At 41.9% G+C, this 142855-nt stretch overlaps 6 protein-coding genes and 2 pseudogenes across 10 annotated transcripts; 4 read left to right on the forward strand and 4 right to left on the reverse strand.

The window, feature by feature from the left end:
* The first annotated feature begins 519 nt into the window (after positions 1-519).
* Positions 520-15975, forward strand: SLC17A3 (solute carrier family 17 member 3). Its single transcript, XM_047733940.1, has 12 exons — positions 520-601; positions 5721-5932; positions 6135-6368; positions 6454-6541; positions 11353-11439; positions 13301-13425; positions 13528-13689; positions 13975-14104; positions 14195-14342; positions 14632-14722; positions 15564-15700; positions 15784-15975. The coding sequence occupies exons 1-11, from the start codon at positions 520-522 to the stop codon at positions 15696-15698; spliced, it is 1494 nt and encodes a 497-aa protein (XP_047589896.1). The 3' UTR covers positions 15699-15700; positions 15784-15975.
* Positions 15976-21188: 5213 nt separating this feature from the next.
* SLC17A1 (solute carrier family 17 member 1) lies at positions 21189-67956 on the forward strand. Of its 2 annotated transcripts, none has more exons than XM_047732670.1 (13): positions 21189-21372; positions 22540-22619; positions 28392-28564; positions 31954-32187; positions 32272-32359; positions 32711-32797; positions 44654-44772; positions 44896-45057; positions 46024-46156; positions 46247-46394; positions 55363-55453; positions 60829-60877; positions 67666-67956. In XM_047732670.1, the coding sequence occupies exons 2-13, from the start codon at positions 22592-22594 to the stop codon at positions 67758-67760; spliced, it is 1407 nt and encodes a 468-aa protein (XP_047588626.1). In that variant the 5' UTR covers positions 21189-21372; positions 22540-22591; the 3' UTR covers positions 67761-67956. The 2 variants fall into 2 exon arrangements, with proteins under 2 accessions (XP_047588626.1, XP_047588627.1); XM_047732671.1 differs by having other exon boundaries at positions 21190-21372; positions 28466-28564.
* Positions 67957-71066: 3110 nt separating this feature from the next.
* Positions 71067-95527, reverse strand: SLC17A4 (solute carrier family 17 member 4). 3 transcript variants are annotated; one of them, XM_047732652.1, is made up of 12 exons: positions 95457-95527; positions 87379-87508; positions 80191-80252; positions 79318-79551; positions 79144-79231; positions 78886-78972; positions 76892-77010; positions 76608-76769; positions 74363-74495; positions 74132-74279; positions 73203-73293; positions 71067-72072 (listed from the first exon to the last, which is right to left on the reverse strand). In XM_047732652.1, exons 2-12 carry the CDS (start codon positions 87464-87466, stop codon positions 71938-71940), a joined length of 1347 nt encoding a protein of 448 aa, XP_047588608.1. In that variant the 5' UTR covers positions 87467-87508; positions 95457-95527; the 3' UTR covers positions 71067-71937. The 3 variants fall into 3 exon arrangements, with proteins under 3 accessions (XP_047588608.1, XP_047588607.1, XP_047588609.1); XM_047732651.1 differs by having other exon boundaries at positions 80191-80396; XM_047732653.1 differs by lacking the exon at positions 74132-74279 and having other exon boundaries at positions 71920-72072; positions 80191-80396.
* Positions 95528-110771: 15244 nt separating this feature from the next.
* Positions 110772-112057, reverse strand: LOC125102042 (histone H2A type 1-H-like). 2 transcript variants are annotated; one of them, XM_047732730.1, is made up of 2 exons: positions 111977-112057; positions 110772-111871 (listed from the first exon to the last, which is right to left on the reverse strand). In XM_047732730.1, the coding sequence occupies exons 1-2, from the start codon at positions 112055-112057 to the stop codon at positions 111662-111664; spliced, it is 291 nt and encodes a 96-aa protein (XP_047588686.1). In that variant the 3' UTR covers positions 110772-111661. The 2 variants fall into 2 exon arrangements, with proteins under 2 accessions (XP_047588686.1, XP_047588685.1); XM_047732729.1 differs by having other exon boundaries at positions 111642-112057.
* Positions 112058-112288: 231 nt separating this feature from the next.
* Positions 112289-112711, forward strand: LOC125102052 (histone H2B type 1-A-like). The gene has a single exon (XM_047732743.1). The coding sequence runs from the start codon at positions 112308-112310 to the stop codon at positions 112689-112691; it is 384 nt and encodes a 127-aa protein (XP_047588699.1). The 5' UTR covers positions 112289-112307; the 3' UTR covers positions 112692-112711.
* Positions 112712-116570: 3859 nt separating this feature from the next.
* On the reverse strand, positions 116571-117758 carry LOC125102604 (40S ribosomal protein S11-like; annotated as a pseudogene).
* An 8274-nt stretch (positions 117759-126032) lies between these two features.
* LOC125102053 (histone H2B type 1-A) lies at positions 126033-126461 on the reverse strand. Its single transcript, XM_047732744.1, has one exon. The coding sequence runs from the start codon at positions 126437-126439 to the stop codon at positions 126056-126058; it is 384 nt and encodes a 127-aa protein (XP_047588700.1). The 5' UTR covers positions 126440-126461; the 3' UTR covers positions 126033-126055.
* A 295-nt stretch (positions 126462-126756) lies between these two features.
* Positions 126757-127149, forward strand: LOC125102448 (histone H2A type 1-A-like; annotated as a pseudogene).
* The last annotated feature ends 15706 nt before the right edge of the window (positions 127150-142855 follow it).

Consider the following 142855-nt stretch of genomic DNA (forward strand, 5'->3'; position numbering starts at 1 on the left):
AGTACAGCTCTGAGATGACCCACATGTGTGGTAGTTCAACAACGATGACAATAAACCATGTGCCAACCACTTGCTGGGTGCCAGACATGAGCAGTCTACAGAACTCTTCTCATCCTTGATGCCAGTGTGGCGGCGGTTGTGGGGCTGGTTATTATTAATAATAATAGTTAAGAAACCGAAATACACAAATTTGCTCCTGGTGGCATTTGGCACATCGCATGAATCATGAGCCTGAATTTGAACTTGGCAATGCCTAGCTCCAAAGCCAGCACTCTTAAACTGGCACCCAGCAAGCACTCTAGATCCTTGTAATGGACAGTTCCACACCTTAAGTGCGGTGCACCTGTTGTGGTGAGCCAAGAGGGAATAGTGACCCTCCCTATATCCGACCCTGATGGAATGGCCTGGCTTTGGTTTGCTTGTTGCCCACTGCTTATATGTTTCAAAAGAGTCTCTTTCTCTTGGCTGACACCTGCACATTACCCTGACAGGTGAAAAACATCAGGGGGAAAGAACACAATGGCGGAGTGGAGTGCCACAGTGGGGAAGAGGAAGTGCTCCCAAGATAGGCAAGTGGATGAGAAGCCTGTTCGCAAGAAAGGTAAACGCAGCTGTGACCGCTTGGTTTTAGGATTCTGTGGTGGGTTCTTTATGGGCAGTGTCATAATACAAATTATACCACCTTGTAAGTCATTTAATTCTTGTTTAAAATCAGACAATATTAATGCATATTTTTCAAATATATGAAGGAAATAAATACCACTGTACTAAAAAAAAAACAAGCCTTTTGGGCAACTCCCTCAGGTCCCCTCCCTCCTTGGGAGCTTTGTACTATCACTTTGCTATTGCTCAATAAACCTTGCTTTTGTTGCCCACCAAAAAAATAAAATAAATAAATAAATACAATAAAAAACAAGTCTTTTATTTTTTATGATTATCTTCTAATCTTGGTCCATATGCATTTACCTTTTTTTGATAATTGCTACCAAATTTGTATACACCTAGCATTATATATTCTGCTTGTCATTGCATAATAATATTGTAAATATAATTGCATTGCTTAATTAGGTAAAGTCAGAACATTTTAGTTTGACCACACACATCTTTCCATATTGCTTTATAATAATCATTCTTCTTAAAGGATGCATATTATTATTCTAATATGTCCAATAGATAAAGCATTATTTACCTGAAAAATCTTGTAGTTGGATATTTAAGTTACAGAGTTTTGTTTTGCTACTTAGCTATTTTACATATATGTTTTATACATATAGAAAATATCTGTATTATATATATATATATATATATATATATAAAAAAGCATCCTTTAACATAACATGTGTCTACAGTTAGAATTATTATTTCCTCAGTGTTTATTCCTAAGAAATTTAAAATTTTGAGGCAAAGGGCATAAATATTTCATTTCCATTGGCCACTACAGAGACCTTAGTTTTTCATCTGAATAAAAGTGAAGCCACGTAGAAGATTTTGAGTGGAAGAGGGGGTGATCTAATTTATGGTATTGGTACTCCAATTGCTGTACTGAAGATTATTTGGAAGCAGGAAATCAAGTGAAAGGCTATTGCAGAAATCTAAGCAAGAGATCTTGGTAGCTAGAACCCACTGGAAGTAGCTCCAAACCAAAAGATAACAACGGCCCTGGTGAGAAGGGGTTTGAGTCTATACACATTTTCAGTGTAAAGACAACAGTATGTTCCAGATAAATAGGATCTAACGTGTGAAACAAAGAAATCAAGGATAATTGCAAAGTATCCGCAAGGTTGGGATTTCTGTCCACGGAGCTGAGAAACAACCTGGGTGAAAGGAGCTGGGGAGGGGAACTCAGACATTCAGTTTAGAATCTGTTACATTCGATTTTTTTTGATTCGCTGATCAATTGATTTTTAGTGGAACAAAAGATGACACATCTCAAAATCAATGGCATCTCTAATTTGACAAAACGCACTGCTACTGTGTTATATCTAGACTTTATTTTGATTTACAATATAAGATATTGTTCCAACTCCATTTCTCTGTATAGTTAACCAGTTATCTCAGAATCACTTATTATATAATTTAGATCTCCTCCATCAATTGCCACAATGTCCTTTACTCACTGTATGATTTCTTTGCATGTTTTTCTATTGTTCCTTAGATTTTTCTGCTTATTGATGTCTGATTTTACTCTCATGAAAATTTCATTGTGGCATAATGCAAATATCTTTCAATGCTTGCCATCCCTTCTAAAAAAAAAACCCTCTTGTATAGTCTATGAATATATATAACTCACCTTTATTATCTTTTGCCTACTGTATTCATTTTCTATTCCTGTATACATATTACCACAAACTTATTGGTCTAAAATGATGCATTTTATTATGTTATATAATCTGTGGGTCAGAGTTCAAGACATGCCGTAGTTTAGTTGGTTGTTCTCTGCAATCTCTGCATCTCACAAGGCTGCAATCAAGGAGTTGGCCAGGGTGCCTTCTCAACTGGAGGCTAGACTGGGGAAGGTCCCACTTCCAAGCTCATTCAGGTTGTTAGGAGAATTCATCTCCTTACAGCTATACAGCTGAAGGCCCTGGTTTGGGCTGGGTTTTGGCTAGAGGTTGCTCTCTTCTCCTAGGGGCAGCCCATAGTTCCTTACCATCTGGGCTTCACCAATTTTCTGTTTACTTTATCAAGCCCATGAGAAAAGGATCTAGCTTCAGTTTGCTAAGATGGAGTCTTATATAATGTAATCACGAGAGGGCATCCCCTCACTTTCACTGGCTGGAAGCAACTCATAGGTCTTGCCGCCGTTCAGGTGGAGGGGATTACACAAATCCGTGAACACCATGAGGTGAGCAACACTGGAGTCACCTTAGGATCTATTTGTCACATTGAGTTAAAAAACAAGTCTTCTTGGCTGTGATTATAGTACTGAATTCTTTGACATAAGATTCCAGTTTCAAAAGTCCATGACTTCATGGTACCAGGGCTCTCTTCCAGTGGTTAAGTATCATAACTCCAAGATATGTATTAATTTGCACACACTCTCTCTCTCACACACAGACACACAAACTCATACATTCTCAGTTAATCCTTAAAAGGGCAACCCTTAAGGGCAATCCTTAAAAATATTTCACAGTCAGCATGACACTGGCACCAACCTATTAGGTGGACATGGCCGGAACTATTCATTCAGAATGGACACAGGACAGAAACCATCCTTAAGGACACATATAATAGCAAGGAATACTTACTATCCAGCAAGCATCAGGCTTAGCCTTTTAAATATATCCTCTAGTTAGTCTTTCAGCAATCTAATAGGGCAGATGTTTGATGCCCTCATTCGTGAGCCATTAGCCTCTTGGTTCACTGGTACTACTTTTCAGTAGCCTTTGTCTTTAGGACTCCTGGGCAACTTGGAGAAATCAGAGACCCCAAGAACTCATGAATTAGTAGTTGATTTGATTGACACAGAGGTCACTACTTAGCCCTGAATCAGGAAGGAAAACCCTTATAAAAATATTATATTTGAGCTTCTCACTCATCAAAATTCTGCCCCCACCTTCACTAAAAAGGCTTCTGCTACATTTAAAGAGAAAACAGCATGGCTTTTTGGGGAAGGCTCTTTTGTTATCTCAAGGTGACTCCTTCCTTGAAGTTATGAGGACTTTTTGAAGACACAGGGTGTCAACCTCCTATTCTACACCATATAGCCATATAAACCCCACAGATGGGTGCACTTGGTTTATAGCAAACGTATTCTCATGGTGTCATCTAGGACAAAAGAAAAGCCATCATATACTTGTGGTACAATGTTTAAGAGCATAGATACCTGACCTACACCATTAGTTGGTCTTTCTATACCTATGTGAAGTATAGGTACATCTGTAAAATGGGGATAGTAGCAGTAGCTTCCTCAAAGGATTGTGTAAGGATTAAGTGAATTGATCCTCAGTCATTATGTTACATGAGCTATCAGGACCATCTGACACACTTGCTGACTTCCTTCTCCCGGAAACCCTTTTCCCCTTGGCTTCCAGGATACCACACTCTCCTGGTTTTCTTCCAAACCCTCTGACCATTCCCTTTCAGTCTCCTTCACTGGTTGTACCCACTTATTTGGCCTCTGTAAATATCAGACAGGCCCAGAGTCAGTCATTGGTTCTCTTCCCTCTGTGTTTTCTTTTCCCAAATATCATGGCTTCAAGTATTATGAGTGCCCAGTCTTATACCTCAGCCCCTGTATCTCTTCTAAACTCTAAAGTTGTGTATCCAACAACATTCTCGACACCTTCCCTTAGGTCCCTAAAAGGGATCTCTGTGGGTCTAACAATAAGCTCTTGATCATCCCCACTCCCCCCAAACCTGCTCTTGCTACAGAACTTCCTTCCTCAGTGAACCAGGCTTCTAGTTCTTAGAACAAGAACCTCTCCAGTGCCCTTCCCCAACCGGTCTATAAAACTGAAACCTTGATTTAGTGTGACTCATGCTGGGGATTGATTTGGGATCTGATTACCTTTTTGTTCTTCTACTGCTACCACCCCCATCCAACGTTCTTCACTTGTCTTCTGCATTATTGCAATAGCTTCTTCCCGGCAATAGCCATCTTTCCTAGAAATGCAAAACCAGATTTGAATGCTGTGCTCATTTCTTTACTTTTTTTTTTTTTTTTTGCTATATTTTTTCATAGTTTGTGGTTGTGAATTTCCCTGAGAAAACATTTCTAGGGGTTTAATTTCAAATTTCATTTTATTTTTTTAGAGAGAGTGAGAGCACAGGAATGGGGTGGGAGAAGCAGAGGAAAAAGAGAATCTTTTTTACTTATTTACTTATTTGAGAGAAAGCAGGGGGAGGAGAGCAAGCAGAGGGAGAGGGAGAGAAAGAATCTCAAGCAGGTTCCCCACTGAGTGTGGAGCCTGACCTCACAACCCCAAGATCATGACCTGAGCTGAAATCAAGAGTGGGACACTTAACTGACTGAGCCACGCAGGCACCTCTTAATTTTAAACTTGAAATGAAAGCTTGTCCTCAACGCCTGAAGACATAAGGAATAATAAGAATCGTCATCTACACCAAGGAACAATTCCTTCAGAGTTTAAAAAATTATGTTTTATATATCTAATTTATAATGTAGTACACATAATACATATAACATAGTTTATTTAAATTACAGAATGTAAATATGTACATATACATATTTTTATTTATATGTATATAAAATGTACACTTTACTATATATGTATTTACTTCTGAGGATTTTAATCAACATTAGAATATAATAACCCAGGAATGGGAGAGACAGAATTATAGGAAGACAGATGCCTCAGAGCAAGTCAGTGTCTACACAGCTGTAGTATAAACACACCTTTGGGGGCACCTGGGTGGTTCAGTTGGTTAAGCGTCTGCCTTCGGCTCAGGTCATGGTCCCAGAGTCCTGGGAATGAGTCCCACATCAGGCTCCCTGCTCAGTGGGGAATCTTCTTCTCTGCCCCACCCCTGGCTCATGCTCAATTTCTCTCTCTCAAATTAAAAAAAAAATTTTAAATAAAAACACCTTTGGTTCAACTCAGTGATTTCCTCCTTTTGTATCTTCCTTTCCTAAAGCCAGCAGAGTGCCATTTAAACCATCAAGGCATGGCTTGTAGTATTTTTCTGTATTACAACTTGTGAGAAACAAATGATGGCTTAATGAGAGAAGCCCTAACATCACATTATAATTGTTCTAGGTCTAAGCTTATGCTCCACTCGCTGTGGGATAGCCTTTACCATGCACATGTGCAACTTCATAACGGCGGCACAGTGTACTGTCCTAAACATCACCATGCTAGCCATGGTCAACAGCATGGACCATCGGTTCCAGTTTAATGACTCTACTGAGGGGCTGCCTGGTAACTCATTTGGTGGCCCGAATAACGCCCCAGACAGTCTCCCTGCAGGGGTAAGCAAAGCAAGATTGAAGCTGTGTGCTTGTTCTTGCTGCTCATCTGTTTGAATGCTTATTTTGGGGGATTTCTATGTTAAAAAGTTGTATTGGGGGAAATAGTGATGTGAAAGCAAGTGAAAGATCTAACAAGGTTTTTCCAGTTATGATAGCACCTTCCTGCAAATAGCTCACCAGAGCGTTCTCTTGTCTCTTTAAGGTCCCTGTGTACAACTGGAGCCCTCAAATTCAGGGCATCATCTTTAGTTCTCTCAGCTATGGCCTGATACCGATGCTGCTTCTCAGTGGATACCTGGCTGGAAGAGTAGGAACAAAGAGAGTGGTTGGTGTTTCTTTGTTTGCAACCTCACTCTTCACTATGTTCACCCCTCTGGCAGCCGAGCTGGGACTAGTTTCCTTCATTGCAACTCGAATTGCACAGAGCATAGGCCAGGTATCCAGATATTTGACAACTATGAGCTGGATGGGAGTTTCCACATGGCACCACACATCAAGAGCTCTAACTATGTTAATTTCAGGGATCGGTATTAGGGGGTCAGCACACGCTGTGGGAGAAATGGGGTCCTCCACATGAACGAAGTCGACTCTGCTCCATCAGTTTATCAGGTAAAAACACAGAACTGAAATGAGTACATTACCATGCAACATCTGCACCCTGGGTTATTTAACAATTTTTCTATTGAATGTTTCTTTGTCTTCTCCTCAGTGTTGACCAGGTATTTATAAATTAGGGAGATGGATCCTTTGTGACAGGACTTTCAGTTTTTTTCCCCAAATTGTCATTTGTAACATGACTTTGCTTATAATGATTTTTCCTATTCTGAAAGAAACATATTTTTGTGTAAATTGATCATTCTTTCCTTCTATGGCTTCTAGATAAAAGCATCCACCTGTGTTTTTTCTTGAACTTGAATGATTTTATTTTTTATAGCTAAATTTCTGATATATTGGAGTCTATTTTAGAATTCTGTGTATAAAGTATGCATCCAACTTAATCTTCTTTGGAATTTCTCTTAGCTTACTGAGAACTGCTTTCTGATTGTGATTTGCTTAGGCAGTGTATCTGAAAGGAATATTCTGAAGAAAGAAGTCTACATAATATTGAGGAAGAATGAAAAATGGAAAGAACAGAGCTAACAAATATGAAATTGGTGAAGTAGGTGCTGGGTAAGAAAAGAAGGGTAACTCTCCAGCTAACTAATGGATACCAAGAGAGCCAGGGACTCTTCAGCCCAGAAAACAAGCCCCCCCCCCCCATACAAACACACACAGCCTGACTGACTTCATACCCCCATAGAGCCCTTTATTACCTTGGAGGATTATTTTCAATCACCAGAGCTTGTATTCAGTATTCACTGATAGGGAAATAGTCCACCAATTTGGACAAAGGAAGTTCACATCAGTTATCACAACTGACTAATGGAGCTTCTAAGTTTTAAACGCCCACCCCCAAATCCTTGAACACTTGAAAGAAATCAAGAGCATAAAAGAGAAAGACCAAACTCAAAAACTGTAAGAATGAATCCAAATGAAGGAGAAATTAAAAGAAAATTTTACATGATTAACAAATAACATGGGAGAGATCCCAGGAAATATGTATAACAACATTTATTTAAAAAGAAAAAAAAAAAAAACTGTCCAAATGGCTCATAACAAAAAGGCATTGGGGAGAATGTGGAGAAAAGAGAATCCTTGTGCCCTATTAATGGGAATGTAAATTGGTGCAGCAACTGTGGAAAACAGTATGGGGATTCCTGAAAAAAATAAAAATAAAAGTCCCATACAACCCAGTTAGTCCCCTTCTGGGTATTTACCTGAGGAAAATGAAAAACGGTCGTACAAAAGATATTTGCACTCATATCTTGCAGCAATCTTTACAACAGCAAAAGATAAGGAAGCAATCCACGCGTCCATCAATAGATGGATGGCTGGAGAAGATGTGGTATAGACATCATGGAATATTATTTGGTCTAAAAAAGAATGAAATCTTGCCATTTGCAGCAATATGGATGGACCCAGAGCTTTATTATGCTAAGTGATACAAGTCAGACAAAGACAATGACCATATGATTTCCCTTATATGTGGGATGTAAAAAACCAACCAAACAAACAAATAACAGTAACAACAGGAAAGACAGACAGACTCATAAATAAAGGGGACAAACTAGTGGTTGCCAGAAGTGGGGGGGGGGGGGTTCAGTCAAATAGGTGTGAAGGGGATTAAGAGATACAAACTTCCAGTTATAAAATAATTAACCATGGGAATGGAAAGTACAACGTAGGGAACAGAGTCAATAATATTACTATTGTATGGTGATAGAGGGTTACTACACTTACTGTGGTTATTTTGCAATGTGTGACATTGTCAACTCACTATATTGTACACCTGAAACTAATAGACATCAACTATACTTCAACTAAAAATGTGAGAAAATAACTTAGAAAATAGATTGCTGTAAAATAGTTGTTGATAAAATAATATAATTGTTAGTATTTTTAACTGCAATGAATGGTCTCAATACCTAAACGAAGGGAGATGAACATCAAATTAGCAAATTGGACAAGTAAGTTGAAAGATTATCCCAGAATACAATACAAGAATCAGAAGATGGAAAGCATGCAGGAAAGGTTTAAAATTTTGGAAAGAAGACAGCTCCTTTCTCTCTCACTTCCTGTTACATAGGCATAGAGCTATTGGAATAGGACGACTGACTGTCTAGAAGTCTCAGGAATCCACAAGTCTGCAAGTTCCAGAGGCTTCCTTGGTTTTGGTATTAGGGGAATACCTTAGTGTCTCCAAACAGGTAGTCTTCACTGGCCTCTAGAAACCTTTTCTGGTTCAGAGAACACAAAGCCAAGGCCGTCTGAGGGGCCAATGGGAAGCCATTGGAGGACCCGGCAGGTGGAATGGGCTAAGCCTATAAGAACTTAATAGTTCTTATAGAAATGGCCATTTCTGGTGATTTCTAGGGATTTCAGCAGGCTGCCCTGGTCAACAGGATGACTCAGCCTATGAGGCTGAAGGAAGACTTCCCAGAAAATACCCAAAAGTAGAAGGGCCCAGGTACTGCCAGGCTCTAGGACAGTACATACTCTATCTTCCTCTCCAGGGAACCACAGAGGCACATCTATAAGCAGGAAACTTTCTAACCACTTACAGAAAAAAGACTAAGCAGATAAAACAGAACTGGCAGCGCATATCTGAGGTGACAGAAACACACACACACACACACACACACACACACACACACACACACACTTAGTCCGAAGACGATGCAACAACATACAGCAATGAAAATGGGGGAAAAAAAACAACACTGCAACTGCACACAGCAACATGGCTAAGTGTTAGAAACACAAATGCTGGATGAACAAAGCATGTCTATTGTGGTGGAAAATCACCTTGATGCAATTTTAGCCCCAAGTACACTACCTGGCAAGCTATCCCAGTGGTCACAGTACAGATGGGCTCACAGGCTAAATGGGGTGCTCTCTTGTCCAGTTAAACTCCTCTAAAACTCACAGTGAAATGGAAAATGGAAAAATGGGGTAGAATAACACACTTAAGATACACTTTGCAATGTCCTAAAGAGAACAGCCAGGATGCTATAACTTTAATAAAAGTCAGAAAAGACAAACATACCCTTGAGGTATACACATACACATACACATGGGGTACAAGTTGCATAAACAGGTGATAGATTTAAGCATTAATTTACAATACATATAAATCAAGTGCTAGCTATGAACTATGAGTGGAGATCGAATGGACTCGGCAGAAATACGGCAGAGAACAAGGCATACTAAAATCTCTCAGGATGCAGATAGTAGGGTGCCTGGGTGGCTCAGTGGGTTAAAGCCTCTGCCTTCGGCTCAGGTCATAATCCCAGGGTCCTGGAACGAGCCCCACATCATCCGGCTCTTTGCTCAGGAGGGAGCCTACTCCCCACCCCCACCCCGTCTACCTCTCTGCCTACTTATGATCTCTGTCAAATAAATTTTTTTTTAAGTTTCTATTAAAAAAAAGAAGAAGATATAGATGGTATTTGAAGACCTCGGTTGAATGTGATCACCCAGAGAAGAAACCCAAGGAAATAGTCCCATGACCCTCCAGTCTCTGGGCCCCAGACAGAGGAGAAGGAGAGGTAGCGGGGACTGGGAAGCCTCCCATGGGCCCTTGGGCAACATTCAGTCTGAGGTGATGGGTCCATGGAACCACATGCTGCTGGTCCAGAGAAAACGATGGTGGACTTAGCAAGCCAGAGGTCCTGAAAGGCCTTGACAAGGGTGGAAGGGCAGGGACTGCAAACACAAAAGGAGCAGAAAACTGTCAAAGCACATGGAAGGAGTTCTGAAGAGGTGGAAAGTTTTGTTTGGTTTTGAACCCTGGCTGTATGAAGGAAGATAAATTTGCATATGTGGATGGGTGAGAACAGAGAGCCAAGGAATTAAATGAGGGTACAGACGTGAGGGTGCCTCCTCTCTGAGCGGCCTGGGCCAGACTGGAGGAGACGTGGTCCAGGGGTCCAGAGGGATCTGGTCTTGGATGGTTGTGGGAACTTGTGCCCTATTGTAACTGGAGTAAAGGCAGAGGGTTCAAGGGTGAGATTCTTCACGTGAAGATTCGGTGGACTTCATGGTAGAAAAGGTACTAAAATGTTGAAGATGTTCAGTGTTCTCAAGGAGATGAGGAAAAAAACAAAACAATATTTTTGGCCATTTAGTTTGGTATGACCTTTTTGTAAGATACTTTGACAGTATCCATCAAAATGAAAAATGCACAAGTGGTCAAGCAAGGCCACTGATGACAGCCTATTGTACCAAAATAAATTATACTTATGTTCAGAAATAACACCTTAGTTTCAAAAAAGTTGTAAAAAGGAAGTGTGCCCTACTATGTATGAGAATACTCTGTGAGGTCAGGGAAATTAAAACAATGCTACTGGCCCCTTCACAGACAAACTGAGCTTTCTGCCTGCATGGGGCACACATGCCTTTACAGAGAAGTAGGTGTGTGTGTCAGTATACATTAGAGATGTCTGCAGAGAAGAAAGGCATGCAACTCTACACCACATAATGGGGACTAGTTAACATTAGAGACCAGAATGGGAATGGGTTTGGGGGCACACGAGGGGAACTTTGGTCCTTTGTGGTAATTTACTCTTACAATAAGCATACGTCATACGACTTGTATAGGTAAAAATTAAAATAGCACAGAAGGAAGAAGCATACCTGTCATCTGTCATGTTATTAGGGAATTGTCAGAAAAATGGAGAACATGTGGAAGGATACATCTGAAGTTCATGAATTCCAACATGCCTGCCTCATTATGGTTGGTGACGCTGGTAACATCCATCATTCTGCCGGTGTCTCTCTAATGGCGGTCCGGAGTCTGACAGCTTACTCTCACTTTGCAGGAATGATATTGGGAACCTTCACCATCATCCTCCTGGGTGGCATGATCTGCCAAAACCTTGGGTGGCCTTTTGCCTTCTATATCTTGGGTAAGCTACTGTCTCCCCAGCCCCAGAGAGGTGGTTCGTGAGAGAGGAAAGACGTGCAGCCACTACTGGGTGTCATGTCTCCCAGGTGAGAGGCAAGCTTCCTATGGAGAGAAAGCACTGAACACCAGCAGGGTGCAGACAGTGAGGCACAATGACCTGTGAGAGGTGAGGTCTCAGGCAGGGCGCAGGACAAGGGAACTCCACAGAAACAGAATCAAGGAGACAAAGCTAAAAGCTTGGAGAGAGGAGAGCGTGAGGCAGAAAAGAGGGAACAGGAAACCCGGTTCTCTGTAGGGTTCCTCCCCACCAACTCGATCTGCAGTGGAACACTCATCAGGACACATGTGTGAAGACATCATCTGAGCCCAGAGCGGGGAAAAATCACTGGGAAAGATTAAAGAATAGTATCCAGGATTTACAGAGGATCAGAGATAGTGTCTCTGACCCCAGGACAGGCTGGAAACACTTAGAGGTCAGAGGCCATTGGGCAGAACTCTCCCCATTGACTTCCTCGGTAATGCGGAATCCTTTGCTCCAGAGTAAGTGCTGTGGAGGTCCATCTGACAAATAAGGACACAAGACCTGAAAGATCAAACTGTTTCTATGTAATTTAACTGCATCCCAGACAAAAGCTCAAAAATATTCAGCACCCAACTACGTGTAATTCATAAGGTCTGCTTCCAATCATAGATCGCCAGGTATGGGGGAAAAAAATGGCAGGAAAACACAGTAACACAATCCATAATAATAATAATAATAATAATAATAATAATAATAAAAAATCAATGAAAACTAACCCAGAATGGACACAAATGTTAAGAATTAGCAGACAAGGGCATTAAAATAGACAGTTATTCTAACTCTGCTATAACCTAAGTCTATTTGTTCGGAAGTTAAGTGGAGACATGGAAAAAATCTTTTTTAAAAGACCTAAATCTAACTTCTGGAGATGAAAACTATACTATATGGATGGAGTTAAAGACAGATTAAGGTACCTAAAATTAGCAGTATAAATCATCCAGAATGGACCACCCTGAGAAATAAAGTAATAGTGAATGAGAACATCAGGACAGAACAGTGTGTCATTTTCTTCATGTTTCCTGTCCTTGAGGCCCACGGACCTTCTTGGGTCTGTGAGTTTATAGTTTTTATTGACTCAAGCAACTTATCACCCATTATTTCTTCCAAGACTCCTTCTGTTCTCCCATACCACTCCTCTTCTCTGAGCATGAAAGACCTTGCCCCGTGTATTTCTTCATCTGGCTGTCCGTCTCTCTCCTCTAGGATATCCTTTATAACAAACTGGTAAGCATAAGTAAATGTTTTCCTGACTCTTGTGAGCTGACTTTGTTCCAATTAATTATCAAAACCGAGATGGGGATTGTAGGAACCTCCACCTGTGTAGTCAAGTCAGAAATGTGGGTGACATGGGGACCCCCTGCTTGTGACTGGCCTCTGAAGGAGGGGGGGCAGTCTTACAAGACTGAGCCCTCACCCTGTGGGGTCTGTACCAGAAGTTAGTGTCAAAACTGAGCCAAAGCTGGTGTCTACAGAGCACTGGAGAATTTCTTAAACGTGTTAAAAGAAATAGTTTTCTTTTGGTAATATTAAAAAGGTTGAATTACCAAGTTTTCTGCCATCCCTAGGGTCTGTGATTTTCATTCACACAAATCAAGAAATGTATTTTTTTTTAAGAGAGGTTTCTAGAAAGCTGTGCTATTCATGTGAGGGTTTTTTTGAGAAATGGAAAGGGGATATTATGAACAAGGGCTTTTCCCAGGACTCGAATGTCCTGACAGAAAAGAAATTCACACAGAAAGCAGAACCAGGCTCAGTTCCCAAATTTACCCTCTGCTTGCAGGAGGCATCGGCTGTGTCTACTGCCTTCTTTGGTTTGTTCTGGTTTATGATGACCCCATCTCTCACCCATGGATAAACATCACAGAAAGAGAATATATCATATCGTCCTTGGCTGACCAGATACACGTAAGGACTCCAAGCATCTCCAGAGAGCTGTGTCAGCCTCTAGATTTCTCGGGGAGACTGAGGTGCAGATCTCACTGTTCTAACCAGTACATTTGTGTTCAGGTCAGCCCTTGTAAGCAGCCTCTTCCCATCAAGGCCATGCTCAGATCGCTACCACTTTGGTCCATATGTGTCTGTGGCTTCGGCCATCAGTGGCTAATGGTTACACTGATGCTCTACACACCAACTTACATCAACTCTGTGTTCAACATTAACGTGAGAGATGTGAGTGCCTTTCCTTCCATGCCTTTCTCCAGTGTGCACGACCCACCATTTTGTCTTCACAAATCATTCCTTCCAGAAAAGTTTATCCTTTACCCCTACCACAAAATCATCTAGGATTTAACACTAATTCTGGTAGCTTTTCTAAGGATATGATAGAAGAGGCTACTGACTTTCTTCAGACCATGAGAGCTCAGGATTGTCAGTATGATGATCAGTGGTTTATCAACAAAAGGTGTGGGCTCATTGTCCCTGTTATGATGGTTTACTTGATTTTTTCCCCTTCTGAATGGGTTCCTGTCTGCCCTTCCCTTTCTCATTGCCTGGGTCACTGGTATACTAGGAGGCCAGCTGGCAGATTTCCTCTTGACCAAGAATTTTAGGCTTGTTACTGTGAGGAAAGCTGCCACATTTCTAGGTAAGAACAAGGTTTGAGGGTCAGATGATTTGCAAAGCATCCAACAGCCAAAGATGTATCTCATTGTTTAATTTGTTCCACATTCCCTAGGAAATTTCCCATCTTCAGCGCTCCTTGTGGTTCTGCCCTACATCACCCCCAGCTACATCACGACAATGACCCTCTTGATCCTCTCGTGTGGACTGAGCTCCTTCTGTCACTCAGGGATCTATATCAATGTCTTAGATATTGCTCCGAGGTAGGAGGATAATCTCCACTCTTATATTCACATATTCTGAAAAAGATGTAGCCCAAAGCTTTCTGGGAGCCCCAAACTTTGAGAAATAATAAATCATAGGCAAGGACCGCAGTTGATCCTGTGGCCATTTTTTGAGGCATGTGGGGGGAGGGGTATTTTTTTATTTGTCTCAGTGCCTCTCATTGAACATATGCAGTGCAAGTCCTTTTTGATGTACTTAGAAGAGCAGGGCTGAAGGACACTGTGAAGCACCTCTGGATCTAGCCTGGAACATTCCTGTCACCCACAGGCATTCCAGTTTTCTCATGGGAGCCACAAGGGGATTCATATTCATAGCAGCAATCCTGACACCAACTATCAATGGATTTCTCCTCGATCAGGTAGAGTTTTCTTGTCACAGATTCTTCAGAGGCTCTGCCATCTAGATCTAGAGGTAGTGGCATAAAGATGCTATTCTCATTTTAGAAAACACAATAAATTGCGGGTCCCCTTTGTCATGAAGATCAACCTGGCAAAGAAAAATGTAGAACAATTTCCTTCAGTCTTTAAAACCAGAAACCACACAGCCATACAGGTGTCATGAGATGATGATTCCGTGCATAGAGGCAACTTACCATGTCTTCTGCAACATTCTGGATTTTCACTTGCACAACCATCCCCAAGGAAAGGGATAATTAAAACAGATGTGGTAGAGTGTGGGACACATGCAGACATCATTATAGGAATATCGTATGCAGGAATCTCATTTAATTATTGATTCTCACACCCACTATGAGGATGGTATGTTATTACCCTCACTTCCTGATGATTAAGCTGAAAATCTGACAGAATAAGTCTTTCCACTAAGACGACATAGAATCAGAATTCTTCCTTTTTAGACCTGTCTAGCCCCAGGCCTGCAATGTTGCCACCATGACATTGCAAAGCAAGAAAAAAACACTCAACATGTTTGATGTTGTCATGATTTGCACAAAAGGGAAAACGTATGGCACTTCAGTAAACTGTGACAAATGTAGTTCTGTAAGCTAATCGTAAAGGTCCCTAAATCCCATTTATTAAGACTATTCCAAATCCACTTTGAACATATTATTTCTATCCAACTACCAACCTGCTTGCAGGGAATGAATTTCTGCATGGAAACCCACTAGCAAACTATTAATACAGCCTCACAGAGAAAAGGATGAAAGGGGGTAATATTTACTTAAGCTTTTGTGTCCTCAGGACCCTGAATTTGGGTGGAGAAATGTCTTCTTGTTGTTATTTGCCATTAACCTATCAGGACTGATCACCTACCTTACATTTGGAGAAGCAGTTATCCAAGACTGGGCTAAAGAGAGGAAACTCACTCGTTTATGAAGGTAAAGGATAGTGATTTCGTCTGTGGATTTAACCACAGAAGCACTATTTAAATCTTTAATTTGATGTCAGTTTTCTTCCTTAGTTATTCTACCTTGCTATGACGGAAAGTTAATGGACACCTTCCTGCACAAATGAGAAGACTTTGGTGTTAAAAATACCAATAGAAAGAATTTCTTTTGTCTGGTTCTTTTCAAATCTGAGATCAGTTCTTTATGTTATTAAGCTTTCTTTCTGAGAAAAATGTAAGAAGAATGAAAATTCCAATAAAGTGACAGCCAAGTACAAAGCTGTCGTCCTCACTGAATTACCAGTGGATTAGGAGGAACTGCTAGATTAGAGCCCACAGGCCAGACTCACAGTTTCTGGATCTCAAAACAGGAAACAATGTTTGGAAGCTCTTCATCCAGGGTGGTAACCTCAGTAGGATGATGATTTTTCCTATTTGTAAAAGCAAATGTTCATTTATATTTGTTGGACTAGACACTGGCCACATACTCCTCCCTTTGTATGATCCACTCTTCATCCCGTTTAGGCCCCAGGAGGCTGACCTGCACGGTTTCCATCCACACTGCCTTGTCCCCTGGATCCTGCTGGATTTTCAGTGGAGGCTGAAGAGTGAGGACAGGGGGTGTCTATCTCTAAAGTCCCTCCCTGTGGGATCGGCAGGTGGCTGATTCTTGCCCTGCAGTTCATAGCCGCTGGTCCATCCACACATTCTGGTGGCTTCTCTCCTCCCTGTCAGGACTTTCTTGGCCTGTGCCACATTCCCAGTCCTGTGTAAGTTGTCTCTTTTAACGCTGTCTTCAAATGCACTACTGTGAGTCTGCTGTATTTTCCTTCTGGGCTCCAATGGCTTCAGTGGTTGAATCATCTATAAAGCTCCCAACAGGAGAAGGAGCAGTATTTTTGTAAAATGGGAATGTGTAGGTGTCAACTGGTCAGAGCATGTACGGGGATCCAGGGCTGTTTCCTTGGTTGCTTCCTGCGGCGATCTTCACCACGGAGACGGTAGAGCCATTAGGTTATTTCATGTTGAGGTGATGGGATAGGCATGGTTCTGAATGAAAAACAAGGGCAAGTAAACAGAGGCCAAATCTGTGTACATTAAAAGACCATGGCTGAGGTCTTGCTCTCATCTAGAATCTAGGAACTTGGGACACGAAAGTAATCCGGGCACAGTCACTATTCTCCAGTCTAACGTACAGGACAGACAAAACGGCTCCCAGGCCACTGCCTTAGGCACAATAGCAGAGGGACATACAGACCCTTTGGGGGGACCATACAAGCAGTTCTGACCCCAAGTGGAAGAGCACAGTGAGGAATCTTCCTCCACAAGAAATTCCTGAGCTAAATGGGTTGTTTTATGGTAAGATTTCTCACACTGAAGCCCCACCACATGCAAAAGCATGGAGATAAGAAACAGGATGGATTCTGAAAGGAATGACCTGCCTCCACGGTCAGTGAGGAAAGAACAGAAGATGAGATTAGGAGGGTGAGTGTGACCAGCACGTGAAGGTCGTGTTTGCCACATTAGGGAGCTTGAGCGAGACCCTACAAGCAATAGTGACATGGAGAGAAGAAGAGAGACATCCATAATGTTCAGGAGGTAAAGTTGAAAGGTCATGGTATTTGGTTAGATGGATGCCGAGGAATCTGGGTCTCTAATCTGACAGACTGCAAATAGAGTGTCTGAACAACTAAGCCAGAGAATGCAGAAAGAGGAGCCTTTTTTAGAGGGAAGACAATGAGTTGATGTGGGGCCATGTTGTGTTAGTGATAATAATGAGGTAATCAAGTGGGCATGTGTATTCGTTTCCTGGGTTGGCCATAACAAAGTGCTACAAATTGGGTGGCTGAAAAGCAGTAATTTATTGTCTCACAGTTGCAGAAGTCTGAATAGAGCAGCAGATTTGGTTCCTTCTCAGTGTTGAGGGAGAATCAGTTCTGTGCCTCTCTGCTAGGAGCCTCAGGAACTCCTTAGTTTGTAGAAGTCTTTCCCCCTTTGTCTTCATATTATCTTCCCTCTGTACATGTCTCTTTGTCAAAATTTCCCCTACTTGAAAGGATGTCCCATGTTAATGACAGGTTTTTTGGTTTTTGGGGGGTTTTTTGAGAGAGAGCGAGAGCATGCCGTACATGGAAGCTGGGGGAGGGGCAAGCGGAGAGAGAGAGACAATCTTAAGCAGGTTCCATGCTCAGCACAGAGTCTGACCCAGGGCTCCATTTCACGACCCTGAGATCATGACCTGAAATCAAGAGTCAGATGCTCAACTCACTGAGCCACCCAGACATCCTGCTAACGACAGGTTCTTAATGTCATTCTTGAGAGTACTAAATGGATATGACCAACATGCTGAAGGCCCTGAGGGTCCAAGGCTGAGCCATGTGCTTCTGAGTCTTTGGTGTAGGTACTTAATAAATATCTGATGAATCTTAATATAGGTATATTATCATAAAGCAAAAACGTAATTCTATGTATTAGGAATCAAGATGTTTACTGTATGACAAAAATTCAGGAGCATAAAGTCAAAGAAGTTTTAAAAATCACTCTAACATTCAAATTGAATTGGAAATATCAATCAGAATTTGTAATTTTTTTTCTTAAAAAATAGGTCTTTTAAGTTCTTCTGCTGAAAGGGCCTAGAAGCAATGAGACCTAGGAGCAAAGAGTACCTCGATGTTTGGAGTGTGGTCTCTGGCTGTTATCCGCTACTGAAAGGAACCAGCACTCCATAAGAAAGCCCGGGTTCCAGAACAGGAAATACGCTAGAAAAGTCTGGAGTGTGTGTGTATGTGTGTGTGTGTGTGTGTGTGTGTGTGTGTGTGTGTGTTAGAAAACAAGGACGCTTTCCCAGACAACTAGGGTCAGGTCTTAATAGATAGAAACCAGCTGGAGTAGCCTCCTACTAGCCAAAGAAGGGACAATTTAAGCATCAAAAAACAGGGGCTCAACAGATTGAAACATATCAAGTAAAATCCATGAAGTCATAATTTTCCTTGGTCAACTTCACTAAGGCACTAAATTATTATTCTACAACTTTATAAAGTATCCTGGCTTTCTTACTTTTTTAAGATCATTTGTTTATTTGAGAGAGAGAGAGTGCACACAAACAGTAGGGAGGGACAGAGGGAGAAGCAGACTCCCTGCTGAGCAGGGAGCCAGACATGGGGCTCAATCCCAGGGCCCTGGGATCACGACCTGAGCAGAAGGCAGATGCTTAACTCACGAGCCACACAGGCGCCCCAGCTTTCCTGTTAAATTGTGTTTCAGGTTAACAAAATATTCAATTAGGCAAATATCCTGTTTTGCAGAAGGCTCCAGTTCCTACACAAAGAAGGCAGGACAGAATTAGGAAATCATTTTGTAACTTCTAATAAAATAATGGCTCTACACAGCATTTACTAACAACATCAAAGTCCGCAGGCAAAGGCTGCTGAGAACTTCATCGGTGGATAAATCAAGCTGAGACTATCTGAACCCACCGAGCAATCTTATCTCACTAAAGACGAGCCAAGCTGCCAGCAGCTCATGAAGTATTCTTGTCCTTGGTCTAAGCAAGCCTCTCTACACACCAGCAGCTTCCAGAACATAGAGAATAAAAAACTTATCAAATGACACTGAAAAGAAGCAACTAGCCAAATCAGACACGAGGGTGACTCTGCAAATGAGCCCGTTTTGTTACTACTGTTGTTTTTAAGTAACAGCCAATACAAAATGAAGGAAATGACGGTTATGAAGTTACAGAGAGGTGAGAGCCCTAACAGTTACGGACCACATGTGGATCTTGTTTGGGTCCTCTTTTAAAATAAACAAATGATTAAATAAATAAATACATGAAGTATTAAAGGATAACTCTAAAGCAATTAGAAACATACTCATAATGACTAGCTATTGATGATATCAAGAAATCACTGGGTGCCTGGGTGGCTCAGTGGGTTAAGCTGCTGCCTTCGGCTCAGGTCATGATCTCAGGGTCCTGGGATCGAGTCCCGCATCGGGCTCTCTGCTCAGCAGGGAGCCTGCTTCCCTCTCTCTCTCTCTCTCTCTCTCTACCTGCCTCTCCATCTACTTGTGATCTCTCTGTCAAATAAATAAGTAAAATCTTTAAAAAAAAAAAAAAAGAAATCATTGCTTATTAGATGGGCTGATGGCGTGTTATGTTTTTTAAAGCACTAAAGAGTTCTATACCCAGGCTGTACTTTTTGTAGAAAAAAATAACATAATATTTGAGATTTATTTTAAAATACTACATAAAACCACCACTGGAGGAAAAAAATATATATATGTATGTATAAAATTATATATATTGGTGATTGTTGAAGCTGGTTAATGGGCACATGGTTATATTAAACTGCTCTACGTTTCTTCTATGTTTGGAAGTTTCCTATACAGTGCTAAATTTAAAAACTTAATAAGAAACACAGAATCCAGACGTGATTTCAAAGCATATCACAGAGCAACATAAAGCTTTGGGGTCAGCATACAAGAAGATCATTCGCTCTGGGTAATCAGTGACGAGAACCTGAGACATGGACACCAGATGGGAATGCTGTTTATTTAAAATATGGACATTGAGCAGCTGCTGATCTGGGGCTCCCATCACTAAAAGGCTGGAGAATGCCAGAAATGGTCAGCCTTGTCATCAAGCTGTACAAACATGCAGGGATAGCCAGGACCTAGATTTCCGATGGAGAAAATATCCACAGATTATATAAGACATCAGAGTCTTTGGGGCAAACAGGTTAAACATTTTCAACATTTCTTTAGAGAAAATGACTGGGTCAATTAATAGAGTATCTGCTATGTGCCCAATATTTATTAGGCACTTTATAAGCATAATAACATATCTCTTAAAAAATGCTTAAGCATATAAGAAACTATATGTCGTACAAAGTCCCTGACTGAAGGGCTTAGATGTTCCTATCTGATCAGTAGGTTCCCTTCAAAGAATTCCAAGGTAAAAGCGCTCCCGGGTATCACTATGGATAAGTGGCAGAACCAGGAGAATGTAGTCATTGCAGAAGCTATAGGGGAAGTCACTTTCTTTGGAGGATATACCTTAATAAAATGTACATCTCTCTGAGTAGCTTGAGTGGCAGGCAGATGTGGCCTTTGCAAAAGAGAGAAAGGGGGAGGGGAGGGGAGGGAAGGGAAGGGAAAGGAAGAGAAGAGAACAGGAGAAGAAAGGCAGGGCAGAGAGAAGGGAAAAGAAGGAAAAGGGATGGCAGGAAAGCAAAAAGCTAATAGGGTGTTTATCAGGCATTTAAAAAGCCATAGCCTTCCTGTCAGAAGAGTATTACATACCCAGAGCCATGCTCAAGAGAAAACATCTACCCTGGGAACACTTACGCAACAGTCTGGTTCTCCTTCCTGGCAGGAGGAGATGAAAGATGTCTGGCTATAGGGTCATGAACTTGATGGCTGATTTCCAGGAGGTTTCTAATTTGCTGGAAGATTGTAAGACTCACACTCCTCATTCAGGAAAAGGTAAGATTCAAGAAAAGGTAAAAGTAAAGTTAAAAATTAACCCTTTTAACTTGGATATAATGAAGTCAAAGGATTGGGTGAAGGATTAATGGGGCTAAAAGTGGTAAATCCAGAAGTTCAGTACTTTTTAAAGTTCAAAGGCTTCGCAGGGGAAGAAGGAATCGCTTGTCTCTCCCGAATCAGGTCAGTCTTACTCTTATGTTGATACTAAATGAAATTAACAATTCCCCAGAGTGATAAGGGGGACTTTTCCGTTAAAGACCTTATCAAGGGTGTTTAGCAAGCTCAGGAAATTTGGGGGAAAATATGTATTTCCACCGATTCTTTCCAAAGAAAAGTAAAAAGAACCTATTTCTAGGGATGAATGTGACATGGACAGTTGTGTGGACAGTCAAGGAAAGAGAAGCATGTGCTGTGTGCTGTATGGTGCTTGTGTATCTGTGAATGGTGTGAGGTGTCTGTGGTGTGCGTGGCGGCTGGTATGCATGAGTATGTTTGTGATGTGTGTATTTAATATATGTGTTGTGTTGAGATGTGTTTGTATGTGGTTGTGTGTGTGTGCGGAGTGTATGTGTGTTTGTGTAGTATGTTTGTGGTGGATTGGTATGTGTGCTTGTGCACATGTGTAATTGGAAATAAACAGCAGACCCAGAAGATGTTTCAGCATGCGATAATGGTGGTTGAGCAGTTGCTCACTCAAAATATTTTGCAAATCCAACCTTGGGAATTTATCCTTGAGCATCTGGTCATTCAAACTGATGCGGCTGAAACTCAAGGTGTAGACAAGCACATGACCAGTGCCTGTTAGCATACAAACTGGTCTGTCCAGGAAGGAAGCTATGTGAGAACAACCTGCTGTCCTCAAGGAGGCAAAATTAATAAGCAGATAGTTATTCTTTAGCCCTATTAAGATGTAAAAAATAATTCGTTTGATTTTACTTACTCCTCTTCCAATGTTCTTTTTGTACATTCAACTTTCTGACTGTGAGCGATCTCCTCTTGCCTGAAAAACATGTTTTAACATTCTTTGCAGGGCACACGTTGACCGTCAGTGAATTCCTTTAGTTTTTGTTTGTTTCACTTTTGAGGAATATTTTTACTGCATATAGAATTATGGGTTAGCAGGGTCTTTGTTCTTTTTTAATAGTTTTCGGGGGGCATCTATATTTTTAGTCAACTTAAAAAACATGAGTGCAATGTCAAAGGAAGCACATGGTTGAGTTAAATGGGTACTGGTGGGAGGAGAAAGCTTCCCTTTGATGCATGTTTTAAATCAGAAAGGAGGACTGGGTGGTTTCTGGTCAGTTCTTCCCTGCACCATGGTGACACCAATGTTTTTTACACTTGCAGTGGAGACCAAACCCTTCAGTAAGAAGAGAAGAAACCAGAACCCCTTATGTGAATGGATAACCAGTTCCCTCTCAGAAAAGGTACAAATTATTCTTTATCCCAATGCATAGGCTTTCTTCTTCTTAAATATGACATCAAAGACGCACCTGGGTGGTCAGTCAGGCCTCTGACTCTTGATTTCGGCTCAGGTCATGATCTCAGGGTCATGAGATTGAGCCCGAGTTGGGCTCTGTCCTCAGCATGGAGTCTGCTTGAGATTCTCTTTCTCCTTCTCCCTCTGCCCTTCCTCCCACTTGTGCTCTCTAAAATAAATAAAACCTTAAAAATATACATATAAAGGGTCTTAGAAATGTTCAGGGAAGGATGTGAAAAAAATTAGTCCTACTCTAGTTTTCCATTAGAAAAAGCCCAAATACAAAGAATTCACTAAGTTATTTTGATTCTTATATATTTGTCAGTTGAATCACTTGGTGGAGAATATCAGAAAGAGGTGCACAATTTTTATTGCATCTCGAAGATAAAGAGACAGAAGCCCAGGTGCAAGCTGGGCAGGATGAATATTCTGAAGTCATTGCATCCTTGGACAGCAACACTTGCATATCCTGAAAACTTTTTTTAGCCACACTGTTTATCTTGAGCAGGGCAAGGGAAGGGCAATAAGAAATTACCACTATTGTCTCAAAGTTATGTGCATGTCCAGGGGAACACAATCTAAGGAGAGAGAGTGGGCAATGAATTATGTTCTTTTTCAATTTATGTAAAGATGAGTGGTGTATTAACTTCTAAGTTTCTTCTTGTATTTTTTTTATATTTAGTGATTTGCATAGTTTTCTATTGTTCATTTAATCTATATTCAAACTTATATACAGATATACAAAACATTTAAACATATAAAGCATATAAACTGATATGTATGTATCATTGATTTCTGCCATTTTTCTTACCATTTCCTTCCTTTTCGGTTCTTTGGGTTTTTTCCTTTGTTAATTTTCTGTCTTTGAATTCTTTCTTCTTTTTTGATAAACATCCTCAGGGTATACCTTTGGCTCTAACTGTCCATGAGTTGGACACGCAGCATCTTAGTGTTGCTCATCCCATGCACTTTGGAATTTCTCTTGGTTTACTTTTTAACTCAAGGCTTATTTAGAATTAATTCATGTTCTTCCTGGAGCAATGCAAAGGAGATGAGTGCATGAACTCAAAAGGCCATCCCTGACAATGACATCAAGTTCTTCTCTGCACATGCCGAGGACTGCCTCCCTTCTCTAGAAGGATTTTTTTTTTTTTTCTCTCTCTCTCTTCCAGGGACTATTTTCTGTTAGTTTTCCAGGTCTATTCACTTTCCTTTTGATCAGCTTTGAAGCAAGCCATCCTCAGTGTGTGTGCGTACTTGTGTGGTTGGAGATGGTTTTTTCTGATGGCCCAGGGACAGTGAGTTTTAGGCTGCAAGCCAAAGGAAAGACATGCTGATGACTGAATTGCTTTCTTCCCTCCACTGGGCTCCATGATGCATTCACCGCAGGCAAGTTCCCACAGCCCCTCACTGAGCCGGTGGGTCTTTGGCACCTAATTGTCTGAGAAGAGGGTCTCTTACCAGACCCTCCCATTGCCAGGGTCTTGGCACTTGACTCCTGTTGTCTCCGTGCCCTGGGAGGCAGAAAACAAGAACAAATAATAATTTTTTTTTAAACACTGGTATCAAATGTCTTCAGAGAAAAATCTGCCTTCATTGATCAGTTTATGCCTTTAGTAGCCCATCTCCACCAAACCCTTGGCCTGAATATTTCATTTTTCCTAGCAGATCATCCATGCTTTTAATGAAATAACTTACTTGATTGATTGCTTTTTAGTTGTGGGGGGCAGAGGGGAAGGACGAGAATCTCAAGCAGGTTCCATGCCCAGTATAGAGCCAACACAGGGCTCCATCTCTTGACCCTGAGATCATGACCTCAGCTGAAATCAAGAGTCACATGCTTAACCAACTGAGCCACCCAGATGCCCTGTGATATTTTATTTCGAATACATTTCATCTAATATTTTTATCTGTTACAAAGAGATCAGTCCAAAAAATGAATTTTCCAGGCATTTGTGTAAATTCACTTATCCAACATTTGTCTAGGTGACCTTCAAAACCCTTATGAGTCAGCAACAGCCTTTTACTCTCCCTCACCCCCTTTTGTAACTGGAACTTCTGCAACAATGACCCAATGCCTGTCCCACCTCTGTATGGCAAGACCACTGGGGGCAAAGAGCTTGCCTCTCCTTTCACAAGTCCACAGATACAGAAATACTATGCTCTAGTGTGACCATCCTTTCCATCTGTTTTAGATCATTTAGATGATTAAGATTTGTGACTTTAAGCTAATGAGATTTTGAGGAGGAGACAAAGTTGAGCTGATACTGTATTATAAGATGAGACTTTCAGGGGCGCCTGGGTGGCTTAGTGGGTTAAGCCGCTGCCTTCGGCTCAGGTCATGATCTCAGGGTCCTGGGATCGAGCCCCGCATCGGGCTCTCTGCTCAGCAGGGAGCCTGCTTCCTCCTCTCTCTCTGCCTGCCTCTCTGCCTGCTTGTGATCTCTCTGTCAAATAAATAAATAAAATCTTTAAAAAAAAAAAAAAGATGAGACTTTCAAGGAACTCTGGAAGGGGGTGAGTATGTTTTGCATGTGGGTTGAATATGAGTCTTTAAGGACTGGAGAGTGGGCCATGGTAGCCAGAATCCTAAGATCACCCCCAAGATTCTGACCCCTAGTGTATACGCACTTTTTGCTAGTTATTCAAACAAACACTAAGCTAGGTGCTACCTCAAGAGATTTAGCAGATTTAAGTAGGGTCCCAAATCAGCTGGTCTTAAAATAGGGAAATTATCCAGGAAATAACCCCGCCCTTAAATCTGGGTCCAGAGGTCAAAGACCAAGCAGTTAGAGAGACTCAGTGTGAGAAAGTTCAATGTTAAGACAGATTCTTCCTGGCTGGTTTTGGAGCTGGAGGAAGCCATGTGACAAGTCACATGAAGCGTCTTGGAACAGTAAACAGCTCCCAGATGACAGCTGGCAGGGAGTCAGCAACCTCCATTCTGCATCCATAGAAAACTGAGTTCTTCCAATAACCTAAATGAGAATGGAAATGGATCCTTGCTGAGAGTCTTCAGCTGAGAACTCACCTGGACTGAACCCTTGAGTTTTAGCTGTTGAGACCTCGAGCAGAAAACCGACCATACCATGCTAAACACTATGCTAAAACTTCTGACCTACAAAACTGTGAGTTAATAAATGGGTGTTGTTTTAAGCCATTATGTTTGCATAAAAAAAATTTTTTTTACACAACAGAAAATGAATACACTTTGTAAAGCCTATCTACAACAGAACCTTCAACAAAGCATTATCTGAAATGTACAAACATTAGAATCACTCCTTATATATCACGAACACTGGTATAAAGTCCAGGGATGACTGGTGCAACCAACAATATGCTGGTGGTTCTGCTCCAAGGAGAACATGAAATTAAAAATCTGAGGGTAGCAAAAGAAGAAATAAAATCATTATTTGCATATTCCCAACATAGACAACCTCCCCAAATTAACAGAGGTATTTTTAAGAAATAGCAACTTTTGGCAACTTTTGGCCACTTTCTACCCACGTGTCATAAGTGAAGTTCGTTGTATAGAATTTGTTTTCAGCAGTATATTCTTGAGCTCCCACTCCCCTTTCTTTCCCTGCTTCTGCTTTCAGGTTTTCTTGTCCTTTTAGGTAAAACCTACAAAGATCTTGTAACTTAGTACTTATGGAACAAAGAATAAAGCAATTATTTAAATCTTGGATCTTTTCAAATAGATTTCCAACAACTAACCAATGTACAACCTTCTGTGAATTAAATTTTGATTTTAGGGAAATTGAAGTTTTATATTCTCATAATTTCATAAGTATTGTAAGGTTTTGCTGAGTAATACATTTTTACCTTTTTCATCTTTATTCAGGTTTTCTTTTTTTGTCTAGTATATCTTAAGTGATGTATTTCTTTTATTTTTTCCTAAAGAACTAAGTTCCTTTGTATATAACTTATAATAAAATGGCTCTGGGTGATTAAAGTCTGGCTTTCAGAAAAAAAAAAAGTATCTATCTTTAAAAGTCTAATCCATTTCTTTATACTAACCACAGGCAAATAAAAATGTAACTAAAGAGACACCAAATTACCCTATTACCCTATATATAGTATCTATCTATATCCTATCTGTATCCTATCTGATATAGTATCTATCTTTAAAAGTCTAATCCATTTCTTTATACTAACCACAGGCAAATAAAAATGTAACTAAAGAGACACCAAATTACCCTATTACCCTCCATTGGGTTGTAACAGTGTAGCTTCTCTCTTCTCCTCCTTGGGGCTGGCCAACAAATGTGCTTTTGGATCTATGCCAAACTGATACATGATCATAGTTTCTCAATATGTTTTAAAGATTTATCGAAGTATCATTACATTCAATAAAATCACAGATCTCGGGTGTACCCTCAAATGAGTTCTGACAAATGCATAGACTTGTGAGCAACACTCTTAGAACATTACATTACAGTTCCATTAGGTTCTTTCTGGTTCTCTTGCCTTGAGGGAATTGCTGTATCTAACCAAACAAATTAATTTTGTCTGTTTTTAAAAGTCATAAAAATAGATCTCTCTAGTATGCACTTTTTTTGGTGTCTAGCTTCTTAATCTGAGAATTTTTTTTAAAGATTTTATTTATTTATTTGACAGACAGAGATCACAAGTAGGCAGAGAGGCAGGCACAGAGAGAAGAGGAAGCAGGCTTCCCGCTGAGCAGAGAGCCTGATGCGGGGCTCCATCCCCGCACCCTGGGATCATGACCTGAGCCAAAGGCAGAGGCTTTTTAACCCACTGGGCCACCCAGGAGCCCAAGCTGAGCATATTTTTGTTGACATTCATCTGATTGCTGAGTGTGTACTTTCTTCCTTTACATTTTTGAGTAATGTCCATTGTATTACTATAACACGGTTCATTCTGAACATTCAGCTATTTTGAATAAAGCTGCTATAAACATTCTGGTACAAGTCTTTTTGTAGACCTATGTTGCTATTTCTCTTGGGAAAATGCCATTTGTTGAAAAAGGCTTTATTTTCCTCTGCTATATTGCATTTAGTGCATTTATTCAAAAGCGTTTGACCATGTCTTTGCATCTGTTTCTGGACCCCCTACTCTCTTCCACTGATGAATTTGTTTGGCCTTACACAAACACCATGCTCATTATTCTAGCTTGAAACTACCTCAAAAAGTAATTACATTTCTTTTAAATGTAATTTTCCTCTGCAATGTGCTTCTATGACTATTCATACACTATTGATACAAATTTAGAGAATGAAACAGTTTCCGTGAAAGAAAGTCTTTGTTGTTATTAAGGGGACTTACTTCCAAGACTAACCCAGAGTACTTGTAAGTAGTCCCATTAATGAGACAAAGTATCTGGAGGACCGGTTTAATTTTCTGAGACATTCTTTTTGGGATTATATGGTACCAGGAAGGTATGGGACTATTATAACAATCACATAGCTTCTTATTGTATCATAATTTCTTAAATGCCATTAAGTACAATGAAATTTTAAATTTAATAATAAAAAAAATTAATTAATATCTAGGGTTCCATAACATAATACTATATGTCAGCTATACTTGAAAAAAATATGATATATATAACTGATTCTGTGTATATATATATGGTTCCATACATATATAATATATATTATATATATGGTTCCAAATTTCTGAGTGCCCTTCCTGAAGCTGCTGTATGGTTTTATCTCAGCTGTGTTAACAATGGACACTTTGTTTTACTTCTTAGTTCCAAATTTTTGTTCCTTCCGCTACGGATTATCTCTCCTCTTGCATTTCTGCAATGTCATAATAACTGCACAGCACATGTGTCTGAGCCTCACAATGGTAGCCATGGTGAACAGCACAGACGCTCATGGTTTGGCCAACACCACCACAGAGGAACACCTGGATCACAATAAGGTATATAAAAAATATTGTCTATAATCACAAGTTTAAAATCCTCTCTTGCTAATCGATTTGTGTGGCAATCGAATGTTACCATAATTGATGTGATAGTAATCATTAGAAAAAGAAGTTCAAGTCTTTATCTACCTTGCTAGTAGTAACCTAACTAAACATGCCCCATGATTACAGCACGCCTTATATTTGTGAAGGGCTTTGTTATGTGAATCCTTCTATGTGAAGAAGAATAAAAACCAAGCATCAGGGTTCCTAGAATTAAGGAGTTTGGATAAGAGAAAAAAAGGAAAAGCATTTCAAACCAGAGTGGAAGTAAAGACACATTGTTTCTTCAAAAGTTTTTGAGTATGTGGTATATTTACATGTTTCTCTAATTTCATCTCTGGAAGGTAATGAGTTGCTACTTATCAAAAGATGTAGAATAGGAAAAAAATGGAAACGAATGGGAAGGATATTTTTTCATTCTACTGTTCCCATGTTCTGTTATGAATGCACAGGCAAGCATGAGCAGTTTCTTATTTTCACCATTTTTTACATTAAAAATCACACTTTATATGCAATGTATGGCACCTTAATTTTTTTTTCATAATCAACAAAACCAGGCTTAGATATGACACAGATGTAGGAATTCCCATACACGGAATTTAAAATAACTATAATCAATATGTTAAGGCTCTAATGGAAAAAGATGGCAACACAACACCAGATAGGTAGTGTCAGTAGAGATGGAGGCTAACAAAAGAAACAGAAATCAAGGAACTGTAACATAAAGAATGCTTTGACACGCTCCCAAGTACTCTCAACATAGCTGAGGGAAGAATCAATGAACTTTAATATGGGTCAATAGAAACTTCTCAAGCTGAAATGAAAGAGAATGGAGGAGTCGGGAGGGAAACTTAAGAGAATATGCCAGAATTGTGGAGAATATCAACAGGTATAGGGGCACATGGGTGGCTCAGTTGGTTAAGCATCAGACTCCTGCTTTTGGCTCAGGTCATGATCTTCCAGTTATGACATCTGGCCCCATGACAGGCTCCACACTCAGTAGGGAGTCTGCTTGAGATTCTCTCCCACTCCCTTTGCCCTTCCCCCACTCTCTCTTTCAAATATATCTAAAAAAGTGGGGGCATAATATATAAGTGGCTAGAATACCAGAAACAAAAGAGAGAGAGAGTGGCAAGAAGTAATATATGAAAAATCAATGGCTGAGGACTTTCCAAAATTACTAGACAACCAAACCACAAATCCAAGAAGCTCAGAGAACACCAAACAGGACACTAAAAGATAAACAATTAACAAGAAAAACCAAATAGGCATACATATTTACGCTGCAGAAAACCAAGACAAAGAGAATATCCTGAATGAAGCCTGAGGGGAAAATATCTAACAAGGGTAAGAATTACAGAAGACTTCTTATCAGAAGTCATTCAAATAAGAAGAGACAGAAAACACTCTTTCACGTGTTGAAAGAAAAAGAATCTGCCAAGTTAGAATTCTATATCCAATGAAATTACCGATAGACTATTTCAGACAAATAAAAACCGAGGTAATTTATTGCCAACAGGCCTGACGTAAAAGAAATGTTAAAAGATAGCAGATTTTAATCCAACTCTATCAACTTTATTTATTTATTTATTTATTTATTTATTTATTTTATTTTATTTTAAGAGAGAGAGCACCTGTGAGCAGGTGTGGGGGGGAGAGGCAAAGGGAGAGAAGGAGAGAGAATCTTAAGCAGGCTCCACACCCAGCATGGAACCCAACACAGGCCTCAATCTCACGACCCTGAGATCATGACCTGAGCCTAAATCAAGAGCTGGACCCTTAGCTGGCTGAGCCATCCAAGCACCCCTCAATAATCACTTTATTTTTACTTATTTTTTTTATAAAGATTCTTATTTATTTATTTCAGAGATAGAGCACGGTGGGACAGGGCAGAAGAAGAGGGGAGAGAGAAACTCAAGTAGACTGCTTGCTGAGTACACAGCCCCATGGGGGACTTGAACCCACAACCCTGAGATCAGACCTAAGCTGAAACCAAAAATATGTTCATCAATAGATATGCATCAACTAGGGTACCTCCATAAAACAGAGTATGACTTAGCACTAAACAGAAATGAACTAGTGACACACAGAACAACATGGATGAAACTCAAAATAAGTATGTTGAGTGGAATAATCTATATACCTAGTGCATGACTCCATTTATACAAAACTTCCAGAAAATGAAAATGATGTCATAGCGACAGGCAGATCAGTGGTGGGAGAAAAGGAGGGAGGAATTATAAAAGAAGTAAGGCAACTACTGAAGGTAGATAATGCATTCATTGTCTTGATTGTGGTGATGGTTTTGTGAACATACACAAAATTAAAAATTTATCAAGTTGTATGCTTTATAACGTTATAAAGATTAAATATGAAGTTCACTATGTCACTTGTCCCTCAAAATTCTTTTGAACTCTTTTAATCCAAATTTTCTCTTGAATTATATTCTTTAAATATTTGTACTATTCCAATGCTTTGGTTTCAATATTGAGAACCATGTTCTAGAGAAATATCTCCTCCAGGGGCCATGTACTGAATCCTTCACCATAGCAAAAAAGGAGGGAGCTCAAGCTGTGGAGGTCCTATAGAACCTCCCTCTGTAATGCAGGGAAACCGATCTCCTTCAAAAGTGAGTCACAGAAAAGGAATTCTCTTTGCTGCCATGCAAAGGCATTAGATGAAAAAAATGAGAAAATATAGCATGTAATTATTCCCAAATATGAAGACTCGCCAGAAAACTCTTTCCAAAGAGCAGATCTAAATTGTAACCTGAAATTACAAAAAGAACCTAAAAGCTCATGAAGCAATTATAGTTACGGAAGGAGTCACCACACGGAAGAACATACAGCAGCTCAAAATCAAGACGGTCAGGGAACAGGAGGCTATGCTCTGGCCATAGACAAATGAAGACGAGCAAGCTGGCAGAACTCAGGGAAGGATTATGGAAAAACAAGACATTTAGAACGTTTTAGAAAAGAAGAGACACCAAACCAAAAAAGAGAGAAATGGCTTTCTCCCTTCACTGTTTCCATCCAACCATTTCCAGTTCAGCCCCTGATCGTCTTTTTGTGATTTGATCTATCACTATTTCCTCTCTCTGGGAGTAGCCTGGATGTGGGGAAAGTTGTTTTGTGGATGAGGTTAACTTACTGGAGGAGTAAGAGGACAAGAAAAGGCAAGAGGACATTCATGACTGTGGTGGGTGTAGTCCTCTACAGAAGGGCTGACGTGCAGCGTGGCAATGTTCCGGAGACAAGTAATAAATGTCCATGCTGTCCTGGGGCCACAGAGGGTGCTCTCGATGGGATGCAGAGTGGCTCCATGTGTCTCCTTGTTTCTTTCAGAACCCCGTGTATAACTGGAACCCCCAAATCCAGGGCTTCATCTTCAGTTCCATCTTCTATGGTGCACTCATCACCCAAATTCCTGCTGGATACTTGTCTGAAAAATACTCCATCAAGAAAATTATTGGCTTTGCATTCTTCCTCAGCTCTCTGCTTAGCCTGTTAATGCCGATGGCAGCTGAAGGTGGAGAAGCTTTCCTTCTGGCATGCCGGGTAGCCCAGGGAGCAGCCCAGGTATTCAGATAATGCAAATCCTGAACAGCGTTTAAATTCACAGGAAGTATCTGAAATCAGATGTTCCAATCCTTCTGATTGCAGGGGTCGGTATCCATAGCTCAGCATGTCATGTGGGTCAAGTGGGCTCCTCCCTTGGAACGAGGCCGACTCACCTCCCTGAGTCTATCAGGTAATGATGTAAGGCCTAGAGTGTTTGAATCCTGCTGCCATGTCATTCTGTCATGTGCTCCTTAACCTGTAAAAGATGTGTCTTTTGAAGTGTCCGGGGCTTTGGAAACCATCTGTTCCAGCATCCTTGCTTTAAAGATATGGAAACTGTCTAGAATAAAGAAAAGCCTTCTTTATCTCAAACAACAGAAAAAAAAAAGGAAAAAATATTTCATTCTTTTCTGCTTTACATTCAGTATTCTGCTTTACGAATGTATTTCTCTGGAATTGTTTATTGCTACCGTGAGGCTATGTTATCTCTATTCTCAGATGCCTATGTTCCTTACGGGTGTTCTTTGTGTCCTCTGATTAGGAGTTCTGCTGGGGTCCTTCATTGTTCTGCTTGTGACTGGATTCATATGCCAATCCCTGGGCTGGCCCATGGCCTTCTACATTTTTGGTAAGTCTCTTTCTATAACATCCCAGTCATTATTCAGAATTGAAAAAAAAATTAAAAGTAAAAACTATCAGGTAATAATTTATATACAGCTAATGACATTTAAAATCATGAACCTCATTGAAAGAAAGAGAGAAGGCAACATTCATTAATTTCACATTACAAGCAGAACTATATATGTGTTATTGTACATAAGCTCTGCAATTCTATCATGTAGGTACTAGAGATCCATACCCCTTATAGGAAACCCTTGGGAAAAGGGATGAGCCACTACTGTTCATAAAAAGGAGCATACAGACTGAAGCAATGCTACGAAGGAGTTATGTCAGGGAAGACCCCCCCAATCTCACTCAACTCTCTTCCTTACCTTCTTCTCAGGCTGCTTGCCATATCAATCTAGAAAGCAGAAAGCACAGGCACCTGTGATGTTCCTTCAAGCCAGCCATCTGTGACCAATGCAGGATACAGAAGGGTGAACAGTGGGTGTAGAGGGACAAACGGAAGACACCCAATGCATACGGCAAGCAAATGGCAAAGCAACAATGTGGAAACGTGCCTCGAGTCCTCCAAATTCCATTGCTCTTCATCACTAAATTAGTCATCAGTAGTAAGTGATGATGAGTATAGTGACAGTACCCAAACCCTGCACGAGGAAGGGGACCAAAAGAATTGGGACTGTCTAGCCTGGGAGAAAGAGCATGCATAGATGAAAAATGCACACCTGCTCTGTATTACAAAATTAGAAGTAATCAGAGAAATAACAGGGAGCTGAGGTTTGCACTCCTTGAAAGACAAGCTCGATAATTAATGCTGCCCATCAGCGCTGATCAGAGGTTGGACGACCTCCAACACTCATGGCATATTCACATTCCAATGTCATAAACATGTGCACAGTGACATAGGTCATTTGCTGATCTCCTGGGTGGCTCCATGAAGCTCAGAGAGAGGCACTATGCGTTGCCCTGGGTCATCAGCTTTCCCATGAACTGCCTCAGATGGAGGCCCTGGAATGGGGGAAAGGCTTAGAGGGTAGCAGGGTAGGGATTTAGGCATCTGCCTCCACAAGTCTTTACGGTGAGGCATCACACCATGCCCACAGAGGCCAAATGGCCAGCCCCCGTTTGTGGCAGAGGCAAGAGGAAAACAAAATGGTTTTGTTCCATCTGAAGGTTCTTCTCAATCTTTATTATTCCCCATAAATAATGATAATAATAAATAAATTAGATCCACACCACTTTAAAGAACAAAATAACGTCTGCCTTCGAGCAGCTTCTAATTGCTGGAAAAAAGTTCCCAGAAGAGCAAATGGGATCATAAACTCACATTTGTGCTTAAAACAGCTGTCCAGCCTGCTAAGTTTCCCTCCACAAGGACTATTTTGAACTTCTCAAAACTTCTCTAGTCTCCTCAAATCTCGAAAATGGCTCCCTTTTGCCTGCCTTCTCTCTCATGTCACCTCCCTTTGAAAAGTGGAAATTATTGCGCATCCTGTCCTTACCTACTACCCCATCCTTCCAGACCTCTCAACTTCTGACTTGTGTCTGACCCATTCTGCCACTTAGACATTAATTTACTTGTGAGTATGTGAGAGAGAGCACAAATAAGGGGAGTGGCAGGCAGAGGGAAAAGCAGACTCTCCTCTGAGCAAGGAGTCTGATGTGGGACTCGATCCCAGGACCCTGGGATCATGACCTGAGCTGAATGCAGACGTTCAACTGACTGAGCCCCCAATGTGTCTCATCATCAAGATACCTCTTGACAAGATCATTTGTGGCTTCCCTCAGAGCTGCCCTGATTCCACGCTGAGCCCATTCTTGGCCCCCTCCAGCCAGGCCCTCTGTGTGGTCTGTGGGGTCAAGATTATATACTCTCCAGAGCCCATGTCCATCACTCCTAGTCATCACTCCCAGAATTTTTAGCTCAAAAACCACCAAGGCTTTTCAGACTTCTTAGTACTCTTCGGCACATCCACTGAATTTAGACTTGGCCAACGAGGGGCAGGCAAAACTGCTTGCAGATGTAAATGGAGTATGATGGGGAAGGCAAGAATTCCGACAAATAACCAATTGAAACTTCTAATGGTGTGGGAACAGATCTGGGTAGGAACAGGAGGTCAAGCCTCAGACCACAGTGACCAGGGATTTGTGACCAGTGGAATCTAAGAATTCTAATTTTAAACCTCATTCTTCCTCAGGTTTCTTTAAAAAATTTTGTCTTAGGTTTTCTGTAGTTTGAATATAATATGCCTTGGTGTAAATTTTTTTGTATTTACCCTTTTGGTGTTGAGTTTCCTGTCTCTGTGGTTTGGCATCTATCATTAATTTTGGAAGACTCTAATTAATCCTTCAAATATTGCTCCTCTTCTTTCTCTTTCTTCTCCTTCTGATAGTACCATATGTATATATTACACTTTTCATAATTGTCCCATAATTCTTGGATACCTGTCATTTTTATTCTTTTTTTTTTTATTTTTTATAAACATATATTTTTATCCCCAGGGGTACAGGTCTGTGAATCACCAGGATTACACACTTCACAGCACTCACCATAGCACATACCCTCCCCAATGTCCATAATCCCACCCCCTCCTCCCAACCCCCCTCCCCCCACCAACCCTCAGTTTGTTTTGTGAGATTAAGAGTCACTTATGGTTTGTCTCCCTCCCAATCCTATCTTGTTTCATTTACTCTTCTCCTACCCCCTTAACCCCCCATGTTGCATCTACTATCCCTCATATCAGGGAGATCATATGATAGTTGTCTTTCTCCGATTGACTTATTTTGCTAAGCATGATACCCTCTAGTTCCATCCACGTCATCGCAAATGGCAAGATTTCATTTCTTTTGATGGCTGCATAGTATTCCATGTGTATATATACCACATCTTCTTTATCCATTCGTCTGTTGATGGACATCTAGGTTCTTTCCATAGTTTGGCTATTGTAGACATTGCTGCTATAAACATTCGGCTGCATGTGCCCCTTCAGATCACTACGTTTGTATCTTTAGGGTAAATACCCAGCAGTGCAATTGCAGGGTCATAGGGTAGTTCTATTTTCAACATTTTGAGGAACCTCCATGCTGTTTTCCAGAGTGGTTGCACCAGCTTGCATTCCCACCAACAGTGTAGGAGGGTTCCCCTTTCTCCGCATCCTCGCCAGCATCTGTCATTTCCTGACTTGTTAATTTTAGCCATTCTGACTGGTGTGAGGTGATATCTCATGGTGGTTTTGATTTGTATTTCCCTGATGCCGAGTGATATGGAGCACTTTTTCATATGTCTGTTGGCCATCTGGATGTCTTCTTTGCAGAAATGTCTGTTCATGTCCTCTGCCCATTTCTTGATTGGATTATTGTTCTATGAGTGTTGAGTTTGCTAAGTTCTTTATAGATTTTGGACACTAGCCCTTTATCTGATATGTCATTTGCAAATATCTTCTCCCATTCTGTCAGTTGTCTTTTGGTTTTGTTAACTGTTTCCTTTGCTGTGCAAAAGCTTTTGATCTTGATAAAATCCCAAAAGTTCATTTTTGCCCTTGCTTCCCTTGCCTTTGGCGATGTTCCTAGGAAGATGTTGCTGCGGCTGAGGTCGAAGAGGTTGCTGCCTGTGTTCTCCTCGAGGATTTTGATGGATTCCTTTCTCACATTGAGATCCTTCATCCATTTTGAGTCTATTTTCGTGTGTGGTGTAAGGAAATGATCCAATTTCATTTTTCTGCATGTGGCTGTCCAATTTTCCCAACACCATTTATTGAAGAGGCTGTCTTTTTTCCATTGGACATTCTTTCCTGCTTTGTCGAAGATTAGTTGACCGTAGAGTTGAGGGTCTATTTCTGGGCTCTCTATTCTGTTCCATTGATCTATGTGTCTGTTTTTGTACCAGTACCATGCTGTCTTGATGATGACAGCTTTGTAATAGAGCTTGAAGTCCGGAATTGTGATGCCACCAACTTTGGCTTTCTTTTTCAATATTGCTTTGGCTATTCTAGGTCTTTGCTGGTTCCATATAAATTTTAGGATTCTTTGTTCCATTTCTTTGAAAAAAAATGGATGGTACTTTGATAGGAATTGCATTAAATGTGTAGATTGCTTAGGTAGCATAGACATTTTCACAATATTTATTCTTCCAATCCAGGAGCATGGAAAAATTTTCCATTTCTTTGTGTCTTCCTCAATTTCTTTCATGAGTACTTTATAGTTTTCTGTGTATAGATTCTTAGTCTCTTTGGTTAGGTTTATTCGTAGGTATCTTATAGTTTTGGGTGCAATTGTAAATGGGATTGACTCCTTAATTTCTCTTTCTTCTGTCTTGTTGTTGGTGTAGAGAAATGCAACTGATTTCTGTGCATTGATTTTATATCCTGACACTTTACTGAATTCCTGTACAAGTTCTAGCAGTTTTGGAATGGAGTCTTTTGGGTTTTCCACATATAGTATCATATCATCTGCGAAGAGTGATAGTTTGACTTCTTCTTTGCCAATTTGGGTGCCTTTAATTTCCTTTTGTTGTCTGATTGCTGAGGCTAGGACTTCTAGTACTATGTTGAATAGCAGTGGTGATAACGGACATCCCTGCCGTGTTCCTGACCTTAGCGGAAAAGCTTTCAGTTTTTCTCCATTGAGAATGATATTTGCGGTGGGTTTTTCATAGATGGCTTTGATAATATTGAGGTATGTGCCATCTATCCCTACACTTTGAAGAGTTTTGATCAGGAAGGGATGCTGTACTTTGTCAAATGCTTTTTCAGCATCTATGGAGAGTATCATATGGTTCTTGTTCTTTCTTTTATTAATGTGTTGTATCACATTGATTGATTTGTGGATGTTGAACCAACCTTGCAGCCCTGGAATAAATCCCGCTTGGTCGTGGTGAATAATCCTTTTAATGTACTGTTGAATCCTATTGGCTAGTATTTTGGTGAGAATTTTTGCATCTGTGTTTATCAAGGATATTGGTCTGTAGTTCTCTTTTTTGATGGGATCCTTGTCTGGTTTTGGGATCAAGGTGATGCTGGCCTCATAAAATGAGTTTGGAAGTTTTCCTTCCATTTCTATTTTTTGGAACAGTTTCAGGAGAATAGGAATTAGTTCTTCTTTAAATGTTTGGTAGAATTCCCCCGGGAAGCCATCTGGCCCTGGGCTTTTGTTTGTTTGGAGATTTTTGATGACTGTTTCAATCTCCTTACTGGTTATGGGTCTGTTCAGGCTTTCTATTTCTTCCTGGTTCAGTTGTGGTAGTTTATATGTTTCTAGGAATGCATCCATTTCTTCCAGATTGTCAAATTTGTTGGCGTAGAGTTGCTCATAGTATGTTCTTATAATTGTCTGTATTTCTTTGGTGTTAGTTGTGATCTCTCCTCTTTCATTCATGATTTTATTTATTTGGGTCCTTTCTCTTTTCTTTTTGATAAGTCTGGCCAGGGGTTTATCCATCTTATTAATTCTTTCAAAGAACCAGCTCCTAGTTTCATTGATTTGTTCTATTGTTTTTTTGGTTTCTATTTCATTGATTTCTGCTCTGATCTTTGTGATTTCTCTTCTCCTGCTGGGTTTAGGCTTTCTTTCTTGTTCTTTCTCCAGCTCTTTTAGGTGTAGGGTTAGGTTGTGTACCTGAGGTTTATTTCTTGTTTCTTGAGAAAGGCTTGTACCGCTATATATTTTCCTCTCAGGACTGCCTTTGTTGTGTCCCACAGATTTTGAACCGTTGTGTTTTCATTATCATTTGTTTCCATGAATTTTTTCAATTCTTCTTTAATTTCCTGGTTGACCCATTCATTCTTTAGAAGGATGCTGTTTAGTCTCCATGTATTTGGGTTCTTTCCAAATTTCCTCTTGTGATTGAGTTCTAGCTTCAGAGCATTGTGGTCTGAAAATATGCAGGGAATGATTCCAATCTTTTGATAACGGTTGAGACCAGATTTAGGACCAAGAATGTGATCTATTCTGGAGAATGTACCATGTGCACTAGAGAAGAATGTGTATTCTGTTGCTTTGGGATGAAATGTTCTGAATATATCTGTGATGTCCATCTGGTCCAGTGTGTCATTTAAGGCCTTTATTTCCTTGTTGATCTTTTGCTTGGATGATCTGTCCATTTCAGTGAGGAGACTGTTAAAGTCCCCTACTATTATTGCATTATTGTCGATGTGTTTCTTTGATTTTGTTATTAATTGGTTTATATAGTTGGCTGCTCCCCAGTTAGGGGCATAGATATTTAAAATTGTTAGATCTTCTTGTTGGACAGTTCCTTTGAGTATGATATAGTGTCCTTCCTCATCTCTTATTATAGTCTTTGACTTAAAATCTAATTGATCTGATATAAGGATTGCCACTCCTGCTTTCTTCTGATGTCCATTAGCATGGTAAATTCTTTTCCACCCTCTCACTTTAAATCTGGAAGTGTTTTCAGGTTTAAGATGAGTTTCTTGTAGGCAACATATAGACGGGTTTTGTTTTTTTTATCCATTCTGATACCCTGTGTCTTTTGATTGGGGCATTTAGCCCATTAACATTCAGGGTAAGTATTGAGAGATATGAATTTAGTGCCATTGTATTGCCTGTAAGGTGACTGTTATTGTATATTGTCTCTGTTTCTTTCTGATCTACTACTTTGAGGGTCTCTCTTTGCTTAGAGGACCCCTTTCAATATTTCCTGTAGAGCTGGTTTGGTATTTGCAAATTCTTTCAGTTTTTGTTTGTCCTGGAAGCTTTTAATCTCTCCGTCTATTTTCAATGATAGCCTAGCTGGATATAGTATTCTTGGCTGCATGTTTTTCTCGTTTAGTACTCTGAATATATGCCTGCTCTTTCTGGCCTGCCAGGTCTCTGTGGATAAGTCTGCTGCCAATCTAATATTTTTACCATTGTACGTTACAGACTTCTTTTCCCGGGCTGCTTTCAGGATCTTCTCTTTGTCACTAAGACTTGTAAATTTTACTCTTAGGTGACGGGGTGTGGACCTATTCTTATTGATTTTGAGGGGGGTTCTCTGAACCTCCTGGATTTTGATGCTTGTTCCCTTTGCCATATTGGGGAAATTCTCTCCAATAATTCTCTCCAATATACCTTCTGCTCCCCTCTGTTTCCTCTTCTTCTGGAATCCCAATTATTCTAATGTTGTTTCGTCTTATGGTGTCACTTATCTCTCGAATTCTCCCCTCATGGTCCAGTAGCTGTTTGTCCCTCTTTTGCTCAGCTTCTTTATTCTCTGTCATTTGGTTTTCTATATCGCTAATTCTTTCCTCTGCCTCATTTATCCTAGCAGTGAGAGCCTCCATTTTTGATTGCACCTCATTAATAGCTTTTTTGATTTCAACTTGGTTAGATTTTAGTTCTTTTATTTCTCCAGAAAGGGCTTTTATATCTCCCAAGAGGGTTTCTCTATTATCTTCCATGCCTTTTTCGAGCCCGGCTAGAACCTTGAGATTCGTCATTCTAAACTCTAGATGTGACATAGTACCAATGTCTGTATTGATTAGGTCCCTAGCCTTTGGTACTGCCTCTTGTTCTTTTTTTTGTGGTGAATTTTTCCGCCTTGTCATTTTGTCCAGATAAGAGTATATGAAGGAGCAAGTAAAATACTAAAAGGGTGGCAACAACCCCAGGAAAATATGCTTTAGCCAAATCAGAAGAGATCCCAAATCGTGGGGGGGGGAAAGGGGATAAAAAGAGGTTCAGAAAGAAAAAAAAAAAAGAAACAATTAAAAAAAGAAAACCAATAAAGAAAAAATATAAAAAGGAAAAAAAAATATATATATATATATTAGATAAACTAGTTAAAAAACGTTAAAAAAGAAAAGGGTAAAAGTTTAAAAAATTTAGCAGCAGAAGAAAAAAAATTGAAAAAGAAAAAAAAATTAAATTAACTGCAAGGCTAAAGAATCATGGGGAGAAAGCCATGAGTTCCATGCTTTGCTTTCTCCTCCTCTGGAATTCCGCAGCTCTCCTTGGTATTGAAACTGCACTCCTTGGTAGGTGAACTTGGTCCTGGCTGGGTTTCTTGTTGATCTTCTTGGGGAGGGGCCTGTTGTAGTGATTCTCAAGTGTCTTTGCCCCAGGCGGAGTTGCACCGCCCTTACCCCGGGGCCGGGCTGAGTAATCCGCTCGGGTTTGCTTTCGGGAGCTTTGGTTCCCTGAGCGCTTTCCGTAGAGTTCCAGAGGGCGGGAATGAAGATGGCTGCCTCCTGGTCTCCGGCCTGGAGGAGCTGAGAGCCGGGAGCCCCACTCCTCAGTGCGCCCTCAGAGAACAGCGCCCAATGACTCCCGTCACCCTGCCTCCGGTCGCCCTCCGAGCTGACCGAGCCTGCGACCGGCTCAAGGTAACCCCGAACTTAGAGCTCACCCCTCGGCTCTGTCTCTGTAGCCGGCTTCCCCGTTCTAATACCTGTAAGCTCTGCGACACTCAGACACCCCCGATCCTTCTGTGACCCTGCGGGACCTGAGGCCACGCTTACCCCGCGCGGGCTTCACCCCGGTTAAGCCTCTGGAGCGATGTCCCTCAGCGGAACAGACTTTTAAAAGTCCCGATTTTGTGCTCCGTTGCTCCGCTGCTCGCCGGAAGCCGGCTCCACCCCCCGCGCTCTATCTTCCCGTCGCTTTGGATTCACTTCTCTGCCAGTCCTACCTTTCAGAAAGTGGTTGATTTTCTGTTTCTAGAGTTGCTGTTCTTCTTCTCTTTGATCTCCCATTGGATTTGTAGGTGTTTGCAATCTTTAGATAAGCTATCTAGCTGATCTCCCGCTACCTGAAGTAGTCTCAGCTGCTACTTCTCCGCCATCTTGACTCCTCCCCGTCTTTTTTTTTTTTAATTTTTGTTTATTTATTTGACAGACAGAGATCACAAGTAGGCAGAGAGGCAGGCAGAGAGAGAGAGGAGGAAGCAGGCTCCCCGCTGAGCAGGGAGCCCGATGCGGGGCTCGATCCCAGGACCCTGGGATCATGACCTGAGCCGAAGGCAGAGGCTTTAACCCACTGAGCCACCCAGGTGCCCCATCCCCCTGTCATTTTTATTCTCTTTCTTTGCAATTCAGTTTTGGAAATTTCTACAGACATTTTTTCAAGCTCAGTGATTCCTTCCTTGGCCATGCCTAGTCTATTGATGGGCTCATTAAAGGCATTTTTCATTTCTAGGTTAGTGTTTTTCATTTCTAGCATTTCCTGTTGATTTTCTTCTTAGAGTGTCTATCTGCTTATAGGAATCATATATTCTTGTGTGTTGTCCCATTTTTCTATAAGAGCTCTTAGCAATATAATCATGGTTGTTTTAAATACTTGATTTGATAATTCCAACATCTCTGCCATTTCTGAATCGGTCCCGGTGCTTGCTGTCTTCAAACTATATTTTTTTGTCTTTTAGGAAACCTTGTGATTTTTTTGTTGTTGAAAGCTCCATAAGATGTACTGGATAAGAGGAATGGAAACAGTCTTTCAGTGTGAGGTTTTATGTTTATCTGGCTTTGCTAGGGGTTAGGCATTGCTTATTGTGTTATAGCTCTAGTTTCAGAGATTACAATTCCTTTTTTTTTTTTAACAGTATTCTTAAATGAGGTTTGACACATGCAGTTTTTCCTTTTGTATTCCCATTTTTATACAGGGAAAATGCTGATGTGGTGGTAAGGTGACTGTGGGGAAGTCAGTGTTCTATAGTCTTATGGTTACTCTCAGTCTTTTGGTAAGCCTGTGCCTCTGGGCTTCACCTTCAGAAGTCCTTCCCAGTATTCTCCCCATTAGGTAAGACAGGAAGGCTGGAGGGAGTAGCAGTTGAGTATTTCCTCTCATGTAAGCTGGTTAGACTCTAGCAGAAGTTTCCCTTCATAGCAGGCTTTGTTAAGAACAGAATGCTCTAGGCATAATTCAAAACAGCCACTTTTCCTTTCTCCTGCTAAAAGGATGTAGGAATTTTTGTCTGATCTTCACTGTGAGAACCTGGCTAGGTCTCCTGAAGGTAGAACTCTCAAAAGTATGAGGATCCCTCCAGGATTCCCCCCACCCCAGATCTTTTTAACTCTCAAACTTGTCCACACAGCCTACTGCTTAATTGCCAGGATTAACCAATTCCCAGGCTTTCTTACCGTGGTACTTGTTCCCATGCAGTTTTCAGCTTTCAGGCTTCTGTTCCAGGAAGTTGTGAGTCTCTGTATCCACCTGTCTGTCTCTTCAATTTTGGGTACAGTAATTTGCCCTATGGCCTCAATTTTCTGAGACCAAAGAAGAGTTGTTGATTTGTTCAACATTTTTCTTATCATGAGGATGGGAGGGATGACAATCCAGTTCCTTACATGCTGGGTAAGAAACCAGAAGTTTCTCTCCAGGTCATTTTGAAGTTACATTTTTGTCAACATAGCATAAGAAGACACACTTTAAGTTTCTTAATAAATCTGCAACTTAAACATTCATGTGGATTTCCATGTCTCGTCTTGCCCTAGGCCTCACAAATGTTAGAGCTGGCCAAACCTCCATGCCCATAAGCCAGATGGAAGTTCTCTGGTCCACATTTGACCTGAGCTCTCAAACACATCTATCACCAGTGATACCTATGCCTCACTCCCTGCCCTGGACCCTGTTCTTCTGGCCATTCTGTCTCAGTCTTTTGCAAACTCATCCTCTTCTACTTCCATTAACTCTTGTCTTTCTTCAAAGCTGCCAGGCTGCTCCTCAAGGACTGTACTCCAGCCTTAAAAATATAATTCATGCTAAGTGTCAATTACCACTCATTAACCGTGTGTCCCAGGGCAAGGATGGGACCTTTCTGAACATCCAAAATCTCATTTGGAAAAGTTCCTGAGTCGACTGAAATAATATATTGAAATGTACACATTACACATGTATTTATTAGATAGTCACTTCTCTCCATTTACGTTTTGCCTTGGGACTGGGTACTCAGGTCACAGAATGACATGGAAAGAGTATACAATAGAAATATCCTTTTAATGCTGTTGAAAAGAGTATTGTAAAAGTCTAAGATCTTACAGTGGTTCCAGGTTTCCACATAGTCTGATCCTATCACCTCTTGTCCTCAACCTTTCCCACCATCCCCTTGTTTCCTCTCCAGTCACACTGGCCTCATGACCTAGGCCTTCTGCACTCTCTGCTCTCTCTGTGTGGAATGTCCTTGCCCCATATCCATGTCCCAGTCTTTACTGAGCATGACACTCCCCACCCCACCCCTGACCCCATAACTTCTCTCCATAGCTCTTATCACTGACATTTAATACTTTTTACTTATTTACTTTTCATCATCCCTTTCTCATCCACTAGAAAGTAAACTCTATGAAGACAGAATTTTTGTGTTTTATTCATTGCTACATCCCCAGCATGTAAAACAGTGAATGGTACATCATGAGCATTTAATCAATATTTGTCAAATGAATGAATGTATTTCCGGAAGACTGACTGGGTAGTACATACTCCCTGGTCCTAACACATGATTCCTCCCAGAGGACTTGTATAATCCCCCCAGCCTGGGCTGAATCTTAAGAGCATGGCCAAGACGTAGCTCTCAAAGGTAGGTGATTGTCAAGCCCTGTGAGGGCTCAGCTGTGCCACATTCTCACAGTGGAAACACACTGGGAAACTAAAGAGATGAAGGCCTAAGAGCAGGGAGTCCCACTATGATGACTGGAGGGATACAGAGTCTTGATCAGGGGAGGCTAGAGGGCTTCCCACGCTCTCTGCAAAACTCACACTGTAAGCAGAGTCAGCTGCAGATCCAGAGAGGACTTTCAAAAACATAAGCCTTGTTGCAAAGTTCTGAAGAAGAGGAGGTCCAGGTTCTCTGACTGATAATGACAAATGCCAATTTGGGAAAGAAACTTACTACAGACAGAAGCAATTTCGATTCTAACCTGTCCTGCTTTGATAGGTGCTTGTGGCTGTGCCCTAAGTCTTCTCTGGTTTGTTCTGTTCTATGACGACCCAAAGGACCACCCGTGTATAAGCATCAGTGAGAAGGAATACATCTTGTCCTCTCTCAGCCAGCAGGTAGAACACAGATGCTCCACTGTGGTATCTCCCAGATTCTGTGATGAATGAAACCGTGTTCCCACTTGTCCTAATGTGCTAACAGTTAAAGGGTTTTGTTTTTTGTTTTTGTTTTGCTTTCAGGTCAGCTCAAGGACACAGTCTCTGCCAGTCAAAGCTATGATTAAGTCTCTCCCAGTCTGGGCCATTGCTTTAGGTTCCTTTGCTTTTCACTGGTCAAATAATATCATGGTTTTGTACACTCCAACATTTATCAACTCCAAGCTTCGTGTGAATATAAAAGAAGTAAGTCAACCTGTGTTCTCCTTTTAACTTTATGAAGGACTCTGCTCATTTCTTTGTTTCTTATGACTCTAATCCTAGCTCTTGCTCGCCCCTACACTGTTTAGCTGACATTCTGTACCTGGAGATTCACTGTTTCCAATTCTTACGTTAACATTTCCCAGAACAAAGTGCGTAGGCACAGTATCTGGCCCTTCCACAACAGACACACTCATGTTCCCAGAGGTTCCCTACCTCCCATTCACTGCATGATCACTCTAATTAGTATTAGTTAAGGCTCAACACCATCATTCCCTACAGAGACTGGGATCCTTCCATGACATCCTTCCCAGCTCACAACCAATCTACTTCCTGGGATAAGGCAACAAGTCCTGATTTGAGAACCCATGACTCAGGTTTTGCTTTGAAAGGATGGGCACTCTCATTGCTTGTCTGACTTGGAAAACCACTCTTCCCTGAACATTATGTTCAAGGCCATAATAACCAAAAAGACCCCTATAGAAATGGAATGCCCAAAGTGCCATGCATTAGCCAGCCTCCAGTAACCCAGCCTCAGGGCCAGTGCTCTCTGATCCAGTGTTACTCTTCCTGAGATCATGGATGGTTTGAAAGGATTAAGAGCAGTGGTTCAAAACAAGCACCATACGAATGTCTGTAATCGCTGTCATTACTAGCTCTACCATCTTGCCTAGGGCCTGCATTCCCCATTCCTGACTATAGTCTTCTGATCTTGATGCTCCAGTACTTTCAGGTCCTGTGACACTAGGAAGAGAACACTGGACAGACTCTGACAACTCTTCCTGACCCCAGAACTGTTTCCCTCTTTCTTATGGGTACTGTGGCCCTGAGTGGGAATCCTGAGGTTGCACGTTGATGGCTGCTTATATGGCAATTACAAATTTTCAGTACTTTAGTGTCGGGGTGACTCTACCTATCATACTCACCCTCATATTAACATTTACTTCCCAGAACGGGCTGCTGTCAGCCCTCCCCTCTTTGTTTGCCTGGAGCTTTGGTATCCTAGCAGGTCACCTGACAGACTTCTTCCTGTCCAGGAATATTCTCCGCTTAGTTACCATACGGAAACTCTTCAACACACTAGGTAAGAAACAGCCAGGATGTTCAAGCACCTTGTGGCCCGTTGCCCTGTCTTTGGGATGCCCGTAACTGTGGGGTGTGAATCCCTCCCCAGGACTTCTCCTGCCTCCCTTCTTCAGCGTGTGCCTACTCTACTGGAGTTTCAGCTTCTTTAGCATTACCATCTTCCTGATACTTGCCAGTTCAACAGGAGCCTTCTGTATGGCCGGAGTCCTCATAAATGGCTTGGATATTGCTCCCAGGTAGGGTTTTACAAATCTCTTTCCTGCACCTAAGCTCTTGAGGGTGTTTTAAGATTCCAACTATTTCTTGTCCGTGGCCAGCAGGTCAAAATGCTTCCAGAAGTAGCATCAATATAGCTCATTCATATAATGTAAGTAGTCATTAGATACCTAATGATGATATTAATGTTTGCAACTCATACATGCACACATAGTAGAGCCCAGTGATTCAGAGCACAGATTCTAAAGTCAGAAGGCCCAGTTTAATAACAGCATGACCACTCTCAAACAAATTACTTACCTGCTCAGGGCCTGTTGCACACCTATAAAATGGGAATGATAAGGGAATGCTAACCTCATAGAGTTATTAGAGGGTGAAATAAGTTACTTTAGGTCAAGTACACAGAATAGTGTCTGGCCCACAGCAAACACCGATACGGGGTACCTGCTTCCCATTGCCCTTGTTACTGAATGTATGTTTATATATTAGGACTCCTCATGACAACCCACCAGGGTTGGGTTAAGGAAACCGAGGGTCAGATACTTGTCAGCCTAAGATTTTACCACAGGTTTGGGATCTTACCTGGGAGTTTAATCCAGATCTGTCTGCAAAGATCTCTTGCTTTTACTGGGATGCTTTTTTTTTTTTTTTTTTTTAAAGATACACTAAGTGGGGTGCCTGGGTGACTCAGTCATTAAGCTTCTGCCTTTGACTCAGGTCATGATCCCAGAGTCCTGGGATCGAGGTCCACATGAGGCTCCCTGGCCGGCAGGAAGCCTGCTTCTCCCTCTCCCACTTCCCCTGCTTGTGTTCCCTCTCTCTCTCTCTGTGTCTCTGTCAAACAAATAAATAGTCCTGAAAAAAATAAAAAGAGATACACTAAGTGTGACTGATGGAAGCAGCCTGGCCATTTGCACAACTCTGGGGGCACTGTTTACATTATGCTTTATGGGACTAGTAGTCCTGGAGAACACGGATGCAGTAGGAACAGAATTCTCTGAAGTTTAGCAAAGCAGTGGCCGTGGGGTAGAGAGGTGAAATCAACAATGAATAATCTACTTATCTTGATTCTTATAAAGAGTCTTGTCCATTACATCTACACGAGGTGAGTGCCAGAGTAATGAGGACATGAGTTCACTTGTTTTGTTTGGTTCCAAGACCCTTCTTTAAAATGCCCACTGGTATCCTGATTACTTGGAATTATATCAAAATATATAAGGATTATTTGATACAGAAAGCACAGTTTGAAATCAAGAATGTATTCAGAAATAGGGGTGCCTGGGTGGCGCAATCAGTTAAGCATCCGACTCTTGGTTTTGGCTCAGGTCATGATCTCAAGGTACTGGGATCGAGGCTCATGTGGGGCTCCATGATCAGTGCAGAGTCTGCTTGAGATTCTCTCTCCCTCTCTCTCTGCCCCTCCTGCTCATGCTCTCTCTCTCTAAAACAAACTCATCTTTAAAAAAATAAAGAATGTGTACAGAAATAGAGAAAGGAAATTACAAGTAGCTAGGATTTACAGAGTACTTTTTATGTGCCTGTCATGCCCCAGTGTAAATGAGGTATTACCCACCTAGTATGGGTAGGGAAGCAAAAGGCCAAGAAAAGAATTTATGTAAATCACACAGCAATAAGCACTGAGCACTACGTATGTCTGCTTCTGTGGCTGACTAGCTGTACTCACTTCATCAACATGGCTATTTGCTAGCATCTGGTCAGTAGAATATGAAATAATCTCAACCAGCAATGGCTTGAATTATACAGGGCTTGGTCTGAGTCGCATCATTCCAATGGACCCAAATTCCCTATCAGCCAGGTAATTTTGTAGTCAGAGAGAATAAATACACTAAGATACAAACTGGAAAAAAATTCTTAGTCTCTTAAGCTAGTTCATCCTCAATCTTTAGGGCATATATGTGTTATTGGTCAACCATACCTATTTGTATTGCTTAAACTATTGTTTATTAATGGGATGGAGACCAAACTTATTTAAGCAAGACATGTTCCTAATCATATACCTCCCTTGCCTATTATAGACAGCTCCCTTAGAGAATAAATTTCTAATTTGTCTTCTCAGGGAAATTCAGTCTTTGTTAGAACTAAAGAGTCTGTCAGGGATTACATAGGTTGGAGCAGAACAAAGGTGGCAGGAAAAAAGGTCTGGAAGGAAAAAGAAACACACATGTGATTTTATGAAGATACTGTTTGAGAAATAATATTGAGGGAGACAGAGACCTAAGAATGGAGTGGCTGCCATCACTTTGGTGGACAGTAAGAGTAGGAAAGCACAGAGAACTCTGAAGAGTTCTGTAATGCATTAAGAAGAACCTGTCATTGCCTTGACATTCTTAAATGGAGGCTCCAAAAAAGACTAATTGCTTTTCATTATTTTTAACTGATTGGATGGATTGTACACCCTTGAATTTCCCTCCATAGTAGGGTTCAAACATCAGAATCTTATTTGGGCTCTACTAAATCACAGTATGCCAAAATATGAAATCAATAAAAATTGATTGTCAATAAAATTGAAAGTCTACTTTAATGGCTATTTAAACTTCCAAAATGTCTCTTCGCATGGGCTCTTGCTGCTGAAGGATAAGCCAATTTAGAGCTCACTGTTGTCCAGAAAATTATTCTGCATTAGAACAACCTTTGTTTTCACTCTCCACATCACATACCTACCGTTTGAGGACTGAATGGTATGAGGATTAGGCCATAAAACGTTACCACCTACTCTCAGATCAGAAGAACTGCTCTACCCTATGGATGAGTAATGGTTTTCAGAGGAATTGTCAAGGCACTCAGGCTTCTTGACACTGAGGATTCTGTTTATTTCTCTAACTACAGAATGAAAGTAAAATTTCATAGTAGTAGTAGTAGTAAAATTGCTAAAACTAGAAAGGCAGGGAGGTAGAAAGAGAGATCTCTTAAACATAGCCATATGCAAAAGGCACATTGCTTTCAAAGAAGAAATAATAAGACTGGGAGTTGCCCTCTCAAGAGAAAAAAAATGAAAGCTAGAAGCCAATCTCTAATATGAAAAAAAGAAAATCACCATTAATTAGAGGTCTATATCCAGCGAAAAGTTCCTTCAAGAATTAAGGTAATATAAAAATATTTTCAGGCAAATTGTGGGAATTCATCAGCAAAGACCTCCAATGAAAACTTGTTAAATGGGAATTTTTTGGACAGAGGCAAAATAATCACAGATAAAGCATAGAAATTTAGGAACAAATAAAGATAGATGGAGAGGGAAAAAAATAGAGTAAATCTAGTAATTACTGAATTCATAAAAGGAAAACAACACCTCATAGGATACAAAATATATATAAATTAAAATGACAGTAAAAAGCACAAAAGATGAGATGATATAAATATGTGTCCTAAGGTGCTTTCATTAATGGGAATTTATAAAAATATTAAGTTATGTTAAACTAATATATATCAAGAATACCTGTATTAATCTCTAGGGTAACTACTGAAGGTTAGTAAAAGTGCAAAGGAACTGATACTATAAAAAAAAAACAAAGAAAAAGAAATCAAGAACACTGTTTAAAAAGGAGCATAAAATAGGTGGAAAAAGCCAAATGAGGTTCATTTTAAGTCAAATGTATCAGAAAAAAAATATAAAAGGACTATATCTTCCAAATTTTGAGTTAATCTGAATGGAAATAAAAGCAAAAACAAAATGTAGCAGATTATAAACAAAATAAAGGAAAATAGTCAATCTAGACTTTAAGGCAAGATGCATTACTAGAGAGAAAGAATTTTTTAAGAATCACTTTAATTTACTAGAAGATATAATATTCTAAATTTCTATGCACCTAACATTTTACAACTCTAAAGCAAAATTTGAGAAAACTGTTCAACTTCCACATAGGATTGGGCAGCTGTGGATGACTGACATTCCAGCTGGGAAAAATCTGAAAAGACCAAATAAAATGCCAAAGTAGGGGTGCCTGGCTGGCTCCCTCAATGTAGTGTGTGACTCTTGATCTCAAGATTGTTCAAGATCAAGGTTTTAGCCCCACACTGGTTATAAAGATTACTTTAAAAATTTAAAAAATAAAATAAAATAGCCAAACTTTTCACTAAAAGTCATCAGATAACATCCAAGGCCTATAAGACCAAAGAAACAAGAGGATAGCACCTCTAAGGTGAGCTGACCATTCTCACCTCTTTTCCCTGGAGTCATTTGACAAAAGGCTGGTAATCCAGGGTTGGCCCAGAGAAGCCTGCTGCTCTGGATGGAGAAATTAGTGAAGCATTTGGGTTGCATAGGGCTGGAGTGATAATGTTAAAATTAAGGGAGCTTAAACATAAAAGTCAATTTCTTTGAGACAGTTATTGAATTCTGAAGTTCAATGGGGCAAGTGGCCAAACAAACAAACAAACAAAACCCACAAAACCAAACTAAGCCAAGACCATGAGAAGTATGGCAGAATTTCCTATACTGTCTATACCAAGGAGACAAGAACTACCAACCCCTGGAGGGAACCGGTTGGATGTACTGAGCTCTCCATTTAACAACATGGAAGGCAATACCTAAGCAACTGGGGGGAAGGGTAACTACAGGTTTTGAGTCTTATCAATACTGAAGCCTAACCTCATCTCAGTTCATTCACTAATTAGATTAAAGTGATCCATTCCCTCCCCTCTAGGTCTATTTATTAGAGAAAAGAGTAAATCTTCTCTTACAAAGCATAACACATTCTTGAAGTCCCTATACATCTTATTAAAAATGTCCTGCATTTAATAAAAATTACTAGGCATGACAAGGGATAGGGCCATGTGGTCAATAACTACAGAATGCATTAGAAATAGTCCTACAACTGAAACAGATATTAAAGTTATCAGGAAGAAAAACTTTGAAATATCTATGATTAATATATCCAGGAAACCAGGGGAAAAACTGAAGAAATGAGAAGAAAAGATAAAGAACTTGACCAGTATTAGAATCTATAAAAACAATCAAATGGAAGTTCTAGAACTGAAAAAATAAAATATCTGAAACTGAGATCTTAATAAATAGGTTTAATGACAAATTAGCCACAAGAGAAGATGGGATTGGCAAATAGACATATCATAAAGAAACATCTAAATTGAAATACACAGGAAAAAAAACAAAAGAGCATAACAGATGTGTGGAATGAAGTAAAAAGGCTAACAAATTTGTACTTGAGTCTCACAAGGAAAAGAAAGATAAAATGTAACATAAGCAATATTTTAAGAGAAAACCGCCCCAAATAATCCAAAAGTAATGAGACAGTAAGCCACACATATGCAAAGCTCTGTAAATTTTTAAAAACATGATGAAATGTAAATTATAATATATAATATATAAATACATATAATACAAAATACATAACATATAATATATTAATATATAATAACATATACAATATATAATATATATATACACATACACACACATATGTATATATAGTAGGAATGCTAAAAACCAAAGACAAAGAAAAAAGTCTTAAAAGGAACTAGGGCCAAAAGGCATGTCACTTTCAAGTAGCAATAATAAGCCTGACATCTAACTTTTCAACAGAAACCAAGAAAACCATAAGATATGATACGAACTCTACAACATGCTAAAAAATGTCAACCTAGAATTTTATGCCTAGTGAAAATATACTTCGAAATCAAAGCAAAATAAAAATGTTTTCCGACAGAGAAACTGTCACTAGTGGATCTTCACTAAAAGAGATACTAAAAGAAAATGTTTGGGTAAAAAGAAATCCCTACTGAAATCTGAATATGATAGAAGGACTGAGTAGCAATCAGGGAGGGTGAGTATGTGTGTAATTACAGAGACTATTGATCTGTAAAAACAACAGAGAGTAACTTGTGAGTTGAAATGCATATCTAAACAAATTGCATTAAGGAACTAAAATACAGGATGAAATAATGCAAAGAGCAGAAGGGAGATAAACAGAAATGTTAAAATATTAAAATCTTAAAAATGTTCTAAGCTCTGAAATAGAGAAAATACTAAAAGTAGAATTCATAATAAACTTAAGTAAAAAGTACATGTTATAACATTGTCAATGCTTGAAAAGAACAGTTGAAGTAATAGAAGGAAACCATAGAAGGAAAAATAAAATGGATGAATCTAGAAGAAAAAATGGCATATGAAAAAGTTCAAAAAGAAAGTAGTGAACAGATAATCACAAGTATATCAGTAATATTAACTTAATACAGATGAAATACTCTAAGTATCAAGATTGTCAAAGTCAAAAATAAAGGAAATTCTGCTCTATGCTGCAAATAAAAGACACACATTAAACACGAGGATATAGCAAGCATGCAATGAAATACAAAGAAGTATTCCAAGCAGATATTAACCAAGAGAAACCTGAAATAACTATGTTAGTATCTAAAAAAAAAAAAAAAAAAAAAAAAAAATACTACTAGAAATAAAGGGTGTTAATTCATAATGGTGGAGAGAAAAATATCAGAATTATATCTGTTTGAATCCAGTAACACAGCTTTAATTTATGTTCACTATGAATTGACAGAACTCAAAGAACTAGACAAATTTACAATGTAGGAAGAACTTTTTAAAACCTCTTTCAAAAGCTTGGACAAAAAGAGGTAGATAAAATCAGTAAGGATATGGATGACTAGAACAGCAACAAAAATGAACAGAGTTGACCTGATTGATATGTGTGGAAGACCACACTTTCCTCAACAAGGAGAGGATTTAAGTTATTTTCACTTGCTTATGGGACAGTTATTGAAATTGGTGATATGCTGGGTCACAGAGCAAGCTGCAATGGATTTAAAATGCTTGAAATTATTCAGAATATATTCTTTGATCACAGTGAATTAAGATTGCCATCAAAAGCAAAAGATACGGGCGCCTGGGTGGCTCAGTGGATTAAGCCGCTGCCTTCGGCTCAGGTCATGATCTCAGGGTCCTGGGATCGAGTCCCGCATCGGGTTCTCTGCTCGGCAGAGATCCTGCTTCCCTCTCTCTCTCTCTGCCTGCCTCTCCATCTACTTGTGATCTCTCTCTGTCAAATAAATAAATAAAATCTTAAAAAAAAAAAAATGATTCTTTAAAAAAAAAAAAAAAAAGCAAAAGATACATAACCCCCATTGTTTTGAGACTAATACTTCAGTCAAAGGAATCACAATTGGAATTAGAAAATACTTTGACTAAATCATGATGAAGGAGGACATTTCAAAGCATATGGAATGCTTTTAAAATCATGCCCAGAGAAAAATGCATAGCTTTAAACATATGTATTGAGAAACAGTTAAGTCTTAAAATCAATAATCATGTTTCTTATCTCAAGTAGCTAGAAAAACAGCAAATTAACCCTCCCGCCAAATTATGAAGATCAGGACAAAAAATTATACATAAAACCATCAATGTCAAAAGTTGGTTCTTTGGAAATTAATAAAAGTTATGAAATAATGAAAACTGATTAAGAAAAATAGGGGCAACTGGGTGGCTCAGTGGGTTAAAGCCTCTGCCTTCGGCTCAGGTCATGATCCCAGGGTCCTGGGATCAAGCCCCGCATCGGGCTCTCTGCTGGGCAGAGAGCCTCCCTTCCCCCCTCTCTTTGCCTGCCTCTCTGCCTGCTTGTGATCTCTGTCAAATAAATAAAATCTTAAAAAAAAAAAAAAGAAAGAAAGAAAGAGAAAGAAAAGAAAAATAGAGAAAAATTATCAGTATCAGTAATGACAGAGAGTGTATTATGGTAAGTTTAGAGTATGAAAAAGAAATAACAGAATATTATGAGCAACTTCCTGCGAGTAAGTCTGACAATTTAGATGAAATTGAAATGTCCATCAACACACATATACACAGTCATAAATATAACTTTTAGTATTTTTATGGGGAGAGGGATTCATGAAAGCAAATGTGACAGAGGCTCACAAAAGGCATATATAGCCCAATTCCGACAAAAACCCTAGCGGTCCTATTGCTAAAATGAAAAGGGGAACTATAAATTCTGGGGACAACTGGTGGTTTCGGTACCAATCTACATCTGTTGTTGCTAATAACCATAAATGTTCTTCTTTATACATTAGAACACACTCTCCAGCTCCCCCTAAAAAATCGGATCAAATTTCCACCCAGTGACCTCATACAGCTCAACATGCAGGGATTCTCAGTCCGTATGTGATGCCTTTCTGATTAAGGGACAGAGAAACTAATAGACAAACTACCACCTCCCCTACTTAATAGGTAAAGGCAGAATAGGAATAAAATAGACCTAGGGAAATGAAATGAACAGAACAAAACAAAACAAAAAACCCTCACTCTTGGAAGAAAAGGAAACAGAACCTTTAATGGTGAAATCTGTTGAACAGGAAAGGCAAAGACTCCCCACCCCACCCCGCGCGCCTGGAGAGAACTAATCTCTTGGTCAGACAGAGATTCTGCTCTCCAAAAGGCACCTCCTTGTTTTCTATGGCTGATGGGTTTGGCCCTTACTCTATTGATCATTCTCCATGGTTTTCCCCGCTTTCTGCTGAGCTGGGTTTGGGTACCCAGGACTGGCCACGGACAGTTGCTTGGACGCTAAGCTTCCGGCTTCCTCATCCATGTACTGGGAGCAATCACTGTGACCAGTAGCTCTGGGACTGTGGGAAGAGAACGGGTGAACAGAGTCCTTCACTTCTGTATTGACTCTAAACCAGTTTCTATCACCAGTAAACATTACCTTGATTTTCTCAACTAGATTCACAGATTTCCTAATTGTGCTGGCTTTCACTCCACTAGGCTCTCACTCTCTTAATTTCTGAATCGTTTTTACTGTTAAAGCCAACCTTTCCAACTTTGTACTGAAACCGGAAAGTTACCTTCATACACATCATTTTTCGACATTTTAATGGAATTTGAGAAGGGATGCAAAATACAGGAAATCAACAGTTACCGCTCTTAAACCTCATTTTGTTAGGTTGGCTTTCCCTGCAGCATGTGTCTGACTTTATATCTGTGTCCTGTCGTTCTTTTTTGCATAGTTATTATGGATTTCTTAAAGGAGTTACAACTTTAATTGGGATGATAGGAGGACTAACTTCTTCTACTCTGTGTGGTGTGATCCTTAATCAGGTAAGAAAGCTCCAGGCATGGGTGGTTGCTTTTCTAATATTACTTATACAGAGAAAGAAAGCAATATATACACAAACAATTGTAGATGTGACATCAGCAGGAGATGAGTAATGAGATATTCGCTCACATTAACCTTAGTCAGATCAGGCATCCCTGCAAATCTATAGATAATGTAATTTCTTTCTCATTGGATATCAAGTAGTTGTGCTGGGAACATTTTAGTCATTGGTCTTGGGAACAGAAATGAACCTCTGTGATTTTTAATAATGAGCGTGTGGCTTGATCCAAACAGGAATTTGGCTAGGTGAATGGTAACATAAGTAACAAGATACAGTTTTGTTAGAAAAGGAATGAAAAATCAGGAGCAAATAGAATTAGAGATCAAAAGAAAACCTTCTCTAAAGGAGCACTGGGTATGGTGCATAAACAATGAATCTTGGAACATTGAAAAAATAAAATAAAATTTAAAAAAATAAATAAAACGTAAGCAAAGGCAAAATAAATAAATAAATAAATAAAAGCCAACTTGTGTTTCAACAAGTGTCCTGGACAAGATTACCTGAAATCCTCCTCTTAAGGATATTAAAATGCCCTAACAAATTGAAACAATAATTTTCAGTGCATACCTGATCTTGAAAAAGATGTAAAAGAATATTTCAGAGATGAAAAATGAAGGAAGAGCTTGATCCCAGAGAGGTCAAAGCCCGATGAAACCCTGTGCTCTTCCGGGTGCAATGACCCTTGCTGGGCGATCTGTCGCTTCAGCTGTGATGAACAAACCAAGAATAAGAGATAATATCCCCAAACCACTCATAAGACAAAAACACAAAACAGTCAGATTGGAAATGCTGGCAAAAATCTGTAATCACAAAGGACTATACCGTCACTTCATAGTACCATGTAGCTTACAGGCAAACTTGGTTTATTTGGAGGAAAAGCTATGAGCTGAGAAGTAGCAATATCTACACAATTCTTCCACATGCTCCTTATCCCATGACTTGGGCCAAGGAGAGATGGTTTGCATTCACCACAGCCAAATTTCCTAAAGAAGGGCACCTGCCACCATCATGTTCTATGTACTCATGGTCTCGGAAAGGCAGGAAAGTCACTATAACCATGGAATCCCCCTGGTCAGAGAAGTGGTCTCAGCAGAAAAGCAGGGTTCCAAGAGACCAGGCTGATTTCTCCTCCTCAGCATAGGACCCACTCAGCTTGTTCTTCCATTTAATTCACTTGGATGTGCTGAATGAACTTCCAAAAGTTGTGAGATGAGCTAACTTCTCTGCTGACTTCCACAAGGTGGGAGGAAGTATACCTCCAGATGGTCCAAAATTATCTCTGCCCAATAAGGAAATTTGTCTGTCTCAGCCTCAGCTTCAAAGGGAGAGGAAAAACCGAATAAAGACTCTTCTGGACATCTGGAACAATGAACCAATTTTCACAAAGGTTTGAGGCCCAAATTCAAACTCTATTTCCAATGCTGTAAGCCCAGCATTGAATTTTGAATAGTTCGCAGAGGTCTAGTAGAAGCAAGTAAGATTTTTCTGGAGAAACTCACCCTAAATTCATGCTCTAGGGTTTTCTCAAGCATTAAGGTTTAGTGAGAATGATTTTACAGTCCATCAAATATCAACAAACACGTGAAGAAATAAGGTGTCATGTGAGAGAAGAATAAAAGAACCTTAGCATCAGATCCTCAGAGTTATTGGAAATCTATGCAAATGTTTAAAGCCAAAAAGAGGATTGAAAATATAAGTAAAAGGCATAAGTTCTGACAAAGAACTAAATCTAACCTCTGGCAATTAAAAATAGAAAAATCGAAATAAATTTCATATGAAATACAGCTAAAAAGAGAATTAGTGAAGTTTCTGATTCCACTGATGAGAGTAAGTAATTTGGGCCAATTCTCTTAGTAAAAGCAATTTATAAGGTTGGAAAAATGTTGAGAGTCTTCTGCGAAGCTTCAGAGAACCAGAGAGACGAAAAACTTTAACAGGCAAGATGTAGGAGAAGCCAGGAACTAAAAGAATTAGGCAAAAGACTACGAGGTATTTTCCACTGGGCTGAGGAAAGCAGATTTTTTGGACCTGCAGCTTTTGAGGACCTGCCAAGCACAAGGACCCTGATATATTAACTCTTGTTTTAGCCTGAGACCTTCCAAGAGCTGCATGGAAGGAGTAAAGGTAAAGAGAAATACACCAGTCCTCACACGGCCTGCTCTGAGTCATTTGGGCAGACCGGAACATAGCCAACCTGACTTTAAAGGGCTTCAGACTTACCAGTGTCCCAGAGGAGTCTGAGGAAGCCATCAAAAACAGCACTTTCGGGCAAAGGCATCACCAACCCGACTGTCCCTAGAAATAGTTTTTTTAAGTGCAATCTCCTGCACACAACAAAAGATAACCAGGCACGTGAAAGAGACACAGCAAAAGCGGGGAAAACTGGCAGAACAAAGAGCAAACAACAGTGGCAGGAGAACGGGGACCCCAAAGACAACTGGTACCACCAGCTCACGTACACTGCACAGGGAAGGATAAGTGAAGCTTGGAAGTTTCTGTAGGAGGCTCCGACTACAGGAAGTCACATAGAATATGTGAGGAAAAAAGGACTAAAACTGAAGTTTAAAAATGGAAAACTGGAAAAACAAAATTAGGAATTCACTGGATGAATTAGACAGACACAGCAGCACTGCTCACAGCCCCAAACCCCAGCAGCCCAAACTATGGAGGTCTTTCTTTCTCAGCTGGTAGATCCATCTCCAGTCAGCCGACGGGCTACGGGCTAACTGGGGAGAGCCCGTCTTCTAAGCACTCCCAGTGGCTAAGGCAGAGGAGAGGTACCTGGGAGGCTCATTTTTTTTGGACACGTAGATTAAAAGCTAAGAACATTAAGAAAAACTCTATGCTAAAAATCTGGGAAAACTGGATATATATATTCATTTATGTATAAATGAACATATATATGAATATACAAATATATTCATATTCCTAAAAATATATTTGGTGTGTATTCAAATCTCAACTCCACTACTTATGAGGTATGAGACCCCAGAAACATTTCTCTAAGTCCTGGTGTCTCCAGCTATAAATGGCAAAAATGACACAGAAACCTCATGGGGCTTAGGGGCTTACCAAATCAGATCATGGCTGCAAGCCAGACGCTCATGTATTCAACCCGTAACAGAAATTAATATCATTATTTGCATACCCTTTTAAGTGTTGTCTATCTAACACAATTGGTCAAGAAAAGTAAGTTACAGGTATATACAATGTAAATGCAGAAGAACAAAATTACATTATGTACAGAGAACAGACTCTCGGGGGTGGGTAGGGGAATCAAAGTTAGATATTAGATCATATAAATATCTAAACCACAGTATCAACCAATATTACAAAATACCTATGGGGGAAAAACACTGAAAATTGTGGAAACTCCATATGAAGAAAACTGCACACCTTTTAAAGCAACACAGTAAAACTATATGAAGAGGGAGGCATATCAAGTTTTTATGCTGGAGTTCAGGTCCAAATATATATTTACAATGAATTCTATTAACTTAAAACTATTGAAAACTTTATTATTTATCATTAAATTTCTGGGTACATCTTGGTCCTTTTCTTCACTTTCTGTTTGCCAATGACCTATCAAGCTTCACATGTTTTAATAAGAGAAATCGCTATAATTAAATACATTTAATGTCTTAGCTGAAGGAAACATATTATTTTACTTTTTCAAAGTCTACTCTTAATTACATTTTATTTTTCCAATTTTAATTTTCTTTTTGAAAGAGAGAGCAAGTAGGAGTGGAGAGGGGCAGAGGGAGAGAGAGAGAGAGAATCTTAAGCAGGCTCCACACCCAGCATGGAGCCATTTGTGGGGCTTGATCTCACAACCCTGAGATCATGACCTGAGCAGAAATCAAGAGTCAGACTAAGTTTGACTGAGCCACCCAGGCACCTCTACTCTTAATTATATTTTAAATAAAACTGATGATGATTTGATCAAGTTCCAAAAAAATACATTCTGTATAATAAAGCTTCATTTCAAACCAGAGGAGATGGATTTATTTTTTTAAAAAACATAGTGGGAAACCCACTTGTAGAAAAATACAATTATATCTTATTTATATAAAAATACAAAAATACAATTATACTCTGACCCCCAAATTAATTCTAGATGGTAAAAAATGTAAGTGAAGAAAGGAAACAAAGAAGATAATAAAGTAAAACAAGACTTAGTAATTAGATAAACTTTGGGTTGGGCATCCTTCAAAAGCTTGGTACCAGACACCTAAACCCAATCACGATGCATTATACATTTAACTACATAAAATTTAATCTGAGCTGATAAAAAAGGTAAAAAGCAAAATGGTAAACAAATCTCAAACACAATTAAAATTCAGTGTCATCTTTGAATATAGATGCAAAATGAAATAAATCACCAGTGTATAGACTCTACCAGCCTATGACACCATGATTAACTAAGGCATTGTTTAGGAAAGTAAAAGTGACTCAATCTTACAAAATCTATTAATGAAACTAATCATACTGGAGGCTTAAAGAGAAAATGTTATATATAAGGAAAAGGTATTTGATAAATTTTATTCAAAAGCATTGATGGGTATTAACTACCAAGATATTCAGATTTATAGCTGCAAAAAGTGAAAAACAATTTAAATATTAAGAAATAAGTGATGTTTTACAAATTTTATAAATCTAAACTCTGGATTACTAATCAGTCATAAAGGTTATGATATAGCCAAGTATTTCTTGATATGCAAACATATTTATATTTCTAAATAAAAAACCAATGCATTTCTGGCTTCAGCACTATGTACATTATAATGTTATTTTTATAAACAAAAAATTATATGTACATAGACATAAATCAAAAAGTACAAGGACAGAGGGTACCTGGGTGGCTTGGTTGGCTAGGCATCTGATTCTTGATTTCAGCTCAGGTCACGATGTCAGGGTCCTGGAATCAGAGCCCCATGTCTGGCTCTGAGCTCAGTGAGGAGCTGGCTTGTCCCTCTCTCTCTGCTCCTCCCCCACCCATGTGTTCCCTCTCTCTCTCTCTCAAATACATCTTTTTAAAAAATAGATAAATGATAGTTATCTTTGTAGAGTGAAATTATCAATTTTTTTGCTCCTTATGAGTATGTTTTTCCATGTCTATTAAGTGACCTGTGTTGAACCTATACTATTTTTAATATTATACTAGAATTGTTATAACATACCTCAAGCACATTAATTTATAATCACTTTGCACTATAATCCCTCAGGATCCAGAATCTGCCTGGTTTAAAATTTTCTTCCTGATGGCAGTCATTAACGTGATATGCCTACTTTTTTGTCTCGTATTTGGAAAAGCAGAAATTCAGGACTGGGCTAAAGATAGACAAGAACACACACGCCTCTGAAGGTAAGCAGTGATCAGCTTGAGGTCAGATTTTGAAACTGCGGGTGAAGGATAGGGTGGGGCTGAGGGTGACAGGGTGCTAAGGTGGGGAAAAGTTCAGACTGGGGGGAAGAAGGGGACCAGGTCAAGTCTAAAACTCTCTGGTGTCCTGATGGACATTCAGCCCCGAGGAGGTGCCGCTCTGGGATTCTGGGGAGAGAGTGGGTCCAGGACATAGAAATTTGGGAGTCAGGGCGTCTCTAACATTAAGGGTGAGGAGGACAAGGGGACGCTTTTGAGGGGATGGGAAGGACGCTTGATGGAGCAGGAAGAACGTTTGAAGAAATGTGCTGGCTCAGAAAAGAAGTGAAAAAGGTGCGCCTGAGCACCCCTGGCAAACACTACCAAGGGAGCAAACTGCATGAGGTCTGAGAATCTACCCATGGATATGACAGGAATGAATAACGGAATAACGGAAACAAAGGGTCCATTAAAGGTCGAAAGAGAATCCAGTATTGTGCCTTCCTTCCTGAAACTCTGTCTGTGGTAAATAAAGAGTAGATATGTCTCTTTGTAGGATTATCTCAGCTAATACAGAAATAAGAATTGGTCTTGGGAGAATATCCTCAGTTTGCAAACTCCAGGGAATGAAGGGATCCAGGATTTGCGAATCAACAGCTGTTAACATCACAGAGAGAGATTCAGACATATTGTGTACATCCTGATGAAAGAACACGCCACCACCAAGGTCTTTCTGTGAACACCAACTGGGTACAATCAAGCCTGTAAAGACAGCTACTGTTTTGTAAGAAAGACACCACAGAATGCAGGAGGACATGAACTAAATCCTCGGGACAGGGGGACGCGTGCGTGGCTCAGATGGTTAAGCACCTGCCTTCACGTCAGGAAATGTTCTCAAATTCTTTGTGTGTGTGCTGGTTCCAGATTCTCTGGCACAGAAGTTTACCTCTAAATTCTACCTTTCTGAGTCATTTCACTTAATACATGTTTCTTACAAATATTTCACCCACTCTGAGAGCTGCCTCTTTTGCAGGGTTTAAGCCAACAGCTTAAACTTTTGTTACCCTTACAGACAGCATTTTCTGTCATTTGATTTTCTGTACCCTTCAAGCAGTGTCCTCTGTATCTCTGTGGTCCTCCCACGCCTGCCCCGCCCCCCCGCCAGCCGCTAGTAACTCGGGTCTGTGGTATATTTGAAATGCTGGTTGTGTTTCTAGGCTCTGGTGAAGTCTTTGAAAATGCCTCCATTTTTCATCAGCAGGCACTGGTGAACACACCGGACTGTTCTAGTAACTTCTCTCCCGCTGGGACCGAGTCGGCCTCACTTTGTAATTCCCCACATAGCCCCCGGGGGCAATTTCCTGTCTCTTGCTTACCTTGGTGGCCTTTCAGGGAGCGGGGTCGCTCGGGAGGCGTCTCCCTTGGTCTCCCACTCTGAGTCTGGGTACACTGAGAGGAGAAAGGAAAGTTTCTTCGACAACCTGCGTGTTTAACAGTTTGCAGCATCGGCGGTGTGGCGGTGTGTCCCGGGCCCAGGAGGACACGTTGTTCCGGTTGCTCTATCTCAGCTGCGCATCTTGATTGGAGAAGCTGCGGGGCAAACCGGAAAGGGCGGAGTCTTAGTCACGCGTCTCCCCCTCCAGCCCGGAGCGCATGCGGCCAAAGGGCCTGGGCCGCTGAATGGCAGGCGTTGGGGTGGTGTCCCTTGCGCACTGACTAAGCCCCGCAGCCCTCGCTCGGACCCGAGTCCCTCTCCAGCTAACACCCCAGGAGGGAGCCGAGCTCAGGAGTCCGGCAGGCAGCTGTGAGTTGACTGTCACCTTCTCTTTGGGTCCTTGTCTCGAAATTAGCAAATAGCCCTTGTAGGTTCTGGCGTGAGGTGGTTCCCTGGTTTTCCTTGTTTCCTCTGTTGAAGTTGCCTTTTGAGGGGGTTGGGGAATGCGCACCGGAAGACAGCACAGGACTTTAGATACTGTGGGTACTGCCGGGTGAGCCTTGTCCTGTAGTCTACGTAACAAAAAACGGGGCTAGAGAGTTTGCCCATGAAAAGGCAGAGTTCTGTGCGCCTGGAATCTTCTAAAGTTTCTCATGTTATGTGTTGTCAATATGCACGGATTTTATTGGACCAGTAGATTGCGGTGAATGTATTGGGGTCTGTAAACAGAAGTAAGAGGTACAGTTCTGCAGCTGTCTCTGAAACTGGGGACAAAGTGAAGCCACTGGAGGGACAGAAAAGGCTCCCCTCGCCAGGGCACCCATGGGTGAACTCGGTCCTGTGGCTTCTCCCTCTGACACTGTCAGCCACCTGGCGTGTCGCCCAGCAGGATACCGAGGACTGTTGGCAGAGTTTAAGCTCCTGCAAGCTTTTTACTTTGACTTTTTTTTTTTTATTATTCCAGTAGAGGGGGCATCGAGGTTGTATTAGTTTCAGGTGTACAAAGGGTGATTGCAGAGTTCTCTGTATTACTCCCACAAGCTTTGGAAATCGCTGTGTCAGCCAGTTAGGGCAGCCCCCCGGCCTTGCCACCATACAGGAGTCCGAGCTCACACAGAGGGGAAAGGAGGGAAAGAAGAATTCCTGGGGATTCATGGTTTCTTTACCGTCTTTACTTCATCTACAGATGTTTAGTGGACAGCTGAAGTAGGGATTTGGATTTGTTTCCCAAGCCAGTGAGTTTTAACCACATCATTTTTTTAAAAAATACTTCACATTTATTCCTCTGACTTAAAATACCAACTTTTGGTAAAATAAACTTCTATGTATTTATATGTGTTTCTGGGCTTAATATATAGTTTAAGATCTGTTGGTACTGGGACCTGTTGTGCAATATATTGATGGGTCTAATTTTTAATATGTGTAAATACCAGACCAATCAAACATTTTTCATTTGTATTTTTGAAGATGATATTGTGTAATATCAGCTGTTTATTCTCCTGGGAAAGTTTATAATCATTGGGCCATTTTAATAAAGATTGAACTGCAGTATTTAAATGGCACCAAATTGCAATTTAATTGCATTAGACTGCACTAAATCTGTTTGGGAGAAACTAAGTTCCCTGTACCAGCACATTCTCCCTTAAGAGTACATAGCGAGACCCCCCGCCATGATGAATATGGGTTCAGTTTTTGAGTCCAGTGCTGCACTTTGCTACCTGTACTTAGTATACATTTCTTAACAAAATTTATATTTCCTGAATGTGTTTTTTATTTATTGTAATTTCTTACATATTTGGGCTGGGATGTAGGGAAGGTATTGTTTGAATATATTTATTTTTTAACTGAAAATTTTAACCTGTAGCTATGCTATCTCCTTCGGATGGTTTGGGTGTTAATTCTCTAGTTTCTAGGTAGATAATAACGTCATTTTTTGCAAATAATAATAATAATTTTCTTTCCTCCCTTTTGATATTTTATATTTTCCCCCCTTCTGGACTCATGGCCCTTAGAATTTCCAGAACAGTGCCTCTTTTGCTCATATGATCTCCCTGATATGAGGGAGAGGAGATGCAACATGGGGGGTTGAGGGGGTAGGAGAAGAGTAAATGAAACAAGATGGGATTGGGAGGGAGACAAACCATAAGTGACTCTTAATCTCACAAAACAAACTGAGGGTTGATGGGGGAGGGGGTTGGGAGAGGGGGGTGGGGTTATGGATATTGGGGAGGGTATGTGCTATGGTGAGTGCTGTGAAGTGTGTAAACCTGGCGATTTGCAGACCTGTACCCCTGGGGATAAAAATATATGTTTATAAAAAATAAAAAAAAATTATATAAAGAATTTCCAGAACAAATTTAAATAATGGGTTAATGTTAGTATTCCTTTATTCTTATGCCTTTAAATGATATACTCTAGTTTTATTCTTTTTTCAATATTTTATTTATTTATTTGAGAGAGAGAGTGAGCATGAGGAGGAGGAGGGGCAGAGGGAGCAGGAGAAGCAGGCTCCACACTGAGTAGGGAGCCCAACGTGGGGCTCGATCCCAGGTCCATGAGATCATGACTTGAGCCGAAGGCAGATGCTTAACTGACTGAGCCACCCACGTGCCCCTTCTAGTTTTACTCTAAGAAGTCAGTTGTTTATTTTTATCTATATAATTTTTTATGAAGAATAATTGACATACGATGTTGTATTTTAGGTATAAAACGTATAATTCAAAAAAATGTAGTGACTTGATATATATTTACATTACAAAATGGTCACGGCATAGTTGCGATCTGTCTCCATACAAAATTGTTACAGTATTATTCTTATATTCCCTATACAGTACATTATATCCCTCTGTCTTATTTATTTTATAACTGGAAGATCATCCCTCTGAATCCCATTTACCTGTTTCGTCCATCCCTCCACCCTCCTTCCCTCTGGCAACCATCACTTGTTCTCCGTATCTCTGAATCTGGTTCTGTTTTGTGTTGTTGGTTGGCTTGTTTTGTTTTTCCGATTCCACAAATATGTGAAATCATTTGGTGTTTGTCTTTTTTAGCCTGACTTAATTTCATTTAGTGTCTAGCTCCGTCCCCATTGTTACAAATGACAAAATTTCATTCTTTTTTATAGCTGATTAATATCCTGTTGTATAAATATGCCATATCTTCTTTATCCATTTGTTTACCAATGGACATTTGGGCTGCCTCCATATCTTGGCTGTTGTAAATAATGCTACAAATCATAAGGATGCATGTGTCTTTTTGAATTGGTGTTTTCATTTTCTTCAGGTAAATACCTCAAAATAGAATTGCTGGAGTCTGTGATAGTTCTATTTTTTGTTTGCTTGTTTGTTTATTTATTTTGTTTTATTTGTTTAGCATGGACCCCAGCATGGGGCCTGAACTCATGACTCAGAGATCAAGACCTGAGCTGAGATTAAGAGTCAGATGCCCAACTAACTGAGTCACCCAGGCGCCCCTATGAGAGTTCTGTTTTAATTTTTTGGGGGACCGCTGTACTGTTTTCGTAGCTGTACTGTTTTCGTAGAGACTGCGCCAGTTTGCATTTCCACCGACAATGCATGAGGCTTTTTTCCCATCCACATTCTTTTCAGTATCTGTTGTCTCTTATCTTTTTGATTATAGCCATTCTGACAGTTATGTGGTAATACCTCGTTGTAGTTTTGTTTTGCATTTCCCTAATGAGCAGTGATGTTGAACATCTTTTCATGTGTCTCCTGACCATCTGGATGTCTTTAGAGAAATGTCTGTTCAGGTCCTCTGCCTGTTTTTTAATTGGATTGCTAGTTTTTTTAAAAACCATATTGCATTGTATGAGTTCTTCATGTATTTTGGGTGTTTACTTCTTATCAGATACGTCATTTGTGAATATCTTCTACTCAGTAGGTTGCCTCTTTTGTTTTTTGGTAGTTTTCTTCACTGTGTAAAAGCTTTTTAGTATGATATTTCCCCTATTTGTTTATTTTTGCTTTTGTTTCCCTTGCCTGAAGAGACAGATTTAAAAATGTATATATGTTGCTAAGACCGATGACAGAGAACTTTTTCTAAGAATTCTATGGTTTTAGATCTTACATTTAAGTCTTTAATCTATTTTGAATGTATTTTGTATATGGGATAGGAAAGTGGTCCGGTTTCATTGTTCTGCATGTAGCTGTCCAGTTTTCCCAGCACCATTTATTGAAGTGATGGTCTTCTCCCCATTGTATATTCTTCCCTGCTTTCTTTCCCATGCCCTGACACCATTACCCTGGGGCACCCCTCCTGGACCATGGAAACCCTCTTCATCTCTCTTAGGTGCTGACATTCTACCCTAATATCCAAGATGAACAAAGCTAGACACTATTTAAAGTGGTAAGGACAGATTTTAATCAGTCATATACTGTTACAAAAAGCAAATGAGTCTAGAGAGATCCAAACTCAAATTTTTATTCGTACAGAGGTGAGGGGCATTTTAAAGGGAGGACAAGGGAATAAGGAGAGGGGAGAAGTAGGGGCTTAGGAGAGTTAGACCGGTGAAGAATTACAGAAAGCAGGAAGGGGGTTGGCCCACGGGTCACCTCATGGACGTTGGCCTTCCTCACCTGCGTCACCTCCAGACCCTGTGCCAGGCTGTCAGCCAATGCAGACATGGTCCACACCCCTGGTCAGGCTTCAGCACGTTATGCCAGGCTGTCCTGTCCCAACAGTCCTGACCTCCCGTGGCCTCCAACACTCCTCATCCCGGCCTGCTTGCCAGCCCTGGACTCATCTGTCAGGCAGAGGAAGGATGTGTGTAGAGCACTTGCCCTTTCTGGATTTTGTAACCAGGTAAAGCTGGTTTGCAGTCTGGTCTGCCAGTTGGCGTGGGCTCTGGCAATTTGTTCTTTGAAAGGACGGGGCGGGGTGCATTTGAGTAGGACCAGAGTGTGTGGGGGCACAAATGGAAGTCTTCGTTTCATGAAATAGGCATTTGCCAAAGTACACAGACTGTGCCTTATTGTTGCTGTAGATAACACGTATTCATATTAAGAGAGTGCAGCAGTATCAGACGGCTTCAGCTGCAAAGCCCAAGCTGCCCCATGTTTGCGGACACCGCAGAGACGGGGAGCAGGGGATGGATGGTCTCATGCTGTGTGCCTGGACTTAGCACGATGTTGGAATTGTTCACCAGTCATACTTATTTTTATGTCAGGAGGAGAACAGAGTAGCACGTGCCTGGGATAAGCTGTCATCAGGACAAGGAAGATAGCTGGAGAAAAATACACTTGGCCAGACTGGTGCTTTGAACTGTTCTGAAAGCTTTCCTTTATCCGCCGGGACTCACCAGTGACATTTGTGTGCACTTTTTTGTTTCTCTACAAAACTTCGTGTAAAGCAGAACCCTGGGAGAGCCTGGGACTGACCTCCTCACTGAAGGGAAGAGGGACCAGCCCCGGAGCTGGGACTGAGGGGCAGTAAGCCGCTCAAGGCAGAAGATGGCGTGCACCTTCCTAGGATGTCCCACCCCACAGCCCGTGTGCATCTCTTTTGTACCATATATTGTTTGTACCACCTAGCAGGTCTGAATTTTAAATGTGGATTTTTTCGTCTTCCACTCCACATTCTTTGCTTTATAAATGATTGCTGAGTCAACCAATAAACAAGTGCAAGAAAACCAATTTTATTCTAAGATTTTCTGAAAGACCTTTTCCCCACTTTTCAGCTTTCAGCCCTCTGTGTTGTCAATGTGTGGGTCAGTGGGAAGTCTGAGTCCCCATTTGGGGGAAACTGTACTCATCAGGCCCTGGGGAGGAATCAAACTTGTTTCTAGAAGCGGTGACAAGTGATAGATGAGGAAAAAACAGAAGAGTCCACCGAAGGAAAGGAGCGGAATTACACGCCAACAGGGGTCGTTCAGAAACAAGTACTTTGGGGCACCTGGGTGGCTCAGTGGGTTAAAGCCTCGCCTTCGGCTCAGGTCATGATCCCAGGGTCCTGGGATCAATCCCCGAGTCGGGCTCTCTGCTCCGCAGGGAGCCTGCTTCCTCCCCTCTCTCTCTCTGCCTGCCTCTCTGCCTACTTGTGATCTCTGTCAAATAAATAAATAAAATCTTAAAAAAAAAAAAAAAAAGAGGGGCGCCTGGGTGACTCAGTGGGTTAAGCCTCTGCCTTCGGCTCGGGTCATGATCTCGGGGTCCTGGGATCGAGTCCCACATCGGGCTCTCTGCTCAGCGGGAAGCCTGCTTCCCTCTCTCTCTCTCTCTCTGCCTGCCTCTCCGCCTACTTGTGATCTCTCTCTGTCAAATAAATAATAATTTTAAAAAATTAAAAAAAAAAAAAGAAAAGAAACAAGTACGAGCCTCTGCCCTGATGGGCGAACCCCATGATCCTTGCTGCTGAGGGCCTGGGGTTTGCTCTGTGATTGTTGGAGACGTGGGATGGAGAGACCCAGTCTCTCAGTCTCAACACCAGATGGGATAAGGAAGGGATTTGGTAGGTTTAGGTAATTCTATGTTCTGAAAAACAAAGGAAATTAAAGAAGAATTGGGTCCTTTACCTTCCCACCCATTTCTTCCCTAACTGGTCTTCCACACCACCACAGGCCATGCACTGAGGCACACAGTGATTGAACACCTACACACTCAATACACACACACACACACACACACAAATATATTGATACTGTGTGCAAGACAAGGTTGTTGTTGTGTTTAAGACATTACAAAGTAGTATGTGTCATGGTTCCCGCAATTCCAGAGTCTGCAGTCAGATGGGGTGGAGGGAACTGTCCTAAATGAACCGGGGTGGAGGGTAGGGGGGAGAGGGAGGAACTAGGGCAGGTGTTGGAGGTGCCCTGAAGGCAGGACGCAGTCTCGAGCCAGCTGTGAGAGAACAGGAGAAGCCCTCACGCATCCCCAGTCATTCATCCAAATGGGCTTCGGGCCCAGGTTCCTCCCAAACCCTCAGCCTTCTCAGGAACCGTGCTCATGTGTGTTCTTTTCAAGAGTCCATTTCGTTTCTCCCCCAGGTTTGAACCATGCTCACTTTAAGCTCCTTTCCTGCTCCACTCCTTTTTGAAACACATGTCTCTCTTCCCTCTCTGGGCACCCTATTCTCTTGGTTTTCCTTCTCTCTAGTATCTTCTTTTTTCCTTTTTCTTAAAAAGGCTAATGATCCCCCAGGCTGGGGCTTCTGTAGGTTCTCGGCAGGCGTTCCCTCCCTACGCCATCCTTTTGCCCGGGACAGCCTCTGCTGTGCTAAGCATTTCAATCACTGCCTGTATCTAGAAGCTTCCTAGATTTACACGTGAAGCCCAGATCTCCCACGTGTCTACTTTCCTTCCTGTCATCTTCACCTGGGTAGATCTCAGTCTCCTAGGCATCTCCATCTGGACAGTACCAAACCAAAACCTGGGAGTCGCCCTAAGCCCATTCGGTGTCTGGGTCTTGTCAGGTGTATCCCCTATGACAGATAATCCGTTTACCCCTCACCCGTGGACCCCTTATATTTCCTTTCCTACAGTCATCATCCACGTGCCTTTGTGTCGTCCACTCTCCTGAGACGTTGTCTTCCCTGAAGCTGGGTCTGATTTCGGTCTCTGCTAGGAACCCATGTTATATCTTCATCAATACCCATTTCCTGCTGCTCAATGCTGCTGCTGTGTTTCATGATCCTAATCCTCCCCACGTGGGGGATAAATGAAAGCGGACACACCGCACGCACCCTGCAGACTGTGGAGTGGAGTCAAGCCAGCGTGAGTCTTCCACACGCACGTTAGGAAGAACTGGTAAGTGAATGAGGTGACTGTGGAGTGAGGCTCACTGAAGGTAGGCGGGATTCCAGCGGTGCGAGGAGCAGCTGTGACACCAGGAGGGCAGAGGAGGAACCCTGGCCAATGTCTGGTCCCTGAGGTGGGAGGGATCTACAGAGACCCACAAACAAGATGCAGAGCAGAGATCACGATGGCAAGAAAGAAAGTGGCTGGGAAAAGTGATGGCCAGGACATGTCCAAGTGCCCTGCACCTTCCAGAGGCCACTCTGATTCCTACACTGTCATCCACGGAAAACAAGTTCTCTGAAAGGGCCCACGTTTCCTTACCCCACTGCCACTAGTGGCAAACATGAGCCTTTCTCTGCATACAGAGGATTCAGGCTTCATCGTTTTTCTCTCCTTGGTATTTTTCTCCTGGGCATCCTATGTCTGTCCCCCGTGAATGTGAGGTCAGCTTGACTTGCTCTGACTTCCTGGCCTAGGACTTTGCATTGTGTACACTGTGGCTTCCGTTGTTTGGGGCTCTCTTTGGAAGGTAGCTCTCAGGGTTCATCATCTGGTTGTTTGGACACAGTTCCTCTTGTGCTCCCCTGTCCTCACTCCCCTGGTTCCGGCTTCCTTTTTTGCTGTGGTGAGAAACTGTCCTCTGTCCCCTCATGCTTTTGCCAGGACAACTAAACAAAAGGGACTTCTGTCCTGAGCGCTTCTGACAACAAATGTGTGGGGTTTTCCCACACCAGACAGTTCTCTCTTTCTCTCGGGGACACCAGCCGGTTGCCGTGTGAGTCGATTCTGACACTAACTTCCTGGGATTAGTGCAGACCGACCCCACAGGTGAAGGGCTTCATCCCACAAGGCTGCCCCCATCCAAACACCAATTAAAGTAGTCGGTACCCGAGGTACTCACACTTCTGTTTGATTTAGCTACAAAATTGGGGGTTCCCATGACCCCTCTCCCCTCACATTTGATAATTTGCTAGAATTATTCACAGAATGCAGGAAAACAGTTTGTTTACTATTACTACTGCTTTATTATAAAGGATACAACTTAGGAACAGCCAAAAGGAAAAGATGCCCAGGGCAAGGAATATGGGAAGAGCCGCAGAGCGTTCCTTGCCCTCTCTCGGTCACCACTGTCCCAGCACCTCCCTGTGCTCACCAAGCCAAAAGATCTTAGAACCCCGTATTTTAAGTTTTTATCAAGGCTTTATTGCATAGGTGTGATTAGAGTAAATGGCAACTGATGAATAACCCAATCTCCAGCCCCTCTCACCTCCCTGGAGGTGGGATCGTGGAGCTGGACGTTCCCACCTTTGAATCAGACCAGCTCCCATCCTGAAGCTATGGGTGGCTTCAGTGTCCCCCAGCCACCGGTCATCTCCATAGAATACCCAAGGTGCTCTCATCACTCCAGGAATTCCAAGTGTCTTAGAAGCTCTTGTGTTGGGAACTAGGGACCGAGTCCAAATATTATGACAAAAGGTACTCCTATCATCTCTACCACTCAAGAGATCTGAGATTTCACTAATCTGAAATTCTGGAGCTCTGTTCCAGAAAGTAGGGGCAGAGACTAAATATGTATTTCTTATTGATAATTTCTTATTAAGTCATAAAAATGGGCAGAGTGGAGAACACTTAGAAATTCAGACACACCTATGCTTTCCAGAGCTCACAGTTAGATAACTGGCCTTCCCTAACCCCCACCCACCACCGTAACCTCTGCAGGCGGAACCTTCAGTATTACACAGCCAAGCTCTCTGAGAAGATACTGGAAACAGTCAATGCAAATCAAATGGCTAACCAGTCAAGCAGGTACTAAGGGATAATGTCCATGACGGCAAACAATGAATGGCTAAGCGTTGGGATCTGACGCATCCGTTTTGCTCAGAGCTGAGTGAACATCTGTTCTGTAGCCCAGTCCTGGACCTTTGCTTGGCCGAAGATGAGGTAGAAGACCAGGCCTGACATGTTAATAGAAACTGCAATCAAGAAGACATTTCTCCAGCCAAACTCAGAATCCTGGAAGGAGAAAATTACAGAGTGTTAACAGTCTCTTGGCTCTTGGTGGTCCTATTCAAAAAGGTCCTGGTGCAGGTCTGGCTCCCCAACCCCGCTCCAGCCTCTGTGGCCTTCCTGGTTGTTCCTAGAATATGCAGGTCATTTCCTGGGCCCTGGCCTTTCCCTCGGCCAGAACAGTACTCCTCCCGATAGCCATTTGTTTCACTCCCTGGTTTGTGTCCAGTCCTTACTTAAATGTTACCTTCCAAGACCACCCTATTTAAAATGGAAATCCCACCCCCTCCTGTGTGCCCTGTTCTCTCCTGCTTTATTCTTCTCTTCGTACTTTGCCACCATTCAGTATATTTCATACGTTATTGATTTCATTAGTTTTCCATCAGTTGCTTTCCTACAATATAAGCTTTACCAGACAGGGACTTCTGTTCGTTTGATCCACTTAAACAATGCGTGGCACACGCTAAGGTTGAATTAGCGAATGAATGAATGAAGGGATGACAAGGGAAACAAAATTCAGTTTGAGAATTTCCCTATTAAAAGCTGTTTCCTGGGGCACCTGGGTGGCTCAGTGGGTTAAAGCCTCTGCCTTCAGCTCGGGTCATGATCTCAGGGTCCTGGGATCGAGCCCTGCATCGAGCTCTCTGCTCAGCAGAGAGGCCTGCTTCCCCCCACTCTTTCTACTTCCCTCTCTGCCTACTTGCGATCTCTGTCAAATAAATAAATAAAAATCTTTTTAAAATTAAAAAAAAAAAAGCTGTTTCCTGACAGTATTAGCAACTAGAAGAGAAACCCCTCAGTCACAGTCAAACCAGAATGGTTGACCCCTCTATACTTTGTAAGAAGTGCCATGAATATTGCTAGAAATTTTGATGATTAGCATGAAAAACTTCTAAAAACTCTTAAAATATAAACTCTAAGTCTGAGTGCTCATCATTACTACACATCCTAAACCTGTGGTAACTGTCCTGCATGAGCTGAGCCTGGGGTGGGGGGTTCCTGAGGGGACTTGGGACTCTTGAGCTTTAAGCTGAGCTCCATTGGGGAGTGAACAAAAATATCTTCAGTCTGACTTCTCCTGAGTGACCTCTCTAGGTGTCTCTCATGAGTATTTTCATCAGAGCATTCGACCTCACCTGACTGATTAAAAATCCAGCAACAGTGGAAGAAATGGCTCCTGATGAGTATGCAAAGACTTCTGATAGTCCCTGAAGAAAGCTGGTGTACCTGAGACAGAAAAGAATATTCCAGTGTAAGCATACCGTTCACCCCAGCTTACTTGTAACTCTGTGCTTGTCCCTGGGGGTGCCCTGAGGCGACCCTCGGTCAAGCCTGAGTGAAATGTGCTGACTTGTGATTAGTACAGTCCCATGTGAGGGTCTGAGGCTACCAAGGGTCATTTGTACTAACTTGTCAACATTGTTGTTACAAAATGTACAGATTGATGATTTGCACCGAGTGTGTATATTCTCTTAGTTTCTGCTATGGAACCTGATCTCACAGCTTTATTTCTGGGTAAAAAAGACCCCTCACTGGATGAGACGTTGGTTCCCCTGAGACCAAGGCATCTCCCATGGGTCATGGTGGTTGGTTATGTGAGGATAGAGTATGTTCTTCTGACCGTGAAAGGATCCTGGGGGCTGCATTTGGAAGTCCCCAGTCCTCCTTTATACTACCTCTCTTGGAGGTCAGTGTTTCTCTTACTTTCCCATTAGTCAAGCTTTACCTTTGGGAGCCAGCACAGTAGTATTTTACGGGTCCTTCACTAATCCAACCCTGTGGGACCGCTGCATTTCCCGACAGAGATGTGGGTGTGAGTCCCATCCTGTCCCTAGCTGAGCTGCGAGTGAGGCCACTGCCTCCCCATTTCACCTGGAAAACTGAGTGCACAGTGGTGGGCTAGCTTTGGGTCCCTTCCAGGAATTATTTGGGTGTAGGGCTAATACTGGCATTTCCTGTGACCTGTAGCGTGGATCACCCCACACGGAACTGGGGCATCAGAGCGACTTTAGGGTTGCAGGACCTGAGCTGAGCTCCTGTGTGGATGTGGCCAAGGGGTCCCTACCGAGGAGCAATATCTAAGATGTTAACAAGGGCTCCCGTTTGGCAGAAGGTGCTGGTGACAGAAGACAGTGCCAACAAGCCCATACTGGCGCTGAAGCTGAATCTGACCCAGTGCAGGGACACGAAGACCACAGATGGGACAAGAACCCCTGCAGCAAGAGGACAAACACAGAGGAAATAAAAACTGCCCTGAGCTTCCCGCGTCCATCCCACAATCCACCTGGGTCCTTACCAATGGCAGTGGAGAGTTTCCTGATGGTAACGAGTCTGAAGATTTTTCTGGAGTGAAGAAAATCCACCAGTAGACCTCCAAGGATAGTGCCGATACAGGCAGCACCTAACAGCAGGGCTGACAGGATTCCACTCTGAGGACCAAAGAGAAGGTGCCTGCCTCACTTCGTGTGCCATGACACACACTGACCGTTGTGTGGCTTGTCTATGTTTAGAGCTTCTCTATATAGACCTATCTCCTCGAATACAAATTTCAGGTTACTGGAATTACTAGAATACAATTTTGGTGCCTAAGAGAAAATATGCATATAGTTCAATTGGGAAAAAAAATGTTTAATGCTCTCATCTTAGGTAAAGTCACCTGGAAACAGATTTTAAAAAAGAGCAAAGCCCAATAGAAAAATAGGCAAAAGATAGGAACAATTTACAGAAAAAGGAAAATAAGGGGCTCCAACCTCATAGCGAGAAGAACTACTTTTTCATGGATCAAACTGGCAAAAATCCAGCAATTTTTTTTACCTGATCCCCTGGGATGCTGTGGGAAACTGGGTACTTACAAATATCAGTGCCCTGTGGAGAGCAATTTAGCAACAGATACAAAAGTCTGTACTGCGTTTACCCTGAACAGACATGCAGAAAGAGTTGCATTGATGGGTGGCTGACGAGCAAGGTTTTTTGCTCAGAGATTGGAAACAACCCAAATGTCTCTCAGTAAGAGTCCTGTGTACTGATATGAAAAGATCACTGTGGTGTAATATACAAACAATAGCAATGTACACAACACATAATATTTTGTGTAAAAAAAAATGACAAAATAAGATATGTTTGTGTATGCCCGCAACTTTATAAAGAAGATAAAGAAGCAGTGGAAGAATATTTAAGAAATTAATAAAAAATAGTTGTCTGTGGCTGGGAACAGGCTGGGGGACAGGGCAGACCGGGGATGGGAACGGCAGGAAGATTTTTCACTCCTCTCTTTGGATAGAGTTTTTAAAATGTTGAACCCTGGTTTGATCAGCTCAGCCTCTCTATTACAGTGCTATTAAAGAAAATATAAAGAAAGAAATGTGTAAAACTCCCCAGACGGAAAGGCTTTAACTGTCACCATGTCCCAGCTGTTCACATTATGGATGAGTAGACTGAAGCCACCAAGGTTTTATGACTTAGGGAGAAACCATCTTGAGACCCATGGGAGTTGGGGCCTCTTGACTTCCCAAGCTGATAAGCCTGGTCTCCACTGGTCTCTCCAGTCTTTCCCCCCATCCTCCCTGTCCTCAGCCTTGGCCTCTGAGATGGGGAACCCACTTGGCCTCACACCACAGACAAACCATCCCCAACAGCTGGCCTCAGAGATGTCTGTCTGGACCTCCTGTCCCCTGATGGTCTCACCTGAGATTATGGCTTTGCAGCCTCCTTCTGGCCTCCTCTTTGTAAAGACCCATGGCCACTCAACCCTTGGGCTTTCTGACCTCAGTACCTCCAGCCTGTTTGCACATGTGCACCCCAGACTCTGACCTCGGCTCCAAAAATCAGCTTCCTGTTGGCTGGTTAGCACATTTTCACAAGAGGAGCCCAGTTAACATGAGAGCACTGCTTTTTGAGTCCAAAACACAATATCATTCGCTCAATAACCTTGTGAACTGCTGTTAATAGGCTCTGAAATCTGATATACTCTTTGCCACTTCTAAGACCTTCATCTTGCAGGAATTTAAAGTCTCCTGTCCACCTGTCAGGGCACCTGTTCATTTTGTGAAAATTCAGCTGTACACATACACTTTTCTCTGTATGCGTCATACTTGAATAACATTTTTTAGAAGAACATTATCTGCAAGTTTTGGGTAGGAGTCCTATTTGGGACTTTATATCCTAGTCATAAACTCTTATTTTCAGCCTATGATGTTTATGCTCCCTGTCAAGCCTTCTTGAAGGCGGAATTTGTCTTGTTAACACAGTCTTATGCAGACTATCTTGTTTGCAAATGTTGGTTGGATTGAACATCAAAGTTTTACATTGGTCCCTTAAAAAGTATGACATTCTGTGAATGTCAAGCTTACCTAGAACCGTCCCAGACTCCCCCAATAATCGGTAGGTCACAGTAAGATGATTAAGAATTCACACAACCAGGTTGCATTTCCTACACGAAGGTCCTTGGCCTAATCCCCTGATTTTGTGGCCATAAGTGAGACAGAGGATTATATAATAAAGCACTTAAACAGAAGAACGGAATAGACTTTCTCTATACTCACGTCTCTGAAGTTTGCTTGAAGTACAGAGTTGATGTATGTTGGCAGGTATGCGACCAAAATATTAAAAATCCAGAATTCAGTGAAATGAAAGACTAAAATGCCCCAAAGTGGTAGGGATTTGATCATAGCCTTAATGGGAAGGGACCAGCCTGGCGAACAGCCCTGGAAGAAAGCAGATATCAGTACTGCTCCATCAGAAGACAAGAGATTTGCTCTAATGCTGTCTTCAGCCCAAGATACCTGGACCAATACAGGGAAATGGTAGAGAAGTTCATCAAACGCACCTGTTGAGCCAGTGAACACACAATATATTCCTTCTCTCCAGCACTGATAAACTGATGATGTATAGGGTCATCATAAACAAGAAGAAACCAGAGAAAAGAATAGGCACAGCCAATTCCACCTATAGGAAGAGGATCCCATTAGACCTTGATGGTACTTCTTTCAGTTTAACCCTGCACTGAGCTATTTCTGTGGTTGACAGAATCACTGACCCCAATATTCCATTCCTACCTGGATCTATGCTCTGGCCCCCATCATTGGTGGAGGGTGCTTCCCCACCACCTGTACATACATTATGACAGTGATGGACAACCCAACATTCCCAGTATTGAGTGGAAATAAAATTCATCTTAAAATTTTCTTTTTTAGAATCTTAAGAAAGTGTCTTTTTTTGAAGCAGAGTGTAGATTTTAATTTATTTTCTAATGAAAATATTGTTTAATCTACAGATTTTATATAAACATCACCAACTTTCCCAATACTTTTTTCTTGTTATGTTCAATTAGCCAAGATAGAGTACATTGTTAGTTTTTGATGTAGTGTTCAATGATTCATCAGTTGCGTACAACACCCAGTGCTCATCACCATGCATGCCCTAATCTTAATCGCTCTTTTTAGTTGCCACCTTGGCCTTTACCTGTGCCTTCACAGAGAGTAAAGAGCTATCATGGAGTATAGAATTACCATATGCCAGGTGTTCTGTGAGATTTTGAGAGTATAAGAATACAAAGATACAATCTTGCCATGGAGGAACTTAAAATCAAGTACAGAGGAATAGATAGGAAAAGTTTCCACCACTGGAGATCGAGTAGAGGATGTCAACAAATATTTCACTGAATTCCTTCCTTGTAAATCTACATTTGTAGCTTCCCTTTCTGAAAACTAGGAGCAGAGTAAACCTCTCTCGTTGCTTGGATAATTTTTGTAACCTGCCCTTTGAAGTTTCCATAACAGAGCCTTTGCAGGTTGCCATGCGAGAGTAATCCATCTTCACACAATTTTTGTTTCTAGTGAATATATTGACCTGATGTTATAGGAACCCTTGATATAAGAGCATTGTCCTCTAACGGAAACACTGCTGGCGCTCACTGGTCTTACTGGAATCACACAGGTTGCAGATGGGACTTCAGAGAATATTTTAAAAGTCAGACACAAACATTAGCAGCAAGCAGCTGGGGAGATCCCAATCAGGGCTGGGTAAAGGCAAAACAGTGAAGTAGTAGAATATGGCTTCTGGAACACCCCATACATCTTTGGGACCTTCTGCGGCATCTCTTAATGTATGACATCCACTCTGGAGCCTCCCACGATCTGCCCTGTCTTGCAGGTTCTACTGGTTAATTCTCTGTGTCAATCAGCATTTTATGATCAGGTACAGTCTTAGAATTTTCTGGTTGTAATAATAGAATTTTATAAAAAATGAATTAAATAAATAAGCATAACTAAAAATACCATCCCATCAAGATACCATTTTCAGCATCTTATGAAAGAAATCCCTCTGGGGTTCATTATGTGTTTGGTTTGGAAGCAGGACAGAACATTACGATGCCTTTGAAGTCATTAGGTTATTCTGACTATGCATCCAGGCTCCTGGGATTTAAATGTTGTTTTGCATGATTCACAACATGATTAGCTGTGAACATTATCACCTGTAGTTATATAGTTATATAAATATTCATATCTATTAGGATTTGGTTAACCATAGATGACTTGCATCACAAAAATCATGCCCAGCATTCTCTATCACAAAACAAAATCCTGAAGGACGCCTGAGTGGCTCAGTCGTTTGGGTGTCTGCCTTTGGCTCAGATCCAGATGCTGGGACTCCAGGATCAAGTTCCACATCGCCTCCCTGCTAGGTGGGGAGTCTGCTTCTCCCTCTGCCCCTGCTCATGCTCTCTCTTTCACTCTCTCTTAAATGAATAAATAAATAAAATGAAACACACAAAAAACAAAAAGAAAAAAAAATCCTGAGATCTGAGAAGCCCAAACTTACCAAAGATATAGAAGATAGAAGGCCACACTTTAGTCTGGCAGAGGAAACCACCGATGAGCAAAGTAATGAAGGATCCCATCAAATGCCCTAAACAGAAGATATGAGGATGTTTTGGGTGAGAGAGTTAGGGTCCTCTCTCACCCAAGCAGGAGCAGGGAGACAGGGTAGTTGGAGTCTAAGGTCTTGCTTGTGTTGATAGGCCATTGTAGAGTACTCTTGGACAGTGCATACAAACTGACAGTTTGGGGCCTCGGTTACCTGATATAGCAATGTTGATGAGTTGATTCTTCTCTAGTGGGGGAGCCCATTTGACCCAAAGTGAAAACTGGCTTGTGAATACCATAACCTGGGGGGGGGGGAAAGTTCCACTCTTGGCTATTGAGGTCATTTTGGAACTAATATTCCACTTATAATTAGAAAGCATCTTGGTACCTGGGCTATGCCTTGAGCAATCCGCAGGACAGTGATCGAGAGCACTCCTGCGTCAGCAGCCAATGGAATCAAGAGGGCCAAGACTGAGGACAGAAGCAGGTTAACACCCACCAAGTACTTGGCTCCAAATATTCCAGCGATGTAGCCAGTAGGGATGGGAACCAAGAATGAGGCATAGTTGCACGAGCTGAGAATGATCCCCTGAATTTCAGGACCCCAGTCATACACGGGAGCCTAGGGGACAAGAGAATCTCACTGTTTATCTTGGCCAGAGAGTTGACAGTTTTGATCATGTGAAACTTGAGAGGCAAAAAACAAAACAAAAACAAAAACGGGCAGTTCTCTCTCATACTTCTCTCCAGTTCCTCCAGTCTACCAATTTCATTCAAAAAAACAAACAAACAAAAAAAACGCAACACACAAAACCAAAAACTCAAACTTATGCACTATGTACTCTTTCCTTTTACACAGTTTCCCTGGTGGCACAATAAACTAACCCATTAAAGTATGAGAGATCCTATAAATAAAGAAAAGCTATAAAGAAGAAAGCATTATAGGCAATGGGGTAACTTGAAAAATATGTGAAGAAAGAAAGCCAAGATAAACATCTGTGAAACTTATTTTGCAATGTTCATCCCTGTCAGGGAAGAACGTATGTCCACTAAAGATGAAAGTGGTTTCCTGCATTTTCACTTAGTCCGCTTGGTCCGGTTCCACTGCTAGACACTAGATAGAGAAGAGATATCGTCTCCTTAGCTGCCTGTTACATTCTCATGTAGTCTAGTTCATCGAACATAGTAGATGCTTCATAAATAACCCTTTAGGTCAAACCATCTGAGTCCGAGAAAGGGTCTGGAGTCTCCATAAACTTACCATGGCCTCAGACTGCTGCAGAGTTCCATTCCAGCCGTCCTGGGAGTCGACAGGAGGCCTTTCTGTGGAGGCATTGAGTGGCCTGAGCTGGACCGTGCTGTTCACCATGGCTGGCATGGCGATGCTCAGGCTCATCCTTTGAGAGTTAATCAAAAAATTGCAGAGATGCACAAGGAGGGCCAGCCCATGTCGGACCGAACAAAAGCCTGCGATGAAGGGGCACAGAAAGTCTTAAGATCGGGGTAATTTTCTCCCACCTTCCCTAAGTCTGGAAGAGGGAAAAGACTGCAGTCTGTGAAACGAGAAATAGAGAGAGAGCGGGAGTGGCTGTGCAGGTGGTTGGTGGACACCCAACACCCCCGCCCCTGGGAGGTTAGTGGGTCAGTCACTTGCTTAGAATCATTACTTGAGCAGAGACTTGAAGGAGGTGTGGAACTGGCCAGAGCGAGTGTTAGGAAGGGTTTTGAGCCCGGGCTCTGGGATGAGCTCATGAGCGTGGGACTGGAAAGAAGTGAAATGGGACAGAGAACTGGCTGGAGGTAGTGGTCGAGGGGAGATGGATAGGAAGAGACAGGAGTTGTTGGACATGACTCCCAAGGTCCCCACCCTGTTACCAGGGAACAAGGCACATTAATAGGTTAGGTGCTGGGAGGAGATGAGACTTGAGAGGTAGGCTAGGTTAGACTCCAGAAGCATTTCACCTTCATCTTGCTACCGTAATCTGGGCTCGCACGAAATTTGCCAGTGGTCCAGGAGGGGTCTGGGGCCATCCTGGATTTGAGTCCAGGTACATTAGTTTGCCAACAGCTAGAAGGATTGATGAGCTGTCAGAGGGATAATGTGTGATCCCATCCTCAAGGCATGTGGGTGCCCCATTTCCTGGCTCCTATGAGGGAGCAAAGGCAGTTGAAATGGCCAACGCTGTCTCGTGTTGAGGGGTGACACGCTTATCAAGTTCCAGGACCCCCACCTTTGGTTTAACTTGGGGGGCATTCAGTTGAGACTGCCCCTCCCCAAACCACACGAATTTACATTAGAGTTTTGATCAACATTGTATAGATAGGGCAGATGACATTGCAAGGGACTGCCCCATGGACAGTGTTGTCTTCTCCTGGCCAAGAACAGGGTGGATCCCTGTGGATTCCAGTCTCTTTCTCTGGCTGGAGCTGGAATCTTAGAGTTAGTTCTCTTCAGTTAAGTCCCACACAAGTTTCTTCAGGGACTTTTTATTGTTTCTATAACTGAGTCCTCCCCTTATTACTTTCATGTCTCTTTCCTCTGGGTTTACAGCAGAAAGCCAAACGCACACAAGTGGCAAGTACTAATAGTGGAAAACAATACATGGTTATTTTTGTCATTTGTAACATTTCATCCCCTTGGGTAATTTATCCCACTGGCAGTTTGTAAACAGTGCCAAATAGGAGTGGTGAGAGCCTATCTGAATTTACTGAGCATGTTTCTCACATCACACCATTAAGTGTGCCGTGGGACTTGTACTTGTTAGTGGGACTTGCACTTTTGTTGTATGAAGCTGTCCTATTGCTGTTTCTTATTATTTTGATGTGAATGCAGGAGTTTTATAAACTGTATTTGAATCATAGAGTCAGACACCTGGATCTGCTCTATTTGGACCTGTATGTTCTTGGGCAAATTACTGAGCTATCTGCAGCCTCAGTATTCCACCTGTAAAATGGGGTTAATAATAGAGCCTACCTCAGGGTGCCTGGGGGCTCAGTGGGTTAAGCGCCTGCCTTCCGCTCAGGTCATGATCCCAGGGTCCTGAGACTGAGCCCCACGTTGGGCTCCCTGCTCAGCAAAGAGCGTGCTTCTCCCTCTCTGCTCTTGCTCTCTCTCTCTCTCTCTCTCAAATAAATAAATAAAATATTTAAAATAAAAAATAGAGACTAATTGAGTACATTTATGTAAGTTCCTTATAATTATTATTAATAATATCTGACTGTGCTTACATTCTTGAAATGATCTCTTAATAGGCTGTTGTAATGAAAACACATGCTTTATTTTGCTAATGTTTTGGCTGGAACTTTACTTTGGCATATATAATTGAATTCAGGTGAAGATTATTGTGAATATGTGTGTATGCATAATTTTTGATATGCTAGCTTTGTAAAGAAAGAAATATTTTAGGCTTTTCATCTCAATCTATGACCTGAAGTATTTCAGGTATATAGTCATTTTCTTTTTTCTTTTCTTCTTCTTCTTCTTCTTCTTCTTCTTTTTTTTTTTTTTAAAGATCTATTTACTTCAGAGAAAGAGAGCAGGAAGGGAAGGAGGGAAACAGAAAATCTCAAGCAGACTCCCTGCTGAGAGCAGAGCCAGCGGCTGGGCTCGATATGATGATCCTGAGATCATGACCTGAACTGAAACCAAGAATCAGAGGCTAAATGACTGAGCCACCCAGACGCCCCTGAATTATTGAGTTCCTGTCCACCTTACACCTGTTTTCCCCTGTTGCTATAGTATGTTTGTCACAAATGATGAACCTACTAGAATGTATGATTATTAGCTAAAGTCCATACTATATTCAGACTTCTTAGTTTTTACCTGATGTCTTTTTTCTGTTCCAGAATCCCATTCAGGATAGCACTGTCCATTTAATTGTCATGTCTCCTTGGGATACTTATGGCTAAGACAGTTTCTCAGACTTTCTCTGTTTCTGATGACTTTATAGTTCTGAAGAGTACCAGTCATATATTTTGTAGAATGTCCCTCAACAACCGGTTTGAGGCAGTATTTGTCCAGTTTCTCCATAAGTTACTCTTGTTTGTTCCCTTTCCATGCTGTGCTCTGGAAGAAGTCACGGGCACAGTCCACACATAGGGAGTGAGGAACTGTGCCCCACCGCCTTAAGGCGGGAATCTACAGAAATGCACTGGATACAGAGACATTTTCTGTTCCATAGAATCTCACTGAAGTTTTCTAGTGAAACCACCAAGACATCATTTGTTTGTTTTAAGAGGACTTTTTGACAACTTTCTTCACTTCTTACATGTTTTTTCAACATCTGCAATTTTTCTTAATTCAAATTTATAAACGTTATTTCCATGGAAGTCATGGACATTATCTGCTTCCCCGCGTTTAACGGCTTACACATTCGAAATGCTTCTGTCCCCTCCTTCCCCACAATTATGTGTGCTCAGTCTCTCTGCCTGATCCGTCTGAGTCGGGAATTATTTTATTGCTATGAAAGGTATCTGCTGTCAGAGACCCTGCTCTTGTATATATTTTCATGGCAGTTTCTTTCATGATTTGAGTTCACTTTTTTCCTACATTGAGGTTGTCTCTTTTGTTTTTCCACATCCTTTCCTCAAAGGTATAGACTCCGTGAACTGGATGCTTGATTAAGTTGCTTTCATTTATTCTTTTTTTTTCTTTTTTGCTTTCATTTATTCTCATGCACTCTCTCTTTTCTTCCCTTCTTCATACCTGTCATCTTTTGAGCCACTTGTCTTGCTCCGCCTCTGCGTCCTTCCTGACTTTTCTAAGCCTTGGCTCTATGTCACTGATGCGATTTTCTGCAATGGTCATGTCTTTCCTTGCTATTACTTATTCCACTTTAATTCTGAAGTCATATATTTTCCTCTTTAGTTTCCTTTCTCGTCTACTTTGGGCTCTTCTTGTACACTTTCCTGTTGATTTACTTCCTGCACTGTGAGCTTCTTGTTATTCTTGAGATGTTAAGTTGGAAATGAAAATATTCTTTGGTTTTCCCAGATAAAATAAGTGCAGCCATGTAATATGCTGGTTAGCAGTCAGACTGCTCTGGTGTGAGTCCAGGTGACCCCTCTTTGTGCCTCAGTGACTTAAATGAGTTCTTCCTTTCTGCTTGAACTCTGGCTCCTTCAATGGAGAGGACGCCGGAAGGAGTAGCTTCCTTGCAGGAATGTTGGGAAGATTCAGTAAATTAATCCACATAAAGTGCTTAGACCAGTGTCTGACATCAAACATGCATTTAATAAGTCACAATTACTCTTTGATCTAATACATTCCTTTTCCTTTTCTTTTCTTTGTGCTAACGTCTTTACATGTACCTCCTCCCCACGGTCTTGGACCGTAAAGGCCAGTCCTTTATGATTTAGTTCCCATATGTTGATACCCTTGTCACATGTTGTACTGGGCCACCTTTGCTGGTTTGAGGCCTGCTGCCGTGCGGTGGTAATAGTGTGTGCGTGATTGCACAGGTAGCCGCTGGTGGGATGGAGGAGGACATCTTGGAATTCTTTCGCCAGTTCATTTGAATTTTGCAATGACCTGGTCGATTTTGAGGACAAGTCCCCCAAAATTCGAAGTTAATTTTGGCCATCACGTGTATACTGCCTTGGTCTGCTAAGCTGCAGATCTTGGGTAAGCTGTGGAGGGGAGATGGCAGGATGTGGGCCCATGTGAGCTTCACCCGCCATATCTCAGCACAACAGACTCCCCTGGTTTGTGGTGGCCTCGCCTTGCTGGTGGGCTGCTGGCCTCGAGACACTGCCATTCAGAGCTAGGGAGTGTGAGCCGAGGCTTAACAGTTAACGAGTGTGCTCCCTTTCTTCCTAAATGACTGTCCCATGCTCCAAGGAGGAGAGGTTCGTAAGCACTTGGCATCTTCTCTCAATCTCATTCCAAATGTATTAAACCCATCAATGAGCCTTAGGATTCATAGTGTGTTGTAGGAACAATTCCCTAATTTTAACCTGGATGGAGATACTTTCTCCAAGTGGCATGCTTGCTTATTTCATTCTGGAACTTTCAGAGAGGGATGTTATTGTAGCCCAGCCCCTGGGTGACATGTTTTCTGTGGGCTGGAGTACGTTCACCTCCACGTGGGCTTTGGATGGGAGGAAGGAAGCTGTGCCATATGCTGTTTGTGAATTCTCGCTGCCATCCTTGCCCTTCCGAGTTCTCCATGGACACACAAATACCTGGAAGTGACAGTTGTCAATCTCTCATGCAGACAGGCAGGCTTCCAACAATGAGGGTCTTCTGACAAGGTTTGGAAGGGGGCACGCAGTGAGAAGCCATGATGGCTGTGAGGCACCTAGAGGCCCATGGATGAAGACCAGTGACGGTGGAGATGGGACTTCTGCCTGTGACTTCTGGGAGTCACCTTGAAAATTGCCCACTCGGGGCTACCTGTGGTCATCAGAGTGACCCATCCATCCTGACTCCTGGATTTTCTGGAAGGGGCTAATCTGACTTCTGCTTCCCCAGCCCTCCAAAGTTTGTGGAATCTTCCAATCCCCTATATTAAGCCTCTTTTTTCTTGGAATATCTAGAGTGCCTTCTGTTTTTCTGAGTGAACCCAGACAGAAGCTCCCAGGCCTATGGGAGATAAAGGGATAGGAAGGGCAATGTGGTGTCTGTCCCCACTCAGCCCCATGAACCCTTAACTGAGCCTAATAGAAACCACTGACCTCTGACAGAACGTCAAGGTTCAGCTTTTCCCTGGGTCTCTAGGGGTACAGGAGCATAAGCAACTCTATCTTGTGACTGTATCTGACCTGTAATGGGGGAGGGGTATTTCTGTGTGTCCCACAGAATAGCTGGATTTGGTTCTGTGAGTTTCTTTGAAGTGCGGTCATACTCAGCAAAGATATCAGTAGCCTTTGGGGACACAGAGACCTAGAGAAAACCCCAGCAGTGCCCTGAAGGTGTGAGACAGAGGACCCAGGAGTGCCTAGGACGTGTGTGCCAGAGAGGAAGAGAGCTGAGTGGAAATTGATGTTGGCCACCTGTGGATGAAGCAGCTAGCAGGGTTTATGCATAAGCACTGTGACAAGTACTTGGAGACTTAACAAAATAATCAGGTGGGACCATGAGTAGCTGGGGTTGTGCCTTATCAAGTGGGACGAGATTTATCCAAAGAAGGATTATTATTCACATGATGCCACTTGTAACGACAGGTCAAATGGGTTACGAAAGGATTGGGTATAGCTTCTGGAGCTTCTGGAGTGTCAGCAGCGGACTAAGCAGCATGGTGGGATGGATGTTCTAGAAGACTGTAAAAGAATCCAGAAAGACCACACATGAATCCCACCACTGCCATAAAGGGGACACTGTGGGAGAGGTGATAATCATAGCTAAAGTTTACATAGTATTTACTATGTGCCAGACATTGTTCTAAGTGGTTTACATTTTATAACTAATTTAATTCTCATGGAGATGCTGTGAGGCAGCTACCATTATCATCGTATATTTATGAGTAAGGAAACCGAGACACACAAATTTGAAGGTCACATAGCTCAGAAATGGCAAAATCAGGATTGCAAACATGGAAAATTTTTATGTATAAGTTCTTCATATTACTGATTTTGAGAGAGAGAGAGACGGAAAGAGAGAGCACATGCAAGTTAGGATAGGAGAATTTGACCGACAGGCTCTTACTACTTAGATGTAGATGAGATCTTAGAGATACAAGAATCAAGCTCTCCCGTTTTCCAGATGAGGAAGCTGAGGCAATGGGGTAGGATGCATTCCAGGTCAAATGATTCCTAGTTAACTGTAGACAGAGTATTAGAATGCACATCTCCTTATTTCTCCTTTCATGGGAAAGACTAAGAGAATCCTCTTGTCCTTGAGACATGATCACTTCCCAACAGACACACTGGCTGAAAGGTTGAGGCTTGTAAAGCATCCCACCTTGGTTAGTGCTTTACTGGTCAAAGGCATTATCTTATGAAAAGTCTACTTCCGTAGGAGAATTAATGAATCACGTAATTATGAACCATTAAGCATTTAGGGCAAAATAAGGTGTTCAGCAGGTTTTCTTCGGACATGTTATAGAAAAGTACCAAGTTGTGACATAGACAACGTGGAGGAGGAAAATGACTTTTATGACATAGTGGAAAGGAAAAGCCTGTTCTCTCTGAGGCAGGGCTGAATCTATATGAACAGAGAGATCTAACTGGATGCTCCTGGACTTAGAGTCAGAAAACCCAAGACTGGTTTCCATAGTTTCTACTTAGCATCTGCTCTGAAGTTTTTCATTCCTCTATAATGTCTTGACACCTACCTGTCCTGTATACCTTCAAGGTTTCTTACAGGAAGTGAAATAATTCTCCATAAAACAGGCTTTATAGCTATGTAGAGCCCTGGGCAGTTGGGGGTAGCCTCGTGCTCTGTATCACCAAGAGGGAAGTCAAGGTGACACAGATGCCAGTTTTATCTGTAGCCAGTGCATGATTTTACCTTTCCTGGAGGTTTGCGCGTGAACCGTGCTTAAATTACCATCGCTGGAAATAGCTTCCACTCCTTTGGCTTCTGTTCTACTAGGCATTTTGGTTCTCTTCTCCCAGGGACTGGCATTCACCTGCTGAAATAAAAGAATGCAAAAGCAAATACAGGGCGACAAGTGTCCTATATCACACATGACACTGCCCCAATTCTGTGAATTAGGAGGAAATATTTGATGGGAAAAATATTTGATTGGGGTTCAGGAGACCTGATTTGTTGCCCAGACTCTATTGCTAGCCAATCGTGTGACCTTGGGAACTGCACGGTTACCCCTGGGTCTTAATATCTGCTTCTCTGAAATGAAGGGTCTGGCCTGTATTGCCATAATGGATTGTAATATTCTTTCCAGTTCTGTGTTCCTTTGTCTCTCCACTGATAAATGTATCGACTGGATGTTAAAACTTGACAGTCTTCTTTGAAATTTCATCTGGAAGGTTCCAACTTTTTACATTACCTGAAAAACTGCCTGTTCTGAACATCTAGATATACCAGATAAAATATGGCAAACATCTTTTCAAATACATAGCTCCAAAGATAGTAAGAGATATCCCCATGGATGTAATGAAAAGTTTGCAGTATGAGCTAACTCCTCAGTGATATTGGGACTGGGGTGGGGAGCAGATACCAGTTTCAGTGATGCAGGGTCTTGAGATCTAGGTGCTTGGGGACGAGGGGTGAAGCCTTAGACCTCTGCCAGGAAGGCGATTATCATGGAGATCCTATTATAGAGCCAGAACCCTCAAAGGGGTTCAAAACTGAGTTAAAGAGACTGTCCATTGCAACAGTGAGACAGTGATAGCTTACATCCTCCTGAGCTCTGGTTTGAAAAGAAAGAGCCTCTGCTTAAAATTCCAAAAATTCATAACTATGTCACGGGGAGTTGGGGGGTTGCAATTCACACTGTTTTCATTGTCTGAGAGAAAAACTCTTTTTTGGCTGAAAAACTGGGCTAAAGAACTGGGCCCAGGCCGATTTCCTTAACACAGATCACCCAGAGTTACTGATGAAGCTCTGCTTAATATGACTTCCAGATCCAAAATTAGAAACACTCAGAGAAGCAACCATCCAAAGCAAGTCCTCAGACTCAACATGTAGCACGATCAAATTGCTGAGAACTTCCAAGAGTTGGATAAACTGATAACTGCCTTTTATAAGCATGTTTAAACTAATTGAAGAAATAAAGGAGAGACCAAAACGTAAGAAGATATCCAAAAGAACAGGCATATTTGAGAAAGGCACTACTTGAAATACTAAAGACAAATTTAAGTATTGAAATTAGAAACGAAGCCATTAGACAATGAGCTAATGACTGAATGAGTGAAATAGAAGATAGAACAGAATTATACAGAATAAAGTAATTTATACAGAATAAGTTATACAGAATATTAAACAGAATAAGTATATTATACAGATTAAAGCTCAGGCAGATAATGATATATTGTAGCAGAGTTAGGGGACCTGGAAAATAGAGTTAAAAGTTCTGATATGTGTTCAGTAAGATTTCTGGGAAAAGAAAATGAACAGAATTGAGGAGAGGCAATGCTTTAAGAAATAATGGTTAGGGCTTTTCCAGAAGAGATGAAACAAGATTTCTCAGATTCAGGAATGACAGTGAGTGTGAAGCCAGAAAAATGAAGTTAAAGCTATACTTAGACAAAGGGTAAGAATCCTGTAGAATACAAAAAGTGTGAAACTTATCTGTAATGATACATACCATATGAGGTCATTGGTGGGGGACAGGGGCTAGAAAGTAATTACAATATGATACCAGAGAAGGGAGTGGTGTTCTTTTTTAAACTTCAAGATAATAATAATAATAATAAAGACAAAGTAGAAGAAAGTGAGTGAAGAGTACGAAACTATCAGTACAATATGTAAGCACAGATGAAGAATAGACACAGCAGAACCCACCTTGACTTACTATCAAAGACATGAACCTTCGAAGTACAAGACATTATTTCTTACCTGTCCACTTCCACAAATATTTGAAAGACTTCTCTCTAGTTTAGGCAAAAGTGTAGGGAACTAAGCTGTTGTTGTGGGAGTCAGGGCAGCTTTTCTCTTGGTATTGCTGCTTCAAGGCCACTACCAGGGAGTAATCCATACAGCCACCCAAAAGCACGTCCCAAGACAGTCCTTGTAGCGATATTTGTAAAAGTGAAAAATTAACAGCTAACTAGTGGTCATTAATGTTTGAATAGTTAAGTAAAGCAAAGTACGTATATTTTTGGAACATTCTAGCCATCAAAAAGAACTAATAAAATCGATATATGTATTAACAATTTAAAGGACATATTAAGTGAAGAAAGCAAGTTGTAAATTCGAAGGGATACATGCACCCCGTGTTTATAGCAGCATTAGGCGACAGCCAAGGTACGGAAGCAGCCCAGTGTGCATCAATGGATGAATGGAGAAAGTAGAGGTGGTATAGATAAATATGGGATATTACTCAGCTGTCAAAAAGAATGAAACTTTGCATTTGCAACAACATGGATGGAGCTAGAGAATTTAATGGTGAGTGAAATAAGTCAGTCAGAGAAAGACAAATACCATATGATTTCACTCCTATGTGGAATTTAGGAGACAAAACAAACATGCAAAGGGAAAAGGGAGAGAGGGAGGGAGGGAGGAAGGAAGGAAGGAACGGAGGGAGGGAGGGACAGACTCTGAACTACAGAGAACAAACTGATGGTCGCCAGAGGGGAGGGGTGGAGGGATGGGGGAAATAGGTGATGGATGAAGGAGGGCACTTCTCGTGATGAGTCCCGGGGGATATATGGCAGTTTGAATCACTGTATTGCACACCTGAAACTCACATGACACTGTATGTGAACTAACTGGAATTAAAATAAAAACTTAGGGGCGCCTGGGTGGCTCAGTGGGTTAAGCCGCTGCCTTCGGCTCAGGTCATGATCTCAGGGTCCTGGGATCGAGCCCCGCATCGGGCTCTCTGCTCGACAGGGAGCCTGCTTCCTCCTCTCTCTCTACCTGCCTCTCTGCCTGCTTGTGATCTCTCTCTGTCAAATAAATAAATAAAAATAAAAAATAAAAATAAAATAAAATAAAAACTTAAAAGAAAATAGCAAGTTGTGGAACAGTAAGTACCGAGGTAATAAGTAAAACATATATGCACACAACATTACGTTTGTAATTTATGTGTTTACCAGTGAGTGGAAAATTGCGAAAGAAAATTCACAACATTGAAACAGTGACAGCTCTGCTGTACGTTGCCCTTCGCACTGGTTTTAAAATTAAGATACACAGTTGGCTAAGCCTGGGTGGCTCAGTTGGTTCAGTGTCTGCCTTTGGCTCAGGTCATGATCCTGGAGGCCTGGGATCAAGTCCCTCACCGGGCTCCTTGCTCAGTGCTGAGTCTCCCTCTCCCTCTGCCCCTCCCCTTCCTCATGTTCATTCTCTCTCTCTCAGATCTTTTAAAAAATAAAAATAAAGAAAAGTTAAATTAAGATACATTAATCTGATAACGCTGGTCAAATGTGTAGAAGGGAATGCAGGGGACCATTCCCTTTGGGGAGGAATGGCCAGGAGGGAACTTCACATTATCTGGGGTATGTAAATGAGTTACAACAATAATGTTTTTGTAAATTATTACTGTGATTTAGAAATACATTTAAGGGGTGCCTGGGTGGCTCAGTCGGTTAAGTGTCTGATTTTGGCTCAGGTCATGATCCCAGGGTCCTGCTCAGCAGGGGGCCTGCTTCTCCCACTCCCTCTGCTTCTTCCCCTGCATCACACACACATCCCCTGTGTGTGCGTTCTCTCTCTCTCTCTCTCTCTGTCAAATAAATAATTTTTTTAAAAATACATTTAAATTGACAACAACAGAAAAAACTACCATAAAACCTGTGATCACAGTGTCTGGGGCGTGGGAATCTCTCATCCTAAAAGCTTTACAAATTGTGTGCATATGTGTACATGTGTGATTGTGTGTGTGTGTATAACTGGATGTTAAAGTGATGCCTCTTAGGGCACCTGGGTGGCTCAGTGGGTTAACCCTCTGCCTTCAGCTCAGGTCATGATCCCAGGGTCCTGGGTTCGAGCCCCGCATCGGGCTCTCTGCTCAGTGAGGAGTCTGCTTCCCTTCCTCTCTCTGCCTGCCTCTCTGCCTACTTGTGATCTGTCTGTCAAATAAATAAATAAAATCTTAAAAAAAAAAGGCGCCTCTCACTTAGTGCAACTGCCCCAGACCATTCTGAGAAGAAAACAGCAAGTGTTGCCTCCACTCCAAAGCGATAGGAGACCGCCCTCCAGGACGGAGAAGAGGGCTGTTGAGCCCACCACCGGGGCACAAACGCTGAGGTGACATCCCTGAGAGAGACTATCTCTAGGGAAAGCTGCCGGTGTGGCCTGTCACTTGTCCACCCTGCCTTCAGGGAAGAGCAGGGAGGGTATCGCCCTTCACTCTAAGTCAGAGGACAGGGGCTGCTTGTGGGGGAAGGGGGCGTCACCCAGACAGCTTGACCTATGTCCCCTGGAGGCTTGTGTGTGTACCTGTGTGTGTATGAGAGAGAGGAGACTGGCGAGTAACACCTGCCTCAGCATCCACAGGTACGAGGCCAGCAGAGCAGAGAAAAGGCCCCTGCCCACTGAGAGGTCGTGATGCCTCCACCTCCCCCAGCGACAGGTGCAGAGATGCGCGGATGTAGAGCTGCACGTTCCTCTGAACCAGGTGTGGGTGACGCAGGAGGGATCCAGCTTACAGCCATACCCGAGAGAACCCGTGTGAGCCCCAAAGAGGTGGAGGGACCGTAGGATGCCAGATGGCTGACGGGCCCCGTAAGGGAGAGACTGTGGGATGTCTCCAGTGGGGAACTGACTAAAGGATTCAGCAGTGAACATCCCCCCGAGCCCAGAGAGCACCAGAGCCAGATCACAAGAGTCCCAGTCAGAAACCACTTCCTGCCTCTTCCCAGCCACCCCTCTATCTCCCTAACCCCCAGCACTAGAAGGCTCAGAACCCGCAGCTCCCAAGAGGAGTGTGGGGAGGAGCTGACAGAGGGAACAAGAAGCCAAACCAAGTGACTACTGACCCCTACCAAGGTCCAAGCTGGAGATGGAAAGAAGCTCTATTTTTTTTTTTAAAGATTTTATTTATTCATTTGAGAGAGAGACAGAGAGAGCACAAGCAGTGGGAGAGGTAGAGAGAGAAGCAGACTCTCCACTGAGCAGGGAGCCTGACATGGGGCTCGATCCCAGGACCTGGAGATCGTGACCTGAGCCAATGGTAGACACCCAACCATCTGAGCCACCTCGGCACCCCAGCTCTATTTTTTTTTTTTAAGTAGAATTAACATACAACGTTGTTTGAATCTTGGGTGTACATTGTAGTGATTCAACAGTTCTCAGTGTTCATCACGATACATTACTCTCGATCCCTATTTAGGGAGAAGCTCTACTTTTTTTATTTGTTTGTTTTTTAAATTTATATAGATATATATTTTTTAAATATTTTATTTATGTATTTGACAGAGATCACAAGTAGGCAGAGAGGCAGGCAGAGAGAGGGGGGAGGAAGCAGGCTCCCTGCTGAGCAGAGAGCCCGATGTGGGGCTTGATCCCAGGACCCTGGGATCATGACCCGATCTGAAGGCAGAGGCTTAACCCACTGAGCCACCCAGGCACCCCAAGAAGCTCTACTTTTAGATAAAGTTTGGAGTTTTGTGCTTTTCATCAGACAGGACCTATTCGTTTACAACATGAGATTATTTGGAAACTGAAAGGAGCTAATGAGTCGCACTGGTGATTCTGAGAAGAATTCCATCAAATGAAGGGATGGAATATTTTCCTGTAAAAATAGTTTGCTCATCACGTCTGTCCACATTTAGGGCTGTCAGTTGAACTGAGGTCACAAGACCCGCAGTCCTAGCTTTCAGATTTTTTTTTTTTTTTTACCACAGTGACAACTAGAAGGACTCTTCTCACTCACCAGTGCCTGAGAGTTCACTGATCACTAGTTCATTCATTGATTCAGTAAATATCTGTTGAACCAGTGGATGTTATGCTTCCTTATCTTTTTCTTTTAAAAAAACATATTTATTTATTTGAGAGAGAGAGCACAAATGACAGGGAGGGACAGCAGGAAAGGGAGAAGCAGACTCCCAGCTGATCAGGGAGCCTGCCTGGGGCTTGATCCCAGGACAGGGGATCATGACCTGAGCCAAAGACAGACATCTTTGCTCTTTCTCTTACATTTATGGCTGACGTGTTTAGTTCTCATTACATTTGCCCCCTCTCTGTGCTTACTGTGACAGAAGTACATGCCAGGTTGCCTGGTAACCAGAAACGATGTCTCACATACTACCCATGGCTGCGTCCCTTGCCCTACATCAGATGTGTCCTACTTTCCTCCTTCACTGCCAACTTCCACTGCCTCGTCGATCCCAGCAAGGAAAATGCGAGAATGACATTTGCTCTGGAGAAAATGAGAGTCACAGTGACGGCCACCAGGTAACTAGCAAGAAGAGGGCAAGTGTTTTACCTGGTTGTTTGGGAAAGGTCTATTTGAGCTAAGTTGGGAAAGATGAGAAGACTGGAGCTCTGAGTAAAAGGAACCAGCAAGTTTGTCCAGTGCCCATGCAGAGTGAGTGAGAAGGTTGATATGAGTAGGGAGACCAAAGTGGTTGTCAGGGGCCATACCACGGGGTTCCTACAGGCCAGATAAGGGGACTGGATTCACCTGGCTGCTGGGTGATGCATGGTCTCTATGGGGCAAGACTAGGAACCAAGAGAGTCGAGAAGCGGCTGTGGTGATCGATCACCTAGGCAAGAGTTGATGTATAGGGGAGGCCAACCATGGTGCAAAAGAGCGGACTGGGTATCTGTTTTGGAGTGAAAGCCAGCAAGAATTGCTAATGAGATGGGTCGGGGAAGAGAGAATGGGGGAGATCATTGGAGACTTCTAGATTTATGGCTTGTACAAATGAGTAAATGGTGTTATGCTCCGTAGAGATGGGAAAGCAAGTGGGAGGGAAGCAGGTTTCCAGAAGAAAAATAAGAGTTTCATTCTGTGCTGTTGGTTTTGAGATGTCTGTTAGACCCAGAAGGGAAGATGGCCCAGTAGGCATTGTGTCTATGACGCTGTAGCTTGAGGCAGGGGGCCAAGGGAGAAATAGAAATTTGAAAGTCATCACTTTTATCTGTTTACTTACAGACTAAGTAAATGAGGAACAACCTGCAAAGATATTGAATGAGTCATTCTGTCAACTTGTTTTCTGATTCCCTGGCCAAAACTGATTCTGTGTCTATTCTATGCATGAACCTGCGTCTTGCTCTTCTGCTCTAAACTAGTTCACTATGGAGTGAGGCTTTCCCTTAAGGTCCTGTACTGAGCTGTTAGCAGCTCACATATTTTTATATCTGGTCTCAGCCCTGAACATTTCCTCCATATAAGAAGTAGCTTGTGGCTCATATTCATAGCTCCAAAATTGGAGTCCTGGGCCCCAAACTCTTTGTTCCATTACTACTGCCCAAGGCCATGGGATTCCATTTGCATCAGTTCACTGGTGAGGTCTCATCTGTTTTGATTAATTTGGTCTTTTAGCCCTGATAAAATCTTCCTTTGCCAAAATTCAGCTTTTACATTTATTGTCTCACCACAGATGCAGTCACTGCTTTATTATTATTGTTATTATTATTATTATTAACACATCTCACAAACATAAGCCCAATATATCAATCTTAAGCTGAAGGTATCTCGACTGGCCCCAATATTTGGGTGATGTTAAGCCTTAAAGGCATGGTTTAAAGTTGCCGGTTCACTTCCACATGCTTCAGAACTATCCGACTCTTGCCTCCGCGACTGTTCTTTTGGGTGAATTTATTCCCTGAAGTTTTATTCTCTGGAATTCTGGGGCTCTTTTTCTCTTAGGATAAGGTGATATCCTCTCTTAATTTCCAGAATTATCTTAGGAAAGAGGAGTTCTCTCCTGCACCCCATAGCATCCATCCCAGAGCAGCAAATGAAAGAAAGACCCTCTCCCAACATCTCAAAAGCAGAATTAGGAGGAAAGATGAAGAAGTCAGAGTGCGGGGTCCCCAGTCCTTTCCAATAAATTCTTTTAAGCTTTTCAAAATTTTCTACATTGCCCTACATCCCCAAGAGGTAAATGATTACCTTAAAACCTTTAGCCTTTATGTTACCCCATGGAAAGATTTTTTTTGGTGAATGGTTTAATTTTTAACTTTTATTAGTTGACAAGTAGACCAAACTCATTAGATCTTCCTCAGACTTAAAGGCCAGCTGAGGTCACTTCCATCTTCCCTAATCTTCCAGCCAGAATCAATGTCCCTCCTTGTAGGATCCCGACATCCCATACCCTGTGTTTGCAGTGCTGTTCATTGTGTTCCTCATTAGGATGGGGTATGTCCTGTCCCTTTTGAGTCCTGTCTCACCAGAAATGTTTAGTAGAAATGGGCTCTCCACAAAGCAGAGATTTAATATCCACTTGGGTTGACTCAAGTGACTTTTGTGGTTTACTGATGATAGCTGTTGGCATGAAGATCACTGAGCTTTCTGGAACATTCATAGCCTGTGATTCTGCTCCCTTTCCAGGCAGAACATTTCAAAAGACTCACACATACTCCCTGCCCCACTCGAGACAAGAAAGCTTTTAGCGAAGCCTTCACTGACTTCCATTCTGGTAAATCCAGTGGCCAGTCCCGAGTATCTTTTAAGCTCAACAGCTTTCATCACTCATTCCTCCCCTGTACTGTTTCACTTGATTTTCACCCATGATTCGGACCTGATTTTCCTCATGCCTTATTGTGTCTTCCTCCTGAATCCTTTTAGCGAGTCCTCATGTTTTCTGGAACCTCTGATATTGGTGTCCCCAGGACTGTGGTCTTGAGTTTCTTCCCTATTCAAACTCACTTGCAAGGTGAGCCCACACAGTCTCCTTTCTCTAACTGTCCTTCCTCACACCCCTTCCCGAGCCAGCACTTCAGCCCTTCGGCCACCATCATCTCTCCTGTTGTATCCAGTGGGTATCTCGGTCTTCACATGCCCACAAGGAGAATGCCTCAACCCCCTCCATCTTCATCCCTGGGGCAAGACTGCATCTTGCCGCAAACCTTGGAGTCCTCCTCAGTGAGTCTGCTCTTTCCCTCGGCGAGTGTTCCCTCCACCAGCACGTCCTGTCAGCTCTGCCTTCAGACCTTTCCCCAAATGCCATTGCTTTTCATTTCCTCCACTCCTAACACAATCACCTGTCACTGGGGTAAATAAAACATACTCTTACCTGGCCCCACTCTTTCTCCTCTCTTTTTCAGTTCGTCTCCACACGGCAGGCAGAATATTGAAAATGTAAATACATATGTTCTAACTTACATAAATCTATAAATATGTAAATGCACCATTTACTGGTTTAACATCTTCCAAAGCCTTCTCAGTAAAATTAGGACAAAATGGACCAAGTTAATGCACAGCACAGGACAGGAAGTTGCTTCTCTTGTTCCCGAAAGCCATGAATGAATGAGTTATCTTCTGTTCAACACACACCTAGTGTGCGAGGCTAGAACACAGAAAGGCAACTGCAAACAGAGGGAACACACGTTGGTCGTTGCTAGTTCAAAGAAATCTGAAATCATGTAGGTAGCTATTCCAAGAACCGGTGTATGGTTCCTGATGGGGCTTCTGCAGGGGATGCGGAGGACAGCAGTGCCCCCAGAATATCTTTCCTCATGGCTCGTAGCTCTACTCTGTGGGCAGTGTCTAATCTGGCACAAAACTCACCTCTTTTACTGAGTTTTATTTTCAGTGACTCTTTTTTTTGTTTTGTTTTGTTTTATTTGTCCCTTCTGCCTTTTCCCCATATCTGCCAGGTCCTTATTATGCTTTCTTACATGCTATTTTCTTAATGTGTCAAACTTCTTACGCTGTCCTCTTATCCAAAGTTCTGGGGAAGGATGTTCTATCTTGTTTGTGTTCACCTGGCCCTTGCTCATGCTGGAGTGTTTCTGGCTGTGTTGTGTAATTCCAGATTGTGGCCTCACGGCTAATAAACTTTACTCAAGGAAATCTTGTCAGGGGTTGAGGGATTATTCTTCCAGAGAGATTTTTGTGTTTGCTTCTGCTAAGTACTACCAACCTGAGGCCACTTTTATGTCCATTTTATGACCTTAGTCTTCTTGGACTTATGTAAATAGCATCTATGTGAATCTAAAACTGAAGACTGTAGAACCCCGTAGTTGTTCATTTCATTGGGAGGGTTTCTTGTCTGTTCTGTTATTTTGTCTGGTTTGTTTTGTTTTGTTTTGTTTTGTTTTTACCATCTAGAGTATAGGCCAAGAGAGAAAAGCTTTCTGTCTCTCTGAGCAGGTGAACAGATGTATTTTTTCTAGTTTGCCCATCAGAATAGCTGTGGCTTGGTGTGACCAGCAATAAGAAGAGGACATTTTGTTGTAGGGACCTTAATTTTTATGTCAATAAACAATAAATTGAGAGTTATGAGCTCTCAATTCTCAACTGAGTTAGTAAATACAATTGGAAAGACACAACACTGTGGCTCTCTTACTGCATTATATCTTTTGAATTTGGCTTGTAATTACTTCGTAATGCTGGTGATGTGGGATGGCCAGGGGAAAGGAGTATGGTTTCCTCTGGGGTAAGTGTAGAATGTTGCTTCTATTTCTTCTCTGTAGAGTGGATTTGTAAGTAAACTAGTTGAATTAATGTTCAGTTCTGAGCAGCTTTATAAAAGTAAAAGGACGATAACTAAGACGCCTTTGTCATCGGTAGGTGGGGTAGAACTGTGGTCTCAGCTCCTTGGGTCATTCTGAGCTGCAGTGGAGGGAACTGGAAGGAGGGACCCCTGGAGATGATGTCAGGAGTGCTCCGAGCTTTCCCCGCACTTGTCCCAGAGGGGCCCACCTACCTGGTGTCAGTAATGGCCTGCTCTGGGCAGCCTGCTCTGGACTTGGCCCTTATTAAATGTTAGGGTTTTGTCAGCTGGTACCGAAGCCTCATCAGATGGGGGCACTGGAGAGACACCCTAGAGGAGAAGCATTTGCTTGCTGGATGTGGCTGTGCACTCCCCCCTTCCAATCACCACTCCCTCCCAACCATGCTCCAGGGCTACCCTGAGCTTCTCCAGAGAGGTGTGGAGCGGCACATCTCATGAACGTGGCTCTCTCAGGCCACCAGCAGAACCTTCCAGGTGGGGAGCTTTCCCTCATATCCTGGGGGTGGGGGATGGAGGGCACTTTCCCTCATACCCCAGGGCCTGTGTTTTCAGCCACTCTGGCAAGTGCCAAGTTCTTGAAGCTTCTCTGCAACCCAGTGAGCTCCACAGGCACCCTCCCTAGTGAGGTCTGGTTCCCCATGCTTGGTCTTTCCTCCAGCCCCAGGGGTGGCAGTGGGCCCTTCCCTATGCCCTTCCTCTGATACTTTGAGCTCTTACTTCTCACTAGCCACCCCCTCCTTTCTCTGGGGCGTTGAGAGAGTAATTCTTCATGTGAAACTGTCCTCATTCAGTTCACTATGTGGTTTCTCTCTCTTGACTGGAGGGACTGATACAACCATTGACTTGTACTTTTGCCTATTATCGGATATTGAACCTTTTGGATCATAGGTTTGATGGGGTTTTGGAATATAGGTGAGGTTCAATGGGGTGAAGTCCAGAGGTAACGGCCAAGAAAGAATTCTTGAGCTGTCTTTGGTGCAAAATGGTGGTTTATTGAAGCGCGGGGACAGGACCCCTGGCCAGAAAGAGCTGCTGCCCCAGGGTTGTGAGGGGTGGTGACTATATACTATGGGGTTGGGGGAGGCAAGGAAAAGGGAGGTTTTCAAAAGAACTTTCATATGCTAAAGAGGACCTACAAGATACTGGAGGCCTTGCCATTGTCAAGTTAAGGTTCTTTTTCCCCTCTAGCAAGGTATTACCATTAAGATAGTTGGGAGATTCCTGAAAGAACATCACATATGTCCCACCCAGGAGTGGGGGCGGGGGGGAGGGGGGGGGGCATTGCAGGGGGTCAGCTTCTGCTTTGTCCTCAGCTTGCCTTCTGTTCTCTCCTCAGGTTGGCCTTACATGCTCATTATTTAATGTTCTCCCAGAGTTGACATCAAATCTTTAATGTAGGAAATATATTGATCAATACTGATCAGTTTTAAGCATGTTCTTCATTAGGTTTGACCCTATTATTATGTTTTCTACATAAATACAAATGAAATATATTTTTGTGTAATTTAGTTGTGATTCCATTTTCTCTTCATATCTTCTAGAATTTTTCTGCCTCTTTGCGGGTGGAACCCCTCAGCCAACATACACACATGTATGTGTGAGAGAGAATACATGTGCTTAATTAAAGGAGCAAATGACTTTCATAAATGTGATCATTCTTAACTATCAAATTATATCATTTCTTCTAATCCTAGGTTAATCCTCTTTTTTGTTTTTAAAGATTTTTTTATTTATTTGGGTGGGAACGAAAATGAGAGAGATTACAGAAGGAGAGGGAGAAGCAGGCTTCCGCTGTGCAGGGAGCCCAATACAGGGCTCCATACCGGGACCCCAGGATAAACAGGACCTGAGTTGAAGGCAGATGCTTAACCGACTGAGCCACACAGGTGTCCCTTAGGATAAACCTCTTAAAGAGCTGTAGACCTTTCTTCCCATTACTACACATGTTTGTTATGTGTGCCCCAAATCTCTGTAACTTTTAGATGTGTGTGATAATTTATTGGGTATATGGGTTATATTGTTCTATCTCAGAGCCTCATGGTTAAAAAAAAGTTCTTCATGTTTGTTTGGGTTTTTTTTCTCACAGAAATGTCTTTGGCCACTTTGCTAAAATGGTCATTTCTGGGTTTTATGTCTTTTTTTTTTTAGGTGTTTGTATGCCAAGCAATAAATAAACTACTTAGAAAATTCCTTGACTAATATTTCTAAATAAATCACAAAATGTCATCAATGGTGATTATGATATAAAGAGTTCATTTTGCATCTCATCTCTTCTGAAAACAGTATGATTTTTTAGTCATCAAACACGATCTTGGACTTAAGGTTGAGAATTCTTTTGCCCATAAGTTACGAATACTATTAGTCTTGTTGCACTAAGTGCTTTTTTCTGTAACATAAGTAATAAGTAGGCACATATGACCTCTCAGCAAATTTTGAATTTAACACTTTCTGGGTCTTGGTTTTTTGGTTTTCGTTTTTTTAGCGCAAATGTCACATTTGATTTGGAAGCAAAAATCTATGTTAAAATTTATGTTATTTTAATTTATGCTTTTATAATTTAACAATAAATAATAAAATAAAAAAAATGAACAAGAGGGTTGGGAAGGGGATATTTGATCATGACATTTTTGAGTTAGATGTAATTTTTGTGGTCTACTATTTGGAATTTCTGTGTAAATTTCATCCATTATACATATATATCCAATTTGTTTTCTGGAAAAAATAGACTAGTTACTATCAAGTCAATATTAAAGTGCTTCATATTCAAAAATACAGCCCCTCTTCATTGAACAGTGGGCTTCAGGACATTGTATTGGAAGGCAATGAAATAAATGATTTATTTGTGTGCAACTTAAGATATAAAATGACTTCTGAAAATGAGAAGGGTATCCTGAGGAACTATAACATTCACTTAAAAAAAAATGAGAAAACACTTTTAGAAACAATTTGTTAAAGTAAAGCAACCCCCAAATTTATGAAAATCTTTCTACCAAATGTTAGTAGTTAGCCTACATGTAATAATTAGTTTCAGGTGGGTGGCCCGGGTGGCTCAGTCAGTTAAGCATCTGCTTTCTGCTCAGGTCATGATCCCGGGGTCCTGGGATCGAGTCCCACATCAGGCTCCCTGCTCACCAGGGAGTCTCCTCCTCTGCCCCTCCCCTGGCTCATGTGCATTCTCTCCCTTTCTCTCTCAAATAAATCTTAAAAAAAATATTAGTTTCAGATGTGCAATATAGTGACTTGCCACTTCCATACAATACCCAGTGCTCATCACAACAAGTGCCCCCCTTCATCCCTATTATCTACTTTACCCATCCCTCCACCTACCTTCCCTCTGGTAACCATCAGTTGTTCTCTAGAGTTAAAAGTCTATTTCTTGGTTTGCCCCTCTTTTTTTCCCTATGTTCATTATGTTTTGTTTCTAAAATTCCACATGTGAGTGAAATCATATGGTCTTTGCCTTTGTCTGACTGACGTATTTCACTTAGCATTATACACTCTAGCTACATCCACGTCATTGTAAATGACAAGATTTTATTCTTTTTATGGCTGAGGAATATTCCATTGTACATCCATACCACATCTTCTTTATCCATTCATCAGTCCGTTGACACTTGGGCTGTTTCCATAATTTGGCTGTTATAGATAAGCTGCTGTAAGCATCAAGGTGAATGTATTCCCTTCAAATTAGTTTTTTTTTAATCCTTTGGGTAAATACCTCATAGTGCAATTGCAAGATGGTAGGGTAGTTCTATTTTTGACTCTTGAACTGTTGGTGGGAATGCAGACTGATGCAGCCACTCTGGAAAACAGTATGGAGATTTCCCAAATGTTAGTTCTAAAAGAAGAATTGAGAAGTCTTAAGCTGCTGGTCTTACATATCAGTCCTACCCCTGCTCTGCTCCCTAATCACTTCCCTCTCAAATGAGATTATGTCAGAGAAACTACATATACCTTTAAGAAAAAACAATTTTGGATTTTTAATAAAATGGATTCTTTTTGACAGAGCAAAAATTGAAACCTCATTAAGGAAAAATATCAGTAATGTGGCATATATTGGGTGATTCTATATTCACTGTAGCCTTGGACCAAGTGTGATTGACTATAATCACAGTACTGTCTCCTGTGGTTTCATGATACTTCTTAACCACTTGTAAGGTTTTGCTTTTTCTGTGCTATGCCTTCTCTTCAAATCACTAATCTTTTACTTTTTTTTCAATAGGAAGTACATTTTATGTACATAAATCTAAGACCATTTAAATATAGATTCTTTCTCAAACTTGAAAGTTGATGACCAGTATATCAAAATTACAAGACAGAGTTGTTACATTCTAATATTTACCAGAGCAAAACAGTCAAATAATTCATTTGACCACTGTCTCAAAAGCCACATGCCAGAGCAAAATTAATTTTTATGGAGAAGAATAATGAATAAAATAAGAATAAGGACCACCTCTAGGTTCTCAATACTGTTGGTGATAAATTGAAATATTTTGGTTAGGTATTATAAGTCCCCTGTTATACATTTCCCCGTGTTAATATATACTAAGTTTCTTGGAAGGTTACTCCTGACCAGAAGATACTTGGAGAAATTATACAGCCTTGGAGGTAAGGTGGTACTTGTCATGTAGCCAGCTTCTAGTGTGGTAGTGTGGTAGCCAGCTTCTGAGATGGTGGCCCACCTTTGATGACCAGGTTGTAATAGATAAGTCTTTTAGTCAGAGAGTGTCAGAATATAGCAACTGAGTGATTCCCAGCAACAGCCTGCTATGTACCACCTTGTGGGGTACTCTGTCATGAGCCAGTTGAGCTGAAGGCTGAAAGTTGGTGCAGCTCCTTCTATTGCTGCTAGTCCCATCACCCTGTAAGCCCAGCTCCTTACATCACTGAAAGAAAAGCCCTAAAATAAGGTTCCCCATACAGCCACTATTAGCTACATATTTATTTTTCCTTCTCAAACATTGTTTTGTTGTCATGATTCCAAAAGTACTTTGGTACAGTACTATGCTCTGTTACCCTAGGGTAGCTCCACAAATGCCCTAACCAAAAAGGATGGCAGTGCTGCTCAAGACCCTGTTGGGTGGGCTCACTTCCTACCTGCATCCTCTGTGCCACGGGCATCAGGAGTTCCTCTCCTGGTGATGGTCTCAGTGAACTGCTTTGGGAGGCCCTTGTCCTTCCAAATCAATGATTGTTTTTATAGAGTACTCTGAATTTATAAAAGTTGTGATAAATGGAAGTATCTCTTCATATTGTCAGTATATTGCTGGGAATCAGACAGTTGCTATGTTCTGATACTTTCTGACTGGAAGAAGCTGCTGTATCTATTATGACCTGATTGCCAAAGGAGCGCCGCCATCTTGGAAGCTGGCTACCACACTAGGTATACAGGTAAGTCATGGGAAAGTGCGATATTGTCTTAGAGTTAACCAGGTTACATGCTTTATTTAATAACTGTGTCTAATATTCCACAACGGGACATATGGTGGTGACAAGGACTGTTTTCTGCAGGTTCACTGACAATAAAACTGTTATTTCACTATTGAATATATGACACTTGGGGTTTTTTAGTCCATTCAATAATTTTTAGAATTTATCCCATTATCCCCAGTTTATTAAGTGTTTTTAACTTAAAGTACTTAGAGCAAGCACTGTCAAGTGTATTTTTAGTAACCATTGTTAGGAATTTAGTGCTGTAGCAGTATTGATTCACTAAGTCAGTGAATCATCTTTATGGATGTACCAGTATTGAATCATCCTTGTGTTCTGGGAAGAACCCCAGGAGGCAGTTCTCAAGACCTCTAGTTGCAGATAAGCTACTTAAAGATCATCAGAAACTGAAGTGTTTTCAAAACAGTAAGTTTCCAGAATACATGCTGTGATTAACTGTCTTCCTTGTCTATAATGGCTGTGATTCACACAGTTCCTTTGATAAGACCTGATGCATCTTTTCTTCCCATGGGCAGAGTTAGTTTTGGTTTTGATTTGTCAGATACAGTCTCTTGCAAGTGACAGAAGTCAAACTGAATAGTATTTTTTAAAAGAAGGGCCAAAAGCAAAGGGGAAATTTCGTGCTAAGTAGTCTAGGGCAGCTCAAAATTTAAGGGCCTTTGGAATACAGTGGCTGAGATTGGGGGTCAAGGCTGCTCTCTCTCTTCTTCACCCCAGACGTCCCAAACCCATTTTTCTTGTTCCCTTTCATTTCACTTTTCAATCTTTTCTGAGAGCCAGGAGACCTTCCTCAGCAGCTCCAGAGCCTTATTAACAACTTCATAAAAGAAAGAAAAAGTGTGTTCAGGGGGCAGAGCTGAAAATCTCAGGAAGTTCTTTCATTAGATCAGCTCAGGCTGTGTTCCCACCTTTGGGGTAACTGTGACCCAGGACCCAGGACAGTAGTTCTACTGGCTGTAAGGTTGGGGGATGGGCACTTTCCCAGAGTTTTTCAAGTCAGTGCCCTACCCTGCCTTGAAAAAAAACTTAGTGGGCACCTAGAGCCTTTTTTTTTTTTTTTAATGGAAAAGGTTAGAACAGGATTTAAAAATCTAATGACAATTGAAGTTTCAAGTAAAACCTGTTCTCGCAGAGTAACTTACAGGAAACTTATCAAGAAAACATAATTAAATGGGTTGATTTATGTAAATATATATGGTTCTTGGGAATCTGGCCACAGCTCACTCTCTGAAATTGGGTGCACACCTTTGAAAAAGAGCCTTTGATGTTTGCTTTGCTGTTGTGTCCTTTCCCAGGAGTGCATATTACTCGCTGGGCTTTTACTAACTGAAAACTTGGGTCGCACTTGCCTCTGTGGGGATGGCCCTTGGTGTTCCTGGATGACGGACTGACTGCCCGCCCTGCCCAGCGCTGGGCTCACAGCTGCCAGGTTGGCCAGCTCATGAGTCCACCTTCCTCCCCACGGGCTCGCCGCTTGCCAGCCCCGGAGGGAACACGGTGCACCTACTCTCAGCCTGGCCTACTTGCTTCTTCCCACCTTCAAAAACAGGGAACAGAAATAAGAGCACTTCAGGCACAACTAAAGGGAAGGATCCTCCGGCCACTGCACTGGGGCATGTTCTGATTGGCTGAGGTCACCTAGGCAACTCTCCAACCAGAGAGTCGAACGGGGCTGTTTGGCTTTGACCTACAGTCTATTATTACCGTTCGTCCAATCGGACATGGCTATGTCAAACTTATTTGAATACACGGACTATAAAGGAACCCCTTACTCCAAGTCCCGGAAAGTCATCAGTCTTTGTTAGAGGCCGAGTCATGTTCCTGTGGTTGATCGTCTAAGGGGTTTTCCTGAGTCTCTAGGGAAGGCAGTAAGAATGTGAGGACCGTAAACAGGACTTTGTTGTTGGGCGAGATCGTAAAGCAGTTTGGTCCTGAAGTTCAGCGATGGTAGTGGGCCTTGTTTCTCCTGGGGAACCTGGGCGATTGGGGGAGTCACAATTCTTCTGCTGTCCTGGGGGCGTGTTGGGCAGTCTCACTGGAAGCAGAGGCCTTCTTCAGACCTTGAAGTTTTCATCAGATGGCTATTCCTGTGTGATGTCCACCAAGGACACCAGCTGGAAGTGAGCATTAATATACACTCAATAATTCTGTTTTGAAATGTCCTGTAAATGAAATCCTACCGTATTTTTACTCTGCAGAATTCCGCAGAGGTACATTCAGGTCGTTGCATGTGTCAGTAGCTCTTCCTTTTTTTTTTGCTCGATAGTATTCCGTGGTAGGTATAAATAACAGCTGTTTAACATTCACCTTTTAAAGGACATTCTAGCTTTTCTATTACGGATTAAACAAAAATAAACCACCAAAACCCTGCTGTGAACACAGAGGTCTTTGTGTAAAGGTCAGTTTTCATTTCACTGGGATGAGTGCTCCGTACCGGCAGTATGGGGTCATATGGTAATACCTTTCACATTTTAAGAAATACCTTTCGCAATTTAAGAAACTGCCAAGAAGTTTGCCAAAGTGACGATAACATTTTGTTTTCTCACTAGCAATGTATGAGACATGGAATTTCTCTACATTTATGCCAGCAATCAATGTTGTCACTATTCTTTATTTTAGTTGCCTGATAGGTATATATTGATATCTCATCAGAGTCTTAATTTGCATATCCCTAGTGGTTATTAATGTTAATGTTTATTAATTTCTGTGAAATGTCCCTTAGTGATTTTGCCCATTTTTTTAATGGGATAGGTTTTTTGTTTTGTTTTGTTTTTGTTTGTTTGTTTTTTTGTTTTTTACTATTGAGCTTGGGAAATTTTTTATATATTCTAAATGTAGATTTGTCATATTTATAGTTTGCAATTATTTTCTTTATGTCTATAGCTTGTCATTTTAATTTTTACAGGACTCTCAAAAAACAAACATTTTTGCTTTTGATGACATTTACCAATTTTTTTTCTCTCCTGGATGGTTTTGGTTTCATGTTTAAGAACTTTTTGTGTAGCTCTAGATCCCAAAGATTTTTTCTTCCTTTCTAAAAGGTTCATGGTTTTACATTTTACAGTTGAATCTACCATCAGGTTTAAGCAAATTTTTGTAAAAGGTGTGAGGCTTAGGTTGAGTTTCCTATTTTTGCCTATTGGTCTGGCATCGTTTGTTTAAAAGGTTATTCTTCCTCCCTTAAATTTCTTTTTCATCAGTGTCAAAAGCTAGGTAGCCCTACTTGTGTGGGACTATTTGTGGGTTCTCTATTTTGGTCCATTAATCTATTTATCTATCCTTTTCCTATTACCAAACAGTCTTGATCACCATAATATATAATAAGCTTTGAAACTGGGAAGAGTAATTCCTCCCACTTTATTCTTTCTTTTCAAAACTGTTTGATATTATAGTTCTTTTACATTTCAGTTATTAAGTTTTAGGAGTTTTGGTTTTGGTTTTGGTTTGTTTTGTAGGGTCCTTGTGATTTTCCACATGGACAATCCCATCATCTTCAAATAAGAGTTTTATTTATTCTTTTCAAATCCGTGTGTCTTTAATTTCTTTTGTGCTCTCTGTAAGACTTCAGAAGTTAAATGTAATGGTGATAATGAATATCTTTGCCTTGTTCCTGATCTTATGGGGCAGCACTGACTCTCTTTTCATTAATATGATGTTATCTGTAGGATACTTGTAGAGGTCCTTTATCACACTCGGGAAATTCTATACTCTGTTGAGAGTTTTTAGTCAGGAAAGGATAGTGAATTTTGTCAAACATTTTCTCTGCATTCATTACTATGGTTATAGTGTGCTTCTTTATACTGTCAATATGGTAGATTACATTGATTAATTTTGAATATTGAACCTGTCTTGCATTCCTTGATCTTTATACACTGTTGGACTTGGTTTGCTATTATTGTTTCTTTCCTGTGTTCATAAGCATATTGATTTGTAGTTTTATTTTATACTATTTTTATATGATTTTAGTATTGAGCTAATTTTAGAATCATAAATTGATTTGGGAATTATTTTTTCTTTAATTTTTCTGAAGAGATTTATAAAATCAGTGCTATTTCTTCTTTAAACATTTGGTAGAATTCTTCAGTTGAAACCATCTAGGTCTACAGATCTTATCTGAGTAAAGGTTTTTGTTATTATTTCCATTTCTTTAAAAGTTATAAGAATATTCCATTTTTCTAATTTGTCTTGGATGAATTCTTCTAGTTTGTGGTTGCCTGCAGTATTCCCTTATTATCATTTTAATGATCTGTTATATACCCCTGTTTTATTTCTGAGATTTGTAATTTCTCTCTTTTATTATCAGTCTTGATAGAGCTTCTCAATTGTATTGATTTTTTTAAAAAACATTGTTGCCATGGTTTTTCTATTGTTTTTTTTTTGTTTTTGTTTTTAATCTCATTGAGTTCTCTCTTTTTTATTTTTTTTTTTTTTTGATTGATTGATTTTAAAGAGAGAGAGAGCAAGAGCAGGAGGGACAGAGGGAGAGGGAGAGAAAAACTCGAGCAGACTCCATGCTGAGCATGGAGCCCAACTCGGGGCTGGATCTCTTTGACTCTTGAGATCACGAACCTGAGCTAAAACCAAGAGTCAGATGCTTAACTGAATGTGCCACTCAGGTGCCCTCCCTGAGTTCTTTTCTTATCTTTCTTTCTTCTTGCATTGAACTTATTTTGCTCTTCTTTTTCTATACCTTTATGTGGAAGTTTGTAGTAATGATTTGAGAACTTTCTCCTCTTCCAATATGACCATTTAATGCTAGATTTCCCTCTCAGCATGACTTCAACTGCATCCTTTAAAATTTTTTTTAATTAATTAATTTATTTATTTGACAGGATGAGGGACACAAGCAGGGGGAGTGGGAGAGGGAGAAGCAGACTTTCCGCTTAGCAGAGAGCCCAATATGGGGCTCGATCCCAGGACCCTGAAATCATGACCTGAGCCAAAGGCAGACGCTTAACGACTGAGCCATCCAGGTGCCCCCCAAAATTTTTTAAGTAAACTTTATTTTGAGATATTCTAGATTCACATGCAATTGTAAAAAATATTACAGATATCGTGTAGCATTTACTCAGTTTCCCCAAAATGTACATCTTGCAAAACTTGGTACAGTATCACCACCAGGATGTTGACGTTGAGATAATCAATATGGCAATCTGTAATGGCAAGGATCCCTCATATTTTCCTTTTTATAGCACAGACACTTCTCTGTCACCCACACTCCTCTTGGTACACTAATACAGTTTCTGTTTCTTTATGTCATTTCAAGAATGTGATGTAAAATGAATTATATAGTAGGTAATCTTTTGGAGTTTTGTTTTTTAAAGAATAGACTTTCTGGGCATCTGGGTGGCTCAGTTGTTAAGCATCTGCCTTCCACTCAGGTCATGATCTCAGGGTCCTGGGATCGAGTCCTGCATTCACCTCCTTGCTCAGTTGGGAGTCTGCTTCTCCCACTATCCCTCCCCCCTCTCATGATCTCTCTCTCATACACTCTCTCAAATAAATAAATCTTTTAAAAAAATTAAAAATGGACTTTATGTTTAAAGGCAGTTTCAAGTTGACAGAAAAATTGGGTAGAAAGTGCATATACTGGGGCGCCTGGGTGGCTCAGTGGGTTAAAGCCTCTGCCTTCTGCTCAGGTCATGATCTCAGGGTCATGGGATCAAGCCCCGCATTGGGCTCTCTGCTCAGTGGGGAGCCTGCTTCCTCCTCTCTCTCTGACTGCCTCTCTGCCTACTTGTGATCTGTCTGTCAAATAAATGAATAAAATCTTTAAAAAAAAAAAGTGCATATACCTAATATACTTCCTCTGCCACTGTGTTAGTGTGGCACATTTGTTACAATTAATGAATCTCTATTGGTATATTATTATTCATGAAAATCCATAATTTACATTAGCATTCACTCTGTGTTGTGCAGTTAGTTCTGTGGGTTTTGACAAGTGCATAATGTCATGTACCCTCCATATAGTATTACAGAGAACGGTTTCCTTGTCCTAAAGATGCTTCATCTGTTCATCCCTGCCCCCTCTTACCACCAAAGCCTGACAACCACTGGTCTTCTTACTGTTCTTATAGTTTTGCCTTTCCCAGGATGTTATTAGACTAATGTAGTACATCGTCTTTTCAGACCGGCTCCTTCATTTAGCAGTATGCTTTGAAGATTCCTGCTACCTTTTCATGGCTTGATAGCTCATTTCTTTTTATCACTGAATAAAACTTCCTTGTATGGATGTACCATAGTTTATTTATCCAGTCTTCTATTGAACTGAATTGTGAATAAAACTGCTATAAACATTTGGGAGGTATTCATACACATACACACACACATAATCTTAGCTATATCACATTTGCTAAATCAAATAGTAAGCTAATGTTTACTTTTATAACCATGTTTTTCAAAGTCCCATTTTTCACTACAACCATCACTGTAATGTTGTACTGTTACTTCAGCTCCTAGCCAGCATTTGGTGGTGTCAGTGTTTTGGATTTTGGTCATTCAGGTCAGTGTATAATGGCATCTCATTGTGGTTTTAATTTGAATTAATTTTTTAATTTAATTTTTCATGTGCTTATGTGCCATCTGTATATCCATTTATGTTTTCATCCATTTTCTAAATGGATTGTTGACTAGTTTCTTACTGTTGAGTTTTGGGAGTTCTTTATATATCCTAAGTACTAGTCCTTTGTAAAATATGTGCTTTGCAGCTATTTTCTTTGAGTCTATAGCTTGTCTTTGCATTCTCTTAAAAGAGAGTATTAGTTTCTTATGGCTGCTATAACAAATCACAAACTGGGGGTTTAAAACAGAAGTTTATTCTTGTATATTTCTGGCAGGAAGAAGTCAAAATCAAGTGTTAACAGAACTGGTTCCTTCTGGGTGCTTAGGGAGAGAATTTGTCCCATGCTTCCCTCCTGGTTTCTGGTGGCTTCCAGGAATCTTTAGTGTGTCTTGGTTTGTAGCCATATCACTTCTAATAACTGCCTTCGACTTTCACGTGATCTTCCCTTCTCTGTGTCTTCTCTTTGGTTTCTTATAACCAGTTATTACTGGATTTAGGTCCCACCTGGGCCCTTAAGATAATACAAGATCCTAAACTGCCCAGAAAGAACACAGATAGCAGCCTAGAATCTAAGCAGAACCTGAATGGCTGTGATTAAGGAGAATCAAAAGAAAGGTGTTAGGAATAAAATTACTTATATCATGTAGGATTTAATTTGTCTGTGATAACAAAGGGAGAGGAGATTCATCTGGGGAATCCCAAATTTTCCTGCTAGATTTTAAAGAGAAAACGGTCAGTGATTTAATAATATTGTTATATTCCAGTGAAGGCAACAAATTTAGTTATTTCCAGCATTGTGTTATGGGTGCCATTCTTATATGATGGTCATATATTATTGGTTGATTAACATACTGGTGAGTTTAGTTGGACTGTGTAAGAATGTATAGTTTAAGATGGGAAGGTAGTCGCATGTCAGTTTTATTTCTACTAGGTAGAATGTTCAATGTGGTCCAGTTCTGATAAATTTCAGGATTTTAGAGGACTCATGGGACAAGAGAAGAAACCATAAGTGACAGACCAGCCTATCTCACTGCCCTCTTACGGATTCTTGCAGCAGTGGGTGGGATTAGGTTAATGATCTCAAGGAGCTGAGTCACAATGTTCTGATAATCCACAAAGGCTCAAAAGGCCAGTCATACCCCTTGTTTGGTGCTAAGTTTGTTGTTGTCACAACAGCCCTAATCTAAGTTTGCTCCTTTGCCAAAGAGAGGCACTTCTGCCCCCAAGAGCCTGCCAGATGGCTGTGTACTCTGGAGGGCTAAAACAGTTCCGTTGGAAAAATTACTGCACGTAAAAGCAAACTGCTTCAGAGGTCTCAGTCACCATTAACTAGGTAGTTTTCCGCGTCCTGTTAAAAAGAGTTGTGGTCAACTAAATCCTTATTTATTGCAGGTGAATCCGTTACTGTTCTTTGTTAACTTTTTTGTAAATCTAAGCTCTTTCTCAGAAAATGTGGGTGGCTCTGAAAAGAGCTTTTGGTTCAGTTTGTGTTTGTTTTTACTCGCTAAGCTTTACTGCTTCTGAGGTATTACTTGGAGTGGACTTTATGAGGGTGGCTCTCGGTCTTCTTGGGCAGCAGCACGGCCTGGATGTTGGGCAGCACGCCGCCCTGCGCGATGGTGACGCGGCCCAGCAGCTTGTTGAGCTCCTCGTCGTTGCGGATGGCCAGCTGCAGGTGGCGCGGGATGATGCGCGTCTTCTTGTTGTCGCGCGCCGCGTTGCCCGCCAGCTCCAGGATCTCGGCCGTCAGGTACTCGAGCACGGCCGCCAGGTACACCGGCGCGCCGGCCCCGACCCGCTCCGAGTAGTTGCCCTTGCGCAGCAGGCGGTGCACGCCGCCCACCGGGAACTGCAGACCCGCCCGCGACGAGCACGTCTTGGCTTTGGCGCGCGCCTTGCCGCCCTGCTTGCCCCGACCTGCCATAGCTTAAGAACACTTGTGTGATAACGGAGAAAATTTCCGTTGGGCCAGGCACCAGGCCTATTTATCTGATTGGCTATTATTCTACCAATGAGAGGATGTTCCTGGAATCACCTCACTCCAAAACACGCCACTACCCATTGACCAATCGGATGTTGGCTGCCCAACGTGTCATTGGGCGTTGCGCCTATAAATACCACACTTGGCTTCCCCGAATGCCAGTTGTTGGCCACATTGGAGCTGTCTACCAGTCATGCCAGAGCTGACTTCGAAGGGCACTACCATTTCCAAGAAAGGTTTCAAGAAAGCAGTAACAAAAGCCCAGAGAAAAGAAGGGAAAAAGCGTAAGAGATGCCGCAAAGAGAGCTATTCCATTTACATCTATAAGGTGCTGAAGCAGGTGCACCCCGACACGGGCATCTCGTCCAAGGCCATGGGCATCATGAACTCGTTCGTCAACGACATCTTCGAGCGCATCGCGGGCGAGGCGTCCCGCCTGGCGCACTACAACAAGCGCTCGACCATCACGTCCAGGGAGATCCAGACGGCCGTGCGCCTGCTGCTGCCCGGGGAGCTGGCCAAGCACGCCGTGTCCGAGGGCACCAAGGCCGTCACCAAGTACACCAGCTCCAAGTAAAACGACTCCAGTCACTAGACAAGCTTTAGAATCCAAAGGCTCTTTTAAGAGCCACCCACACTTTCCAAAAGACTGTAGGCTCTTCTTAGTTGTAATGTATGTGGGTAGGTGTTCTGACTTGGAAACTGCTGGTGTAGCAAGCAAATAGATTTCTTGGTCCATTTTGCCAAGTTCACTTTGCTCACACCGTATATTTGAGAAATAATGAGGTCTCACTGGAGTGGTTGCATGACTATCTTAGTAGTAAACACCTAACTGGATTCTTTATGCATTTACAGCATTTTCAGTGAGACTTTATATCTAGGTGAAGAAATTCAGAGAAGGGAATTCTTTGAACAGAAGAAAATTCCAGTAATCCCATGTCCTCAGGGAGATCCTTCCATGGGCCATGAGAGCCATAAGGAATATGGCTTCCCTTTCTCGAAAAAATATTAGTTTTAAGTACTTTGTATCAGATAACAGTGAAAGCCTGGAGCTGTGGACAGACTTTACAGACCTTAAGACTGTCTAGTATGGGAGCATTACAGCTGTTTTGCTTCCTCTGTACATTGGCTGTGATGTGTGAAAAAATTCTTTGGGTCAGGCTAGCTGCCCATAAGCTGCTGATATTTGAGGCCCAAAGCCCAGAATTTCTTGGTCTGATTTTATCCGAACATGTATTGTGGTTTCTAAACTGGGCTATATATCAAGAGCAGGTTAACAGGAATGTGGACATTTTGCCGTGCCAACTAATTCACACTGGAGCCCGATAATTGGCTAACCCCAATCAACTGGCAAATGAGTAACATTAATGAATTCACTCTTTTTTGCATCATTTATTACAAGTTATAATAGGGCCACTTGTTTTTTATATTGTGATTGGATCATTAAATTGTGTTTGTACCATGTATTACTAGGCTCAAATACCACAGTGTTCCAAATTGGGTCATACAGAATTTATCAAAATAGGATGCCCAGTAATCACGGCAGAGGACTTTAGGTACAAGATCTAATCTGTCATAATTATCTGGACTCTTCTGAGAGAGCCCTCAAGCATTTTAAAAAATCAGTGAAAAAGGCCATGGAAATTGACCAAAAAAAGAGAAGGAATCAAATTATTATGACTACTTCCCAGAAACCTGTGGTTCAGCTAGAATCCTCAGTTTGACTCTTAATTTCTAGTTTCTTCCTTTTCTAGAAAGATTTAATGTATATACATCTTCTTTATAAGAAATAAAAATAAAAATAAACTGAAATGCCATTTAGTTGAATATGTATAGTAAAAATTCATAGGATAAAAGTGTCACATGCCCTTGCAGAACCTCTGAATCCCTTAGCCAGGAGTCCCTGAAGGAGGTGATAGATGGAACATCTGTGCCACATTGTATGGGAAGGGGGCATCATCTCCAGTCAGGGGTCCCAGCTGCCCTAATAAGACTTTATAAAACAGCAGGTATCTGCACAGCTCCCAAATCCTGATCAACTCTGGAGTTGAGAAGTTTTGATTTTCAGGCTGGTTCTTTCCCTTAGCAGCATGTATTTAAGATTTATCCATTTTTGTTATGTGGATTACTATCTTGATCCTTTTTATCACTGAATAACTCTATTGTGTGGATAGACCAACTGTGCTTGGTCTAAAAATCTATGGTAGACTCACAGATCTCTATCTGCCGTCTAGGGCGCTCCTTGAATTCCATTTACATATTTCAAGGGATCTTCATTGCTTCCACTTTTTAGCCATTGTAAGTAAAGTTGTAAGTATTTGTGCGCAGGTTTTATGTTGACATAATTTTTGAAACAGTTGGGTAAGACCAGGAGCACAATTGCTGGGCTATATGTTTTGCTTTATAAGGAACTGTTAAACTGTCTTCCAAAGCGGCTGTGCCACTCAGCATTCTCACAAGCAGGGACTGAATGACAATTCTTGTTGCTCCAAACCCTCATCAGCATTTGGCAATGTCATGTTTTGGATTTAGCCATTCGAATAATAGGTTTGTGTAATAGCTCATTGTTTTAATTTGCATTTCCTTAATAACAGTTATGTTGAGGATCTTTTGAAATGCTTATCTGCCATCTGTAGATCTTTTTGGTGAGATGTCTGTCCAGATCTTTTGCCTATTCTTTAATTGGGTTGATTTTCTTACTGTTGAGTTTCAGGCATTTCTTAAAATATATTCTAGGTACAAGTCATTTATCATATAGATGATTTGCAAATATTTTCTCCATCTGTGGTCTGTCTTTTCATTCTCTTACCCAGGGTCTTTAGCAGAGCATACATTTTTAATTTCAAAAATGCCCAGAAATATGATGCAAGCCACAAACATTGGCCATATATGTCACTTTAAACTTTCCAGCAGCCACATTTAAAGTAGAAAAAAGAAATTAGTGAAATTATGTTTACTCAAATATTTTAGTTAATCCAATATACCAAAAATGTATAATTTCAGCATGTAATAAAGATAAAATTATAATTTGCATTTTAAAGAATTAGATCTATGAAATCCAATGTGTATTTTACACTTAGAGCATGTCTTAGTTCAGACTTGCAACATTTCAAGTGCTCAGTAACCACGTATGGCTAGTGACTACCATATTGGACACTAAACTCACTCTACGTGGCCTAAACCACACCCCTTGCTCTAAACAGCTATGGCAGACTCACAGATTTATATCTGCAGTCTAGGGCTCCCCTTGAATTCCAAACCAGTAAATTCAACTGCTTTCTCAACATCGCCATTCTGACATTAACAGCCACCTCAAAATTCTCTCCACAAGGGTTTGCAGTCTCTCTTGACAGAGTTTTCAATTTTATGATACATGGTATCCATGGTGCCATCCCATTCACGTGGTTGTCCAAGCCAGAGATGTGATATTTTTTCCTTGTTAGTTCTTTTGTTCAATCTCCACTTCAATCTATCTACAAGATATATCAATTTTATTTCCTGTATATTTTTGTTATCTGGCTACTTTTCCCCATCTCCACTGCTGCCATTTTTGTCCAGGCCCTGTCATCTATCTCACACCTAAATTACTGTCCCTAGCTAGCCTCACTGTTCTTAGTCTTGTTTCCATAAAATCCATTCTCCACTCAGTTGGCAGAGTAATCTTAGATGAGAAAAATTTTTGTTTTCACTAACCATTAACTGAAGTTTAGCATTCTTTTCAGTTATGAATACTACATAGCAAACAGACCAGTCACATTAGCCATACCTGTGACTTTGTTGCCTTTGGAAATCACAGCCATATTCCAATCTCTTAACCATGGTTACAGATCTCTCAAAATATTAATACCCATGAGAACCTCAAAATATTATAATTGTTATTTGCTATTTCAAGTGCAAATAAAAAAGCACTATTAAATATAATTATTAAATATTAAATATAAATATTAAAATATTACTGTATCAAACATTTTAAAAATATTTTGAAAACTGTTTCAATCTGGCATTATTTTATTATTAAAGCTCATATTTGGGGGCACCTGGGTGGTGGAGTCGGTTAAGCATCCAACTGTTGGTATTGGCTCAGGTCATAATCTGGGGTCCTGAGATCAAGTCCCATGTCAGTCTCCACATTCAGCATGGAGTCTGCTTAAGACACTCCTACTCCTTCTGCCCACCTCAGGCTTCACATGGCCCTCCATTCTTCATCTGTATGTCTGCAATGTCCTCCTCCTTTCCCTTATAAGGGTACCTTAAATCCAGAATGATCTCATCTCAAGATTCTTAATTACCTCTTAATGATACCCTATTTCCAAACAAGGTCACATTCATAGGTATGAGGGGTTAAGGCTTGTATATATCCTTTAACAGAACAAAACTGAACCCATTACACATCACAAAATAACAAATTGCTCCTAAGATTTAGCTTAACATTGATGCACACAAAATTTACATCATTCTATCTGGGCTGAAGTGATTGATTGATTGATTGACTGATGAATGGGGAAAATAACTCTGTTTTGTCTGGCGTTGGCAGGCATCCAGTCTCAGAACCTCGAGATTGTTTCTTGGTGCCAGTGGACTTGATGACCTTGAGCATGGTGAAGTATGTGGTCTGACTCAGGGGCTGGCACTTGTCCACTGTGATGATGTTCCTGATCTGGGCATCTGTAAAGCAGGAGGGCAGGTATAGGACATGTTCTTATGGTGTTTCTCTGAGTAGCTGTGCTTTCAGATGTGGTGGCGGCAGTCTTGCTGGATAACTAATGGTCCTCTCCATCTTCATCTTGGTCACCATGCCAAACACAATCCACCCTCAGATGGCGACATTGCTGGTAAAGGGGCATTTCTTGTCAATGTAGGCAGCCTCAGTGGCCTCCTTAGGCACCTTGAAACCCAGACCGATGTTCTTATAGTATCATGGGAGCTTCTCCTTGCCAGTTTCTCCAAGAAGGACCTTCTTAGTTTGAAAGATTTTTGGCTGTTGTGAGTAGGCAAGCTCACTCTGAACGTCTACTGTCTTCCTGGTCACCGGAGGAAAAGCTGGACTGAAGTAATTTAGACTAAGTTATAGACCCCAGAAAGACTTTTGGGGGCACCTAATTATCTCCCTCATTCAAAACTAATTGAGACCTTGTGTTTATGTCTACCTCACTCTACGAGAAAGGAAACACAAGAAGAGTAAGCACCTTCTCGGTCTTGTCCTTTTACACACACACATTCATTCATTGAGCAAATATTTGAAGACCAGAGGAAAAAGAAACACAATTTTAAAATCTTTTTTGGAACACAAAGAGTAACAACAAAATGCAGCCACTTTCTCTGACTGGCCGTCCACTCAAGGAAGAGCAATGCAGGCCTGCCGGGGCAGTAGAGTGAGGACTTACGTTGGTCTGGCTCATTGTGGCCCCACTCCCCAGGAGGGTTTCCCTTGCCGCACACACCTCAAGGTCCCATCTCGGATGGACACCCCTTTTCTCCTTTGACAGTTGCACAGGTAGAGGTCTTGCTCCTGTTCTGGGTTCAGAGAAATTATGGTAGCTTGAGGGCAGTGGCAGCATCCGGGTCTCTCAACAGGTTTGGGTGCTCTGTCCTTTTTCCAACCCTCACCTTCTTGGTACTCCTTATGTTTTCTGCTCTGTGGCATAACACCACAGCCTAGAATTAGGGAGAGAGAGGGAAGACCTTCCCTACTTCCAGGGCCAATCCCAACAGGTAGTCATTGCTGGTGATGTCGGGTTGGAGTAAACAGCTAGAGGGGCTTAGGGAGGGGTGCACCTTCAGGATCTGCTCTCCCCAGTTCCCAACCCCAACCTCACTGTATGTAAAGCAGAGCCATAGCTCTGCTGTGACCCTTTCCTCAGAAAATTCCATCATGCCTGTCCTCTGTTACTCAGGGACTGAGGTGCCGGCAACAGGCAGACAGCACCCTTCTTAAAGCACATTTTAAAAACCTGAAACAATAACAAGAACCCCTGTGTTTTCACTGCTTTCCTGTGGATGGTTTTGGACTAAAGCTTTGCTCTTGTCTGACATTAAAAAAGTCTTTGGGGATCACAAACCCTTTCCACCCTCCTTTGTGCTACCAAGGTCCCTAAAGCTGGGTTCTTGGCATGCAACTCTGATCTAAGGAAAGACAGTTTGACCAACGGTTTTGCTTTTCTAATAATAAACATTTCCAGGTTCCTAGTGGAGAATGAAGAAATTTGTATCTTTCAGGAACTCTTACATATCACTGAGAATTCAGAATATTTACAGAACCTGTGGTAATGAAGGGGACCATGGCTTAGAGTGAAAAAAGATAGCTTAGGGGCGCCTGGGTGGCTCAGTGGGTTAAGCCGCTGCCTTCGGCTCGGGTCATGATCTCAGGGTCCTGGGATCGAGCTCCGCATCGGGCTCTCTGCTCAGCGGGGAGCCTGCTTCCTCCTCTCTCTCTGCCTGCCTCTCTGCCTGCTTGTGATCTCTCTCTGTCAAATAAATAAATAAAATCTTTAAAAAAAAAAAAAAGTTTAACTGCCTACATTAATCAGAAAGCATAAATACAGGCAGTTCTTCAGGTAATATAAAATCTTAAAATGATGATGCAAAGCAATCTTAATAATCAGTGGGAAAAATCATGATTACTAAATAATTTCTACATTTTTATCCAGATATTCAAAAACTCCCTTAACTGTCTGTTACGATTATAGAGGGAAGTGAAAAAAAAATATGTAGGACATTGTGCTTTAAAATATTAAAACCAAAAAAAAAAAAAAACCTAAAAAAAAAGAAAAAAAAATAAAATATTAAAACCATTAAATAATTAAAGTGTCATTCCTTTTTTTTTTTTTTTTTTTTATTTGACAGACGGAGATTACAAGTAGGCAGAGAAGCAGGCAGAGAGAGGGGGTGGAAGCAGGCTCCCTGCTGAGCAGAGAGCCCAATGTGGGGCTCGATCCCTGGACCCTGAGATCATGACCTGAGCTGAAGGCAGAGGCTTAAACCACTGAGCCACCCAGGTGCCCCAGTGTCATTCCTTTTTTTTTTTTTTTGACTTCAACTTACATCTTTTTTTTTTTTTAATTTTTTTATTTTTTCAGCATAACAGTATTCATTAATTTTTACACCACACCCAGTGCTCCATGCAATCTGTGCCCTCCACAATACCCACCACCTGGTGCCCCCAACCTCCCACCCCCCACCCCTTCAAAATTCCCAGATCGTTTTTCAGAGTCCATAGTCTCTCATGGTTCACCTCCCCTTCCAATTTCCCTCAACTCCCCTCTCCTCTCCATCTCCCCTTGTCCTCCATGCTATTTGTTATGCTCCACAAATAAGTGAAACCATATGATAATTGACTCTCTCTGCTTGACTTATTTCACTCAACATAATCTCTTCCAGTCCCGTCCATGTTGCTACAAAACTTGGGTATTGGGATGCCTGGGTGGCTCAGTTGGTTGGACGACTGCCTTCGGCTCAGGTCATGATCCCGGGCTCCCGGGATCAAGTCCCACATCGGGCTCCCAGCTCCATGGGGAGTCTGCTTCTCCCTCTGACCTTCTCCTTGCTCATGCTCTCTCTCACTGTCTCTCTCTCTCTCAAATAAATAAATAAAATCTTTAAAAAAAAAAAAAAACTTGGGTATTCATCCTTTCTTTTTTTTTTTTTTTTTACAGCTTTATAAACATATATTTTTATCCCCAGGGGTACAGGTCTGCGAATCGCCAGGTTTACACACTTCACAACACTCACCATAGCACATACCCTCCCCAATATCCATAACCCCACCCCCTCTCCCAACCCCCTCCCCCCATCAACCCTCAGTTTGTTTTGTGAGATTAAGAGTCACTTATGGTTTGTCTCCCTCCCAATCCCATCTTGTTTCATTTACTCTTCTCCTACCCCCTCAACCCCCCATGTTGCATCTCCTCTCCCTCATATCAGGGAGATCATATGATAGTTGTCTTTCTCCGATTGACTTATTTCGCTAAGCATGATACCCTCTAGTTCCATCCACGTCGTCGCAAATGGCAAGATTTCATTTCTTTTGATGGCTGCATAGTATTCCATTGTGTATATATACCACATCTTCTTTATCCATTCGTCTGTAGATGGACATCTAGGTCATGTTCCATGCTCCTGGATTGGAAGAATAAATATTGTGAAAATGTCTATGCTACCTAAAGCAATCTACACATTTAATGCAATTCCTATCAAAGTACCATCCATTTTTTTCAAAGAAATGGAACAAATAATCCTAAAATTTATATGGAACCAGAAAAGACCTCAAATAGCCAAAGGAATATTGAAAAAGAAAGCCAAAGTTGGTGGCATCACAATTCCGGACTTCAAGCTCTATTACAAAGCTGTCATCATCAAGACAGCATGGTACTGGCACAAAAACAGACACATAGATCAATGGAACAGAATAGAGAGCCCAGAAATGGACCCTCAACTCTATGGTCAACTCATCTTCGACAAAGCAGGAAAGAATGTCCAATGGAAAAAAGACAGCCTCTTCAATAAATGGTGTTGGGAAAATTGGACAGCCACATGCAGAAAAATGAAATTGGATCATTTCCTTACACCACACACGAAAATAGACTCAAAATGGATGAAGGATCTCAATGTGAGAAAGGAATCCATCAAAATCCTCGAGGAGAACACAGGCAGCAACCTCTTCGACCTCAGCCGCAGCAACATCTTCCTAGGAACATCACCAAAGGCAAGGGAAGCAAGGGCAAAAATGAACTTTTGGGATTTTATCAAGATCAAAAGCTTTTGCACAGCAAAGGAAACAGTGAACAAAACCAAAAGACAACTGACAGAATGGGAGAAGATATTTGCAAATGACATATCAGATAAAGGGCTAGTGTCCAAAATCTATAAAGAACTTAGCAAACTCAACACCCAAAGAACAAATAATCCAATCAAGAAATGGGCAGAGGACATGAACAGACATTTCTGCAAAGAAGACATCCACATGGCCAACAGACACATGAAAAAGTGCTCCATATCACTCGGCATCAGGGAAATACAAATCAAAACCACCATGAGATATCACCTCACACCAGTCAGAATGGCTAAAATTAACAAGTCAGGAAATGACAGATGCTGGCGAGGATGCGGAGAAAGGGGAACCCTCCTACACTGTTGGTGGGAATGCAAGCTGGTGCAACCACTCTGGAAAACAGCATGGAGGTTCCTCAAAATGTTGAAAATAGAACTACCCTATGACCCTGCAATTGCACTGCTGGGTATTTACCCTAAAGATACAAACATAGTGATCCGAAGGGGCACATGCACCCGAATGTTTATAGCAGCAATGTCTACAATTGTCATTCCTTTTTTAAAAGCTTCGTGAAAATAATTGGACATGCTTGCCTTCTCTTCATCATATAACTTAGGGCACACTGAGCCTCTTTTCTACACCTTGGTGAAGGGTCAGGCTCTTTCTAAATTTGTGTCAGCTTCCACCATTTTATTCTTTGTCTTTTCAATGTTGCAAAATATCTTTGAGAATTCCTGTACTGTGAAGTGTTTTGCCGGAGCCACTTTCCCTGGAACATCTTCATCCTTTTCGACACAAACACATTCCGATTTGTGTCCGTGAGTTCACCTTCCCCGAGTTCCTCTGGTCATGTAGCTAGTCTCTCAATAGCGCCAGCAGTCCCACTGCCAGCTGTTTCTTCTAGAACTCCTTTTATATTCAGTTTGAATTCCACTTCCAGGATAACTATTTTTCTTTTTTTTCTTATACTTTCATCTTGATGGCCAAATCCCTCTTTTGATGAGCAATTCTTGTCATATACATTTGTCACTGGGAGACAAAGTGGCAACTAAAAGTACACACTTCCTATTTGTACATAAACTAACGTATGCAGTGTCCAGAAACCAACACATTTTAAAATAAGTGATATGGGACACGTGGGTGGCTCAGTTGGTTAAACGTCTGCCTTTGGCTCAGGTCACAGTCCCGGGGTCCTGGGACAGAGTCCTGCATCAGGCTCCTTGCTCAGGGGAGCCTGCTTCTCCCTCTGCCTGCCACTCCCTCTGCTTGTGCTCTCTCTCTCTCTGACAAATAAATAAAATCTTTAAAAATATATATAAATAAAATAAGTGACATGATCGGACACATGATAGAAAACAATGTGCATTTGTTTTCTGTGCAGTGACTTATATGAACTAAAGATCCAGTGCTGAAGCTTGTAATTTATGCATCTACTCACTACTGAAATTCATACTGTGTTGTTGGACAATTGGTGTTATTTAACTGAACTGTCATAACTGAAATTCATTTATATCAAAACTGTGCAGTGTGAAAATTTTCTCTATGAAGTAAGCACCCCACTAAAGAAGCTAGGAAAAAATAAAAATAAAGTGAGTCAGTGGAAGGCAAAGGTTAAATAATGAAAAACCTAGAAAAAGTACTTTGGAGAAAGAGAAATGGCCAAACTGTTTTTAAATTTTTCATTACAGTAAAATAATAAATGTAAAGGTAAACAAATAATAAATGAATACATTTAAAAAATGAAAGATTTAGCCAGTAACTGATGGGGTTTGTAAAAAATGAGAAAACACAAACACAAAATTAGGGATAATAAAGGACTTGTAGTTACACACACGGTGGAGAGAAAACCATTAGAGACCAATTTGCTTGTCTCTAAGAGGATATCTTTAAATGATTTTCTTGTAAAATATATTTTACCAAAACTTATTACAAATTATTAGCAAATCTAAGCAGAATAGGTTCATAAAAGAATAGGGAAAATGATCAAAGAACAGTCAACTGTAAAAGAGACACCAAGTACCCATTGTTTTGAAAAGGGAATTTTACCAGAGTTTTCAAGAAAACAGAATTCCAGTGTATTCAGTTTCAGAGTATTAAAAAGACAGTTATTTTCTAGGGGCGCCTGGGTGGCTCAGTCCATTGAGCATCGGACTCTTGGTTTTGGTTCAGGTCATGATCTCAGGGTTGTGGGATTGAGCGCCACATTCAGTGGGAGTTTGGGATTCTCTCTCTCCATCTCCCCTTCCCTCAACCCCAACTCATGTGTGTCTGTGCACATGTGCCCACACGTTCTCTCTCTCAAATAAATCTTTAAAGAAAAAAAAGAGCATTATCTTCCATATTATTTTTATGAACTGAATAAAAATTTATACCAAAAGCTGAACACCATTACACACAAAAAAGGAAAACAGAGATTATCTAATTTATAATATTGAAGCATAAATTGTAGGTGATATATTGGCAACAGGAATTAAGTGAACAACATGATGCCCAAGCCGGGTTTTATGCAGAACTGCAAGGATAACTCAGTATTAGGGAGTTTATTAAAATAACTCATCATAATATGTCTAAAGAAGCATCCCCAGTGATGCTGAAAAAGCATTTTCTAAAACTCAATATCCATTCTTAACTTAGAGTTCTCAGTAAAGTAGACAAAGAAGAATTATTTCTCATTATGATGAAATATATCTAATGAAGAATAGTGCAAAAGGTTCTTCGGCAAAGTGAAGAAAAAAATGGAATGCCTACTCTCTTCATTTCTATTTAACATCATTATGAAGGCTGTGAGCCATTGAAATCAGACAGAAGAAAGAAATTAGAAGCAAGCTAATTAAAAGGAGGCAGTAAAATGTTTATTTTCAGATATTATCACAAAAGTGTAAAACCCAACAGAATTTACCAGAAAGCCAACAAGAATTTAAGTCAATTAAGTAAAGTATAATAGGATATAAAAATGATGCACAAGTATCAATACCTTCACATAGAACAATTAAATGATAGAAGATTTGAATAGGGAAATACACCATTTATAATAAGAGCAGAATGAAAATATCCAGAATTATACTTAATAAAAAATATGACAAATTTATATGAAGGAAATTGATTTGCCCATCGCAGGCACATGGTCCCATTCCCTGTAGGTGAATGGCTCAAGCAGTGTTCGGACTAGACTCAGGTTTAGAAAAGAGAGAAGGTGGGGTGTCTGGGTGGCTCAGTCAGTTAAGCATCTGACTTTTGACTTTGGCTCAGGTCATGATCCCAGGGTTGGGATCAGGACATGATCCCAGGGTTGTGAGAACCATGTTAGTTCCCTGCTGAGCTGGGAGTCAGCTTGAGATTCTCTCTCCCTCTTCCTCTGCACTCCTCTCTCTCTCTCTCAAAAAAGAAAGAAAAAAAAAAAAAAGGAAAAGGGACAAGGAAATGCTCAGGGAAGGCTTTTCTTGCTCTCAGTCAGAGACCCAGTGAAATAGACTATTTCTTCCTGCTTTTACTTTACCCTGTCTGCATGAACACTTGGGCCTGTAGCCAGCATGACGGTGAAGTCAGGGTGTGGAGAATTGCTGAGGCTATCATGGCGATGAAACCAGGACTTCGATCATTCCACTCCTGCAATTTCTTTACCTTTGGACATCCTGATTAGTGACATTACTTATTCTATCAGCTCACTCATTTGGTACTTCCTGCTATTTGCAACCAAAACATAATCTGAGGTAAAAGCTGTGTCAGGCTTGGCACTGTCGGGTGGCACTAAAGTTTATTTAGTGAGAAGAAAACATAGATACACTTCTAAATCATTTTAAAAAGTGCTTTAAATTAAGTCAAATTGAGGATTCCAGCTAAATCACAGGTCTGCTGGAAGTAATTTGATCCCTCCCTTTTAAGGTCATTGAATTCAATCGCGTATGGATTTTAGTACCTGGTCTGCTTCTCTGAGAAGAGTCCAGATGATGCAGTGATACAGGACACAAACACCATTTATTTTTTTTTTTTTTTTAAGATTCTACTTACTTATTTGACAGAGAGAGATCACAAGCAGGCAGAGAGAGGGGGAAGCAGGCTCCCCGCCGAATAGAGAGCCTGATGCAGGGCTCTATCCCAGGACCCTGGGATCATGACCAGAGCTGAAGGCAGAGGCTCAACCCACTGAGCCACCCAGGCGCCCCAGGACACAGACACCATTTAATGATCAATCCTACGACAGAACAAGTGATCATTGGTGTAGAAAATCAATGTAAAAATGATTCAGTTAGAGTTACTGTTTACCAGCTGATTATGACTAGCCAGGTTAGTGAGCTCTAATCTGAAAACCTCATATGCTATCATATACACATTTCAGTGTCAACATGCCCTCTGTGAACGTCTAACATAGAAGACCTTGAACCAAGAGATAGCACCTCAAACTCTGCAACTTGAGGGCAGCTAGAGTAGTCTATAGGACCAATTATTTCATGCACAGCAGTAAACAGGAAGCAAAATACCATTAATATTCTCCAGAATTCCCTAGGGTCCCAAGAGCTCTCCACAGCTTCAGGCCCTTGGCTTCTGTTGGGGAAGATTTTTGGACAAAGGCCTGCTACAGGGCCACCTGAGTGGCTCAGTTAAAGCACCTCCCTTCAGCTCAGGTCATGATATCAAGGTCTTGGGAACCAGCCCCATTTCCGGCTCTCCTTGGCCCTCTCCTTGGCCCTCTCCTTCTGCTCTGCTGTGCTATCCTAAAACAAAACAAAGCAAAACAAAAACAAAAAACAAAAAAACCCTTGCTGCATTCCTTGTGAGCCGTTTAGGCTCTTCAACATCCCAGTCTGCTTCTCAGAACTTGTACTAGTACTGGAGAATTTCTCCTATTAAGATGCTCAGGGCTCCCATGGAAAATACCAGTAGCCCTAGCATGTAATGTGAATCTTGGCACCATTGGGGACAGTACTCAGGCAACTTCAGTTGCAGGTTTTTCTTTTTACAGCACTATTTGGTCCTAAACTGGCTGAACAAGTCACTGTTCAAGTGGAACTAGCTACTTTCACCGGTTTTCTAAACAAATTTTTTAATTCTCAGCTTGCCACAATATAGGGACTGTGCCCAGTCAGGGGAGAGCCCACAGCCCTTCTCCAGGAAATTTAAGTGGCTCTGAAAAGAGCCGTTGGGTTATTTAGGGGAGGACGCTTACTTGGGTTAGTTCACTTGGAACTGGTGTACTTGGTGACGGCCTTGGTGCCCTCGGACACGGCGTGCTTGGCCAGCTCCCCGGGCAGCAGCAGGCGCACGGCCGTCTGGATCTCCCTGGACGTGATGGTCGAGCGCTTGTTGTAGTGCGCCAGGCGGGACGCCTCGCCCGCGATGCGCTCGAAGATGTCCGTAACAAAGGAATTCATGATGCTCATGGCTTTTGAAGAGATGCCGGTGTCAGGGTGCACCTGCTTCAGCACCTTATAGATGTAAATGGAATAGCTCTCTTTGCGGCATCTCTTGCGCTTCTTTCCTTCTTTCTTCTGAGTTTTAGTTACAGCTTTTTTGAAGCCCTTCTTGGAAATGGTCGTGCCCTTTGAAGTCAGCTCTGGCATGATGAGTGTACAGCTCTATAGCGTTACAGCTCTCCAGTTACAGCTCTAACCGCTCCAGTACGCACCAAGTAAGCGAAGAGCGCTGGAGGCTGGCGAGAGCAGTATTTATAGGCACAGCTCTGAAGTGACGCGTTGAGCAGACACCGTCTGATTGGTTAGTGGGCAGTGGCGTGAATGTAAATGAGGTGATTCTGGCGAGGCTTTCTGATTGGCTAGATAGCTGTCAGCCAATCAGACAGCAAATCACAGCCTACTATCAGACTATAAATAGGCCCAGTAGCGTCCCTAGCGGTTGGTTTGCTGCAGTGCACTCAGTTATGTCTGGGCGTGGGAAGCAGGGTGGCAAAGCATGCACTAAGGCCAAATCCAGGTCATCTAGAGCAGGCCTCCAGTTCCCAGTGGGCCGAATCCACCGTCTGCTCTGAAAGGGCAACTATGCAGAGCGCACTGGGGCTGGTGCACCCGTGTACCTGGCGGCCGTGCTGGAATACCTCACTGCAGAGATTCTAGAGTTGGCGGGCAATGCGTCTCAGGACAAGAAGACGCGCATCATCCCGCGCCATTTACAGTTGGCCATCCGCAATGACGAGGAGCTCAACAAGCTTCTGGGCCGCGTCACCATCGTGCAAGGTGGTGTCCTGCCCAACATCCAGGCCGTGCTGCTGCCCAAGAAGACTGAGAGCCACCACCACAAAGTCCAGAGCAAATAGTTAACAAGTCATGCATCCTAGTGAGTGACCTGAACGTTTGGTGAAGAAAAACCAAAGGCTCTTTTCAGAGCCACTCAAATGATCAGTGAAGGCTGTGCATAAACTGCCATGTATGTGAGTTGTCTACATACACGTACATGCATGTGCCATGAATCCTGGTAAAAAAATCCCCGCACACCAGACCTTTGGTTCTGCTAACGGGTTCTTCTGAGTTTTAAAGCTGTTAAGGATCAACAAGCCTTCCTGTAAGTGGTTGGTCAGCAAGGAAGATTTTTTTGGGAAGGAGAGAGAATCTGAAGCAGTTTCCATGTTCTGTGTAGATCCCCCTGGAGACTTTAATCTCAGGACCCTAATCATGACCTGAGCAGAAATCAAGAGTCTACATAACCGACTGAGCCACCACCCAGGCACCCCAGACAACAAAGTTGAGTCACCACATACTGGAGTCACTGGGAGAAGGAACTGTAATTACTCTTATCTTTGCAACCACCACTTAGTTTCTGAGCTAATGTAAATGGGTGACTTTTACTTACTTTTTAGAGAACTTGCATGTGAGAAAGCATGGGGGAGGGGCAGTGGGACAGCAGGAATCCCAAGCAAGCAAGCTCCACACTCAGCTTGAGCCCCACCTGGGCTTGATCTCCAGACCCTGAGATCATGACCTGAGCCGAAATTGAGTCCCATGCTCTACACATTGAACCACCCAGCACCTGTAGACAGGCAACATTAACGCTAAAATTGAGTTAAGGACTAAAGTTAAGTGATGATTGGATAAGAACAGACAGGAGGGGGGTGCCTGGGTGGCTCAGTGGGTTAAGCCTCTTACTTTGGCTCTGGTCATGATCCCAGGGTCCTGGGATCGAGCCCCACGTTGGGCTCTCTGCTCTGCAGGGAGCCTGCTTCCTCCTCTCTCTCTCTCTGCCTGCCTCTCTGCCTACTTGTGATCTCTGTCTGTCAAATAAATAAATAAAATCTTTAAAAAAAAAAAAAAAAAAGAACAAACAGGAGGGGGCACCTGGCTGTCTCAGTCATTAGGCATCTGCCTTCTGCTAGGTCTTGATCCCAGGGTCCAGTGATCGAGCCCCCCGTGGGGATCCCTGCTAGGTGGAGAGCCTGCTTCTCCCTCTCCCATTCCCCCTGCTTGTGTTCCCTCTCTCCCTATCTATCAAATAAATAAAATCTTTTTTAAAATGTCTATCATAATGATTTGAAATTACTAAGAAATCTTGGCCAAGCTTTTCAAAAATTTTGAGTATAAAATAGTTTCAGTTGATTTGTTTGTACTGTGAACACCAAGAAAAATTGGAAAACAAATGAACATTTAGTTAGACTGTCAAATGCATAACTACAAAATATTCAGTAGTCTATCTAAAAGAAAAAGAATCTCACTGGTTTTCAAAAAAAAAAAAAAGCCATTCCAGACACTTGAGATCTATACATAGGATATGTAAAGAAGCAGATATAAGAAAGGTATAAAGTTCTATAAGAAGCTAAAAGATGAGCATAAAATACATATGTCAATTAGGGGAGATTGGGTTATGAAAGAGTTTTAACCATCTCTTGAATTAATGGACATAAATATCAATTAAGGCATGCAATTGAGGAAGGCACAAGAGGAAGGAAAAATTTTGAAGACTGAAAAGTTGTACAGATATATTGAACAAAATTAGATAATGTCTAGAACATAGCAATTAAATTTTTAATGTGAAATTTTAAAATCAGGGAAGAATAATGGTATAAATGTCTAAATGAGGGATATGTGGAAAATCTAAACCGAAAAATTCTAAATAATTTCAATAGATACACTTCCATCAAGCAGGTAGTGTTCAAGACCCCAGCCTTGCCAAAGCACAGAGTATGGAAAGGCGGGGGAGAAAGAAAATGACTTTATAGTAGAGAAATCTGGCAAACAGTATCTCAGCCAGGTGATCAGTGCACAGCATCAGTGATGAGCCATGTCGAAAATGTGCCTTTAAATTGGTATGTTGAGAAGGGTATTTCACATCTTTGGTCTTCCTCCCAGGAACCCCATAATTCCAATCAAACCGTGAGGAAAATATCAGACAAATCCAAGTTGAGGAACATTTTACAAAATATTTGACTATAAACCCTCAAAATTATGAAAGTCATGAAAAACAAGGAAATTCTGACAAACTGTCGTAGCCCAGAGGTGGCTAAGTAAACATGACCACTAAATGTCATGTATTTTGGGTTAGATCCTAGAACAGGGGAAAAACAAATTAGGTAAAATCTATTGAAATCCAAACAAAGTTTAGAGTTCAAGTCACTGCGATTTACCAGTGTTTGCTCCTTGCTTGTAAGAAATGCACAAATATTGACAGTAGGAGAAATTGGGTGAGGAGTAGGCAGGGACTCTTATCTTGACAACTTTTCTATAAATCTAAAATTACTCTAAGTTAGGGGTGCCTGGGTGGCTCAGTGGGTTAAAGCCTCTGCCTTCTGCTCAGATCATGATCCCAGGGTCGTGGGATCCAGGCCCACGTTGGGCTCTCTGCTCAGCGGGGAGCCTGCTTCCTCCTCTCTCTCTCTGCCTGACTCTCCACCTACTTGAGATCTCTGTCTGTCAAATAAATAAATAAAATCTTTTTTTAAAAAAATTACCTTGTTAGAAAACTTACGGAAAAGAACAGAACAATAAACTCAAATTTACTAAACAAAACAGAAAAACAGGGAAAAGTTCTAAATCTAAAATCAAACACGTGAAATACAGCTCTTAACATGCCAGTGTAATTGGCTCTGAAAGGAGTCTACAGGGTTTGGATGCTCATGTCCTTCTAAAAAACCCATTTGAGGGGCACCTGACTCTGGATTTTGACTTAGGTCATGATCCCCAGGTGGTGAGATCGAGCCCCTCATTGGGCTTTGTGCTGGGCGTGGAGCCTGCTTAAGATTCGCTCTCTCCCTCTGCCTCTGCCCCTCCCCTCCCCTCCCTGTCCCACTTGAGCTTTCTCTCTCTGAAAACAAAAACAAAAACAAAAACAAAAAAAAAACAACCTCATTTTTGGCCAGTATACTTGGTGATAGGAAATAGTGCCCTACACACTGTGTGCCTGGCCAGCTCCCCAGGCATGAGAGTGCAGGAACCATCTGGAATTCCCTGTACACGATAGCCAAGAGCCCATTGTAAAGAGCCAGGTGAGTAGACTCACTGAGGAGGTGCTGTAAATCACGAACATTCATTCATTCACAGGGCTTCTGTAGAGATGCCAGTTTAGGGGTGAACCATCTTCAAGACCTAATCTATAGTAAGTGTAATAGGGCTGTCCGTAACATCTCTGCCATTTCCTGCCATTCTTCTTCTGCCATAATGGCTTCCTGGAGCCTTTCTTGGACCTGAGAGAAAACTTAGAGAAAGACTTGGAAATAAGAGACACAGCCTCCCAGTCTTGAGGAAAAGATGGCAACGGGTTGTGAAGCCACGGGACTTATTAATACACCGCGTATTCAGACGAGGTTTTGGGTAAACTCAATTTCTGAGGAGAAAAAAAATCAAGATGTATGTGAATGTAAATGAGATACTTCAGGTCAACTCTGATTGGATCGTCGTCCTAGTTGCATCGATCCACTCAAAAAGCAGAAGATTGTCCCCCGGGACCTAGGTTCATAAGCAATTTGAAGAGGAGCCCCACGCGGCTGCTTGCTTTTGTAGGTTTCAGGCTCAGCCTCTTGGAAAGTCCAACTTCCTTATCCAAGGTCCAGATTCCCAGAGGAATGGAGCAGGCCCAGGTTGAGTTAGATGTCCACTTGCTGCCCAGCAACATTAGAGGGAGGACAGCGATCTCGGCAAAGAGTGCATCTGGTTGGACACATCATTGTGTTGGGAGGGCTGTCTACTTTCCAGTTTTTCCTGATGTGGTGTAGTAACTGCTTTTCTTTATCTGTTTGAAATAACCCTGTCCTGTGGTCCAAAGTGATTCCTGTGTGCCGCCCAAGCAAGTGCAGGTGACACTTTGCTGTTAGAATTATTAGCCTGAGTGAATTTCTGTTTTGTTTTTTTTTTAAAGATTTTATTTATTTATTTGACAGAGAGAGATCACAAGTAGGCAGAGAGGCAGGCAGAGAGAGAGAAAGGGAAGCAGGCTTCCTGCTGAGCAGAGAGCCTGATGCGGGGCTCTATCCCAGGACCCTGAGATCATGACCTGAGCCGAAGGCAGCGGCTTAACCCACTGAGCCACCCAGGCGCCCCTGAATTTCTGTTTTTTTAAATAGTGAGGTGAGGCATCATTTCGTGTTTGGTGGCTTTTTGTCCTACGTCTTTTCAGAGTTGGAAACAAAATCCTAAGGTTTCTCTTTCCTGTTGTCTCTGCCCCAGGGACTGGCCCATACCTTCTGGAGTCAGAGAGACAGCTAATGCAAGCAGTAAGCCTGCTTGGGAGATGCTCGGAGCTTTAACCAGCTCACTAGTAGCTTGGTCTTCTCAAGGGCGGCTTGCTGCTCTAATCCCCACTCCCGTCTGTGCCCCCCCCCTTTTAAACCAAGTGGCATAAGGGACAGAGGCAGTGTGCCAACTGGGCAATAAAAGTCCTCCCAAACCCCCAAATCCCTATCAAAGCTTGTGCCCCTTTCACATTCTTAGGAGTTGGATAGGTTTGCATTTTAATCCCAGCTTCTGGGACAATGTGCACAGTCCCTTACTCTTTTTTTTTTTTTTTTTTTAATTTCTTTTCAGCGTAACAGTATTCATTGTTTTTGCACCACACCCAGTGCTCCATGCAATATGTGCCCTCCTTAATACCCACCACCTGGCTCCCCCAACCTCCCACCCCCCGCCCCTTCAAAACCCTCAGGTTGTTTTTTAGAGTCCGTAGTCTCTCACGGTTCACCTCCCCTTACAATTTCCCTCAACTCCCTTCTCCTCTCTAACTCCCCATGTCCTCCATGTTATTTCTTATGCTCCACAAATAAGTGAAACCATATGATAATTGACTCTCTCTGCTTGACTTATTTCACTCAGCATCATCTCTTCCAGTCCCGTCCATGTTGCTACAAAAGTTGGGGATTCATCCTTTCTGATGGAGGCATAACACTCCATGGTGTATATGGACCACATCTTCCTTATCCATTCGTCCGTTGAAGGGCATCTTGGTTCTTTCCACAGTTTGGCAACCGTGGCCATTGCTGCTATAAACATTGGGGTCCAGATGGCCCTTCTTTTCACTACATCTGTATCTTTGGGGTAAATACCCAGTAGTGCAATTGCAGGGTCATAGGGAAGCTCTATTTTTAATTTCTTGAGGAATCTCCACACTGTTCTCCAAAGTGGCTGCACCAACTTGTATTCCCACCAACAGTGTAAGAGGGTTCCCCTTTCTCCACATCCTCTCCAACACACGTTGTTCCCTTACTCTTTTGACTCCCGGAAACTTTACGGTGGTTCCTGGGACTTGAGTTTTCTGGGAGTTCTCTGCCCATCCTCTCCCTTGCTGATGTTCCAGCAAAGCCCTCAGGGTGGCCTGTGAAGAAGTAAGTGTTCACATTTGTCACCAGTGTAATGGGCCTATTTGTGGGGAGGGAAAACAGGGACAAGTCTCTGGCTACCTTCCCACTGATGTGGAGGACAGAGGCAAGAAGGAAATGTAGGTAAAATTCAATGTCTTTACCTCTCGTAGCCTATTGACAAATACTTGAGTTAGGCAGAGTGTGACATTCCTCCAGGAAACTCCCAACTGTCTTCAAGTTAATGCTTTGCTGGAGGGAAAAACAGCTCTAGCTTGACAACAGCTAGGCCTCCAGGATCCTGTGAGTCTTCTTTAGCATATGAAAGTCCTTTTGGAAATGCTGAACTCCAGCTTTTCCACATCACCTCAACAAGCATTAAATGCGCTCTGGCTTTTCAGGTAACCTTAGGGAAGCACCTGAATGGCTCAGGTTGCCCCTTCCACATAAAGGGGGACTTTGGCTAATGACCCTGCCCAGGGTTATAGTGAAAAAGGTATTTGCCAAGTTCAGCACATCATGGCACACTGCTAGGATCATGGCCAAGGTACCTAAGATGGCGGCCATGTTGGGCACAGCAGCCTGGATTAGGGGGTGGGACACCACCTTGTTCAATTCTTAGTACTCCCCCATTTGGGCTCTTTTACTGGCTGCACTGGGCTGTTGACAGTACCGTGGGCAGGGAGTACAATAGAGCTACTCAACGTTGTTCTCAGGTAGTGTCTCCTAGTCCCTCAGGCCCCCCACCCCAGGCAATTTATATTGTTGAACAGTTAACATTATTCATGAGGGTGCCCGGCTTATGGGTTCCTAGTCAGCATTTCCCCTCCACACTGGTTCCTAACCGAGAGGGAGAGTTCAAAGATAGAGGTTTTCTGTTTGACCTCGTAAGTTATCAATCCCCTATATGTTCTCTGGTATCGGAGAGTTAAAAACCTGGTATTCTCGTGGTGGGGGGAGCCTCCAATTTTCTGTGTCCAAAGGACCCTCCTGAGCACAACTGTCTGCCCTTCAGTGGCACTGAGAGACCAGGAAACTTCTGAGGGTTTCCGAGGATTGGAGTACATTCAGCTCCAGTATCCACCAAAGCCGTCCCCCTTTGTGTATTTCTGGGGACCAGTGAATAGTGAGTACAACCTGGGAACTCTGATCACCCCCAGTGGGCCCCCTCTGGAGATGATTTTGACCTGCATCCTAAACCCAGGGCACGGGAACCATTCACCCTGAAGAGGACTGTATCTGTAAGGCCTCTGTTGGACCAGGCAGGGCACTAGGCGTGGCGGGGACAGACAGGGCAGGGCTGAACTACTGCTCAGGTTTTAAGGGTTCCAGAAGGCTGACCAACACAGCAATAGGTTGCGAGATTGTCTTTTCAGGTGAGGTCTGGCAGTAATGAGGTCAAACTGATAAGGGCAAAACTGTACTCTAAGGGTTGCAGAAAATCTGAAGCGACCAAGGAAACTCAAGAGGCCCACGGAAGTCAGGGAGAACTTAGCTTTATTATCACCGGCGGGCTCGGCGGGATCCTTTCCCAAAGGCTGTGCACCCGACAGGGTTAGGGGTGAGTTTTTATGTTTATGAGTGAGGGAGAATGGTAATGGGACGTTTTCAAGGTCTCTCAAGGCTGAATGGCCCCTTCCCGTGACAGTATAATCCATGCGGAGTGTGCTCAATCACCCTGGAGACGGTTTATTTTTCTTTTCTTTTCTTTTCTTTTTTTTTTTTAAGATTTTATTTATTTGACAGAGAGAGATCACAAGTGGGCAGAGAGGCAAGCAGAGAGAGAGAGAGGAGGAAGCAGGCTCTCTGGCAGGCTCCCTGCAGAGCAGAGAGCCCGATGCGGGACTCGATCCCAGGACCCTGAGATCATGACCTGAGCTGAAGGCAGAGGCTTAACCACTGAGCCACCCAGGTGCCCTATTTTTCTTTTCTTAAACAGGACAGCCGTCTGGCCTTTTCTCCGCCTCAGCAGGACAGGAAGGGGCTGGGGCCAGTGCGGGGGGTGGGGGGGGGTGTCTCTATTTGCCTCATAAGCTGGCTGACCAAACCCACAAGGGAATTCTAGCCCCTGTCTCAAAGCCCTTCTGGGTTCTCCTTTCCTACCCCATTTCCCGCATGCACCAAAAGTACCAAGTGTGTGGAAGTAGAAGAGTGTAAATCCCCCTCCCTGCTTGTGCTCAGGGCCCAGACCTTAGGAGAACCGTCTCCTCTGAGCCCACGAGTGTTAAATAAACCTCCGATCCTCCAGCGTCTCCGAGGGCCACTTGGTTCTTCCGTCAGGATCCAGTCCAGGTTCTGTAACAAAACTACTGTTACTTCCTGGTTATTTTTCTTTACCTTTATAGCTAATTGGAGGAGCCTATTGGCTTCTCAAGTTCCTTCTCTGTCTCCAGTCTTTCCCACAGCCCATATTGATGTGAGAAACAAAGGCAGAAGAAAAATTATTCAATTTCCTTACTACCTACAGCCCACTGACAAATCCTAGAAACAGGCAGAGTGACCTTCCTCTAGGAACTCAACTGCCTCAGTGTCAATACTTTGCTAAGAGCGAAAGACAATCCTAGCCCACCTCCAACCCTACCCCAGCACCCCCTCCCCAGGATCCCATAAGCCTACGTTAACAGATAAAAACTCCTTTAGAGGGGCGCCTGGGTGGCTCAGTCACTTAAGCATCTGCCTTTGGCTCTGGTCATGGTCCCAGAGTCCTGGGATCGAGCCCCACATGGGGCTCCCTGCTGAACAGGGAGTCTCCTTCTCCCTCTGCCCCTTCCCTTCCCCATTCTCTCTTTCAAATAAATAAATAAAATCTTTTTTAAAAAATTCCTTTAGAAATGTCCTTTATCTCTACCTCTCAGGATACATGTTAGCATTCATCCCCAAGCATATGGCCCACCGATATATATCTGAAAGGTCTCATGACTCAGGTTTTATTAAACAGTAATGAATGACATTTCCCAACAGGGGCTAGCCCCCTGGAGGTCCTGGAAACCTTGCTTCCAAAATTCTTTAGAGACTCACACTATTCTTAATCCCCTCCCAACTTGAAAGCATATAATGGGTCACTCCTTGTGACCCTGGTACGGCTCTTTTGTCCACTGGGTCCTATCCTTGTGCTTTAATAAAATCATCTTTTTGCACCAAAGATGTCCCAAGAATTCTTTCTTAGCCATCAGCTTCAAACCCTAATGTCTTCTCTATATCACATACCTGTTCCCAGGATCTGCCCGTGCCCCCCAGTTTAACAGTGGATTGCCCAGCCTCATACCTGTCTTGTCCCACAACTGGGCTCAGCACAGATATCAGTATCCTGTACCAGGTGCCAGGAGCAGAATGGAGAATCTTGGTTTTCATTCTTTGCAGTGAGTGTGGCCACATCACACCCTTCAAAGATGGGGGCCTAGATGGCCTGTGGCATTACCACCTCCCTGAGAATTTGCTGCCCTTTCTCTATAGAGTTCCAGGTTCCTGCATGCCCAGCATTGAGCCAAACCTCCCTGTACGCCAGAATAATTCAGTCTATTTGGGAGTGAGTACTTTGACGCCCTGAGCCCCTTGTAGGCACTGCCAGAGGGCAGGGTGTGTGGTGACCTTGCTCACCATCTCTGCCTCCAGCCTGGTCAGAAAAATGTTATGGCCTCTGTATTCCATAGCCACACCAACCGTGTTTGCCGGGCCTTCTGGAATTTGGCAGCTGTGTCAGTAAGCTCAGTGGGAAAAGAAGCGGGGGAGGGGGCACCTGGCTGGCTTAGTCCATAGAGCATGTGATTCTTGATCTCAGCCTTGAACTGAGATTAAGTTGGGCAAGGAGTGTTAGGCATAGAGCCTACTTTAAAAAAAAAAAAACCTCATTGCAAGGATATTTTCTCATCATGGCTGATGTGAAATATTGGGGTTCAGAGCAGATGGCCAAGAAAGAATTCTTGAGATTTTTGGTACAAAAAGGTATTTTTTTTATTGTAGCATGGGGACAGGACCCCTGGGTAGAAAGAAGGGGCCTGGGAGCCTTAGGGTGACTGATTTGTATCTTTGGAGTTGGGAGAGGTAAAGAAAGAGGGACATTTCCAAAAGAACGTTCATGTGCTAAAGAAGACTCCCAGGGTCCTAGAGGCCTTGCTATTGTCAAGCTAAGGTGGTTTTCACCTCTAGCCCCACGTGCATTAACGTGAAGACAGTTGGGAGTTTCCTGGAGGAATGTTCTACTGTGCCCCCTTCAAGAATTTGTCGTTGGGCTGCAGGTTCTAAGGACATTGAATTTTGTCTATATTTCCTTCTTGCCTTTGTTCTCCACGGGAATGATTGTTTCCTGAACTGGAGGCTCTCGCTGTGCTTTTCTTTCCCTTTGTATTGGGGTTCAAAGGCACGCCATCAATCACCACACCCCCTCCTCTTTGCTCTCCTCACCTTCCCAGGGTTCCACCTCTTACCATCCCAACCAGGCTCTTCACAAGTTCTCTGACCCTTATCTGCAGCAGCTTCTAACCTCCTCATTTTGTACAAGGGCATGTCAAGGCCTCTGATACTATCCTGCTCTCCCACCGTGCCTGCCAGGCCCCAAAGCTAGAAGCGTAGGGGACCCCTGCACAGCCTTCTCTAACCTCAGCTCTCCCAACTTTCCGAGTTCAGCTACAGTCTGTAGTTGGGTATTGGTGGCCTTTGAACTGCCTACAGAGCAGGCCAGCCCACTGTGGCAGCCCTGCTTTCCCTTCTTGGCCGCCATATGCTGTGCACCCTTCCTCCACCAAATGCACTGGGCCAGCTGGCGTTTTCAGGGCGTCCCTGTACTCATGCAGCAGTCCTCAGGCGTCTGACCTATGGGCTATCCCTCTCCACAGGGCCAACCTGGGATTCCCCCTCTGATTCCTCTTTCCTAAGACTCATTTCTTTGGTCTCCTGGTTGGCTCGCCAATTGTTGGCTTACAACTCTGGGAGTTCCCTGGGGGAGAATCAAAATCAGCCCTTGTACTCATAGGGTAAGGAGAGACAGAAGGCAGAGGTCAGCCACTCCAGGTCGGTAGGTGGCAGCTTTAATAAGCAAAGAAACTTGTGTACAGGGTTGTCTTGGGCGCCAGCAAGAGGAATAGATCTCCACACATGCCCACCAGAATCTTTTTTTTTTTTTTTTTAAGATTTTATTTATTTGTGAGAGAGAGAGGGAGAGAGAGAGAGCACAGGCAGACAGAATGGCAGGCAGAGGCAGAGGGAGAAGCAGGCTCCCCGCCGAGCAAGGAGCCCGATGTGGGACTCGATCCCAGGACGCTGGGATCATGACCTGAGCCGAAGGCAGCTGCTTAACCAACTGAGCCACCCAGGCGTCCCTGCCCACCAGAATCTTAAGAGTTTCTGTAGAGTCCATGCCTGAGTTCAGTCTTGTGTATGGTTCAGATGGTCTCAACATGGTACTCTCTCAAGGCTATCTCTGCCCTCGAAGGGACTCCTACTATGGGAACAGTGGGTGGGATATACATTCTAAGGACGGGGTAGTGGGTACGGTGCTGCCAATTGCCCGGGTCCAGTTTAAGGGTCAACCTGAAGTCATTTCCTCTCAGTCATCTCCTCCAACAGTGTCTGTCAACGGCTCCCCCTGGCTTTCAGGGCAAAGTACAGATTGTTCAGCTCAGCTGTGAAATGTAGCCCCTGCCTACACCACTGGGCTCTTTTCTTACAACACTCTCCCATGTTGCAGCTTGATTCATGTACTTCAGTTCCTTGGATCCGTTTTGCTTTAATTCACTTTTGTCTTTCTAATTATATTTCCTCCCTGGAATATTCTTCCTTCCCCTCCTCATTTAATTAGATTTTACAAATCTTTCAAGATTATTCTCATGCATTACATCATTTGTGAGGCTTTCCTTGACCATTCTCCATCATAGGGTCAGTAGATGTTCCTCTTCGGTGACCTTGTTGAACCCTGAATGAATCTCAATTATAGCATTTAATATGCTCCAGTAGAAGTTGTTAATTTTTATGTCTCTCTCTTTTACTGAACTATAGATTTTTTTTTTATGATGTCTTAATTTTTTACCAGTGCCTGAAACATAAAAGACACCAATTAATGGCTGGTTGAGTGCATTTATAAATAGATTTTTGTTCTGGGTTCCAGCTGCTTACAATTCAGTATTTTTTTTTTTTTTTTATCTTTTAGAGATGTATCCATCCATGTGAGAGAGAGAGAGAGTGGGTGAGTGGGGGAGCGGCAAAGGGAGAGAGAATCCTCAAGTGGACTCCCTGCTGAGCACAGAGCCCAACCTGGGGCTCAATCCCAGGACCCTGAGATCATGACCTGAGCCAAAAGCTAAAGTCGGATGCTCAACAGAATGAGCCCCACAGGTGACCACTACTAGTATTTTAATGACAAAAATAATAGCAACATAGAAAATTGAGGGGAAAAGGCATCCATGACTTCAACATTTTGACAAACTTATTTTTATTTTTGTATGTTTTCTATTAGCCTTCATTAATACAGAATAGCTTCTATTTCAATATTATGATTTTTAAAAAATTATAAGATTTTTCCTAATTCTTATTTTCACTAGGTACATAATGGTCCATCAAAAAATGTTTATTGAGGGGCGCCTGCCTGGCTGGCTCAGTCAGTTAAGCATCTGCCAGCTCAGGTCTTGATCCCAGGGTCCTGGGATTGAGCTCCACATCGGGCTCCCTGCTCAGTGGGAAGTCTGCTTCTTTCCTTCCCTTTGCCTCTCCCCTGACTTGTGTGCATTCTCTCTGTCTCTCTCAAATAAATAAATGAAATCTTTAAAAAAAAAAAAAGACATTTATTGAGCATTTACTATGCATCACACACTCAGTGTTTCATGTACTTGGTATCTTTTACTTTCCCAAATAATACCGTAGGTGGGTACTATTATTATACTCATTGCACAGAAAAAGAGATTCAGTCTTTAAGATCACAGAGCTAGCCTTGGAGCCAGTATTTCAACCCAGACATTCTGACTCAAAAGCCCACCTTAACCACTGTTATACTGGGATGGATAATTTACCATAATTTACTTAAACATACCATTCTTCCATTGTTGGTTACTTAGGCCGCTTCCAACATTTTACTATTACAGTCAGTGCTATAATGAACATCCGCATGCTTTTTCCTCCTCCTGAAGCATTTGCTTAAACCATTCCTAGATATAGGATGAGAGGGTCAAAGAGTATGCAAGATTATTATGGCTTTTTCTGTGTATGGTTCAATTATTTTGAAATTTTGGCTGTGTGAAAAAGCCACCAGAAAAGCACAAGAGTATATCTGTTTTACTTTACACTCACAGAATTTGGTGTTGCATAAAGAAAGATTTGTTTCGTCGGTAAGGTGAAGCCCTACCACGTTATTTTATTTTGCATTTCTTCTCATCAGAGTGAGGCTGGACATTTCCATTCGTTCCTGTATACAGAAAGACACAGACAGAAGCATTGACGGGTGTATGTTTGTCTTGCCAGTTTGTCCCATCTTGTGAAATATCACTTTGGGTCCTTGCAAAAATTAAACAAGAAATTCAGATTTGTTGTTTTCTAACCTTCTAAAACTTAAGGTATGGTAGACCCTTCCCAGAATATTTGTAAAATCTGAATAAAACAACTTTATGGGGTGCCTGGGTGGCTCAGTGGGTTAAAGCCTCTGCCTTCGGCTCAGGTTATGATCCCAGAGTCCTGGGATCGAGCCCCGCATCAGGCTCTCTGCTCAGCGGGAAGCCTGTTCTCTTCTTCTCTCTCTCTCTTCCTCTCTCTCTCTCTGCCTGCCTCTCTGCCTACCTGTGATCTCTGTCAAATAAATAAATAAAATCTTTAAAAAAAAACTTTACAAGGTCATCGATAAGAGCCAGTTGGATTTCTGAAACTACCCTTGAGGGAGAACGTATTCCTCATTAGTGTGAGATGTGGTCACACATGAGTTCTTTTAAAGCCAAATATAATCTTAGCTGACACCAGAGGGAGCACAGCAGACATTCCAGGGGAAAATAGATCCAATTTTTAACATGTCTCTGAAATGGCACTTTTGAAAGCATACAGTAAAATTTTAATACTGCAGTTAATATTTCTGGCGAGAAAAATAGAAATCAGCGCTGAAAATACTCAGACCCCAACCTTTCTGTGAACTAGGAACGGTATGGAATAAGAATGGTGATTACATGAACAATTGTAGGACACCCACAGATGGTTGTTCAGTCTTTTTCCAATGGCTATTCTGGCTCTGTGATGGTGGGAAACAGACCCACCAGCTACGTCCAACTTGAACCAGTTCCCTAACCTCTCTGTTCCTCTTTCTCCTCCCTTGTACACTAACACCTACCTCTCAGGGGCCCAAATCCTAGATCACATCAAGAAACCATCCAATCAATTAGTGCTTTTCTTCATCTAGTGCCGTGGTTCTCAACCAGGGGTGACTCTGCCCGCCCACGGAACAGTTAGTAATGTCTGGGGGTGTTTGTGGCCCGTGGAAATGAGAAAAAGCCCTTGAGTCCAGTCTGGGTTTGAGTCCTGGGTCTGCCTTTTTCTGCCTGGGAGATAGGGAAGGTCTCGACATCTCCACCCTCTGTTCACTGAGAGCGTGGAAGAAAGAACCCCCCATGAGCTTCTGTGTATTTTACAAGGTGTCAGTTGTGATCCCCTCTCCTTTGCTGGTCAGGCTATGCCTGTGTCCTGCCACCTAGCTCAGAATTGATCAGTTACTTGGTCAGTTTCAAGGGACCAGCTGGAGGCAGGTAGATTCATGCTATTGGTCAGTGGGGGTGTGAAGCTCTGTGGTCAGCACTTTATGCCCGTCGTTTAAGATGCAAACGTGGAAAAGCATCCGAAAGGAGGCTTTGTGCCCAGGAGCCCACATCCTGCCTCCTCTCCTACCTGGGCTCCGTCTTCAGTCCGCTCAGGAACTTGGCTCTCCACACACTTCTCAGCTTCGCGACAGGCTACTTTGGGGCCCACATTTGTCTACACAGAGAACAGATGCCTACACCATGTATCTGAAATATAGGCATAAAATGTGTAGTTATGCGTCTCCCTTTAGATAACAAAGTTACTGGAAACTTTGAGTGACACAGTGAGGAAGCCCCATTGTGGCTAACTTTATGGGTGGGTTTCCATGCAGTTTCTGAAAGAAATCGTGCACAGTGGAAAATCAGGTGTCATGGTTGGGGTCAAGGAAGCTTCTTGGGAGCTCCTTGTATGTAGGTTGGGGCAAGTTGGGGCTCCTGTGTGCAGGTGGGGAGGACAGATGGAGCCCTTGGGGAAAGCGGGCCCTTGCATCTGGCCTGTTACTCCTATAGCAGGCCAGTCAGCAAAGGTTGCTACTCAGAGAGGAAATGTAGAAGCTTCTCAGGTAATCATGTGTCTTTAAAAGAGATTTGGTGTAAAATCCTAATAAATTACATAAACTGAGTGGTTTAGTTTAGTTTAGTTTAGACTACATGAATTTACCATCTCACAGTTGTATAGATTCAGAAGTCTGACCTGAGTCTCACACAGCTATAGTCAAGGTTTGGGGGAGGTTTGCCCTCTTATAAATAATCTGATAGTAAACATCTTTTTTTACAGACATCTGTCATGTTTTCTAGGGATCTAAGATAGATCCCTAGAAGTGAGAATTCCCCCCCCCCCCCCCCCGAGAAGTTAGTTTTCTTTCTTTTCATGAAATACCTCTTCTTATGGAGCTAAGGTTGGGGCATTTGATCCTTGTCAGGAGGATCAACTTGCCACAATGGCTGCAGACTAATAATCTGAAATGGAATGGAGGCAGGAGACCAACCATATGTCCATGACAGTGGATGAGATCACCAGGAAAGCCAGTGGGCAAAGAATGGACCCTACTAACACCAAACTTTAAGGGGCAAGTGAAGAATATTGAGAGCTAAGAGGAGAACCAAGAATCAAAAGAATAGAGTTTCAGGAATAGGTAGTGATGAGCATAGTTGGGTAGATGCAGCAGTGGGCCCAGTGGGACAAAGGCTAAAATGCACCTGTGGGTCTGTCAGATATTGTTGACCTTAGACTGTCTCTTACAGAAGAGTATTGGGCATAAAGACCACTTACAATCGGCTGAGGAATCCATGGGAGGTGAGGAAGGGCAGAAAGCAGTCCAGAGCATTCTTCTGAGATGTTAGAATGGGGCAGGGAAGAAGAGTTGGAGCGTCGCGAGAAAGAGAGAGCACAAGCTGGGAACCAGCCAGGGGGTGCATCTGTGTCATCTACCTCTTGGGTTTCATTTTTCTCTTAATGATAGTTATCCTGGTTCTTTGGATCTGCAAAC

This window comes from Lutra lutra, chromosome 6, assembly GCF_902655055.1.
Source record: "Lutra lutra chromosome 6, mLutLut1.2, whole genome shotgun sequence".
NCBI classification, from domain to species: domain Eukaryota; kingdom Metazoa; phylum Chordata; class Mammalia; order Carnivora; family Mustelidae; genus Lutra; species Lutra lutra.

Excerpts from the sequence above, each read along its gene's own strand:
- SLC17A3 (XM_047733940.1), top strand. The coding sequence starts at position 520 with ATGGCGGAGTGGAGTGCCACAGTGGGGAAGAGGAAGTGCTCCCAAGAT. Across the intron at positions 5,933-6,134 it reads CAGACAGTCTCCCTGCAGGG|GTCCCTGTGTACAACTGGAG; the intron begins GTAAGCAAAGCA and ends TGTCTCTTTAAG. Across the intron at positions 11,440-13,300 it reads TTTTGCCTTCTATATCTTGG|GAGGCATCGGCTGTGTCTAC; the intron begins GTAAGCTACTGT and ends CTCTGCTTGCAG.
- SLC17A1 (XM_047732670.1), top strand. The coding sequence starts at position 22,592 with ATGGATAACCAGTTCCCTCTCAGAAAAG. Across the intron at positions 32,188-32,271 it reads TAGCCCAGGGAGCAGCCCAG|GGGTCGGTATCCATAGCTCA; the intron begins GTATTCAGATAA and ends TTCTGATTGCAG. Across the intron at positions 46,157-46,246 it reads GAAACTCTTCAACACACTAG|GACTTCTCCTGCCTCCCTTC; the intron begins GTAAGAAACAGC and ends ATCCCTCCCCAG.
- SLC17A4 (XM_047732651.1), bottom strand. The coding sequence starts at position 87,466 with ATGCCTAGTAGAACAGAAGCCAAAGGAGTGGAAGCTATTTCCAGCGAT. Across the intron at positions 77,011-78,885 it reads TTCTATCTTCTATATCTTTG|GTGGAATTGGCTGTGCCTAT; the intron begins GTAAGTTTGGGC and ends CTCTTCCTATAG. Across the intron at positions 76,770-76,891 it reads TGTGTTCACTGGCTCAACAG|GGCTGTTCGCCAGGCTGGTC; the intron begins GTGCGTTTGATG and ends GCTTTCTTCCAG.
- LOC125102042 (XM_047732729.1), bottom strand. The coding sequence starts at position 112,057 with ATGGCAGGTCGGGGCAAGCAGGGCGGCAAGGCGCGCGCCAAAGCCAAG.
- LOC125102052 (XM_047732743.1), top strand. The coding sequence starts at position 112,308 with ATGCCAGAGCTGACTTCGAAGGGCACTACCATTTCCAAGAAAGGTTTC.
- LOC125102053 (XM_047732744.1), bottom strand. The coding sequence starts at position 126,439 with ATGCCAGAGCTGACTTCAAAGGGCACGACCATTTCCAAGAAGGGCTTC.